The 144,179-nt window shown below is 35.8% G+C and overlaps 2 protein-coding genes across 2 annotated transcripts; one reads left to right on the top strand and one right to left on the bottom strand.

The window, feature by feature from the left end:
• The first annotated feature begins 31,492 nt into the window (after positions 1-31,492).
• LOC145682091 (1-aminocyclopropane-1-carboxylate synthase-like protein 1) lies at positions 31,493-115,213 on the top strand. Its single transcript, XM_081753687.1, has 10 exons — positions 31,493-31,542; positions 37,210-37,326; positions 48,010-48,210; positions 55,796-55,960; positions 67,815-67,990; positions 69,857-69,992; positions 71,234-71,375; positions 77,639-77,815; positions 106,734-106,853; positions 113,170-115,213. The coding sequence occupies exons 2-10, from the start codon at positions 37,219-37,221 to the stop codon at positions 113,208-113,210; spliced, it is 1,266 nt and encodes a 421-aa protein (XP_081609813.1). The 5' UTR covers positions 31,493-31,542; positions 37,210-37,218; the 3' UTR covers positions 113,211-115,213.
• An 11,409-nt stretch (positions 115,214-126,622) lies between these two features.
• Positions 126,623-129,569, bottom strand: LOC145681312 (adenylate kinase 7-like). Its single transcript, XM_081752974.1, has one exon. The coding sequence runs from the start codon at positions 129,461-129,463 to the stop codon at positions 126,728-126,730; it is 2,736 nt and encodes a 911-aa protein (XP_081609100.1). The 5' UTR covers positions 129,464-129,569; the 3' UTR covers positions 126,623-126,727.
• Between the last annotated feature and the right edge of the window lie 14,610 nt (positions 129,570-144,179).

The raw sequence follows: 144,179 nt of genomic DNA, 5'->3' as shown, positions 1-144,179 counted from the left end.
CAGTAGATCTTATGGGAGGGGGAGAGAAGGAGGAGAAATATATGAAAATGATTAACACTTAATAACTTTTGAACCACCCGATCGATCTCAATCAAATTTTCAACATATATAAAGTTCAAACCTGAGAATTTTTTTTATTATTTAATTTTGACAGTAGATCTTATGGGAGGGGGAGAGAAGGAGGAGAAATATATGAAAATGATTAACACTTAATAACTTTTGAACCACCCGATCGATCTCAATCAAATTCTCATCATATATAAAGTTCAAACCTGAGAAGTTTTTTTATTCTTTCATTTTGACAGTAGATCCTATGGGAGAGGGAGAGAAGGAGGAGAAATATATGAAAATGATTAACACTTAATAACTCTTGAACCACCCGATCGATCTCAATCAAATTTTCAACATATATAAAGTTCAAACCTGAGAAGTTTTTTCATTATTTCATTTTGACAGTAGATCTTATGGGAGGGGGAGAGAAGGAGGAGAAATATATGAAAATGATTAACACTTAATAACTTTTGAACCACCCGATCGATCTCAATCAAATTTTCATCATATATAAAGTTCAAACCTGAGAAGTTTTTTTATTATTTCATTTTGACAGTAGATCTTATGGGAGGGGGAGAGAAGGAGGAGAAATATATGAAAATGATTAACACTTAATAACTTTTGAACCACCCGATCGATCTCAATCAAATTTTCAACATATATAAAGTACAAACCTGAGGTTTTTTATTATTTCATTTTGACAGTAGATCTTATTGGAGGGGCAGAGAAGGAGGAGAAGTATATGAAAATGAATAATACTTAATAACTTTTGAACCACTCGATCGATCTCAATCAAATTTTCATCATATATAAAGTTCAAACCTGAGAAGTTTTTTTATTATTTCGTTTTGACAGTAGATCTTATGGGAGGGGGAGAGAAGGAGGAGAAATATATGAAAATGATTAACACTTAATAACTTTTGAACCACCCGATCGATCTCAATCAAATTTTCAACATATATAAAGTTCAAACCTGAGAAGTTTTTTTATTATTTCATTTTGACAGTAGATCTTATGGGAGGGGGAGAGAAAGAGGAGAAGTATATGAAAATGAATAATACTTAATAACTTTTGAACCACCCGATCGATCTCAATCAAATTTTCAACATATATAAAGTTCAAACCTGAGAAATTTTTTTATTATTTCATTTTGAGAGTAGATCTTATGGGAGGGGGAGAGAAGGAGGAGAAATATATGAAAATGAATAATACTTAATAACTTTTGAACCATCCGATCGATCTCAATCAAATTTTCATCATATATAAAGATCAAACCTGAGAAGTTTTTTTATTATTTAATTTTTACAGTAGATCTTATGGGAGGGGGAGAGAAGGGGGAGAAGTATATGAAAATGAATAATACTTAATAACTTTTGAACCACCCGATCGATCTCAATCAAATTTTGAACATATATAAAGTTCAAACCTGAGAAGTTTTTTTTTTATTATTTCATTTTGACAGTACATCTTATGAGTGGGCTGAGAAGGAGGAGAAATATATGAAAATGAATAATACTTAATAACTTTTGAACCACCCGATCGATCTCAATCAAATTTTCATCATATATAAAGTTCAAACCTGAGAAGTTTTTTTATTATTTAATTTTGACAGTAGATCTTATGGGAGGGGGAGAGAAGGAGGAGAAATATATGAAAATGATTAACACTTAATAACTTTTGAACCACCCGATCGATCTCAATCAAATTTTCATCATATATAAAGTAAAACCCGAGAAGTTTTTTTGTTATTTAATTTTGACAGTAGATCTTATGGGAGGGGGAGAGAAGCAGGAGAAATATATGAAAATGAATAATACTTTTGAACCACCCGATCGGACTCAATCAAATTTTCAACATATATAAAGAACAAACATGAGAAGTTTTTTTATTGTTTCATTTTGACAGTAGATTCTATGGGAGGGGGAGAGAAGGAGGAGAAATATATGAAAATGATTAACACTTAATAACTTTTGAACCACCCCATCGATCTCAATCAAATTTTCAACATATACAAAGTTCAAACCTGAGAAGTTTTTTTATTATTTCATTTTGACAGTACATCTTATGAGTTGGGACAGAAGGAGGAGAAATATATGAAAATGAATAATACTTAATAACTTTTGAACCACTCGATCGATCTCAATCAAATTTTCATCATATATAAAGTTCAAACCTCAGAAGTTTTTTTATTATTTCATTTTGACAGTAGATCTTATGGGAGGGGGAGAGAAGGAGGAGAAATATATGAAAATGAATAATACTTAATAACTTTTGAACCACCCGATCGATCTCAATCAAATTTTCATCATATAAAAAGTTCAAACCTGAGAAGTTTTTTATTATTTAATTTTGACAGTAGATCTTATGGGAGGGGGAGAGAAGGAGGAGAAATATATGAAAATGATTAACACTTACTAACTTTTGAACCACCCGATCGATCTTAATCAAATTTTCATCATATATAAAGTTCAAACCTCAGAAGTTTTTTTATTATTTCATTTTGACAGTAGATCTTATGGGAGGGGGAGAGAAGGAGGAGAAATATATGAAAATGATTAACACTTAATAACTTTTGAACCACCCGATCGATCTCAATCAAATTTTCAACATATATAAAGTTCAAACCTGAGAAATTTTTTTATTATTTCATTTTGACAGTAGATCTTATGGGAGGGGGAGAGAAGGAGGAGAAATATATGAAAATGAATAATACTTAATAACTTTTGAACCACTCGATCGATCTCAATCAAATTTTCATCATATATAAAGTTCAAACCTGAGAAGTTTTTTTATTATTTAATTTTGACAGTAGATCTTATGGGAGGGGGAGAGAAGGAGGAGAAATATATGAAAATGATTAACACTTAATAACTTTTGAACCACCCGATCGATCTCAATCAAATTTTCAACATATATAAAGTTCAAACCTGAGAAGTTTTTTTATTTTTTCATTTTGACAGTAAATCTTATGGGAGGGGGAGAGAAGGAGGAGAAATATATGAAAATGATTAACACTTAATAACTTTTGAACCACCCGATCGATCTCAATCAAATTTTCAACATATATAAAGTTCAAACCTGAGAAGTTTTTTTATTATTTAATTTTGACAGTAGATCTTATGGGAGGGGGAGAGAAGGAGGAGAAATATATGAAAATGATTAACACTTAATAACTTTTGAACCACCCGATCGATCTCAATCAAATTTTCAACATATATAAAGTTCAAACCTGAGAAGTTTTTTTATTATTTCATTTTGACAGTAGATCTTATGGGAGGGGGAGAGAAGGAGGAGAAATATATGAAAATGATTAACACTTAATAACTTTTGAACCACCCGATCGATCTCAATCAAATTTTCATCAAATATAAAGTTCAAACCTCAGAAGTTTTTTTATTATTTAATTTTGACAGTAGATCTTATGGGAGGGGGAGAGAAGGAGGAGAAATATATGAAAATGATTAACACTTAATAACTTTTGAACCACCCGATCGATCTCAATCAAATTTTCAACATATATAAAGTTCAAACCTGGGAATTTTTTTTTTATTTCATTTTGACAGTAGATCTTATGGGAGGGGGAGAGAAGGAGGAGAAATATATGAAAATGATTAACACTTAATAACTTTTGAACCACCCGATCGATCTCAATCAAATTTTCAACATATATAAAGTTCAAACCTGAGAAGTTTTTTTATTATTTAATTTTGACAGTAGATCTTATGGGAGGGGGAGAGAAGGAGGAGAAATATATGAAAATGATTAACACTTAATAACTTTTGAACCACCCGATCGATCTCAATCAAATTTTCATCATATATAAAGTTCAAACCTGAGAAGTTTTTTTATCCTTTCATTTTGACAGTAGATCCTATGGGAGGGGGAGAGAAGGAGGAAAAATATATGAAAATGATTAACACTTAATAACTTTTGAACCACCCGATCGATCTCAATCAAATTTTCAACATATATAAAGTTCAAACCTGAGAAGTTTTTTTATTATTTAATTTTGACAGTAGATCTTATGGGAGGGGGAGAGAAGGAGGAGAAATATATGAAAATGATTAACACTTAATAACTTTTGAACCACCCGATCGATCTCAATCAAATTTTCATCATATATAAAGTTCAAACCTGAGAAGTTTTTTTATTATTTCATTTTGACAGTAGATCTTATGGGAGGGGGAGAGAAGGAGAAGAAATATATGAAAATGATTAACACTTAATAATTTTTGAACCACCCGATCGATCTCAATCAAATTTTCAACATATATAAAGTACAAACCTGAGGTTTTTTATTATTTCATTTTGACAGTAGATCTTATGGGAGGGGGAGAGAAGGAGGAGAAGTATATGAAAATGAATAATACTTAATAACTTTTGAACCACTCGATCGATCTCAATCAAATTTTCATCATATATAAAGTTCAAACCTGAGAAGTTTTTTTATTATTTAATTTTGACAGTAGATCTTATGGGAGGGGGAGAGAAGGAGGAGAAATATATGAAAATGATTAACACTTAATAACTTTTGAACCACCCAATCGATCTCAATCAAATTTTCATCATATATAAAGTTCAAACCTGAGAAGTTTTTTTATTATTTAATTTTGACAGTAGATCTTATGGGAGGGGGAGAGAAGGAGGAGAAATATATAAAAATGATTAACACTTAATAACTTTTGAACCACCCGATCGATCTCAATCAAATTTTCAACATATATAAAGTTCAAACCTGAGAAGTTTTTTTATTATTTCATTTTGACAGTAGATTTTATGGGAGGGGGAGAGAAGGAGGAGAAATATATGAAAATGATTAACACTTAATAACTTTTGAACCACTCGATCGATCTCAATCAAATTTTCAACATATATAAAGTTCAAACCTGAGAAGTTTTTTTATTATTTAATTTTGACAGTAGATCTTATGGGAGGGGGGAGAAGGAGGAGAAATATATGAAAATGATTAACACTTAATAACTTTTGAACCACCCGATCGATCTCAATCAAATTTTCATCATATATAAAGTTCAAACCTGAGAAGTTTTTTTATTATTTCATTTTGACAGTAGATCTTATGGGAGGGGGAGAGAAGGAGGAGAAATATATGAAAATGATTAACACTTAATAACTTTTGAACCACCCGATCGATCTCAATCAAATTTTCAACATATATAAAGTTCAAACCTGAGAAGTTTTTTTATTATTTAATTTTGACAGTAGATCTTATGGGAGGGGGAGAGAAGGAGGAGAAATATATGAAAATGATTAACACTTAATAACTTTTGAACCACCCGATCGATCTCAATCAAATTTTCATCATATATAAAGTTCAAACCTGAGAAGTTTTTTTATTATTTAATTTTGACAGTAGATCTTATGGGAGTGGGAGAGAAGGAGGAGAAATATATGAAAATGATTAACACTTAATAACTTTTGAACCACTCGATCGATCTCAATCAAATTTTCAACATATATATAGTACAAACCTGAGGTTTTTTATTATTTCATTTTGACAGTAGATCTTATGGGAGGGGGAGAGAAGGAGGAGAAGTATATGAAAATGAATAATACTTAACTTTTGAACCACTCGATCGATCTCAATCAAATTTTCATCATATATAAAGTTCAAACCTGAGAAGTTTTTTTATTATTTCGTTTTGACAGTAGATCTTATGGGAGGGGGAGAGAAGGAGAAGAAATATATGAAAATGATTAACACTTAATAACTTTTGAACCACCCAATCGATCTCAATCAAATTTTCATCATATATAAAGTTCAAACCTCAGAAGTTTTTTTATTATTTCATTTTGACAGTAGATCTTATAGGAGGGGGAGAGAAGGAGGAGAAATATATGAAATTGATTAACACTTAATAACTTTTGAACCACCCGATCGATCTCAATCAATTTTTCAACATATATAAAGTTCAAACATGAGAAATTTTTTTATTATTTAATTTTGACAGTAGATCTTATGGGAGGGGGAGAGAAGGAGGAGAAATATATGAAAATGATTAACACTTAATAACTTTTGAACCACCCGGTCGGTCTCAATCAAATTTTCAACATATATAAAGTTCAAACCTGAGAAGTTTTTTTATTATTTAATTTTGACAGTAGATCTTATGGGAGGGGGAGAGAAGGAGGAGAAATATATGAAAATGATTAACACTTAATAACTTTTGAACCACCCGATCGATCTCAATCAAATTTTCATCATATATAAAGTTCAAACCTGAGAAGTTTTTTTATTCTTTCATTTTGACAGTAGCTCCTATGGGAGGAGGAGAGAAGGAGGAGAAATATATGAAAATGATTAACACTTAATAACTTTTGAACCACCCGATCGATCTCAATCAAATTTTCAACATATATAAAGTTCAAACCTGAGAAGTTTTTTTATTATTTCATTTTGACAGTAGATCTTATGGGAGGGGGAGAGAAGGAGGAGAAATATATGGAAATGATTAACACTTAATAACTTTTGAACCACCCGATCGATCTCAATCAAATTTTCATCATATATAAAGTTCAAACCTGAGAAGTTTTTTTATTATTTCATTTCGACAGTAGATCTTATGGGAGGGGGAGAGAAGGAGGAGAAATATATGAAAATGATTAACACTTAATAACTTTTGAACCACCCGATCGATCTCAATCAAATTTTCAACATATATAAAGTACAAACCTGAGGTTTTTTATTATTTCATTTTGACAGTAGATCTTATGGGAGGGGGAGAGAAGGAGGAGAAGTATATGAAAATGAATAATACTTAATAACTTTTGAACCACTCGATCGATCTCAATCAAATTTTCATCATATATAAAGTTCAAACCTGAGAAGTTTTTTTTATTATTTCGTTTTGACAGTAGATCTTATGGGAGGGGGAGAGAAGAAGGAGAAATATATGAAAATGATTAACACTTAATAACTTTTGAACCACCCAATCGATCTCAATCAAATTTTCATCATATATAAAGTTCAAACCTCAGAAGTTTTTTTATTATTTAATTTTGACAGTAGATCTTATGGGAGGGGGAGAGAAGGAGGAGAAATATATGAAAATGATTAACACTTAATAACTTTTGAACCACCCGATCGATCTCAATCAAATTTTCGACATATATAAAGTTCAAACCTGGGAAGTTTTTTTGTTATTTCATTTTGACAGTAGATCTTATGGGAGGGGGAGAGAAGGAGGAGAAATATATGAAAATGATTAACACTTAATAACTTTTGAACCACCCGATCGATCTCAATCAAATTTTCAACATATATAAAGTTCAAACCTGAGAAGTTTTTTTATTATTTAATTTTGACAGTAGATCTTATGGGAGGGGGAGAGAAGGAGGAGAAATATATGAAAATGATTAACACTTAATAACTTTTGAACCACCCGATCGATCTCAATCAAATTTTCATCATATATAAAGTTCAAACCTGAGAAGTTTTTTTATCCTTTCATTTTGACAGTAGATCCTATGGGAGGGGGAGAGAAGGAGGAGAAATATATGAAAATGATTAACACTTAATAACTTTTGAACCACCCGATCGATCTCAATCAAATTTTCAACATATATAAAGTTCAAACCTGAGAAGTTTTTTTATTATTTAATTTTGACAGTAGATCTTATGGGAGGGGGAGAGAAGGAGGAGAAATATATGAAAATGATTAACACTTAATAACTTTTGAACCACCCGATCGATCTCAATCAAATTTTCATCATATATAAAGTTCAAAACTGAGAAGTTTTTTTATTATTTCATTTTGACAGTAGATCTTATGGGAGGGGGAGAGAAGGAGGAGAAATATATGAAAATGATTAACACTTAATAACTTTTGAACCACCCGATCGATCTCAATCAAATTTTCAACATATATAAAGTACAAACCTGAGGTTTTTTATTATTTCATTTTGACAGTAGATCTTATGGGAGGGGGAGAGAAGGAGGAGAAGTATATGAAAATGAATAATACTTAATAACTTTTGAACCACTCGATCGATCTCAATCAAATTTTCATCATATATAAAGTTCAAACCTGAGAAGTTTTTTTATTATTTAATTTTGACAGTAGATCTTATGGGAGGGGGAGAGAAGGAGGAGAAATATATGAAAATCATTAACACTTAATAACTTTTGAACCACCCAATCGATCTCAATCAAATTTTCATCATATATAAAGTTCAAACCTGAGAAGTTTTTTTATTATTTAATTTTGACAGTAGATCTTATGGGAGGGGGAGAGAAGGAGGAGAAATATATGAAAATGATTAACACTTAATAACTTTTGAACCACCCGATCGATCTCAATCAAATTTTCAACATATATAAAGTTCAAACCTGAGAAGTTTTTTTATTATTTCATTTTGACAGTAGATCTTATGGGTGGGGGAGAGAAGGAGGAGAAATATATGAAAATGATTAACACTTAATAACTTTTGAACCACTCGATCGATCTCAATCAAATTTTCAACATATATAAAGTTCAAACCTGAGAAGTTTTTTATTATTTAATTTTGACAGTAGATCTTATGGGAGGGGGAGAAGGAGGAGAAATATATGAAAATGATTAACACTTAATAACTTTTGAACCACCCGATCGATCTCAATCAAATTTTCATCATATATAAAGTTCAAACCTGAGAAGTTTTTTTATTATTTCATTTTGACAGTAGATCTTATGGGAGGGGGAGAGAAGGAGGAGAAATATATGAAAATGATTAACACTTAATAACTTTTGAACCACCCGATCGATCTCAATCAAATTTTCATCATATATAAAGTTCAAACCTCAGAAGTTTTTTTATTATTTCATTTTGACAGTAGATCTTATGGGAGGGGGAGAGAAGGAGGAGAAATATATGAAAATGATTAACACTTAATAACTTTTGAACCACCCGATCGATCTCAATCAAATTTTCAACATATATAAAGTTCAAACCTGAGAAGTTTTTTTATTATTTAATTTTGACAGTAGATCTTATGGGAGGGGGAGAGAAGGAGGAGAAATATATGAAAATGATTAACACTTAATAACTTTTGAACCACCCGATCGATCTCAATCAAATTTTCATCATATATAAAGTTCAAACCTGAGAAGTTTTTTTATTCTTTCATTTTGACAGTAGATCCTATGGGAGGGGGAGAGAAGGAGGAGAAATATATGAAAATCATTAACACTTAATAACTTTTGAACCACCCGATCGATCTCAATCAAATTTTCAACATATATAAAGTTCAAACCTGAGAAGTTTTTTTATTTCATTTTGACAGTAGATCTTATGGGAGGGGGAGAGAAGGAGGAGAAATATATGAAAATGATTAACACTTAATAACTTTTGAACCACCCGATCGATCTCAATCAAATTTTCATCATATATAAAGTTCAAACCTGAGAAGTTTTTTTATTATTTAATTTTGACAGTAGATCTTATGGGAGTGGGAGAGAAGGAGGAGAAATATATGAAAATGATTAACACTTAATAACTTTTGAACCACCCGATCGATCTCAATCAAATTTTCAACATATATATAGTACAAACCTGAGGTTTTTTATTATTTCATTTTGACAGTAGATCTTATGGGAGGGGGAGAGAAGGAGGAGAAGTATATGAAAATGAATAATACTTAATAACTTTTGAACCACTCGATCGATCTCAATCAAATTTTCATCATATATAAAGTTCAAACCTGAGAAGTTTTTTTATTATTTCGTTTTGACAGTAGATCTTATGGGAGGGGGAGAGAAGGAGAAGAAATATATGAAAATGATTAACACTTAATAACTTTTGAACCACCCAATCGATCTCAATCAAATTTTCATCATATATAAAGTTCAAACCTCAGAAGTTTTTTTATTATTTCATTTTGACAGTAGATCTTATAGGAGGGGGAGAGAAGGAGGAGAAATATATGAAATTGATAAACACTTAATAACTTTTGAACCACCCGATCGATCTGATGAGTAGACCACCTTTGGCACGGATAACAATGGCGACGCATCTTGGCATGGACGCGATGATTCTTGAAAGGTCACTGGAAGAGTTGGTTGGTATACACAGGCAAGGGCGCCGATTTTTCTGTAAATTTGGGGGGAGGGCATTCAGATGCAGGAGGCATATATTTGAGGATTTTAAGACAAATTGCATTCAAATTATGCCAAATATTGTATATTCATAAATACAATGCGGGGTCCCACATGAGCTTTGGGGGTGCCCAGGTCACATCGGCCCCCCAGGATCGGTGCCCTTGCACACAGGTCACCTAATTCCCGTAAATTCTGGGGAAGGGGGCGATGCGCTCTGAAGTCACGTTCAATCACATCCCATGTGTGTTCGATTAGGTTCAGATCCGGCGAGTTGGGCGGCCAGCACATCACTTAGAACTTTCCCCTGTGTTCCTCGAACCACTCCATCACAATCCTGGCCTTGTGATATGGTGCATTATCTTTTCTAAAAATGTCACTACCGTTAGGAAACATGGTCGCCATGAAGGGGTGTACGTATTCTGCAAGCAGTGTGTGATACGCCTTGGCCGTCATGGTGCCTTGCTCGAGCTCCACTAGACACATGGATGCTCACGTGAATGTTCCCCGGAGCATAATTAAGCCGCCACCAGCTTGTCTCCGTCCCGCAGTACAGGTGTCAAGGAACTATTCTCTTGGAACACGACGGATTCGTACCCTCCCATCGTCATGATGAAGAAGGTATCGGGATTCATCATACAATGCAACGCTCTGCCACTTTGCCAAGGTTTAATGACGATGGTCATGTTTTCATTTCAGTCGTAGTAGCCGATGTCGTGGTGTTAACATTCCCACATAGATGGGACATGGACTTTGGAGGCCCATCGTTAGGGCTGTTCGGTGCACTGTGTTCAGACGCACTTGTACTTGGCCCAGTAATAAAGTATGGTGTTAGTTCTGCCACAGTTCGCTGCCTGTCTTGTTTTACCAGTCTGCCCAGTCTATGACATCCGAAATCTGTAATGAGGTGGGGAAGCCCAACCCCTCGACGTTCCCCCTTGGTTTCGCCACTTGTTGAAGACACTCAGCACAGCACTCCTCGAACACCCGACAAGTCCTGCAGTTTCGGAAATTCTCCTGCCGAGTCTCCGGGGGCCATTACAACCTGCCCTTGGCCAAACTCAGATAGATCGCGCGCCTTCCCCATTCTACACACGGCCAGCACTCTCACTGATACTACATGCACCGTACGTGTGACTGAGTAGCAGGCATTCGTCGGAAGGTGACGCAGATATGGCCTGGACGGGTTTATATCGATAGTAGGTTGGTAATCATAATGTTCTGACTGATCAGTACATAATAAATAAATTTAAAATGTAGGAAATTTTCAACGTTCTGATTAACTTGCAGGAAATTTCACAATGATAAGAAGCAACTGACTTGGACAAGACAACGGTTAGTTGATGGGGCAATCTTTTTTTCTGGTTTTTGAGGTGTGAGCTTTGACCATGCCTTGTGAAATTTTGATGTTTGGTGCTCATGAGTCGCGCTTCCATTTTTTTCTAACTGTTCTAGTTCATGATAATTAACAATACATTGCGCAGTTCGAATACATGTTCACGTTTTCATTCAATCCAACTCAAGCCGCTTCAGATACTATAGAGTTGTATTTGTTTCCGAAGAATTAATTGCATATTAGAAATACACCCCAACAAAACATTCTGCGTGCTCATCTGCTCAGTATTCAAGGTTTTAATTACAACCTGAATTGTTAAAATGCGAACGTAAGTTGCGTTAGACATCTAAGCAATTCCTATGGATAATTCAAACAAGTGCTGATTAAGGTCTTTCTAGCAAGCACTTCTGCTCTTCATAAATCTTACGCATTCGAGTAGGAGAAAAAAAGAAAAAAGAAAGAAGGACGAAAAATGGTAATTTTGCAACTGGGAATCACTCGGGCTCATGCTCTCTATCCTCAATGGAGCTCGCGTTCGCTAATCTCAATGAGGATCACACTAGTCAAGATTCTCACTAATTCGAGCTTGAGCTTGAAATTCACTGTGAAATTCTCTTTAGCTCGATCTCGTAATGCCACACGTCCATTCCTGTTTTTACATTTGTCTCACCATTTTCGATTTATAGGGGTGGCCATGCACTTTTCAATTAAGTTTTTGATTACATTTTGACCCGCCGCCATTTTGCACAGGGTTGCCGTAGAGAGTCGAGACTTGCTCCATTTTCCAACAGCTTTCAAACGATGTGCTACTTAACCCCCCTTGGCTTTTGAAACTTTTGAGTTGGACCCCGTCTGGGACGCTACGGGGAACCCTGGGGCAAACTTTTTTACTCCAAAAAGGTGTGTCCTTGAATATGATGGTATATGTGTTCACGGAGTTTTCCATTTACTCAACCGTCTCCGAACAAATGACTCGGTTCAAACTATTCTACCAGGTAATTTTTTGTAGCTTTTACATTACAAACCAGTTGAGAATGCTCCAAGAGCATTGCCAGAACGAACTTAAAAAGAATGGAGAGATGGAGCAGGAAGGATAATTATCACTGTTCCTAGATGTAAAAGTAAATCTTTTTATCCGTACCTCCTCCTCTTTCTCGCAAAAATTAGCAAGATATCATCTCTCTATGACTCACGGTTCTCGAGATATGGCTGCTTAAATATCTAGAAATTAGAACTTTTTGGCCAATATCTGAGGAACAGTGGCCAGTTGGCCAGTAGACAGTTAACCAAGGGCCACAGGTTACTATTTGGTACCAAAATATTTACCATCCTCTTAGGTATTGATAAACATCAATATCATCTCTCTGCAATTTATGGTTCCCTAGCTATATCTCGAATTGTCTTCTTGATAGATATTTCTGGTAAATACGATAATTTATTGTAATACACGGTAATTCTAGTCTAAGATACACGATAACGAAAATATGACATAATAGACTAACATAATAATATGCAAATGTTACACTGGAAAATAAAATCTTTGGAAAATCACAAACAGCAACCTGACATTCAAGTTCACAGTCATTCCTCAGTATTTAATTGTTATTATTACTTCATTATCAACGAACTTAAGAAGTTCGTTACTGAATTCTCTGTCTGACTGTTATTTGCGATTTTTCAATTTGAACCGTGCATTTCATAAAACTCCAAAAACTACAAGAGAAAGTGATTAAATTTTTCGCGTCACTCTTACCGTTCCCGAGATATTGGCCAAAAAATGGCCGACTTCCAGAGATTTAAGCAGCCATATCTAGGGAACCGTAAGTCATAGAGAGATCGTATTGATGTTCATTACCTAAGAGGATGGTGAACATTTTGGTACCAAATAGTAACCGATTATCATTGGCCAATTGGCCACTGGTTTGGCCAATAGCCAGTTGTATAGTGGCAACCAATTAAAATCGGTACCAAAATGTGTACCATCCTCTTAGGTATTGACTAACACCAATATCATCTTTCTATGACTTACCGTTACCGTGACATTGGCCAAAAATGGCCAATTTATAGATATTTAACGAGCCATAGCTCGCGAACCATAAGTTATAGAGAGATGATATTGATGTCGATCAATACCTAAGAAGATGGTGAACATTTTGGTACCAAATAGCAACCGCCACTGTCAACTGAACCACTGGTTTGGCCAGTTCTATAGTGGCGATCAATTAATATTGATACGAAAATGTGTAACATTCTATTAGGGATTGATTACCACCAATATCATCCCTCTATGGCTTACCGTTCCCGTGATATTGGCCAAAAACATGACCAATTTATAGATATTTAAAAAGCCATAGCTAGGGAACTATAAGTTGCAGAGAGATGATATTGATGTTGATCAATACCTAAGAGGATGGTAAATATTTTGGTACCAAATAGTTACCTGTGGCCCTTGGTTAACTGTCTACTGGCCAACTGGCCACTGTTCCCCAGATATTGGCCAAAAATGTTCTAGTTTCTAGATATTTAAGCAGCCATATCTCGAGAACCGTGAGTCATAGAGAGATAATATTTTACTAATTTTTGCGAGAGAGAAGGTGGTGCGGATGAAAAGATTTACTTTTACATCTAGGAACAATGACAGTTTTCCTTCCCGCTCCATAAGTTCGTTCTGGCAATGCTCATGGAGCATTCTCAACTGGTTTAATTTTGTGAAACTGTTAGAATTAATTAAGCTGTGTAGAAACGCTTTCAAAATGCATTAAAATTATAAATGACAAGGAAAAGGTGCCTTGCTTAGCGTACCTTGTAGAGGCCCCCTCAAGTCTGCTGCCCCGCACCGCGGGGTCTGCGCGCCCTTTATCTCCGACACTGGCTAATATGAATATGAAGCAGATGTCAGGCAAGGATAACTAGCGGTGTTTCTCTTATGATCAGACGATGACTTATTTATGGCACGAGCCATAGTAGAAGGCGGCATAGTTGAAGAAACTATACCCTCTCAGTAAGCTAAATTGCACGAAAATTTCCAAAGCAGGTTCATTGACCTGAACCGCATGTTGCCCACTTTGTCCAAGAGTGGGATGGTTTGTTTCTAACTTTTCTATCGAAAAGCATTTGTCTGGAATAGTGTTTCGGAGACAATTAAATAATGAAAATATACTAAGCAGAGAAAGAGAGAGAGAGAGAGAGAGCAGGGGGGGAGGAGTGTACCAATTATTCCTTCCTCTAAACCAGCGTTTCCCAACCTTTTTCAATTTGCAGCACACTACGGGTGTAACATGGATTCTCGCGGCACACTTATAGATATTATTATTTGTAAATATAAAACACACTGGTATTTTTTCTTTGATTACTGATCTCCTTCGCACAGAGAAGAAAGCTCGATCACTGGGTTTTCCTCGTGGTAAATCACTATGCTTATTTTTCATTCTAATTTAAAAACAGAAAACAACTGCAATGAAATGTTGGACTCAGGTTATTAAAAATTACGCTTCCCTTTTCGAAAACTGAATCCAATCTTTTACTAAGAATGAAGATCACTAAATAACGAACGAACAAACAAATCTCTTTTACTTCTAAAACACAAATGTAGGTAATTTGTCGAAAGAATTGAATGATATTTTAAATTTTCAAGTTACGAAATAGTCTGCAACAATAAAGAAGCAATAATGGTCATAACAATAACAAATACTTTTTTCAACGTTAGAAATGTACAGAAAAGTAACACGGTATAAAACTTAAAATTGTAGTTTATAGTAGAGGTTCATAGTAATGTGCAATGCAAATATACATTTTCCCCTACGTTTTGCAATTTGATTGCTATAGAATTAGGAGGACTCCATACCTCCAGAAAAACGCGCAGTACAGACCTTCCGTTTTGAACAGATTTTTCAATTACGACTAAAGATAGAACTGTCGAGTTTTTTTATATTCTTCACAAAACATGTAGGCACAAATCCTTCAGAACAAAAATTCAAAAAAACTGTCATTTTTAATGAATAAACTTGGTATAAAGATGGGGAAAAAAACGTCATTTTCACATGCAATTATCTCCAGAACTCTACATGCTAAGGAAAACCGTTTTGAAGGAATTGTGCATTGTTCATTGCACTTCATATTTGCAATATAACTTCTAAAGTAAGTTTCGATATATTGATACTGTACGTGGAAAACAAAACCCTTGTAATAGGTTAAAATTTCTCTGCACTGTAGCGTCACCTTGTGCTTAAAGTTTGACAGGCTCTAAGCCCCACCCACAGTTAAACTCGGAGGGATACAATAAAATAGTTCGCAAGGGAAGATCCACAAGCGACGTCTGCTGGCAAAGAAAAGCAGCGTGATTTTGTGTATTGTGTTAACAGCAGTGATAATTTTTGACGTGTGCATTTCAAGAGTTCAGTGAAGTCCCCAACATGAAGCCGAGGAAGAAAGTAGGAATCAGGGGCGTCATTTAGGGGGGCAGAAAGGGCAATTGCCTCCCCAAAAGTTTGAGAAATACATATACTTTAATGAATTGTTTACTAATATACTAGTACAAAACGTAAAAGTCTTTATGTCGATGGGGGCGCGGTGGCTCAGTGGTAGAGCGTTCACCTCCGGTGTTTGGTGTCCCTGGTTCAATCCCAGCTCGCGCCGTGTGGACTTTGTGGTGCACAAACACCTTGCTCGTGGGTTTTCTCGGGGTTCCCCCACTTTCTTCATTCCACCATTTTATTCATTTATCATAATCACCGTCTCCTTTAGCCTAACCGGCATAATTGTGGGACGTAAAACTCAAAGATTTCATTTCATTTCTTTATGTCGGTGGTGCTCTTGTCTCCCTCAAGGAAAGTCTGAAATGACGCCTCTGGTAGGAATGTCTCTACATGAGCGCAGAACCAAGTCCAAAGCAAGAAAAAGTGTTCGTTCTGCAACAATGGAGATGAGAGAACGTGGAAAGATAATATTGTGTTTACATATATCCTAATAATATATTTCTTTTATAATTTTTATTCTATAAATCTATTCTAATAATATATACAGGGTGAACCTGAAAGATGTGCAGAATCTCCGAAAGGTGATTCATGACGTCAAAAGAAGACAGAAAATCCTCTTGTATGTTGTCGAATTCTGCGTCGTGTGAGAGTGACAGGGGTGCCAATTTAGAATCGGAAATAGAATTGTGACAATTGGAACGTATCAGAAAGATGTACACATACTTCGGGAGATTATTCGTGACATGAAAAGAAGACACAAAGTTCTCTTATATATTGTCGAATTTTGCGTCGTGTACGCTGTGCACATCTTTCTATTCCGTTCCAATTGTCAGGATTCGACTTTGATTCTTAGTTGGCACCCCTGTCACTCGTATACGACGCGGAATTCGAAAACACGCAAGAGGACTTTTTGTATCCTTTTGGTGTCACGAAAAATCTCCCGAAGTATGTGTACATCTTTCTGTTCCTTTCCAATTGTCAGGATTCGAGTTCTGATTCCAAGTTGGCACCCTTGTCACTCTCACACGGTGCGGAATTCGACAATATGCAAGAGACAAGTTTTTGTCTTCTTTTGATGTTACAAATCACCTCCCGGAGTTTGTGTACATCTTTCAGGTTCACCCTATATATATTATATAATTTATTCTTATATTGGTCGCTCTCATATAGTGGCTTTCGTTTCTTCCCAATCAGATTCTTTTGTATTCAGACAAAAATTGCTAATGACAATCTTAAAACAAAAGTAATTTTTCAAAGATGGCAACTGTGGAATCTATAACCTTGGGTGTTGCCAGATTCGTGAACCCAAATTCTCCGTTCAAAGACATGAAATTTCACGTCAGTATTTCCCGCCGAAATTGCACAAATATATAGATCTATATAGTGTGAGCTGCTTGCTACAAAATACTGATAATAAAGTACACTCTTTTTAATTCGAACTTCAAGGGGCTACAAAAAAGACACAAGAAAAAGAAAAGAAAGAAAAAAAAGAATCTTCGAATTAACCCGAATGCAGAAATTTACAGACATCAATATAATAACACACAATTTTATAATTAACACTGCAATAATACACAGTCTATTCTACCTAACACCAGCCACAGTTGCTACTACCAAGCAACGGCGGCGACTCTCCAAAATTTATGTAGGTGCATATCAATGGCGGGACGTGTTATCAGGGAGTCTCAGTATAGTCTACTTTTTGATTGATTTCCTTTAAGTTAAAATCTTTTATGAACACTGTCATAAAGAGCTGTGCTGTGATAAAGTGAAATATAGCGGTACTATAAGTTGGGGCTGCCCTAGTTCAGTCGGTAACACGCAAGAGAAACGGGTTCAAACCCGGGTCCAAACTAAAAATCTTGTGGGTGCGCCGCACCCACAAGATTATTTATGTAGGTGCTGGAGCTCCGCAGCACCCACGTATTCGGCGCACATGCTACCAAGTGCAGGAACAACTCCATCATGCACAGAGGAGGTATTGTATGTTCGCTCTATGGACATACAAAAGTGTTAAAATCAAATATATTCAAAGGGATGATCAATTCTGGATGAAGAATATGGAAAAACAGCTACAATTTTACGTTGAGTGTCTGTTACCATAACTTGTTGATCCGAGACACACATGGTCAATGCAAATCCGAAATCCCCCAAAGAATAATTCAAGCCCAAAACAGAAAAGAAAGAAAAAAACTAAAGACATCAAAACCGAAGGAAAAAAACTCATCAAGAATAAGAATCTTGGTGAACGAGATATCAAAGCTAGTTGAATTGATTATTTCTGACGAAGGGAGGTGTCTATTGTAACTGTGTGGTGAAAATTACTAACAAGACACAGTAAAGTACGAAATTTAATGGTACAGGTTTGCAAACTTCGGAATATATAGGGCCTACATGATATAAAATCACCAGGATGCATCCACGGCTGTGGTTCCATGATAAAATTATATACCGTAATTGAATACTGCATAATTACAATAGCGTACGCAGGAATTTATTTAGGGGAGGTCCAAATTCAATGTGAGGGTATTTTATATTAAAATTCCTGAAATTGCCTCTAAAATTAGGCTAAATTTACACAAAGTCGAAATTTCGTGGAGGGAGCGGTCCGGACCCCCAGGACCCACCCCCTGTGTACGTCTCTGCATAATTACTACAAGATTAGAGCAATTAATAGTAAATTCCTAATTTTGCCTCTTCTACCTTTAGCTCATATTTCTGATACATCATGGTGGTCTGCTACCATGTATATGTTCCGAAGATATCAACGATTGCCATTAAAATGGAGTGGTTCATTATGGATGTTAGTACTTTCTAACTATACAATAATGGGCCAATACTGACATTCATTTTATTTTATTTTTTTATTTATATTCTGAGCAACACTGACTCTGGTTTTCCATACTGCTTTTAGTCTTTGTAATGTTGTGTAAGTTTTGTTTTGATTACTTGCATTGTTTTAAGGAGATTACACTTGGAAATACTTAACGTTTAGTAATTTTGTTTGGAATTGGGTTGAATTTCAGAACCCTGTAAGTTCACAACAACTCAAACACGAATCAAACGACTATCACTATATCGAAAGACGCTCAAATATCTATTTTGCAAACTTTGAGCTAAAGATGACTCCCTTGTTAGAAACATTGGCTTGTTTTCCACATAAAGTATCATTGCTTTTATGGCTCTGGAGGAGTTACTAGAAGTTGTAATGGAACAAAACTTGGTAGGAGTATAGTTGGGAACATGCAGAACGATATGTGAGGATGCAAATTTGTTCCAATTCTATCCACCAGAGGAAATTGTGGTGATAATGATTTTGCTGCTACAAATCTAAATTTAAAACCCACTTTGTAGAAAAGAAACGCTTAGTAGTTTTTCTTTTTCAAATAGTCCTATCAAACGGGTCAGGTCAGACCATCTCGGGGCACGGGTCGGGTCGGCTTGTACCTTGGCTCGACCCGACATGTTGAGAGCATTATTTTCAAATAAAGTATTCAAATTATTGTGTACCAGAATATTGCAAGACTTATGACTTACCTTTGTATCATGTTAAGTTCTCTCTGAAGTGTTACAGTGCTTAGAAAACTAAATGTACAGAAAGATAAGAGATCCCTATTTAAGAAAAATGTTGATACGTACCTGCGTAATTATTCTTACTGCATTGCATAGTAAACGTTTTCTGTAGACTAATTTCAAGAACCTTACTGGTTACGTGTATCTGTTTGTCCTATTATTAACCTAATGATTCAATGTTATTATTGTTGTTTGGTTCTAATATAGCATACGAGACACGTCCAGAAAGTAAGTTCCGTTTGGTAATAAAATAAAATTGTGTACAGATACAGAAAAATTATTTATTGCACAAAATTCTACAACTCTTAAACTACTTTTCCACATAACTGCCGAAATTTTGCAGGCATTTGTCATAGCGTGGCATAAGGTTTTGTATACCTTCTTCATAGAAGTTCGCCGTCTGTGTCTTCAATCAGTTGGAAACAGTTTCTTTCAGCTCGTCGTCATTGTTGAAGTGTTGACCGCTAAGCATACCATAGTTCATACCGAGAGCGAGTAAACATCGCAAATTTGCCGATAGATTTCACTTGGTTTCACTTTCCTCGCATTCAGAATCACCGCTCTGATTTCACAAGCGGCGGGATTTTCAATCAACACCGACATTGTAAACAAGCACAACAAAGCGTACGTGACTGACAGCGATCTTTAAATGGCGCACGTTTCTTCTCCTTCATACAGAGCGTCTACCGCGCATGTGCGGAACTGCGATCGCAGCGCTGCAGCGGAGATAAATTGAAACGGAACTTACTTTCTGGACGTGCTATGTATTTTGCTTGTTTTGTTCGAATTACCTAATTTCTATGTCACTTATACTTGAAGGAAGCTAAATTAGTACTATCGTCAACCTTAAGGAAAAAGTCATTAACTGTAATTTGTGATTTTAAGTTATTTCTTATATTGGATCATTTTTAGCATAAACTTCATACTGAAGAAGTCATCCACCACATCTGTTTCAACCTCCAACTATTAGCAAATTTCGATTATCAACATGAAGTTTATGCTGAAAATTATTTAATATACCAAATAACTCAAAATCAACAAAAATTGCAGTTAATGACTTTTTCTTTAACACCGACAATATTATAGCTCTACAGGGTGTAACAAAATCTATATAACAATTTTCGGAATGTTATTCGGGACACATGAAAAATCCTTTCTGAACTTTTGTTTAGTGAAACTAGTTTCGGAGTTATAAGATGTCGAATGTGTCGGAAAATAAACTTTAGAGGCCTAATTATATATCCATCGTAGACAGTGCAGTTATAAAAAAAATCGCTCCCCCCGCCTGTGGATAGTATTTTAGTATAAGCATATTTCTTTTATAAAAGAAGTATATTTTATACTCTTGATAAGTTCCACATAAAACTGTATGATGGGGAACGCCACATTGAATTTGGGACTAGTTAGCAATGCTCAGGGGCGTAGCCAACAGGGGGTCCAACGGGCCTGGACCTCCCAAAAATTTCGAAACTTGACTAACATTTGTAGACTTTCTTAACGAACTATACTTGTTTAACAGAGAAACGATTGATGAAGGCTAAATATTTTATTTTACGCCTCATCATGTACTCTTCTTTTCTTATAAAAATAACCGTTCTATCATTTTTTCTAAAAATATAGGTTACAGTAAGTAAGAATTTCTTATCATCTTTCCGGGTGCAGTATAAGGCAGGTTCCATATTATATAGACTTATTGGACCTCCCTCAAATACTTTGGACCTCTCCCAGTTAACATTTTTGGGTGTAGAACTGGCAGTGCTGTTTGTTTTTATGTTCTTTGATTTTTGGCTTCTGTTACATGGGGATCCTTCATCTGGCGGGTTTCGAGGTTTCCTTTCCAGAACATATCACATTGGTAAGCGTTGTTTCGCCTCATGTGGAAGTATATTGTGTTCATTGTGCATTGCGCAACAACCAAGACGGATGTTTTGGAATGTAGTTTTTTTTTCTTTACGCACATGTCTGTGTGTTGATGTATGAATATGTGACATTCGAATTCATATACCAGCACCTCTTTTGTATCAGCTGGTTTCGTTTTTAATTATTAGGTTTAATTTTATTGTGTGTGCTATAATTCTGTAAATAACCTACAAATTCTGAATGAATTGTATACCATGACTTCTGTAAATAACTTACAAAAAACATTGACCAGCTTTCAACTGAGAAAAAATTTGCAATTAAGCCTTAGACAAAACAAGCAAAGGGCAATTCAGGAGAGTGTTCGAAAAAATCCAGTTTAAATTTACAGGATATCTTATGGCAGTAGTGTTGTTTGCACCAGATACATTTCCTCAATTTATTTTAAATTTTCCTGGATAAACTATGAATAAAGTGTGTTCAATGTACATTTTTTATAACACTAATCTTTGCTACGAACTCTTTTCAGTCAACGCTGAAGAGGAATTCGGATCACTGTCAGGGACTGAGTTTGCTAGAATGAATCGTTCTCAATAATCTAGAAAAATATTTAGTAAATCTACAAAGCTTCTGAAATTAATTTTAACTATGGCGTCAGCAAAAGAAGAAAAGTTTTTTTTCCACATGAGAAAGAATGGACACTTTCAAAGAATTGAATGTCCCAAGAAAGGTTATCACCATTGGTTATGCTTTCCATCCAAAAACACCTGACAATAAGAATACCAGAGTTCAACCAGCATATATTAGACAGATTTGCTCCAATCAAACAGAGGATAATGAACTTACTAATTAATTAAGGTGATTAATCGGATAAAATGTTCTGCATTTTTATTTATTAAAAACAGAATTTTATTTAATTTAGCATGTCACATAGCATTTACATCTAAATTTATGCTGATTAGTCAAAGAGTCAACTTTATATCTTCTGTCTCTTATCGTTCGTACTGCAACACCCGAAACCACAATCCACCGGCCGCCACTGCATATAACGTATCTGTATGCGGTATCGCAAGTATAGAAGCATATTGATATTATTATTCATTGAAGTGACAGTGAAGTGAAAATGAACTGTTATTATTATTATTATTATTATTATTATTATTATTATTATTATTATTATTATTATTATTATTATTATTATTGTTATAAGCGTACTTTTCATTTTGCATGGCTAAATTGCTGGATAGTATGTTATAATTTGTGTAATTTTCCCTGGATTGTATGTTTTTCGTTTATGCGTTGGCATTAATTTGCATCCAGGTCGTCCAATAAATGAATTTTGGCATGCACTTGGGTGTAAATAACCTTACAGGAAGAAGACGGTTCGTTAGAAACAGCAGAACTGAACTTAGTAATATTTGGGTTTTGCTTTTACCGGGCAGGATAGTGTAGGGGTAACGTACTGGACTTACGAGTAGTATAGGCTTCAAGTATAGGTTCAAATCCTGTTCAAGAAGCTTATTTTTTCACAACGTGATCGCGAAAAATCGAAGAGTGACTTCTCGTACTAAACAAGCAATCAGTAAGAATCTGGAATCAAACACCTGTACCAGGATGGAAACGATTTACGAATGTCGGTTGTGAAAGGAAAAATTATAACTATGCGGGCTACTAGGACAGTTCGAAACACTTAACTGATCTGCAGTATTCATTTTGCAAGTAACTTAACTTCTTCTGTCCCCTTTCCTCTCTCTCTCTCTCTGACACACTTCCGTACATCTAACAGATATCTATTGTTTCAATATTTCATTGAGATGTGTTTAAGTTTCTTCCTACATCAACTTATGAATCTTGTTTCGTCTCATTTTTATTTTTTCGCTTTATTGATACTAATACATGCATATTTTGAAATTAGAATTGTGCTAATATTGTTGATTTTAGGTTGGGAGAGATGAAAGGAGAAAAGAGAGGGGTCTCTCCCAGACATAATTATTGAATAAGAAAGTGTATATTGAGTGGCCTAACTGCACGACTTAGCTGTCGCAATGTTTTTATGCGGAGTTTATGAGTTCAGTAATTCAACATGAATATAACCACTCAAAAGTGTTTTCGTAACGAAGAGATAACATGAAATGTTGAATCTCTTTTAAAAAACTGTCAAATTTGAGAGTCGACCAATTTATACTTTCGGATACCGATTACCTCGAAACACCGGTAGCCAGAATTATGCCGGAAGAGGGGTCTTATATTTTAAAAAAGTGACAATCACAGCAAAATGCAGAAGTGTTTTAGTCTGAATATCTGATTTCTAGTTCTATTAGTCTTGTAGCTCTCAGTGTAATCGCTTTCCAGATCTGTCCTTGCTGTCCAAACAGGGAGTACTTTCAGGAGATCTGAACTCACCTGGTTAAGACATTAAAGAATATTTTCAAAAAGGGATTATATAACTTTTCACGGATCGCCCTCAGGTCTCAACAATGAGATAAGCATCAACCACCGAGGTAAGGATGTCTGGTCTCGAAATCTTCACGGTCATCCAGATGATGGCTTAGACCAAGACACATAGAAACAGCATTCGCACATGCAATGAAAACATATTAAATAAAATATGCTTGTTTAAATGCACTATGTGTAAATAAAACATGTAAAAAAAACAATCACAACACCAGACACTGATATGGATGTAGACACTTAACTATTTCCAGAAACATAAAATTACAGTTCACATTTTACGATGTTATAGTCCTTTAGAATTGTATCATATATATATATTTGGAGATTCACCACAAATACTTTTCTCACATAGCTAAATAATGCACATTGGGGTTAACTCTGTGGGGTAACACTGAGAGTAATCTCACGACGTAAGTTCCTGGCTGCTGCGAGAATCTGTAAAAAAAAAAGTGACAGTAGTATCCAGCAGAACAAACACAGGCAGTCGCAGTGTATAATTTAGGACATGAGGAATTCTGGTCACAAACAGAAGTAAAAGGTAAATTACAGTTATAATTTTCTATTAAGGGAAAAGTATAACTACTTTTATTTTATCAAATTTTTTGGCTTGAAATTTTTCTTTGGGTTCGCCTCTTTACCCCTCAACCTTGGGTACAGAAATGGAAGATTTGGTTGTTGATACCGGTGTTTTCCAAGCATTATTTCTGAGATCTAAGCCTATGCAATATGTTGATATATTTATATCGTCGACATCAATATTAACAGATATCAATATTCGATATCTCAAATATATCGACATGGATATATTAACATTCTAAATTTTCGATATCGATAGTCGGGGGTGGTCAGGTAGGGGGCCAATAGGACTTGAAGATGGGTGAAGAAATAAAACTTAACTTTTAGAATAATGTCTTCTAATGACAATTTCCTTATTACCACAAGTTGCAATGTAAATAAATCCACTTGCAAATTTGCAATACTATAATTTCTTATCGTAAATACTTTGGTCCCAAAAAATAGAAACCAAAAGCACCTGTGAAAAGCAAGTGCTTCGAACTTTGGCGTACAATTTCTTTTGGCCTTTATGACCACTGATTGACCAAAAGTGCACACATGACCGCTGTATCCACACATGCTCTTAGGCAGAGTCAGATTTTGAAAGGGAAACGAGTTCTTATTAATAATAATAATAATAATAATTATTATTATTATAAAAGTTTGGTTTACAACTAGGGTCCCATCTCTTTATCTTGCATGGGAAGCCCGCAAGTCTGCTACGCCACTGGTGTCCCTTTTCTATGTTTGTCTCTCCTCCCGTTTCGTGTGGATGTTTGTTTTTATGATGTTAGGCTTTTGTAATAAGCCTTTACATTATGTAACCATTTTCTTTTCTTACGAGATTTTTTTTTGGAAAAATTAGAGAAACTGTTTTTCTCTTATATTTATTTCTTACCATTGTTTGAACTTGTTTGAATTGCTTAAGTAAGAACATTTTGTAACTTTCTATGTCGTCCATTGCCCCCACGATAAGAAAACCGTCATTCTTAACAATTTATTTTATTCTCTTAGTTGCAGTTTGCCACACCGATATAAACGAAATTCAGGTTTGGTCCAACACCTTTCTAATTCTCAACCACCACAACGACTCTGTTTGGGGTTGCTTACTATTGCAGGAAAGGGAGAATTGCAGGTGGTAATGCACTTTTGGAGTTGTCCATACATTATATATGTTCTGTCTATTAACTTTCACGCACTATGTAAACGTACATTTTGATTGTCAACCATTATGACTGCAAAATTTATATTAAACTTTTGAAATGAAATATAATTTATATTTTTTTTATTTGACGTCCCAGGATTTCTTCTTAGAAGATGGGTGATTAATGAAAGGGAGTGATTATGAAACTAAAATTTTGTGTGCCCTCTACGGGGAGTCGGGCTCGAGACTATGTATACCAGAGGCTTTCATTATAATACATAATATCCTAATGAGGTAGTGAGGATCCGAATTTTTTGAGAAATAAAAAAGAGTATCTCGCAAGCCTTTAAACTTACGGAGCTGAAATTCAATGTATTAACTCTTTATTTAAAATAAACAAAATGTGTCCTAGCATTTTTTTTTAAATTCTCTTTTGTGGAGGGGGGGCTTTCTATATATGGAAAATTGGTAGTGAGTTGGTTTGTAAAAATGATCGAAAACGATCGATATTAGTTAAGAAAAAAAATCAGAAACAAAAAATACAGTGCTTTGCTTCATATATCCATTGCTTTCTACTATAATAATTGTTGAAGCTTATGATTATTATATGGAGCGCTTACAGCACAGGTCAATCAAGCCATAAAGCTGTGAGAAAAATAGACATAAAATTTGAACTGTAAGCTTAGTTACACGGAAATTTTAAGTTTGGATTGTACGCATAATTATATGGAAAATTTTACCCCTTTTTTTTCCTTTTCGTTGGTCCATTTACCTTGGTTTGGGACTTCCAAATTTCATCCTTTTTTCACTGAAAAGTATCGATAATTCATCAAGGAAATAATTATAGTATGATAATTTAATTGAAATTCATCAAAATTTGGCCCATGGCAAACAGCAGTGTGGTAATTGAAGGGGAGAAGAAAGAGGGAAATTCCCATTCACCTCTGAACACTTTCCAGGAACCTCGTTCCCTTTCGCTTTCTAGAGGGGGTGGAAACTTAGTAATGGCATAAAACCTTCATGTGTAAAAAAAATTAAATTTATAAACAAATAAGAAATCATCAGTTTATCAGGCTTTAATTGATAATTTATGCTCAAGATTTGCTATCGAAGGTGTGGTAGATGAAGTTTCTGTTCTCCATGAGTCGACATTGCCAACTGACATGGTCGATATGGAAAAGATGTTGTACACGTATGGTGATAGAGAGATGATACTTCTCGCTGAGTATTTCAAAACAGACCGAGAAAAAATCGTTATCAGACTGAAGTCTAACAAGCAGATTGTCGATGAGGAGTTGAAGAATCGGGTAGAAGTATTATCAATTTCCACAACAGAGTGTGAACGGAGATTTTCCCTTATGCATTTACAGATGACTGATATTAGAAATAGACTAAGTGCTCAAACATTGTCTAACTTGTTCATCAATATTAATGGCCCACCGCTAGACAAGCTCAAAGTAGATGAGCTAGTTATTTGTTGACTGAAGGATGGACATCATTCCGCTGCGCATGATTTGCCACGAAAAAGTTCTGGAGGCTAACAGGAAATAAACCCGATTTCAGATTTGTTTTAAGGTGGCAAATTACGAGTTATGGAAAATGTATACTTGTATTACTAATGGCTTATTTGTGTTTTTCAACTTTGTATCTAATTTTTAATAAGTCTCTTCTATGCTTTAGGTAAACTACTTTGAATAAATATTCATAATAATTGCAATTATGCATATTTGTGACTTAAATTTAACGTGGTGTTTTAATGATTACACACATTACAATTATGAGCATACTTTATGAAGATGCTCTCACAGAGGGTACTCGAGCACATTTACAAACTATGAAAAACTGATTTTCAAGTCTTTTGTGAGAAAAATACTGTGAACTGAGAAACCATGACCTTTTCCATATTGTACAGGGGTATTTTCCTGTGAATAGAAGTTTCTTTTGGAATGCGCTCAGAAATTAACACTTGCAAGAATACTCTCTTAGTACAAGTATATTTTAGGCACACACTAATTTCACCCCCACCTCGAAGTGCTTCAATTCCTCACTGATAAACACTTTACAATTTGATATTGTAAAGGTCGGATCCACCATTATTGTAACAGAGTGGTGCTTGAGCGCAGGGTGCGAAATCCTGGGGGGACGGGGGAATTTCCCCCCACCAAAAATTTTATGCTTTTATTTCCCTCCCACCAAAATTTGTAGAGGGGGACACTTTAATATGAAAATATAAGTATAATGAAAATGTTCATACAATTTTAAATGCATGCCAGCTCAAAAAAAAAATACTTATAACGATATGAAGACCCTTATCCTCTGGCGTAGACTTGGAGTTATCCAAAAGAAAATAAAAGTTCATTAGCTCTCTTCATGTACAGTGTTTGTCCGATGCCGACGACCGGTCGGAGGAGAGTCGATGAGGATGGTTGAGGCTGACAGTTTTCTCTTTTTCTACAGTTGTCTCCTTGAGATGAACAAACAGTTGCAAAATAACTAATATAGTATAGAGGGCACGGCGGCTCAGTGGCAGTCCGCTCACATCCAGTGCGAGATATTGATATGCAGTTTTTCACATGTTCCAAATCGTGAAATATTGTAGAAAGCTATTATATATTTAGTATAAGTATCAAATTTTGTTATTGTTTCATGTTGCAGTTTAAGATTCCTAGCTTCATTTTTGCTTTAATTCTGCGCCCTTCCTACAGAGCTAATTAAGAGTAATTTTCCGTTTTTATTGTTAGGATGTACTGTACATATTTATTATTAATATATATTAATCATATTTATTATTAAGATATATTAGTCAATCTGTGTTTCAAAATAGACTAAAACGTCTACCAAATTTTTTGACCTTTGCGTCTATTATAGAACTTTTTTCTTTGTTTTGCAAAACCAGTTACTATTTATACAGTATTTACTATTCTATTACTATAATGTTTAATCGGAGTTCAAGGGCGACATTTTCGCTTGCTGTGTCACATTGTTCTGGTTTTGCTGTAAAACTCCATCCTCCTTTTGAAAAATTGCGAATTTGAAATTATCTGGTCAAATCTCCTCCTTTTGAAATTATCTGCTCAACTCCCGTTTCATGCTCTCTCGGATTCATGTTTTAATTGACATTGATCAAAAGGCACAGTGGACACAGGTCACAATAATAGACTTTATTCAAAATAAACAGGGTTGTTTGTATGTGCCAAATTTATCTGTGCTGGAGCGCTTGCTTACAGCAAAGAGAACAAGAAATATAAACCCTAATTTAAGCATAGACCCAAAACTGAAATCATATTATGAATGTTTATTTTAATATTATATAGTGAAACAGTACATAACAGAAACAGCCGTACCATAGCACAATGCTTTCCTTATTCTGTACTGGAGCGTCTCTCATCTCTCAAAACATGTGCCAATAACTAGCATATTCACAATAGATTCATTAAAAATTATTACAGAACGATTTATGTTTCAGTAATGCAGTGTGTTATTGGTTTGGACTGATTTGTGTTTAGTGTCCTTCTCCAGCACCCAAGCTGAATGGGACAGCACCTAATGTTTAAAGTGGTTTCAGAACTACTACTCAATTTACATTCGAGATCTTTGAGTTTTATGTCCCACGGTTATGCCGGCTATACTAAAGGAAACGGTGGTGATGAGAAATAAACAAAATGGTGGAATGAAGTGAGAGGAAACGAGAGAACCCCGAGGAAACCCACGCACACTGTGTTTATCCACCACAAAGTTCACTTGGCGGGAGCTGGTATCGAACCCGGGACTCCACGCAACAGAGGTGAACGCTGTACCAGTGAGCCACCGTGGCCCCTCAATTTACATTCAAGGCAGAAAGTGCGAGAAAAAAAATGAAATCAAAATAAAATATGTGAATATTTACTGCCTGTTTTGTGTACAAGTAATTCGTGAAACTGCTGGTTGATGTCTTATATAACCTCGATGCTGGAAATCCAATCAACCAACTAAAAGGGATTCGCGAGCACCTTTTTAGTTGTGTTATAAATCACTGGAAAGGAAATGTTAGTTTGCCACTTTCCGCCAACAAGGCTATGTTAAACGTGGACCTCCATTTTAAAGCAAATTTAAACCATTGTAATGTACACATTTCATGTCTACTAAGAAATAAATACTTAACGAAGAAGCGGAAATTTCTTAATTAATAATTATAAAAAGTATACTCTGACTCTACAGCTTATGGAGATCCATGACTAGCCAGAGGGAGCGTATCAACTTTGTAGGTCTAATGCTTGGTTAGCACATCGGTTCTGAGGCGCCATTATTTCTGACTTCTACTGTAGATCTCATACCGCTATTTTCGTGAATGCAGTCCTCCATATAATGGCAAACACAAGGGGACTGTGCTCCCGCAGAAGTCTAACCCTCGACCATACGCACCGAAGTGTATCTTAAATGCAGTAGATAAGTGTATCAATTTAGGTTAAATGAATAAATAACATTATTAAATTATTTTAAATAACAATGACGACTAGCTTGAACATTCATTATATTATTATTATTATTATTATTATTATTATTATTATTATTATTATTATTATTATTATTATTATTATTAGACTATTATTATTAATAATAATAATAATAATAATAATAATAATAATAATAATAATAATAATAATTGAATATTTCAACTTTTTGGATACCCCACTTCATTTGTGAAGCACAGTGAGGCATTATGTGGATCACTGAACTTCCCCCACCACCACCACTTTCAAACGATTTCGCACCCTGCTTGAGCGATTGACTAGAAATTTCAAACTCCGATTAGTGACAATTTCACAGTCTTGTTTTACTACAAGTGTAAACTCTTTAGTCAGTACAGAAGAGGCCGTGGATCGTGTTCAAAGTTGATGACGATGGATTTTGGTGAGTCAGAGTAGGTCACCAGAAAAAAAATGAAATCTTTGAGTTTTACGTCTCACGTTTATGCCGGTTAGGCTAAAGGAGACGGTGATTATGAGAAATGAATGAAATGGTGGAATGAAGAAAGTGGGAGGAAACGGGAGAACCCCGAGAAAACCCACGCACACGGTGTTTGTCCACCACAAAGTTCACTTGGCTGGAGCCGGGTTTGAACCCGGGATCCCATGCACCAGAGGTGAACGCTCTAGAGTAGGTCACAGTGGATGAGAGTGGTTCATGGTGGGTTGTGGGTCAGAGTGGATCACAGTGGGTCACGGTGGGTCAGAGTGGGTCAAGGTGTGTAGTGGGTCATGGTGGGTAGTGGGTCAGAGTGGGTCGTGGGTCAAAGTGGGATATGGCGAGTGGTGGGTCAGTGGGTCGTGGGTCAAGCTTTCATTGACCCACGCCAACTCTGATATATAATGGCATGCTCTAAAACATTTTATGTTCCTCTTCTAATGATTTCTGGTGTTGGTAAACCTCATCACAGGCTCGCATTGTGCTTCTTCATGATGATCCTGTATTTGACTCCCGCTAGACATACTAAGGCTCTAATAAAAATCAGGGTATTTCGTCTGTTCTGATTTTAAGCTCTGATCCCGTACTATGTCCCCGTGTGATAAAATATGAAGTTGTGCTACAACAAATTAATGAAAACAATACCATGGTACAGGGGCGGATCCAGGGGGGGCGATCGGGGCGATCGCCCCCCCCCCAGAAGAGGAGACTTTCCTATTTTATATATATAAATAAAAACCACCCCAAAGTTTGGAGCTCTTAAAAGTGGCAGTATGACAACCCACCGCCCCCCCCCAGAAGTCGGTCCTGAATCCGCCCCTGATGTGCCATGAGGTGGTAAGCCTGTTTCGTAGTCCCACTAAAGATGAACACTTCATTGCCAAGCTTCATGTGTATCGTGTTCATCAATGTTGGGAAAGAACATACGAATCCATTTTTTTTTTTTTTTTAATTTCTGGAATATAATGACATTTTACGTTCTGCAATTGGCAATACTTCAATAACTTGCAAGCGAGCAGTCAGTCGCTGTTACAGCAACTAGTGCGTGGTTGAATTTCGCACGTAAGTAAGTCTTTTCATTTTCCACAAAATTAAGAATGATACATTGTTAGTTTATGATAATGGGGAGGTTGAGAAAGACTTCTTTCTTTTGTAAATAATTATTATGTTCAAATAGTTTTACTCATTCACAATCATAATTCAATAATCTTTTGCCCTAGATAATTTTTATGAACAAAGTTTACCAATAGACTTCAGTAGTAAGCGTGACAGGGGTGCCAACTCAGTTAAATTACTGCTAAAGCAGCAATAAAACGCAGTAGAATTTTTTAAGAGGAAAGCCTCATTTGGAATAATGCAGAGTATTTTGACGTATGATTAGCGTCATACTAAAGGCCTGACCACTGCAGGAAACATATATTAGTCGACCTATTTAGTATGTTATTAATCACGCGTCAAAACGACTCTGCATAACGATCATTATAATGAAAAAATCTACTGAAACTGCTTTTCTACCTAATACTAAGTATACCGACGTATAATGTAATGGTTGTCGTTTTCTAAAATAGTTCTGGCACCTCGAGTAGATTTTTCATAGTTTTCTTTCGGGTGTGATTCAATACAAACAGCCAATTTGGAATATTTGAATTATGGGAGAGTAAATATCTATGGGAAAAACTATAGGGCAATGTCATTTTATGATATGTAATTCTAAGTAAATGGTTCGTTAAGCTAGACTAACGAAATAAGTTAATGTAATTTCAAAGTTATTTACCCTATAAGTTCTTCAGCTTCCAATGTGACAGAATGGTAACGGTGAGGAATGGTATCGAGACGAGACGAGACGAGACTGTACAGTCTAGGTCTCGTCTCGGTTGATAAATACCGGTCTCGATCTCATCTCGAGTCAAAAATCGCCGTCTCGGTCAACAGATGCTTGTCTCGATTTCGGTCTCGGTCTCGGTCTCGTCTCGGTCTTGTCTCGAAAGTCTCGAAATAAATAGTGTGAAATTAAAATTGTGAAAGTATTATTATCGTACAGTCTGTCTTTTCTGCTTCTTATTTTTGCCTTTATTCTTGACTTAGAATTATGGTATGATGTCCCCCTTCATAGCTAATTTGCTAGCGCTAATGCTTTCCATGCGTGTGTTCCAGGTTCAGTCATCAGTGGGTATATCATACCTGGGATAAAACCCTAATAATAACACATATTTCACTTCCAGCAGTAGACTTTGTCTCATATAGCCTCAGTATTGACTATACAATTAAACTCTATTAAATAACTCCAGTACAAACTCCAGTAGTTTATTACCTTCGTTTGAATCAGAATTGTTCAATACATCCTAACGGATAACACAACAGAAAGGAGCACGAATGTTTTTAATCGTACTGAAATTGACATTTTCCAGTTTCTCATTTATTATCCAATACATTCTGCTTTCACTGTCGTCTTAAAAACAGAATATAGCGTTCATTATCTTAACAAATAGGGTAAATTATTACTACAATATATATATATATATATATATATATGATCAAATACTTCATTACCGTTTCACATCTCCGTGTTTAATTGACACTTTATAACACGACCTTTCATGTGGTGGGAGCTAGACACTCATCTTTGCTATGTGTGGTCTCGGGTTGGATCACTAAACAAGTTAGTTTCGAAGTCCGATGTTTCACGTAGTTCGCGTCCCATCTTAAGTACATTTTGTTTCTTATACAAGTTTATAAGGTCGTAATGCATTACATAAGCATATATCCAGTACCATTACTTAGATTAAGCTTATTTCTGAGCTCTCAGCGGTGCATGTGATCCTTATTCGAGAAAACTAATCATGCGTTAATTACGTTTAAATTTTATATTGATTGAAAATTATTTGCGAAACATGGACATGGACCTATATAAGGGTATTGGTAATTCGAGCTTTGTGTATCTATTTACTCTCTCTCTCTCTCTCTCTCTCGCCAAAACAAGTGATTCTTAACTTCTACTTTTCTTTATATATATATATATATATATATATATATATATATATATATATATATATATATATATATATATATATGTGTGTGTGTGTGTGTGTGTGTGTGTGTGTGTGTGTGTGTGTGTGGAGTGTGTTTGTGTCGGTATGTTTTTATGATCTAGCCTAGGATACCTGGAGTGCTCTTAACCAAACTTGTTACATACAATATAGGGGAAAGATGAAATGTAAAAATAATCTAAAAAGACCGATACTACCGAAGTGTCGAATCCATAGGTCGTTGATTAAAAAGAGTCAAAATTAATACAAATTATTTTTTCTAGTAATAGAAGATTTGGATAAATGTGCGGCCAGCGCTGGACTAATGAGCTTGTAATTCTATAAATTTCTGGTACCCAAAATTTGAAATATATACTATCAAATATTTCAATAATATTACATATTTTACAATCTTTTGCTAGGTATTTATGTACTATTTTGCTATATATATATATTGTTACATAAAAATTCGTAATCCGGATTTTAGCAATAATACTGTAATGTACCTTAGCAAAGCAAGAGAGAATTCATTACTTGATATTTGATAAATATACCATATTTTAATATAAATATATTTTATAACTATCTTAACACTTCTATGGCTCAAATTCCTTGAATAGTCTTTTGAATTCAGGGACTACAGTAGTGCTTTAAAGAGACTTGAGTCAATAGTCGGAACGCTTAAAACAAACGAATAAACCTAAAATACTATAATAATAATAATAATAATAATAATAATAATAATAATAATAATAATAATAATAATAATAATAATACCTTCAGATCAGCCTTGGGCTCAGTAATTGAGTGCAGGGAGAAAAGTGGATTTGAAAAGTTAGGGGGACGGTAGGTAACATCATGACGTCAAGTCGTTCCCTGACTATCTTTGCCCATTGTAATTTCTTAGAAACTGGTGGAAACCGTAAATATTTTTTGGAGATGGGAAGAATGCGTGCCCCTTCCCCCCGTTCCCCTGCACGTTTACCCCTGGTTGAGTATTGACTTGAGATTCTGAGATAGTTCTCAACCACCGACTATCCTGAAGGGAGTTTATCCTGAGTTTCCCAGTCACAACAGGTGAATATTGGGCTGGTATTTTAAATATCCAAAAATATCCAGTACCTGGCCGGTATTTTGCTCAAGTCAATTGTGGAAACAGTATAGAAAAATCTCTTTCAAAATACAACTTCTCTAAATTTAAAAAAAAAACTTACGTTTTATATATATATTGGGTCAATTCATGCAAAGTTATCGAGAAAAAAGAAAAATTGCCGCTCGACCTTTTCAAAAAAATCTAATTTTTCATGAATGTTTATATGTTTATCCTATACCACGGTACTTCAAGACCACAATTAATTATTTTTTACATCCCATGACGACGCAAAGGCTGCCGCCATTTTGCGTTTTCTCGAGTTCAGGCGTTTACGTTGTTTTGAATATCTCAGCATATATTTGTCCTACCAAATTGAAAATTGCTGGACGTCTCCAACTTTGATCTCTTAACATTTTTGCCGAAAACCATTTGAAGGGGGTGAAATCAGGGCCTACAGTAGCAACATTTTTGGACATTGACGACGTGTTTGGGAAGAGGAAACAACTGACGTAGAGGTCTGAATTTGTGTGTGCATGTCGTCCGACAATAAGTTAATAGACAAAAATTTACACACCTGAAGCTGCCCCCAAAGTAGTGCTTAAAGTGAGCCGGTTATGCATCCGAAAGTTAGAAAATCAATGTGAAAGAAGCGTAAGATGCCGAGAGATTTACGCTTCTTTCACATTGGTCCGGCGATTTGCCGTCGCCGTTTCCGGTAGTTTGCCGGATGAGAACTGTACCCTTTCATTTTACACGGCATATTGCAGTGGATGACAAATATGCGAGCAGGGTTGCTGTGCAACTGAAGAAACAGAACCTTGTGACTCTTGTCGTGTTGTAGTGGTAGCAATGGACATATTCAAAAAGTGTCTTCTACTCGCCTTGTTAAGACAGACAGAAAGCAAACAAAAAAGTAAGAGACACATATGGGTTCACCCTGTTTTAGAGAAGTGGTATCTTGAGGGAGATTTTTCTATACTCTTTCCACAATCGATAGACTTGTAAAAATTAGCGGCCAGATTCTGGATATTTAAAATACCATCCCGGTATTCACCTGTTATGACTGGGAAAACCAGGATAAACTCCTTTCAGGATAGTCGGTGGTTGAGATCTATTCCAGAATCCAGTGGCGAATCTAGAAGGTTAAAACTGGCGGGGCTGCCATACCCCAGATTATGAGAAGTATATCGTGAGTTTACTATAAAGTTTCAAAAATATATAAATAATAACTTAAATTATTTTCGTCACTCTGAAAACTGGGGTCCTAGTTCCCCGGCCCCGGACTAGATCCGCCACTGCCAGAACCCCAAGTCAACACTCAATCACTGAGCCCAAGGCTGATCTGTAGGCGTTATTATTATTATTATTATTATTATTATTATTATTATTATTATTATTATTATTATTATTATTATTATTATTATTATAGTATTTCGGGTCTATTCTTTTGTTTTAAGCGTTCCGACTATTGACTCAAGTTTGTTTAAAGCACTGCTCTAGTCCCTGTATTCAAAGGACTATTCAAAAAATACGACCATAGAAGTGTTAAAGATAATTATAAAATATATGAAGTACGGTATATTTATCAAATATCTCATCATAAATTCTCTCTTGCTTTGCGAAAGTACATAAAGGTATTATTAGTATCTATGTAATATTGCTGAAATATTTGATAATGTATATTTCAATTTTTGGGCACCACAAATTTATAGAATTACAAGCTCATTTGTCCAGTGCTACCCGAGCATTTATTTCTCCCAATCTTTTATTACATAGAAAAAATAATGTATATTGATTTGGACTCTTTAATCAACGATCTATGGATTCGACACTTCAGCAGTATCGGTTGTTTTCGATTATTTTTACATGTCATCTTTTCCAATATATTGTATTAACAAGTTTGGTTAAAATTACTCCAGGTGTCCTGGGCTAGAACATAACCACATGTACAAAGACACTCCACACACACAAATACACTTCACATACACACACACACACACACACACATATATATATATATATATATATATATATATATATATATATATATATATATATATATATATATTCGTAAACATACTTATCCATATTATTGCAGCCACTCTCTACTCTTTCTGGTAACACTTGCTCTCTCCCCCAACACCCATCCGGCAGATTTCCACGTATATATGAAGAGTTTCATTGTTTGTAATGTCCCGCTTGACTATACAGGGCGATCTTCCGCGCCGGATTCTAGCAGGGATACTCGTTTGTTTTTGTTCGCCGGATAAATGGACGGCGACTGCCGCATATATGTGAAAAGCTTCATTGCTTGCAATGTCTTTCTACCCTGACCGGCAATTCGCCGTTGCCGTAGACGGCAGTTCGCCGGATAATGAGATTGGGCTGTTATTGTAAATTAGTTGAAAAGTAAGACCCGAAAAGTATTTAGTTTATTGTGCATTTTAGTACTATGTGTAATGAAATAAATAAATGAATATTTAAGAAAAATGTGTAAATTATTTATTCTTTATGGTTGTGGAAATACAATTATATTTGCATAGTCGATTTTTATATACTTAATGAGCTTCTTTGTATTTTCTTTCCTTTTTTTTAATTATTTCATTCTAGTTTGGAGAAATGTCCCTGTCGAGCCGTGCAAGGAATGTATTAGTAAAAGATGAGTTTTTGCATCATTACTTTATGCTATGCGACAAATATCCGTATGATCCACAGCTGAATTCAGAGGTAAGAACAATACATTTCATACATTATTATACAGTCCTACATCTTATGACAGAGACACACGAAGTCCGTGGGCTGCTGCTTTCCTCCAACGCTTCCATTTCACCGATTCTTCCATCATCGTTCACTTGCTTAAATCAACCGTTTCCTTTACTCTAAAGGGCATTTCCTTTCATTTTTATAGCAGTGATCAAAATATGATAGGGTGGCACCGAGTAGAGTAATAATTAACGCTCTCGCTTTTGGTGCAACCGGTCCCGATGGGAATACTTGGTCGAAAAAGTGTAATAGCTTTTAAGGTCAGTTATCCTGAATGAAGCTTTTCCTAGGTTTTCCTTATCCACACCAGATCAATGTCTGGATGGTACCGTATATACAGGTCGCAGGCCGATTTCCTCTTCCCTCTATAATGTGCTCGACGAGAGATGTCATTCCTCATGCGTGAAGGGCTTACTGCCATAAATATTGGTAAGGGATCGTTCACATGTTACATAAAGCTGTTAGTAGGTGCGCGTCACTTCACACTCACCAGCTGAAAAATCGCCTTTTTTCAGGGCGTCCTGATAGCAAGGACTCGATTTTCCAGTGTCCCACGATACGTGATGCCACCCGTACCGTCCAGCTATAGAAAATCGAATAACCCGAAAACTCTTTCTCATTTACGACCCTTTTTTGGTGCGTGTTCGTTCTCTTTTACAACCCCTATTTTAACATAGCAAAAATTATATACCACTATGAACACATAGCTGAGTCTAATGGGGGTGTACTCGATCTCTTTTCCGACCACCTTTCGCAACCCCCTATGTAAAGTAGCAGAGTTAATAAAAGAGTATGGCTTATTTTTCAACCCCTATGTAACATAGCAGAGCTAATAAAAGAGTATGACTACCTTTGGAACCTCTATGTAACATAGTAAAAATTACATAAGACTATAAACACATATTCCAATCAGAAATTACACAGAGACTATGAACACATATTTTCGCAACCCACTATGCAACATAGCAGAGTTGATAGAAGAGTATGACCACCTTTTTAAGCGTTATGTAACATAGCAAAGGCTACTAACATAACAGAGAATAACGAGGGTGTACTCGTTCTCTTTTCCAACTCCTATTTAACATACTAGAGATTACATAAGTTTATGATGGGGTCACGGCACTAGTTCTAAACAGCACAAGTTTTAAATGGCACAAGACCTAAAAGTCATTTCGCGGCACAAGTCCTAAACGGCATAAGACCTAATCAGCACAAGACCTAAAAATCATTTCGCGGCACAAGTCCTAAACGGCATAAGACCTAAATGGCACTAGTGTTAAACGGCACTGGGCCTAAAAACCTCTTGTGGCGCTACCATCGCATCCGTGCCAAGAATGCTGTCAATCTGTTAATCAAAGTTTTAGATATACTGTATCATATTACAGAACCAGATTCTAGCTTAGTTCTTACAAGTAATTTGTATAAATACACATTCTATCGTTCTGAAATAAAAAAAAATAAATAAATGAAACCTATTGTTCTTTCTTGCTGTTTGCATGATAGCATTTGTGTGGTGACAAAATATTAACTACCTATCAAATGTGATTACCAGATCTTTCATAATGTCTGTTTTTTCTATTGAGTTTGTATTAGAAATATAATGTTGTGTTTTAGTTATATACGTCATAAATTTTGCCTTCTTTGTGTTGAAGTAAATTATTTTTACACATATATTTATCATATTCAACTCTTTCCGTAGCAAATAGTTGTCATACTCCTAATTAACTACTCTTTACTCGTTACCATTATTAACAATAGTTTTAGTACTACTAACATAGCTGTTACCGTTAGAATTTATTATTATTATTAGTAATAATAATAATAATAATAATAATAATAATAATAATAATAATAATATATTTCAAATATGCTACATTTTTTAGACCTGAGCCGCCTTGATTGTGCGTGAAGTTAAAATCAAAGGTTATGTCACAGACGACAAATGATGGCTTAACACCCAAAACAAACTCTTGGCCCCAAGTGAGGATTAGTCTGTTTAATAATTACAGCAAATTAATAATGTTTATATTAGAATGTGAAAGAAACACTTTTTTAAAAAACTAAACTGCGTCAATGTGTTAAAATAATTAAAATAACTTAATTAATCATCCACTTTGTACTCTTATTTGTTTAACTGGACGAACTCAGATCTAAAGGAAAAGAGTTTTCTACCCAAATCTCATAAGCAGTGGGAAATTTTAATATTATAGAAATTGACCCTCCTTTCCTCTTAGAAATGTAAATTTGAAGACGCTAAAACATATATTTTATTGCTTTTAGTTAAAAGTTGAAATACGGAGTTTCACGCATCCAGCTTAAGCAAATCGTTCTTTACTTTATAAATACACTGAATAAGTAATGGGGAATTCGAACATTGAAGAAAGTTTACCCTTTGTTCTTTCCCTTTTGTGTGTTGAATTTTCAGGTTTGTTCGTTCGTTTGTTTGTTTGTTTTGCAAAGGAAGTTTATAAATATGTCGTTTCATTTTACTAGCTTCAGAGATTTGCGAGATACGCTATAAGAAAATCTTACCCACCCTTTTTACGATACGCATTTCCAAAAATTCTTTCTTATATCCTGCTTTCGTAAGAAAATGATTTTTTTTAGTTAAAATTTAACGACTCTACTTGTAGTAGTATGCCCAGAAAGTCACTTATCTTAACTCTTATATAAGAATACAGAAGATGAAGACAATCAAACAAATGGACTTTCTGAACAGTTTCCGATTTCTTATGCCTAACTTATTCGTACATTTCCCACAAGCTGGAGTTTTAAATTCACACACTGTCAAGACCCAGGTTTCAAAAAGGTAACAAACTGAAAATATTATAATAATAATAATAATAATAATAATAATAATAATAATAATAATAATAATAATAATAATAATAATAATAATAATAATAATAATAATAATATATGTATTTATGCACGTGTGTTATACGTATATATTTATTGTCTTATTGAAGCTTTCGTAATTTTTAATTATACTTTTGGTTTACTTTTAATATGAAAAAGCCTGCTGCCCTGAAAAAGTTTGCAGGCTACATCTCTAAATGACTATGTATTGGTTTCTTCAAAGGTATTGTGTTGCGTATTACGTTAGTAATTTAGCGTTATTTGTGGATGTTTCTTGCTTGTACATATCAACTCTATCAAAACACACTGTTAAATATAGTAACTGTCTGCGTTCTTAATGTATATAATCGGTATTTTATGTTCACTTGTGAAACATCTAGTGGACTTTTGCCCTAATTAAGCAAACTTTGGTGGGAGTTTGTCGTACCTTTGGCAAGTTAGTGGGCTTTTGTCCTATTCTTAATAAAATGCACTCCACAGGGTATATATATTGCGATTCTGAATGCTTGCTTGGTTTCAGAAAAGTCTGGTTTAAACATTTTTATTAAATTCTTTTTTAGAAATTTGTTATGGGATTCTCGTATCTACATTTGAAAGAAACGAATTTCTTAACCAATTATATAATTAATTCTTAGAATGAAATAGGTTATATAATGTAATTTATGTATAACTGCAGAATAGATAATAATAATAATTTTAGTACTACAAATATAGCTGTTACCTTTGGAATTAGCCACGTTCGTAACATTATTGCCAACTAGTTACTGCATCGTCGCAATTCCGTGTGGTGGTGCCGAATTTCAGAACTAAAGCAGATGAATGAAAAAGGCACAAGACCTAAACGACATTTCTTGGCACAAGACCTAAACAGCACAAGTCCTAAAAGGCACAAGACAGAACTATTTAGGACTAGTGCCTATATTTTTAGGACATGCCGTTTAGGACTTATGAATGTTACTCTTTATGGCATATAATAGAGATTCCAAGCTCTATATAGCAGAGCTGTCCAAATGGCGGCCCGCCAAACCGTTTTCTGCGGCCCACAAAGCTCTCACGACATACGATTGTTATTACTGATAATATTTTCATTTATGTTCATTCTTTTAATGTTTCCACTCTTCTTTCGAAATAAGGCATCCATTTAGCGCTTCTATACAACAAAAAGGCCCGGACATCCAAGGCAACACTGGATTCGGTAATGTAGTTATAAGCAAGGTATCGTTGCTAAAAGGAATGATTACTTCAATTAACCAAACCAAACCAATTAATCATGAAAAATGTAAAGAATCGCTTCAGAAGCTGCCTTGGAGATGCTTCTCTTTTACATCTTCTGCGGCTCGCAACAACAGGATTGGATGTAGATACCCCAGTCCTTGTAAACTCTCCTATTCACCCTCATTTACCACATTGAATGTAATATTTCAAATACATTTTTATATTTTTCTTTTGTATAATAATAATAATAATAATAATAATAATTATTATTATTATTATTATTATTATTATTATTATTATTATTATTATTATTATTATTATTATTATTATTATTAGCTGCGGCCCTCCACCTTGCTAGCAAAGACGGTTATGGCCCTCAGGCTCATTATGATTGGACACCACTGCTATACCGAGCGAAGTAGCTCAAGTGGTAGAGCGTTGGCTCACATTCGGGAGGTCGTGGGTTCGAATCCCGCTGCCGACCATCCTGACTGAGGTTTTTCAGGGTTTCCCTCAGTCCTACCAGGCAAATGCCGGGATGATACCTACTAAACAGGCCCTGGCCGATATTTTCCCAAATCCTTTCCATTGTTGTTGTTGGATATCCAGTGTAAAATGGCCTCTGAGCTGTATCTGGTGATTGTTAAATAAATAAATAAAGCATAGCATAGATTAAAGAGTACGAACACAGTAACCTTTAAACCCCTATTTAGCATATAAGGCTGTACTCGTTCTCTTTTATGGTACCTTTTCAGCAAGCCCCATTTAACATAACAGAGATTACGAACACATAGCAGGGATGTATTCGTTCTCTTTTTCCAAACCCTAATTAACATAGCAGAGATTATAAAAGACTACGGCCTTTTTTTTTCAACCCCTATTACCAAAGGCTACAAGCACTGTTTTTAACCCCTATTTAACATAGAAGCAGAGACCTCGTTTTCTTACAACCCTTATTTTGAACACGCTAATTATGAATTAGGCGCGCTACACACTATAGGATAGATCCTACGAAATCTCTTACGATTTGTCCTAGAGTCAAAATTTTAACGTGTATAGCATCAGATCGTATGACATTTCCTGTGTTCTGAACATTTCCTGTGTCCTATGAGATTTCTCTTGTTTAGAGCACGCTCTATTTCGGAAAGAAAATTCGTAAGATTTCGCTTTAAGCGACATTAGATGAGAGAAAGTGAAAACAAAACAAGTGAAAACACAAGTGATGAGGTATCGTCTGATCGTGCAGGTTTACTTTAGGTGTACCACTCGAAATAATTGTTGAAAAATTATAATTTATCACTGTTTCCTAAATGATTTGCGTTGACCGACATGAAAATTATTCATACAGCATAGATAAAATCCTTCAAGGGGACCATCAAAAGCAATTGTTGATAAACTACAATTCTTTTACGATTTGCGTACAAATACGGGGTCCGGATATATAGTATAAAAACTATAGTGCAAAAAACGCAAACCAAGTTGTGCTAGGTGGCCTCTGGAAACTACGAATGCTATCTAACCGAGTCAGAACAGGGCGAAGCCGGGGCCCGAGCGTCAGTCAGGGGATGCAAGCGAAGGAAGCAGGCGTGTCAGTGAATGTAGTGAAAACGATTCGGTTTCGGCAATGATACAAGTTTGAATAGCAATTGTCATGGTATCGTGGTAGTAGCGCTCCACTTGTAAGCATAAACTATAGCTTCTGTAAACTATACAGAAATAAACCGGCGGTGGAAAACAGTATCACCGGTCATCTTTCATATGCACTCACTTAGGTAAATGTTTCGCAGAGGGGGTCCAGAAGCAGGCAAAACATACCAAATTTACAGGAGAAATGGAAGATGCAAGTACTTAGACCTAACAAAACCTAACCAAATCTAAGCTAATGAAATTAACTAACCTAATATTAATAGAAGTAAGCGAAATTCTATCACTTTTTGAAAATTAGCTGGAGCCAGATACTAATATAATCTAACGTAACATAACCGTAACTAACCTGAACCAGTCTAAACTAAACTAATGTAAATAGAAACTACCGAAATTGTAATATTTGTTAGAAAAATTAGCTTAACCCTTTCTGCTAAACATTGTCTCTCACCTATTTTATCCGTCCTTAAAACATTTATAATGATTTTACACTAGTAACCCTACAATTGTAAACATAAAATACAGCTGTATTACTTTGTATTTAATTTTGTTATTTGCAGAAATTTGATCCTTATAAATATGTCTTTTCATGCAAAGTATTAAATTTTATTTGTAAATCTTCTAAAATGTGGTGCGCCGAAAGTATACCAGCACCCTTCTGACATTATGTTTTTTAGTTTCTTTCACTTTTTTTTAGGGGTTTCCAATTTAACAATATAGCGCCTGGTATTAATATCAGTGGGATGTGCAGTGTGGTTAGCATAGTAATTATTCAATTTTGTACTTTTATTAAATAGAACTATTTCACAATGTTGATACACGTCATTCGGTCAGACAGGAAAAATCTTCACGTGTATGGCACAAAAAGGGTAGGATTTCCTACAAGATATGTCATAACATTTTTCTGAAGATAAATCCTAAGATATTTCCTAGGATTGATCTCGTAGTTTATGTTGGATACACCCTTTTATAACAATTTTAACCGATTTGCATGAAGCTCGCTATATAGGGGTTTTCGAACATGCTGATTACGAATATAATATTTGTTTTACATGGATCTTATAGTTTATGTGGGATTCGCCCTTTTATAAAAATTGTAGTATTTTAATTATATGTAACTCGTAAGCAATACAGCATATTTAAATTCTGTTGTCACATTTATCAATGGATCATTGACTACCATACAACAATAGCTGTAACCTCAAGGTCAAAGTTCAAATATTTAACCATGTATTAACCCGTAAACGGTACAACTGCGACGGTTTTGTTTGCAGTTGCTAGTATAAAGAGAGCAAATATTTTATTTGAAAAAAGCTCAACCTTTTATAAGAGAATAGCACTTTCGTCTAATTTTATCTAATATAACAGAACCGTAGAGTAAGGTCACATGTACGGCGTTTGTGTAACTCACTTTTTTATTATAGCAGAAAAAACACAAAAAAGACTGACACTTCTAACGACCCCTATATAACCATTATAAATGACTATGGCTTCTTTTTGAACCCCTACAAAATATATTCTATAAATCCTTTTTTGCATACGCTTTATATAGGTCAGAGATCAAAGGTCCCACATAGTAGACCATTTTATTAAAGCGGTGACCACAAAGCCAATGCGAACGTCCCGTAATTGGAAGTAGTTTTAATATGGACCCTTTAGTTACAGTGGAATATTTTCAAATTTAAAGTTTAAATAGCTTAGAATTTTGTTCTATTTTTAAAATTTTTTACCAATCAGAAAAATTCAATTTTGTTGTGCAAATTTAACTAGCTTGGAATTTTGTATTATTTTTGTACTTCCAAAAAAATTGTACTATTTAATAAACGAAGGAGAGTTATTTTAAAATGAAGCCACTTTAATTACATGTAGAGAGACATTTTTGAAATTTTGTACATTTTTGCACCACCAAGATAATTTGTACAATTTAAATAAACGAAGAATTATTTTAAAAATTTAGTTGTGTGCAACATTTTCAAATTTGTATACTTTTATGCCAACCAGAAAACATATTATTTATAAAGTGAAGACAGTCCATTTTAAAATTTGCAGACCAATTTTTGTGGTACGAATTTTTAATTCAAAATTTAATTATCTTTTATACTATTTAAAAAACGAAGGAGAGACATTTGTAAAAAATTAACTACAGTGCTTCCACTTCAACCGACTCTTGCAAAGTTACAGATATCTTGCGTCGGTTCCTTGTATCTATCAGTGCTTGTTTCAGTGGCCGCACACAGTGGCGCTCTCTACCGGTAGCGCTCTCTACAGCGAGATGTTTGTAACTTTGTTGTGCGTGAGTCGGTTGAAGTGGAAGCACTGTTGCGGAGATATATTTGGTATTTCTGTTTCGAAATGGACACAATCGAAGCAGCCGAAAAACAACAGAAGCAGAAGGGACACAAGAGAAATGAAAATTGTCAACTTCGGCAAACGATTGTTTGAAGGGAGGCTCACCTTGGGGGCCCTAAACTGGTGGGAAAACTGTGCGAAAAACACGTTTGTTTTCAGTTTTATTTGTTTTTGACAATGTTGCCATCACTTTCAGGCCCCGAAAAAATATATGTTGTACCTAAGGGTATAACAATCTTTTTCACCAAAAAATAAGGAACGTCCCCCCCATTTTTTCTCCATTTTTTTTGAAATTTTTAACACAAAAAAAAAGAAAATACGCGTCGAAAGTAATGGAAAAAAAATTGGACATGCATATAGATAGTATCTACAATCTGTGAAACTTTCAAAATTTTTGGACCACTTCCACCAAAATTAAAAAATACTCAATTTTGAGCATGTATGATACGATAATTCGGTAAGGGGAGGGGGTAGCGGGTCAATTTTTTTTAGGTAGTTTTAGGTCAAGGGTAGCCTTTATGGCCAATAACGACCCAATTTGTATCAAGGGCCGATTTCACTATCTTACCAGGAAAGACCCTTTTAAATGATTCTGCTTGGTTTATTTAAATGGTACAAATATTTTCCTGTTACTAAATAATATTAAAAGTAGTATAAACTTTTGACTTATTTAAATTTTGAATTTGAAAATGTCTTACCATAACTAAATGGCCCTTCTTCGTTTATTTGAATGGTACAATTTCTTCCTTTGCTGGTACAAAATGTAGGCCACCCAAATTTATTCCTCCCTTTATTTGAATAGCACAAAGAGATGTAAAATTGTGTATTTAAACTGTCTTTTAATATTCTTACGAGAGCATACAATTTTGAGTTAAGTTTATGTGATACTGCCTGAATATGTTTTGTCTATTTAAGATTTTCATTAATGAAAGTCCCTAAGCATTTAGTAGTGCTGTATCAACTCGAAAATGTGTTGTGACATTGATGTCTCATCTTGAAAGATGTATCAGTTTCTGTTGGGAGAGGTCTGTCTCGTGTGGAATTTTGATACGAAAATTATATCTCGTCTCGTCTCGTGCACGACCTGATGGTCTTTATGAAGCTGACAGGCAAAATTCTAGTTATGATTTTGAAGGGTGATTTTGAGGAGTCCGATACTCTAATTGTTTTGCGGATTAATTAAATGAAGTGTCCGTCGGGCAATTTGAACTTAAGAGAACAACCACCCTCTTGACTTTGGTATGTGCACGCGATGTAGTAAGAGCTCACTCCAGCCGCCTTTTTTCGTAGGTTCCCATTGTAGAGGAGCTGGGTAAATTCCTGAACCACCCTGTGCCAAAGGTAGAACGAAGAATAAATCTCACCCGTAACCAGAATATCCCCTAGCTTTAGATCTGAACGAGGCCAGTTGGTACGTTGATACCACCACACTCTTTGGAATTATTAATAGTGTTAAATAAAGAATATGGAAACAAGTAAATGAAAGGAATCATTCAGTTTAATGTCGCTCTTTAGGCTAAGAAAAATGGATGATTTACACAAGTAGATGATGATGGAATAAGTGACGAATGAGAATGCGGGAGGAAAGGGGAATACCACGAGAGAGCTCACAGACCACCGTCAACGGGGATCAAACAAGGGACCCTCATTGACCAGAGGTAAGCACTCTACCACTGAGCCACCATGAAAATAATAATTAAACATATATTAATGATTAGCGTTCTTGATTCAATATATGATAATTAGATCCTGGTGACTAATCAGTTCTGCCTCAGTTTCACCAGGCAAATGCCTCGATAGTACCTTTAAATATGAACACTGGACACTTCCTTCTCCATTGTTCTTTCTGTTATCCTCATTCTAATCAATTTTCAATGTTTTCACTATAATTTACTTCTTCTGCTACCAAGCATAGATGTTCGTTAAATAGGAAAATAAACAAACTTTGCTAATTGCAGTAAAAATGATGATACAAACTTTCATGTATGGTAATAAATATTTATATTAAATGCATTCAATGGCTACCTCCTATCTCCCGTGGCTAATGACAGTGAATGGTTATGAAACAGTTGGTGGGATGATAATGTGGAAGAAAAGGGGGAAACTCCAACAAGATGTTCACTACAGATGATCTTGGATTGAACCAGGGACCCTTCGTTACCCGAACCACCGTGCCCTACTGATAGCACTAGTACACTTTTGCTTCACCGTGGGGCCGCGGTGGCTCAGTGGTAGAGCGCTTACCTCCGGTGCATGGGGTCCTTGGTTCGATCCCAGCTCACTCCAAGTGAGCTTTATGGTGGACAAACACCCTGTGCGTGTATATTCTCGGGGTTCTTCCGTTTTCTTTCACTTTCTTTATTTCACCATTTCATTAATCATAATCACTGTCTCATTTAGCCTAGCCGGCATTAGCGTGGGACGTAAAACTTAAAAATTTCATTTAATTTTGCTTCCCCTTACAAGAAACCTGTATTACATAAGACAAAAGTGTTTTTCACTTGCCACTGATCAGAATTGGTATTTGAAGTTAAGTCTGAAAGAAAAAGCACCACAATTATATACTCATATTTGTTACAGGGCTACATAAACTTAGGCACAGCTGTTTCCCATTTATGTGAAGACATTTTATCAGAGCGCCTTAATAGAGCAGAAACCTTCCGACTTACAAGAAAAGAACATCATTACTTTTGCATGGAAGGAAATTTCGAAGTAAGAAGCAAAATAGCTACATTTCTGAATAACTACTTCCACGCAATCAGACCTTTGCATCCTGAGAACGTAGGTATTTAATGAAATGTTTTATGTAAATATATTTTTTAAATAAATAAACATAATTAAAACAAATTAAATAATTTTGATCCAGTTTTTTCTGTTGCAGTTATTTACATTCTCGTTAATTTTTTGAATCGTTGAGTTCGAAAACCGGTCATCTCCATCGAAGCTAATTTGAGAGAAGCGACAAACAAAACTAAATTACTCAATATATATCTGATGTGCAGAGCTGTTTTCATTTTCGAACCGTAGAACTGTCATTTTTCTACGGTCCAAATATAAAAACAGTCCTATATGTCAGATATATATTGAGTAATTTAGTTTTGTTTGTCGCTCCTCTCAAATTAGCTTCGATAGAGATGACCGGTTTTAGAACTCAACGATTCAATTGGAGTGAATTAGATTTTTAATAATCTAGTTTAAATTAAAATTTTATTTAAATGGAATCAGTTAAATCTTACAAATTTAGCTGAAGCAAGTTATATTTTAATAATTTAGTCAAGTTCTGTTATATTTTTTATCATTTAGTTGGAGTTGGATGTTTATTAATTGAATTGACATTAGTTATATTTTATTAATTTAGATACAAATTTGTTAAATTTTCAGTACTTGAGAAGAAATTAGGTTTTTATTCATTTTAAAGTAGTTAGATTTTATTTAGTTGGAGCTAGTTATATGTAATTAATTTAGATATAATTGTTTATACTATTACTATAAAGGTAATCAAGAAAGTTCTGTCTCTTTTCACCCACCACCTTCGAACATCGATATGTTACCTAAGATGTACATGGAATATCAAAAATAGTCCCCATCAGCATCGATAACCTTCTGCCAACGTTCTGGAAGGCCATGGATTCAATCGCGGTAGAATTCGGTGGGCCGTGAAGCGAAGAAGGTATCAAGTGCATTTTACATCTCTACTAGGGATTTGAACTGGCGTACTCTAAGGTAATTCCCCAAGGAATGGAACAGGAGATACTCAGACGGTACAATGTTCCGGAAGTATGGTAGATGCAATATTGGTTCCCATCTGACGCGTAGAATGGTGTCCCGGGTCATCCTAGCCACGTGGGGCTAGAGATGGGCACGAGTTTAGCTAAAACTCGACTCGACTCAAAACTCCACTCGAATTCCATTCGAGTTTCGAGTCGAGTCAAAAGTAATTTTCTCAAGTCGAGTTCCGAGCCTAGCAACTGTTTTTAGATCGAGTTTCGAGTTGAGTTGAGTTTGATAAATGGCTCGCTTGTTCAGCTCGTTTTAACTCGTTTTGAAATGTTGGCCTGATTAGACTGGGAAACGAAAGCCTGAGAAATATAACCAGTAATGTGGAATACTGTAAGTGTTGCTCACGACAGGGAATACTGCTCGAGACTCGATAAAGAGACGGCAATATTACATATATATATATATATATATATATATATATATATATAACGAAACTACCTCAAATCTCGTGAGCATAAATATAAGTATATACTGTAGTTCTTACCATCAAGGTTAAGACCTGGACGGTCAAATTTTTGACCCAATCGAAAGCCCAACCCGGGCAGTAACAATGTCAACCGGCTCGGCTCGGTTCAAGTGAGCGAACGGCTCGAGCCGGCTTGGTTGGGATGAGCCATTGGCTAGTTCAATAGAGCCAATTGCTTGAGCTGGTTCGGTTGGGATGAGCCATCGACTCGGCATAAAAGTGAGTCGATAGGTCGAACCGCCTCCTTAGAGATCAGCCATCGACTCGGATTGATTGGCTTCCGGTAGGCCATCGGCTTAAGCCGGCTCGGTTGAAACGAGTCCATCGGCTCGGTTCGACTTGGCTCAACTGATCCGATAGCTCAAGCCGGCTCGGTCGGGATAAGCCATTGACTCGATTTGACTCGGCTCAGGTCATCTATCGGCTCGAGCCGCCTTGGTTGAAACGATCCATTGCTTCAGTTCGACTCAGCTCAACTTAGTCAATGGCTCGAGCCGGCTCAGTTAGGTGAGCCATCAACTCCGGTTCGGCTCAGGTGAGCCATCAACTTGAGCCGGGTCAAGCCGGCACGGTTGGGATGAGCTGTTGCCACGGCTTACTTCTTGGTTCGGCTCAATAATGAATGAGCTTTGAGTCGAACCACTCGAGCCGTTGAGAACCCTGAAACCGGGCCGTGCAGTTTCGAACATATTTGACTGGTGCCCTTAACTTTTAACAATGTTTGGGTCGAGCCCGAATATTTGCTTCTCCGAAACTCAAACCCAGAACCTCGCGAACGATGTCCTTGCTTTTTGACTTCACGACTTCCGAGGTCGCCAGTCAACTAGTTTTTAATATTTAGAGGAGGAGCTAGGTTAGCCTTCAATGGACCCCCGACAGGACTAAATGAAACTAGTATTTTCAGAACCTTCAAACGTTCAGGAATCAGATATAAGATGTTAACACGAAAGAAAAGTGTTCCGAATAGTGAAAATTCAAGATGGCCGCCAGACGCAACATCCTTTACGTATAAAATAACTGCTTTCTTCAAAAATTTACAGAATAAAAATTAACAATAGTTGAATTATAACAGATATCTTGTTTTGTTTGGTATATAACAGGCAATTAAGAGCATATATTGTTGTCTCCATATTTGTTTAGATTAAGAAGAAAAAGAAAAAGAAATTTCAGAAATATACCTTTTTTCCCGCTCCTTTGAGTTTCCCTTTTCGCTTACAGACACAAAACAGTAACTTGGAAGTCTAATTTATTACCAAAATATTTTATCATGTATCGTCCGACAACGTACCAAAATCTATGAGTAACACTTGATTAGCAACGGAGAAAAAAAACTTATACGCAGCAAACCAAATCCTGGTGAAACCCTTGAATTTACAGGATTTTTTAATTTAAAAAAAAAAAACAGTTCGTTTATCTTCATTTTAAGACAGTACATACATGATTGAAACATATTGAAATTTCCAAATGGTTGTTTCTTTCATTCACATTCACTCTTTTTGAACTCTCAGAAATAGTAATCTTATAAAAAAAAAGTTTTTCTTAATTGTAAGACAATATATACATGATTAAAATATATCCCCTATTTAAATTTCTAAAAGAATGGTTTCCTCTCCAAGATCACCTTGAAAGTGTTCCAACCGTATTATTTAGATCCGTTTTGTAACATTAAAACTATTACAAATTTTCAGATATGGAAATGGGTAATGGAGTATTACATAGGTATTAAGATATTCAAGATACTCTATGTTTTCCCTACTTTTAGTTTGATTAATTAAATTATCTTTTATTGTGGACAAGAATGTTTTAATTGGAATGGAGCTATTGAAGGTTTCTAACTACTACTGAAACTAATATATTATTTACAAGTTGGATATGGAAGTCCGTGAAAGTAATACATTGCTGGAATTACAATTAATAAAACATTTACAGAAAGGAAACGTGGAGTGATACATGGTAAATGGTACATAACTAATATAATGGTTCGATTACATAATGACAAAAGTAAATGACACTGTCATATCAAGGAGTTAAATGAACATGTTTCAAAACATTTCCAAAATATTGAATGTTGTGTAAAAAGCACTTTAGAATTATTCTATTTGTAACTATGGCACGTTGCATTGTAATTTTACGAATAAGAATTTAAAGACATTAGTTTACACATAATTGTAAGGTCTCACTGGTTTTGATCTTTAAGAAAAACACTTACGATCGCAATTACGTGGAGTGTTCTACCAAACTTGGCACTCATCTTCTGAATCATCTGAAATATCTGATAAGCCATCTACTGACAGGAGATCAATATTATCTTCGTTTTCATAATCATGAACTAAAGTATGAGTACTGCTACCAACAACCAAAGTGTTCACTATATTTTCAGGCAAAACGCAGCCCTCTGACCATTCAAAGTGGTTCTAAAGACTTGTCACAAATTTGTCAACCATGTAGAATTGGGCTTGCAATGTTTGGATTTGGTATATGTGATTGCATCCATATAACACATCTGTAATTTACACGTTTGATATGTGGAAGTAGCGAACGTTTGCATGGTGACAACTTGGAGAGATCCACTTTGGAAGAATATGTATCAGTTGATCTTCACCAACCATTTTCTTTAACATAAACATCCAACCTTCATCAACGTATTTCAAGCAAGAGTGTCCCATATATCAAGGAAGTAAATTCATTTAATTGTACAGTTAATGCTTCAGAAACATCCCATTGGTTTTCTAAAGCAGCTAAGGTGTCTTGAATTTTCTGTTCTCCATTTTCTTGAAAGGGGTCCGCGGTTACCCTTAAAAGCACAGTTGCAATCTTCACCAGTGAAGCAATGTAATCCCAAAAGAGCATTTTTAAAAAATGTTGGCCAAATTTCCTTGCAATATCGGAAATATTTAGAAGTCGTCTGTTTCGTCCCTTTCCAGTATCCTAATAAAATAGCAAGGGATCTAACATTTGTACATAGTAAAGTAAAATAAAAAATATGTCATAATCGGAACTTCAAATCACTGCATTCTTATAATTATTTTCTTTCCCGTACACGAGGAACAATATTACTCCAGTATATGTTTCTTCTTCCGTAGAATGAAGGTATTCAATCTCTTGCTCCTAAATTGATTTCCATCTAATGTCAAAAGAAAAAACCTTTCCTTCAACAACAAACAACTTTTCTACCAATAAGTCGTGTTGCTGCTAAGTCACTCTTCCACACACGATGCATTAGGTCAACCAATTATTTCTTATTTTCATAGTTTTTGGAGAGCTGTGTCAGACTGTCGACATTGCGAGTTTTTAATAGTTTCAAGTAAACGAGGTGGTCGCAATTTGTGACACATATACGTCAGAAAGTAGACGCTCCAGTGCTTCACTGACTATTTTTAAGCACTACATAGATTTGTTGCAGTTTTTCTCGTTAAGACAGCCGGCATTGACTAGATTGGTATCTAATATTATTTCAGAGTAACTTGATCCTTCCATCTTGCGGCCAACCATTTTTAAGTAGTTCATTATCATACGAAAGGCTCAAATAAGCACTAGGCCTATATAATTTTTATATTCTTCTGGATCGCTCTATATAATTGGGTGCTTTCATACATACCTCTAGATTAAATATTGTGATACTGTATACCTGACCCATCTTTGCTGTAGCTTCTTCACATCCTTTAAGGAGTTCTTTCACAACATTGTATTCCTTGATAGACTCTGCGATTGACGAATAATTGTGAATAGGTGTTAGGCGAGTTGATGACTAATTGCTGATATGAATCCTCCAAAACTGGATACTGTTTGTTCCTTTGTGCTGCCAGTCCATATTATCGAAGTGCCTATATTATGTAAATAATCTTATTACTATTTTAACTTTGCTCTTCCAACTATGACTCAAGTACTAAGGAAGAAGTTATCTTAAGAAGAAAACCATTGTTTTAGAAATTTAAATGTGTTCGAATCATGTATATATTGTTTTACAATTGAGATAAACAAACATCTTTACAACGTTATTTTTTCTGCGAATTTAAGGAGTGTGAATGTGAATGAAAGAAACAATTATTTGGAAATTTCAATATGTTTCAATCATGTATGTATTGTCTTAAAATAAAGATAAATGAACTGTTTTTTATAAAAGAAAATCCTGTAAATTCAAGGGTTTCATCAGGATTTGCTTTGCTGCATAAGTTTCTTTTTTTTCTCAGTAACTAATCAAGTGTTACTCATAGATTTTGGTACGTCGTCGGAGGATACACGATAGAGTATTTTGGTAATAAATTTGACTTCTAAGTTACTGTGGTGTCTCTGTAAGCGAAAAGGGAAGCCCAAACGAACGGGAAAAAGGTATATTTCTGATATTTCTTCTTGTTTTTCTTCTAAATCGAAACAAACATGGAGACAACAACATATGCTCTTAATTGAATATTATATACTAAACAAAACAAGGTATGTATTATAATTCAACTGTTCTTAATTTTTATTCTGTAAATTTTTGAAGAAAGCAGTATTTTATACGTAAAGGATGTTCCGGCTGGCGGTTATCTTGAATTCGCACTGTTCGGAACACTTTTCTTTCGTGTTAACATCTTATATCTGATTAAGCTTCTGAAAATACTAGTTTCATTTAGTCCTGTGGGCGGTGCATTGAGGGTTAACCTAGCTCTTCTACTAATTCAGTTACAAACTGTCTATCTTTAACGTTTATGCACGGTGTTCTTATAATAATAATAATAATAATAATAATAATTATTATTATTATTATTATTATTATTATTATTATTATTATTATTATTATTATTATTATAAATTGCAGTAGTAGTAGTAGTAGTAGTATCATTGATAATAATTATGTCTATGTGCTATACTTGAAAACATTACTTGAAACTACACACAGGATTTGGCTCGAGCCGAATTCGAGTCTAGTTGGAGGAAATTTTTCGGGCCGATTTCTGGAGTCGAGCTAAAAAAAATTTCTGTTTCGAGTCGAGTAGAGTTTTAAAGAAAACTCGCTTGAACTTGCTCATGCCCATTCCTACGTGGGACTTAGCGTTGTTATGTAACAAGATGACCCTTTTGCAATACAGAGGCTACAGAGTTTTGAGTTTTTCTTGAACACGGCTCAACTGCTGACAGTACATAGTTGCATTGATGCTTTGACAAGCTGGTAGTATTTCCCGATGCACGATGCCGCAAGCACTCTACCAAACACACAAGAGGACCTTCTTCTGGCGCTGTGCTGGTTTCTGTTCTGGAACCGGTTCATGGGATCCTAACCAATGATGACGGCGCCGTCGAACTTCGTACACGACCCACTTCTCATCACATGTCAACAAGCTGTCAAGAAATGGCACCTTCCTCAGACGAGACAGCAAAGAAACACAGGTGTCTGCTCGCGTTGCGTTCTAGCCTGGAGTCAAATCATGTGGAATCCATCGGCCCAACTTCCCAAGTTGATGAAGGTGCTCCCGAATGGTTTTCCACTCACACTAAATTGTAGTCCCTTCATTACATATTCGTCTCAAATGCTACCTGAAAATCTTCATTTTGTACATGTGTTGGTCTCCCGGCCCGTGGTGCGTCTTCGAGTGTTCCGTCACCGCCCTTAAACTTGTTAAACAACCGCTGCACTTCCGCGTAGTCATGACATCCTCATCAAAGGCCTGGCATATCTTCCGTCCCTCTGCAGCGGCGTTTGATCCCTAGTTTGAACTCATAGAGTATACACGCACTTATGACACTCTGTAGAGGTCCGATGTCCACTCTGTCCTTACACAAGTTCACGGTGTAACTGAACAGCCACAATTAGGTAGTATGTTGGATATGCTCACACCAACAGCTGACCTTCACCTTATCTTCATTCGCATTCAACTCACAGTGTGAGGACCAATTAAACACAGACGTCCAGAAAAAGCGACAGAACTTTCTTGGTTACCTTTATAACTTAATTGAAATTGGTTTATTTTGTTAATTTATTTACGTAGTATTTGTTATATTTTTAGTAATTTATCAGGAGCTAGATTTTGATAAATTTAGTTGGAGCTTTTTATATTTTTATTAGTTTAGTAGGAGTTAGAGACTTAGAATTTCATAAATGTATTATCTATCTTTGAAATATATTATCGTGTACATTTGTAGGTGTTTATGGTGAATGGAGGATGCACTGGGATGGAGGTTTTGGCTTACAGTTTGTTTGAGCCAGGCGATGTATTATTAACACCAAGCCCTGCTTATACCCGAGTGTTCGCCAATTTTAACGAAAGATTCCAAGTTGAAGTCGTTCAAGTACCACTTCGTGAGCAGGTAACTCAAATGTTCAAAGAATAAAGCCTAGTGAGGCTATTCGCTTCCGACGCATTTAGTAAAATCTTTCAAGAATCGTCTGATTCATTCATTTGTTTCTGGAAACTAGTTCAGGAATGTTTATTGTAATACAATGTCAGCAGACATCACTTCATAAAAGCAAATGTGGATATTCTTTGTACATTGTAGAGTTATATATTCGTTCAAGATAGTGAGAATATTACTTTCATATAGAAGGTAGTATTCCTATTGCATCAATGATCCCTTAAGAGTCTTCATCCCGGCGAAATTAAAATACCGCTAATTTTACAGTAATTATGTGATATCTTCAAATAGATAAAAGATAATCGAAATGTGGAACAAGAGAGCCCTAGACAATATTATTTTACATGAGAAACCGTTATCACGACTCACTTATCTGCTTTCGATTTCGAGCCATTTTGAAAATCGGCATTTATTTTCGCGTTTCTAAACAGCTGAAAACTGAAAGCCATTAGGTGGCTTGTGATAACGGTACCTCACGCAAAATAATATTGTCTAGGGCGCTCTTGTTCCATATTTCAATTATCTTTTATCTATTTGAAGATATCACATAATTACTGTAAAATTAGCGGTATTTTAATTTCGCCGGGATAAAGACTCTTAAATATATGTTCAGTGTTCAGAAGTAAACGTGGTTTAAATTTACGAACGGGAGCTAACTGTTTAAATAATTGATTTGAGTTTTATATTCTAATTCAGCATCAAAGTTAAACGTAACATGAACCCATAGCTTAATATGGGATCCAGAGCACAAGAACTCTCACCGGAACATTTAGCTATCAAATAAGAAATAGCCAGATCTGAGAAAGAAAACTAAATTGACACCAATCGCTAGTATTACGTTAATGCTTTTACGTTTATTCAGAAATGAAAGTGACGATACTAGCTTGAAGTCAAGCTAATATCTTCACTTTTAAAATATAGCTTTGTGAAGACCAAGCATGATGTTAATTATTGATGCTACTTCAGTGCTACAACCATGTCGTTAGCACTCCTAGGTAGCTAAAATTGTTCACAAATTAAAATAAATCAAATCATATTCTAAACTTACTAAAATAAGTATTATTTTAAGTCAGAAAAGGTGACAATTGTCGATCATTTGTCATTGCTGGTTAATGTTCAAAACATGAGGATAGTGATCCAACGTACATTGTATAATTACAAACGAAAGTGAGCTTCTGTCTTCACAAGAACCCAGAATCTAATTACATCAATCCAGAATCATTCATCTTACGTAGGACTACTAACATTATGCTTATAGCACAAACGATTGATATCGTTTTTGTATCTGGGAAGCAGGCACGTAGCCAAGGGGGGGTCCGGACCCCCCTTCCCCCTTCGAGACCAGAAATGAAAAAAATTAGGGAAGGATGAAACAAAATGAAATGAGGAAAAGAAGGATCAGCTTTAAAAATAAACTAAAGGAAGCTTTTGCAGGGCCGGATCTCCCAATAGGCCCGGTAGGCCCGGGCCTAGGGGCGCAAGCTCCCAGGGGGCGCACGGCCGAGAGAAAAAAATAAAAAATATATAGAAATAAAAATAAATAGCCATAACTTAACATATTTTTTGAATTGATTTTTAAAAATCAGGCTAATAAAGCATTCTGATTTTGAAGCTCATTGAAATAAATAATTGTTGGTAAAGTTAAACTATTTTTCAACATTATGCATCAACTTCGTTACAACATTGATCTCAAACACGCGAGAACTGGCAGTAATTTTTTAATAAAGGTTTTCAGAAAAGTAACTCTAACCAGACTAGGGGGCGAAAAAAAATTATTGGGCCTAGGGGCGCCAAAATGCTAAATCCGGCCCTGAGCTTTTGTTTACTCCTTCTTATGAGGAAATGTGTATTACTTGCAATACATGGTTGCGAGGTGAGCGATATATCCTGGAAGAGTCAGGGAATTTAAAATTTCTAGAAAAGTTGTAGAATTCTCAGAATTTCTGCTACTAGTCAGGGAGATTTCAAGCTTCCGAAAGCATAGTGCCGTTGTGTAACAGCGTGGACATTTTTTATCATAATTTTTCGTAATCGCATCCTTGCAATATCAAACATGTTATTTCAAAAACAATTTTCTACTGCTCCTTTAACCTGTCATTTGAAACAGTCAGTAGTTGATGGAATAATAAAAACAAAAATATATGTGGAAAGAAAGTTTTGCTAACATTTAATTCAACAGAGAAAGGAACGCAGATATTGTAAAGTATTTTATAACACATTATTGAGTATGTACTACCATGAGCAAAATAAATGACGCGTCTCTTTATTTTGAAGTTTTTTGAAAATATCTCCGTTTTCTTTATATGTTCGAAATTTCGGAAAGTTTCCCCAGCAGGAAACGTTAATAACAAGCCCGTTTTAAATATTTGTGTTAGATATTAGCTTAAAATAAATAAATTAGAAGCGAAAAACATTAAATCGACTAAAATTACGGGAATTACCAACTCTGCTAAAGTGGGAAATTTTCAAGAACTCGAGGGAATTCTACAGTTCAACACGAAGCAGCGACATCTATGTCATTGAGAGAAATGTGGATTAATTCTACAAACGAAACTTTTAACAAAACATTTCTAATATGTCTTATTACGTGCATTATCTGCAAACTCCAAATATATGAATCTATACTAAGTATTAACGTATACATAGAGCATATAGTGAAAATTGCCTATGGAAAAGGACGAATTGGTAGCACGATCGTAATGAAAAATCATCTTTACCGTATAACATGTTCAATTTGCGTAAGAAAACAAATAGCTCAGTTAGTTAAAGCAACGAGTCTGTATGCTTAAGGTAGCTGGTTCGAACCCCCACAGAGGTGCAACTGTCATTTTTATTACTGTGGTTATTTTATTTATTTTTTATGTGGGAAAGAATCAAATTGTAACATATGTGTAAAACTCATGACGATACCAAAAAAAAAAAGAAAAAAATGTTGCTGCACTTGCATTAGTGTCCCTAATTTTGTTTGTAAACAGTTACGTAATTATTTTCCCTGTGCTCACTGCTCACAATATGCTCGCTGGTGCATAATGAATGTTTCCCAGTAAAAGCTAATTCTAATTTGGAGATTTTTATAAAGTTTCACAATGTTTATCATTAAATAGTCTTCTATCTACTTTTTTGGACACTTTGATACCAGATTTCCCTATTAAATGTTTAATTTTCCCTAGATGTTTCATTACGGAAAAGTTTTACAGTGTATTTGTCTTGAATTGAAATTGTTTTGAATTTACCCCACGAGGTAAGTAGCCCGGAGGAGGAGAACTGAAGTAGCTGATATTCTACGTAAAAGCAACCAATTTTAGATTGATGACGCTTCTTACCTTCAGCACATAATCTTTACGTTACAGAGTCAGAGAGAAAAATCCTTTTTTTTTCCCTCCCCTTTGACCACTCATCTTAAAGCTCTACATGTAATGATTCGTGTTACATAATTTCGTCTCTCCAAAGATATAATAATAATAATAATAATAATAATAATAATAATAATAATAATAATAATAATAATAATAATAATAATAATAATAGTGAAAGTTCTATGGGACTATTAGAAAAATATATATTCCCGTTTCCACGCTGATGGTAGAATTTCTGAAACAGTTATTGAATTACGTTCGAAGCATTGGCGTAAATAGCGCCCCCACAACCCTGTGGCGTGGGGACCGCACAAGCTGCAAAGTCAAAAAATATATAGAAAGTACGCAGGGACGGACCAGGCCAAATTTTCACCTGGGCAAAGTGACTTTATGGCGCCCTCCCCCTAGTATTAGCCTATATTTTACATTTTATCCTAGTGTTTTTAATAGTTTAAACCCATTTTTTCAAAAAGACATTCATTACCTAGGAAAACTTCACAAAAAATATGGCCTGCTATAAACAATACGAACAACGCCCGCCCCCCAGCTTGGTCTAGTGGCTAGCACGCCTGCCTTCTGTGATCCCGGGTCCAATTCCCGGTGGGTTACTGTTGAACGATAAACGTGGTTTGGATTTCACTATAATCAGTATCCACATCTCCTTTGGCCATTAAGGCATAACTGTGGAACGCTAAACTCAAGCAAAGAAACAAACAATACTTACTCCCCCTCCACTCTTTATTCTACATGCCATCTCTCCATTTGTCGATACAGTCCCCTTAGTGCTATGAAACTCTTCTTCCATGGTGAAATGGAAAAAGATTATGTAATTGCCGCTACTTTACAAGAATATAAACCAAAAAAGTCAGTAGGAAACACATTATAAAATTTACTTTTTGAGGCTCGTTTTGGCGTCCCTCTGACTCTTGCCCCGCCCAAGGTCCGGCCATGAAAGTATGGACGCATAACTAAGGGCTGCGGACGTGAGGTTAACCTTCATGTTATGCGACTGGTGTTTGAAATGTTCAGTAACTGATGGGTTAGTAAAATAATGTCGACAGTTACTGATATTTAAAGTTTAGCTAAGACAAAGTTACCTAACCAAATACATTTGATATCGCGATGTTACAATTTGATTTTTCCTCACATAAAAAAAGAGAAAAACAATAGTAAAAAAACTCTTACTCGTATTAGGCTCCAACTAACAACCTAATTCGTACAGACTAGTTGCTCTGACCAACTGAGTTTCGATTTCTTACGCGAAAGAAGTCTGTTATATTACGAGGCATGCTTTTCATTATGATCGTGCTGTTAATTTATTCTTTCGATAGGTAATTTCCACTCTTTGCTTTACCTATATAAATAAATGTATGGATTCATATATTAAGTGTCTTTGGGTAATGTGTGAAATAATTTCGCGACAAATATACTTGCTTAAATGTATTGTATGCTATGATTTGCCCTGATTGTCTGTTCATATGGTGGTTGGAAAACACACGTCAAAACTATTCGAAGTAATACCAACACAGCTTAAGAACAGGGACTGAACTGAATCATCACTCGATTGACCTTGAGGGCCAAAAACACCAAAGGGTAGTTATAACGAAAGTTCAGCATGCATTTCTGTGGAGCTCTGTTCAGTATCACGGTTCTCTGGCAAACACGTTTGTTCTTAGGAGTATATATTACAAACCTAACCTTTCGATACAGCGCAATTGCAGAGAACCAAAGTAAAGGAATTCTTGCCCTTGTTAAGTTGGGGTACCACCATGTGCAATAAAAAATATCGCGTCTCCTTGAAGTGATACTTTATCGAAAATAACTCGTTTTCCTTTATATATTCGAAGTTTCTGAGGGTTTCAAAATGAGGAAACATTACTGAAAAACAAGCACGCATTTATGGGTGGGTTCAGGGGGTCCAGACCCCCTCTGAAATCCCAACTTTTCTGTAAGTTTAACCTAATTTTGGGGGTTATTTTTTAAAAAAAATATTATAATTTATCCTAATATTGAAGTCGGACCCCCAGATAACTTTGGACCCCTCCCGAAATAAATTCCTGCATACGTGCTTGCTGACAAATATATTTTCAATATATTCGTTAAATTATAAAGTAAAATAACTAAATTAGGAGCAAAAAGCTTCAACACGGTCCAACTTTTGTCCACTGCCAATATTGTTAGAAGGGATATTAATAGCAAAAACTTATAGTCAATGCTGAACCTTGGAACTTCATCCCGAACACAAGCATATTTTCGAAACACACTAAGGCCTAGCCAGAAAGCATTGTAAGCGAGTTACGTTTGGCAACATCGCACGGAAACAAATGAATGCTGAATTGCATTGTAACCCGTTTCTACTACTACTATTTTTATTACTAACTTCGCTATGGATCTGTATAGTACAAGGGCAAACTTATTTTAACGAAAATTTAAAAAAAATAATTGTTAAATCACTTTTTGAATATTATTTTAAATCTTTTTTTTTAACGAAAGAAGTGTTATAAACTTTTTTTAAAAATAATAAAAATAATTGTCCTTAGGAAGGATTTGAACCCACGCCAAAACCAATCTTCGTTACTAGCATGCTGCGCTAGCTCACTCAGCTACGAGAGCCGACAGCATTTAGCGTCTATTTTGTGCTATATTCACGTCATGACTCGTGATGTCACCAACAGGATCACGATATAGACGTCATTATTTTTCCTACATTGCAGAGTCCCCCGAGAATTGATCATTGTCTACTCGGACTGGAATTGTTATTTGGAACAAACACTTGAATATGAAGCCAAAAGTTCCTTTAAAATAGACGAAAACTTCGAAAGTTTTAAGAATTTTAATATTGTTGCCTTTTCCCATAAGGGGGTCATAGCCTCTACACCGAAAAGCCCCCCAAGATTTGATCATTGACCACTCGGACTGAAATTCTCATTTGAAACCAAAACTTTAATATGAAGTAAAAAATTAAACTTTTACATCAATTTGAACTGACTGGATTCCGGTTAACCACACCATTATGTTTAGTTTAGTTAAGTGGTAATTTGTGACAGCTTCATATCAACAAAAGAATCCTTCACTTCACCGCTCCCCCCCCCCCCCCACACTCAGGAATCCGTGCTGGATCAGCCACTAGAATCAATAGACACTTTTCCTATTCTTTTTGTCACCCTTGGTTGTGTAGGAGCTCCCTCGAACAAATAAAGAAGCGGTAATATTACAATCAAGGGGAGCTATGTATTAGGTATCTCTTTAGTTACTTACCCCTAACCGCACAGGGTTATCTTCAGTAGAATTAAAAATGCTACGTGATATTCCAATCATGAACGGGGAGAGGGTGATACAAATATATTTTCTTATTCATTTTGTCTGCCCTGCTTATCAGAAATTACGTAACGTTGTCCCTGTTTGTCAGTAACGTTGTCCTTATCTGTGGGAGGAAACTGAAATGAGAGGGGCAAAAAACCGTCGTGCCGCCTCCCACATGGTTGCTCAAATTATTACAAAAGAAAGCATTTTAAACTAAGATGTCTAAGGTTACTACATTAGGTAAGTATGGTATCATGGGCGGCATTAGGGGGGGGCAAAGGGGGCATTTGCCCCCCCCCCCACTTTTTTGAAGTAACCCATTAATGTATATAGTTTTATTTGGAAATGTAAAGTTTTTGTATGTATTACTGTCTCATAGAAAAAATGGTGCCATATAATATTTGCCATTGCGTGAGTATATATTGGTTGTTTTCCCGTGAAGTTAAGAAAGCAACAGGAATTGCGTTTTAATTGCCACGGAAAACATCCCCAAAATTAACCTATTGAAGCACAATAATTCCAGCATACTTTCAATTCAGTGGTATAGAAGCAAAACCTGATAAATCCATTATTCAATTTTGTCAGGAAACGAAGAAGTGACGCCCTTATGCTTCAGAATTGTTGAACATTTTTTTGTTTAGTGATCAATAATACAAATGAGTGAAATCAACAACTAAACAAAAAAGTTGTTAAGAAATTCTGAAAACGTGAGGGCGTAACGTTTTCTTCGTTCCCAGCCAAAATTCAAAAACGAATTTAGAAGGTTTTGCTTCTATGCAACCTTCTTACAACGGCTCGATATGTTAGTCAGCCGCTTTGAAACTAATTGAGAGAACATTTGCAAAAAAAAAAGTATTTCACAAGGAATTCTTTAATTGCACAAAAATTGACAGTTCCTAAAATGTCTTTTCTTCTTTCTAAAGTAAGGAATATTGATTAAAAAGAGCGTAATAAGAAACAACTTCTAGCTTTTCCATTGTTTTGTAGTGTAATATACGAGTGAAGTGGTGTGTTTAGGGGTGTACGAGTGTGTACACAATTAGATTTAGTAAATTGAACATAATTCTAGGTTTTAGAATTATTTTGTATAACTGGAGTGTGAAATGATTCTAAGTGGTTGTGTTTTGATGTATTCCAAGTGAGTTAAAACTGCACCTAATGGCAACGAACATGTTTCGAGAAGCTGCACAAGCAAATACATGTATTGCTTTAAATGTCGTAGCAAATGTTTGTTGTATTTACTGGCTTTCATTTTCCAAGAGTAATAACATTCATTTAATAGCATATGTGGAATTAAAAGTTAAGTTGTTCATTAATCCCCAGTTTCAATATTACTTCTACATAGCATACCTCATTATTCATTACTATGATTAATATTATCCTTTCTATCCATTTGTTTTATAAATTTGTTATTAAATAATCTGATTACACAATTTTCTAGACAGAATGTTAAGAGAAAGAAATGAAATGAAAGTTTTGAGTTTTATGTCCCACGTTTATGCCGGCTAGGCTAAAGGAGACGGTGAAGATGAGAAATACTGTAAATGAAATGTTGGAATGAAGAAAGTGGGAGGAAACGGGAGAACCCGAGAAAACCTACGCACAAGGTGTTTGTCCGCCACAAGATCCACTTGGCGGGAGCAGGGTTTGGACCAGGAACCCCATGCACCAGAGGTGAACGATCTACCACTGAGCCACCGCGACCCCCAGAATTTTAAGATGTTCATGAGCAAGTAATCAAATCTCTTCTTACACCTTTGTTGTTTAAGAGTACAAAGGGCTAGTGCCTACTTCTGTTGCTCTTGTCAATTTATTTAAAAAAATATAAAAATACGATATACGGTATTTTAACTGAAAAAGATAGTGTCCTATTAGTTATACAACTTTTCGTCAAACAAAGTGTTGGAAACAACCAGGGAAACTAACAGTGATATACAAATATTCAGATCATGTCTTGCCCCCCACTTTTAACGTCCAATCGCCGCCACTGTATGGCATATTCAGGATTTATTATTATTATTATTATTATTATTATTATTATTATTATTATTATTATTATTATTATTATTATTATTATTATTATTATTATTATATGAATGTCTTTGGAGCACCGAAATTGTGTAAGACGAACCATGGTATGTAGAGGTGGTTTAAGATGGGTGGTCATAGGAGAGGAAAAAACAGGATTTTTCTCTCTGACTCTCTAATGTAAAGATTATGTGCTGAAGGTAAGAAGCATCATCATTCTACAATAGGTTGCTTTTACGTAGAATATCAGCTACTTCAGTTCTCCTCCTTCGGGCTACTTACCTCATGGGGTAAATTCAAAACAATTTCAATTTAAAACAAATACATTGTAAAACTTTTCCGTAATGAAACATCTAGGGAAAATTAAACATTTAATAGGGAAATCTGTTATCAAAATGTCCAAACAAGTAGATAGAAGATTATTTAATGATAAACATTGTGAAACTTTATAAAAATCTCCAAATTAGAATTAACGTTTACTGGAAAGCATTCGTTATACACCAGCGAGCATATTGTGAGCAGTGAGCACAAGGGAAAATAATTAGGAAACTGTTTGCAAACAAAAATTAGGGACACTAATGCAAGTGCGACAACATTTTTTTCTTTTTTGGTATTGTCATGAATTTTACACATATGTTACAATTTGATTCTTTCCCACATAAAAAATAAATAAAATAACCACAGTAATAGAAATGACAGTTGCACCTCTGTGGGGGTTCGAACCAGTTACCTTCGGCATACAGACTAGTTGCATTAACTAACTGAGCTATTTGTTTTCTTACGCAAATTGAACATGTTATACGGTAAAGATGATTTTTCATTACGATCGTGCTACCAACTCGTCCTTTTCCCATAGGCAATTTCCACTATTTGCTCTATCTAAACGCTAATACTTGGCATAGATTCATATATTTGAAGTTTGCAGATAATGCATGTAATAAGACATATTAGAAATGTTTCGTTGAAAGTTTCGTTTGTAGATTTAATCCGCATTTCTCTCAATGACATAGATGTCGTTGCTTCGTGTTGAACTGTAGAATTCCCTCGAGTTCTTGAAAATTTCCCACTTTAGCAGAGTTGGTAATTCACGTAATTTCGGTCGATTTAATGTTTTTGCTTCTAATTTATTTATTTTAAGCTAATATCTAACACAAATATTTAAAACGGGCTTGTTATTAACGTTTCCTGCTGGGGAAACTTTCCGAAATTTCGAACATATAAAGAAAACGGAGATATTTTCAAAAAACTTCAAAATAAAGAGACGCGTCATTTATTTTGCTCATGGTAGTACCTTTTATAATAGTTGAGGTCATAAATAAAGGAAAATTTTTATATTTGAATAAACAGAGGAAGGATGTAAATATTGTATAATCTTTTTCAATACTTTTTTCTTATTTTACTCGAGATTTCTTCATAGTTTATTAAAATACTTACCAACATATCCTCACAAACCAATATGTGTTGACAGTAAAGTAGTTTAGATTGATCAAGTTCCTGGGCCTTCAGAATTTCATGTCACCACCACCCCCCACCCCCGTTACGAAATCCTGGCTAAACGAATCAATATACGTATGTTCCAGTAAAATTGTTTAGAATGATCGAGCCGCTGGTGTGATGACCACAATATTTCATGTCACGGAGCCCCCTTCCTTCACGAAATTCTGACTACGTGCCTGTGAGAAGTTTATTTGTAAAAGTGACACTTTTGGCTTACCGTCCAGCCAGGATCGTCTATTTGATGTGTCAACAAGTTATGACATAGATGCAGTAACAATTGATACAGATTTTATTTTATTTTTCAAACCTTGCGATTTTGATTTTACAAGATACGAGAAGATATGAAAGAACACAATCTTTTAAGATGCAGTGCCAAATGGACAAATTCGTTTATTTAGAGTTTTGTATTGTCGCAGCTATGTTTCAATGTTTCAATCTCTTAACACAATTGTTATAATTCTTTGAACTAAAGAAGCAGAATCCAAAAGACTCCGCAATTAATTTAATTAGTAATCATTGAAATAACACAAGGCAGCCTATGATGATAACTGCTTCCCTAGTCGTCAGAAACTTCCTTCATCATCTGTATCTGAACAACAGGGATATCTGTCGACTTCTGTAACTTTCACATTGTACTGTATCAATCTTTATATAATTGACTTCAATCTTTCGGAGATGCCATATTTTAACTGTTAACTTTGGTTTAGATAATTAACACCAAAAGTCAGCCATTGAATTATAAATTTATTTTAAGCAAAATATCTTTATTAATAGTTTCAATTTTCCTTTTTTTACAGCATTAACAAATAGTACAGTGGTTGTTGAAAATTGTCCCCTCACGGGATACCAATTCTACTACCGTATCCACAGCTCAAGACAGCAAAAAAGGAAAAATAACTTATAGCATGAACACAACCTCTAGTCATATTCTTCTTGGTAATTTCAATACTCGACTCTTGTAAGATAATGTAAAAGATCCCCGCTGCTTCCTCCCGCCCTTTTTGTTTCAAAGTTTATCTTAACATTCAGTTTTTACCTCGTGTTCAAATTCACTTTAATAGTTGTTTATCTAAAGATTGTGTGTCCGTGTTAGCATGCGGGGTCAGGTTTAGTTCAGTTCAGTTCTGGTTTTCGTTTATTATCATTTAATGTTTTCTTTAAATGTAGTCTTCAGGGAGTGAAGTTATAAATATAATTTAAAGTCGTCAGATATCTTAAAGTGTTTTTATCACTTAAATGACAAAATTTTTCTTCTCCTGGCTTGTAGGTAACAGTACAGAGGCCACACTCAGAAAGAAATAGGGAAAAAATGTAGAAGAAACTACCTATTGAAGAGAGTTGAAAATTAGATAAATTTCCACTTGACATCCAACCAAAGAGAACTTGAAAATGTCAGTTGGAGTTCTGCTTTACTTGTATGTCATATTCTCCTTTGGTACAATCTTGCAGTATAATAACTTTAGATTACGTCTTCTTATATTCATAATAAACAACGAAAAACAAAGTCTGAGTGATTATTAGTTTTATAAATCACAATTTATATTTCTCAAATTGTTGATTTACTTAGATTGTTGTGAAAATTAATCGGATACATCCTTTCCTTGATATTTATCTTCTTTCCACAGCCTGAAGTTGATGGCGCAGGGTTTCAACTAACTGTGGAGATAATTGAAGAAGCCATCATTGACCAACAATCGAAAGGAAGGAAAGTGAAAGGGCTATTTATTGTTAATCCCAACAATCCTCTGGGTGATGTTTACCCTGAAACACTTATAGAAAGTATGCTGCAATTGTGTACCAAGTAAGTAATGCAACCGTAACATTCATATGAACCTTGTAATATACATGAAATGGTAATGATTAAGAATAGAGCTACCAACGTTTAGGAAATTTACGAGTAGCGAAACAGCATTGCCTAAGGATATTATTTATGCATACGACCTTTACGACATAGCTGTTAAGTAAATAATAGTGAAGAAATAAGGAAGCAAATTTTAACATCGAGTACCTATGTGAGTATGTATGAAGAGAAGTGACCTTCCACTAAGAAAACATTTTGCATAGTATCAACGATCAAATAGTTTCATTTCTTTCTCTTCAAGAGAGTTTTTAATCTAAAACCAATCTCTCTACAAGAGGTCAAAATGATATTTCAATAAGTGCATTTCTTGTATGCTTGCTATTTTTTATTTCTTTCATAAAGACAATAAAAGAGAAGCAATCCAACAAATTTATATCACACAACAAACATGTTACCAATCTCATCTAGTAAAAACAATTTTATCGTCTGTCAAACTAATTCCTCTTTTAAAGAAGAGAGTAATAAAGCACTATCGTAATAAAACTGGTATTCGTCTTCAGTCAATATATGCTAATTAAAAATAATTGTTAAGTCACAAACATCAATTTATAAATAAAATTCTAACGTATTCCATATGGACATCAAAATCACACACGTACAAGAAGAAAACAGTATGACTCGAAACCTACCCAGGCTTGAAAATAAAGGACACAAGGAACTCCGACCAAAGAAGCCAGGATTTAAACTTCGGTTGGGGACGACTTAGATTAGATCGTACCAAAAGCAACATGAAATTACTAACCGTCAAAGAGTGGGTTGTCATTCCATGGATCGTCATGTGTTTACACGTCCAAAGACAAGTGTGTAGAAGGCAACATCTAATCGTGTTTGTTTATCCAAACTAAGTTTGATAGTGTGTAGTAAAGTTTACGAGTTGACGCATAACGTTTCAGAAAGCTCCTAAATTAAACAATTGTAGTCAAAAATATAGACACGAGTGTTGTGTTTCTCAAATAGATGTTAGCTCAGTAGATCTAAATATAAAGCCGTCTTCAAGGGTAATATAAATCTACACCAGATAAGTGAGTACCGTCTTGAATAATCTAATAGTTGTAAAAATAAATAAAAGTACATTAATCCACGTACCCTCATATTAGATTTATTTCGTCAATCGAATGATCTTCAAATTATTTAAACAAACTCCAATAGAATTGTTTGAATATGTTTATCTGGCTGACGTATGTTTGTTAAACATAGTCATAGACTTGTTTTCTTATTAAAATTCAATTTTATGTCGTTTTGGCATTTCTTATACAGCTAACTATTTCCCTCCCAAATGAATAAAAAGAGTTGCAAGATTATATCAGTTCTGGCAGCAAATACTACAAAAAAAATGTGTATAATGAGTTTTGTCAGTGCTAGAGAATTGCAAAATTTAACATAGAATATCGTGAACATTGATTATTGCGAGTGTCCATTCTTCATATTTACTGGGCACAGAAAGGGTTGCTGCTAGCCCTGTGATAGTAATGGATGGTTCTCCTATTAAACTCATGTTCTGTTGGCTTTAACATTTTTCGGAGAGAAAAACAAGGAAAACATTTTTTCTGGCTTTCTCCCAGGGGCGATCGTACCCCCCACAAGAGGAAACTTTTTTAATTTTATATATAAATAAAACCCATCCCAGAGTTTGGAGCTCTTAGAAGTAGCGCTAAGTAGGAGTATTACAACCCACCGCCCCACTACTGAGAAGTCCATCCTAGATCCGCCCCTGCTTTCTCCTCGTACATTAGTGTTACATGAAAATAAAATCGTTTTAGAATACATTAGAGTAGTATTTTCATTTTCTTTTATTTGGATTTTCAGGTATAACTTGCACTATATCTCTGATGAGGCTTATGCATTATCTGTATATGATGAGAGTTGTAAATTTCACAGTGTCCTTCGTCTGGTAAATATTCCTGATCCACAGAAAACACACATCATCTGGAGCCTCAGTAAAGTAAGTACAGTTTCCTCTTCACTTCTTTTAAAAGATGTTTATATTACATTCGATTTTGTGTTTATGTCTCATGACAGAACTTGACTGAAATATAGAGCTTCATAAACGTATTTTCATTTTTGAAACTTTATTTGCTGACTTCATTTAAGTCCCTGCTCTCATATTGCGCAGTGACTCTAGGCTGTATGGCATGGCACACTCGGATTAACGCCTAGGCTGAGTAGGCTGGAGACTCGCTTCTTCTTGCTCTCCTTATACATTACTATCAGGTCATATACTTGAAGTTAAGTGATTGTACTAGAAAGAGGTAACAATCATGCCGATAGTAAAAAGTGCCCACACTTCAATACATTTCCAATTGTACTTTTTATTCAAATTTCAGAATGCTGAATCCAATGAAGTGACTTTTAAACTTACCCTCCATGGGGTCAGGAGAAAGTTTATCATTGGCATTAATGGTACCTGAAACACTTCAGCTTGAGGTAGTTTTCCTAGTGACCCTTTGGACGAAACAGAGAACTGTATACAGACGGTCAGGATTTGACATGCAGATGGACTTACATAACATTGAGCCGACGTATACGCATATAATATACGGAAGATTGTTAGATGTCAGACATCCTGCAGTGGCATGGTATAACATCTAAGTGGAAAAAGGGGCAGTAAGTGTGTAGCATATGGATAGCGTATGCTCCGTACAGATTTCCGTAGTAAACATATGCATTTCGTACAGCTCCGTAGAATATACAACTGTTTGGATAACGAATTTTTCTCGCTGTAATCATGTCCCACCGATATCCGTTAGTGAGAGGTTTCACTGCTTTTATGAAACGAAATTAACATTGCTTTTCATTATACCACCGCTTCCTCTTCATTAACCATAGCTGTCGGTATTACTAACTGACCCCGGATATATAGGCCTATACAAAAGTTTGCTGATCCCTCCCCCCCTCTCAATCTCTCTCTCTTACTATCCATCAGTGCTTTGACATGAATTACCTGACACCATTTCAAAATCCACTGGATTGTGGTTAAACAAGGTATAAGTGATGTTTGTTCTTCAGTTAATATATGGCCTACAAAAGAACGATTGCGCATCCAATCTTTATTAGATGGGGAATTTCGGCGATTATGGGAATTTGTAAACTCCTAATTTCAGTCCATCAATACAACTGCAATTACAAAATATAACGCTTTAAGCATAGTAAAAGAGGATAACTATTCCATTACTGTTGTTTCAGGATTTGTGTTTGTGTGGAATGAGAGTGGGAGTGTTGATAACATGGAACGAGGACCTAATGGCGCTGATGAAAGTAACCGCAATGTACACAGGATTACCAGCAGTGATTCATTCCATGGCGGCTCAACTGTTAGATGATAACGGTAATATATTCTACAGTATATCTATCTATATTGGCCACCAAGAGTTCGATTGAGAATTGGCTAACTTAACTAGTCAGCATCCAGAAATCAGTACAGTAAAACTTCGTTAATTTGGATCCTGGTAAGTCGGGTTTTACTTAATCCTGACAGAGCAAAAAAGAAGGCAGAAGACTTGGTTTTAAATATGGCTAGAAGTCAACAATCGTATTTGTCTTATACTTTCTGGACTATTGTTGACAATTGTTGGCAGTAATGCAGTAGGTCTATATGTATATAATACAGTTGGCGTAATACAAAGCATATGCCCTTTAAACGTACCTTAGTGAGCATCTGTTGTTGCTATAAACAGTTCTTGTAGGTCAGTGGCGGCGATTGGACGTTAAAAGTGGGGGGGCAAGACATGATCTGAATATTTGTATATCAATGTTGGTTTTCCTGGTTGATGCTAACACTTCGTTTAACGAAAGGTTGTATGACTAATAGGATACTATCTTCTTCAGTTAAAATACTGTATATCGTATTCTATATTTTATTAAGTAAATTGACAAGAGAAACGCAAGTAGGTACTAGCCCTTTGTACTCTTATACAACGATGGTGTAAGAAGAAATTTGATTCATTGCTCATGAACATCTTAAAATTCTGTCTGGAAAATTGTATGATCTAATTATTTAATAAGAAATTTACAAAAGTAAATATAAAGGATAATATTAATCACAATAATGAATAATGAGCCTTGTTTTTCAAAAGTTATATTGAAACTGGGGATTAATGAACATCTTATATTTTTAATTCTACACATGCTGTTAAATGTATGTTATTACTCTTAGAAAGACAGTAAATACTACAGGCATATGCTACGACATTTAAATAAATACATTTGCAGCTTCCCGAAACATGTTCATTGCCATTAGGTGCAGTTTTCACTTTCTTGGAATACATCTAAACTCAACAATCTTAGAATTACTCCACACTCCAATTATACAAAATAATCCTAAAATCTAGAATTCTGTTGAATTCACTAAATTTAGTTGTTTATACACTCGTACACCCCTGAACACATCACTTCACTAGTATATTACACTTCAAAACAATATAAAAGATAGAAGTTGTTTCTTGTTATTCTCTTTTTAATCAATATTCCTTACTATTAGAAAGAAGAAAAGACATTTCAGGAACTGTGAATTTTTGTGCAATTAAAGAACAACTTGTGAAAAACTTTTCCTTTTTTTTCTTTCTTTCTTTTTTCTAAATGATATCTCAATTAGTTTCAAAGCGGCTGACTAACATATCGAGCCCTTGTAAGAAGACATGAAAGTACGCTGGAATTGTGGATCTAAAATAGGTTAATTTTGGGCCATTTTCTGTGGCAATTAAAACATACTTCGTGCAGCTTTCATAACTCCACGGGAAGACAACCAATACGTACTCACGTAACGGCAAATATTATATGGCATCATTTTTTCTATGAACCAGTAATACATACAATAACTTTACATTTCCAAATAAGGTCACTTCAAAAAAGTGAGGGGGCAACTGCCCCCCTTTGCCCCCCTAATCGCCGCCCATGTTGTAGGTTATTTCAGTAATCCCAACATATCCTCTCAATTAGTCCGGATTAACGATTGTTTACTGTATACATTACTTTGAGGTAAAATTATAGTAGGTTCTTAAATACGCGTTTCTAATACAGTAACGTGTCAGTTTTTATTTATAAATAATATCTAATAAATATTAGGAATATAAAACCATTGCATGTGATACAATCTATGATCTAAATGTAACGTTAATATGGTGTTTACCTACAAAGTGCTAAGACCATCAACCTTTTCCGCTGGTGTAGTGGCTAACTCACACAACTTTGGTCTACGGGGTCCCGGGTTTCATTCCTAGTTTCAGAATATTGAACGCATTGCAGAGTTCCATCTTAAGGGCTGATTTTCATGCAGGCGTAGGTTGCTTGCGATTTCTATGTGTGGCCAAGAGAAGGTTGTCTTACGCGTAGAACCGTACTTGAACAACTGTCTCAATTGGCTATTCAGCCGTACCGCAAGCCAGGACCGTGCCGTGGAGAATCATCGCCTGGGGCGAGAGATTATGACGGCGACCGCATACATATATTCCAAGCAATTTTTCCTATCTTTTTTCCTTTTTTCTCGCAAATTTTTTGCCCCCTTACTTCGGCGCCCGGGGCCCTCGTTCCGCTCGCCCATCCCCCACGGCACGGCCCTGCCGCAAGCAAAGAACGCTACGGACGCTTGAATGAAAATCCGCCTTAAGTTGTAGATCCACCGGGCTCATTCCGTACTAGCCTTTCCAAAAATTGCAGAGCGTAACGCAACGCAAGGTGATGCAAAACGTTCAAAATCAATTATAGCTTCCAGTGGAAGCAGAAGATGAAATTTTTTTCAAACTTTTGAAAAACTTTTACAAAAAAAAATAAATAAACGAAGTTCTATGCATCGGATAGGAAGCGAAGTTGATCGTACGTTGTAACCTTCTCCAACACAAACTGTATGAGATTTAACCTGTAGGCTCTAACGAATTATAGGAAAGATAATCTTATTTATAAAAAGTGACGTTATTTGAATTATAATTGACCATTATCACAATTTATTCAAGATGAATATATACACTCATCAGTCATCGAACTTAGTGGTCTGCATTGTCTCTTCTTTCACTTAGTGACATGAACTTCCCGGCAATGGTAGGTTGTTGGGTGATTTCATAACTTCCTCGAGATGATCAAGGTGTGATATCATTCTTCAGTTCTGTGTCTATGTAAATGTTGACCAGGTATCGAGCTGTGTCAAGTATCACAGAAGCTCGAACCTGGGACTTCAGTATAAACGTAGTGGCTTCTCTTTCTTCCACTGGAGCATGAAGCAGTGACGGTTCCTTCGCAGTATGACGCCTCTGTTATGCAATTCATGTTAGGTTCGATGAAGAAACTTCCTCTCGAGTCAACTTCGTATGAACTGTTGATCGTCTGTCGTGTAGTGCTCTCAACGGGTCGGGGGTCAACCGTGACTGACCCAACCCGTGATCCGACCCGATTGACCCGACCCGAGCTGACCCGACCCGACCCGAGTAGCCTGACCCGACAACCCGATCTGAGCTGACTCGAATGACCCGACCCAACCCAACACGAGCTGACCGGACCCGAGTTGGGTCGGGTCGGGTCAACCCGATCCGTTTGCACGGGTCAATGCCAAAATGCACTCCCATTGGGAATTAAATCCGGACCACGTGTACCGAAGTCATACGTTAATCACTAGCTAGATCAAGTGGGGGATTTGTATATGCATCTTAATGAATATTTGGCACTTTTGAGGTTTGGTTATTTCTTTTTATAACTGATACCAATGTATGACGTGGGAGAAATTGATTTTTTTCTTGCTTTAGTGCTATGTGACGAAATTTTTCTTCAAGGTAGGTGTTCTCACCTGCTCGAAAGGCAGGAGGTCTTCTCGGAAGGCAGTAGCAAGGGTCTCTTGGCGGAGACAAAAGGAAATCGTTTAATTACAATGATAAAGGTTGAGGAAACGGGAGAACACCTATGATTTTTTCCAACCCTTCAACTTTTATTCCAAAATAGTTTCTTATGATTCCGGGACCCGCGCCACTTTGATTTTTCCTTCTCAGTAATTAAAACGTATTTTACAGTATATATAGTTGCAAGTAAGAAGATACATAATATGAATTTTGTAATTTAAAATTTAAAAATACAATATGATAATTAATTATAAAGTACTAATTTTACTTCACCACTTTCAGCCCAATGAATGAAATTCAAACAATTTGCACCCTGGGTCTTGGTCATCAATACTGCGTCTTATTCTTTGTCTTGCACAGTCAAGTCTTGGTCCTGCATTTCGTAGTCTTGGTGGTCTTTCACGCTATACAAGAGCCAAGAATGTTCGCCTCATCGGTTCAAATGAAGACCAAATGTGATTTTTATTATAGTCTTTCATAGGGATCTACTATACGGAAAGCAAGAAACTATGCCCATCGCTACTTGGTGATCACCAAAACAAGGTCAAGAGCAAGATTACTATGCACTTCGTCTTGCATATCCAATCTTTATCTGGTTCTTGTATCGATGCTCTTGGGCTTGGTGAAATAAAATGAAATATTCCGTTTAAGGTCCCTTGATTCTGCACCGAGGCTAAGGGATATGGTGAATGAATGAAATGGTGGAATGAAGAAAATGGGAGGAAACAGGAGAACCCCGAGAAAACCCACTACATGGCGTTTCTCCACCACAAAGCCCACTTAGCACAAGCTGAGATCGAACCATGGACACCATGCACCAGAGATGAATTCTTTACCACTGAGCCACCGCAGCTCGGCTTGGGCTTGGTCGTCCATATCCAATCTTTCTTTTGGCCTTGCTTAAACAACTTCTAGTTTTGTTCTAAATCCAGACTCCATATTGGCGTAGATATTAATATTACAGTGGATTGGTAAAATCAATCTTCCATATTTAAAAATTAAAGTACACACAAGTACAAAAATAAGCATTTACCATAAAAACGCTAGCTGCAAGTGTTCAAAATAGGTTTATAGTTTCTATAAAATCAATTGAAAATTGGTATTTTTAATTAGGCAGCTAGTGAAAAACAGCAGCTTTCGACTCCAGCCGAGTTTAAGCTCAACCTAAACTCAGTTGATCAAAGTGAACTGACCCGACCCGACAACCCGACCCGAGCTGATCCGACTGACCCGACCCGAGTGATCCGGACTTCAAAAATTACAGAGGAATCAGACTAGTGTCACATACGATGAGAATTAGAAAGCCAATTGTAGAAGGCCATTACTGCAATAGACATCATTATCATAATCATCATTGGGAAGAGAACAATTTGGATAAATGCCAGGAAAGAGTACAACCACTGCATTTTTTTACATTAAGGAAAACTATTGAAAAACATCAGAAAAAACAAAAAGGTTTGCATATGATCTTTTCTGATTTGGAAGAGGAATACGGTCAGAAAGTATGGAGATGTCTCAGAAGAAAGGAGTGGCACAGAAATATGTAAAGATTATCGAAGATATATATCTAAGAGCCACGTTCCAAATCCCTGTTCTGGTTGAAGTACGGTACACTAGGCTTAAGCTTTAAACTGTACTTCTTCAACGTTGTCGTGAATGTTATAACTAACTTAAGATATGAGTGATGAAGTACCTTGCTGTACGATTTTTGCCATCGATATTGTACTATACAACGCAAATGGGGAAAAAGTTAAAATGAAGGTGGAGAATTGGAGGAAATATTGGGGGGGGGAGATTGGATGAGGAGTCATACAAGGATATAGAATGTCGTCCCAAACAGTGAATGTTTAATGAAGGAAGCATAAATGGGAAGCGGAAATTCCAAGATTGGAAGACACATCATTAAGAAGATCATATATGCAGATGATATGGTTATTGTAGCTACAACCGAAGAAAGACTACAGGAAATGATTGAAAAACTAGAAATCTATATGGAATTGAAATTGATATTGGAAAATCGAAAGGCATGGGAATGTCGAGTGGGAACAGGCCCTTACAGGTCAGAGTAGAACAAAGGGAAATCGAAGAGGCCAATAATTTGAAGTATTTTGAGATACGCTTATTTCAGCAAAGAGATCAGATAAAAATTTCCACAGGCAAAGACGCAGTAGAACGAAGGGTTTTGTTAGAAAAAAAGAAGAAGAAGAAGAAGTCTTTTCCAAGCTTGGCCGCTTTTAATTTCAGCGAATAGGAAAAACTATTATGTCCCAAAGAAAATGGACGCCATCCTTTTTGAAAACTGCACTTCTTTTCTCGGTTTCATTTTCTTTCCATTTCATTCTTTCTCTTTACGAAAATTAGAGTATTTTCTTAAAATTATGTGTAGTATTTTTTTTAAATTTTATTAACAAACTGTATTAAATTTGAAATAAAAGTACAATAATAAAAATTTAGAGTTGGCTGCTTACAAAATTCACAAACTTTCAGCTTAGGGTAGATTTTACTCCTTAACTCTTCACACAAATTTGCAACCCCAAAGAGCAGCCTAATTTCCTAGACAAGGGAGACAGGATATGCCAAGTTACATTAAAATTAGATGAATTTCACCAACATTAAGTTGAAGACAGGTAGAAGGACCAGGCAAGCATACACAGAAATATTTGTTGAGTCAAATGGTGCGTATCGTACAAGCTGGTTTACGGTTAGTTCAATTAATTGGCGTTCGTTATATTTTAAATCTAACTTATCTTTTTTTCTTCTTTCCCTTTAGCTTGGTTGAACAACACATTTCTACCGACAAATATGCAGCGTTTGAAAGAGGCAGAATCAAAAGCACGGCGAAGTCTGGAAGCAGCTGGTGTGAAAGTAAGAGCTTCGAAAGCAGGGTTTTTTCTGTGGGCGTACTTTGGAAAACACATGTCTTCGCTAAGCCGACAAGGAGAGCAAGGTAATTAAATGAAAAGAAAAAGAACATTGATTTGGCAACACAGCAGACTTTTATGTGAGGTGATAACTATGGGAAGAGCACTTATTTTTACATAAAGACTAGATCAAAGCCCACACCAAACCACTTAAGGTAGAAACTTCAAATTTGGACAGGGCATAAGATTTGTGGTATAAGGTCTCACTAAGGAAGTAAACTCGACAGGGAAATGGGGAAAGTAGTGACAATTATTATCTTAAAATGTCCATATATCGAAATCTCTTATGAATAGAGACAAAGCTCTCATTAAAAAAATAAACACGTTTATAAATAGAGATGCGCATGCCCTAGAAGGGAAGAAATAAGGAGGAAAAGGAAGGTTACAGTTGTTATAATTGGGTGGCCATATCTCGAAATCCATTAAAGTTAGAAGCATGAAAATTAGTGTTTAGGTTTTCAATTTTAAATAATGAAAGACACGTTTCCTTTTGAATGGAACAACAAAAGGCGAGAAGAAAAAAGAGTGGAGAGTGCAACTGTTATAATAAGATGGCGAAATTCCTTAAGATTAGGGATGTGGCAGGGATATGAAAAGCATAGAATTTGTGAAGTAAGTAGCACTAAGGATGGATGTTTCAACATTCTACGGTAGGGTTGTCATATTTTAAATATGAAAATTCGGGACATTAAAGCACCCCGAGAAATATTTTCGGGACGCCGGGACACAGATCTGGATTCCGTGACGATTCCGGGACGAATGGTAACCCTATTCTACGGGGAAAAAAGAGACTTCGTGGTGGCAATTGTTACAGTGAAATTTTCATATCTCCAGATCTCCAGGTATGAAAGTTATTGTTTAGGCTTTTAATGTAAAATAACACGTGATTTAGGGTTTTATGATTTTTCCTTAAGGGCAGAGATCAAAGTGGATCTGAAAAGGTAGGAGGACGCATGATATCATGCCTATCTTTGCCCATTGTAATGTTTAGGAAGTGGCGGAACGCCATATATATTTTCTGAAACTGGGATAATGCCGTCCTCCGCGTTCCCTCTCACTTTTACCCCTGCTTAGGGAAGAAAAATACTTGAGGTTACAATTGTTAAAATAAGAGCCAGTATCTCGAATCCCTTCAGATTACCTGGTAGAGGCACGAAACTTCGCGTTTATGCTTTTAATATCTAGATATAAAATGAAGATATCCTGACTGACTTACTGATTGAAACCCAAACCGCTTAAGCTAGAAACTACAAATTTGGACAGTGCATAGAATAGTGATGCAGAGTCCCACTAAGAAAGATTTTTCGGAAAATCGACAGTTAGGGGCAAAGAATAGAGGCAATTATTATCTTAAAATCTCCATATCTCGGAATCTATGATTGTTACTGACATGAAATTTGGTATATGTGTTTCTCATCTCAGATAATTAGATAAGATCTTTAATCGTTTTTTGATAATTGTCCTAGAATAGAAGAAAAAAGGCGTGCAAAAATTATGAACTTACAATTGATATAATTGGGTGGCAGTATTTGTTCCCTTAAGAGAAGAGAGGTCCTAATTAAAATCATATTTCAGCGGGTTTTTTTTTTTCTCTTTTTGCCGTTTCCGTTAGAAGGGAATAACAAAGGGCGAGAATTGCAATTGTTATCTCCAAATTCCTTTAAGATCGGAGATTCAAGGCATATGTCCAAAAAAGGGTTGATATATTAAAAAAAAAAGAAAGAAAGAAAGAAAATGACTGAAGAAATGTATTGTAGTCCTAGAAGTACAGTTCGAAGCAAAGAAAGAGTTAAAAAAATAAAGTTTAATCAAAATTACTAGTAAACTCTTGTACCATATGCTTATGCATTCAAAAACATAAGCAAGCATTCTCCGCTAGTTTAGTGCATTCTTGGTCGAACCGTGATTTGTTCCTATATATTACTGCGTGCCCTAACATTTCTTTTGCTGAGAGTTTATCCTTAATTTCAATCCAAGTTCTTTCGACAACTTCTAAAAGTGAGAATCTAAAAGTGCACTCCACAACTTCTAAAAGTGAGAATCTATTCGACTCTTAAATCTGGTTTTCCCCTTCGCCTGGCTTTCCTCTAATTTCTTTAAATTAAGTCTGTAATTTTCAGATATTGAATATTTCCTTTATTCAAAGATAATCTCTGTTCTATTATCGCTTCTACCAGGTAGTGATCAGTATCACAGTCAGCTCCTCTGAACGACCGAATATAAATTATTCTAGACTGTCTTTTTCTGTCTACTAAAACATGATCAATCGATTATATAGTTTTCCATCTGATGAGGTCCAAGTATATATTTACGAACGTTGCCATATGTGAGTTTTTTTTTTTTTTTTTTTTTTTTTTTTTTTTTTTTTTTTTACTCTTCACGATAAGATTTTTCGGTGTTGCAAAGTTCACGAGTCTAATGCCGTTGTCATTGCTTTCCTTATGGAAACTTTCATTACCCATAATCGATTTGAATATATCCTCTCGTCCTACCTTCGCATTGAAATCCCCTAATAGCATTTTCACATGATATCGGGGAGGGGGGAATGTTGGTCAAATACAAGTTGTACTTCTTAGAAAAAAGCTCTTTTATATCGTCATCCTTATCTTCTGTTGGGACATGTAAATTTAAAACAATATCACACCACAGACCCTTAAGGCCGTGTCTAACGTTTTCAGCTGAGATAATCAATTTCTATATAACATGGTGATCTTCTTTCCAAAGTATTATGAAAACTATTTGTCTTACTCAGCTCAAAATTTCTCCAGATGTTAACCTACCCCAATACTACATGTTAACTTTTTTTTATTTTTAAACTAGCTCTTATAGTTTCTTAATATTACTTTTTACAAGGAAATGTGACAACGCAGGAAAGAACATAAATATATACAAAAATTCAGGTATTGGAGAATTAACAGGGCTTCTTTTCCTGTTCATTGAGGTGTTAAATAGAAACTCTCGTGACCCATTCACAGAGCCGTAGCTAGAGATTTCGGCGCCCCCTACACTTACCACCAAGTTTTTCCTTTTTTCTTTCTTTTTCCTTTTTCTTTTTTCTTTCTTTTTTTTCTTTTTTTGCATATAAGAGATGCAGCTTTTGTTGTTATCCTATGTTGATCTTTTCATCAAGCTGGTTGGACAGACCTTTGCAACAGCCAAAAGCGATCCATTATGTATTCTTTTACAAATGAGAGTTGTTTTCAAAAGGAATATTTTGGACTTTTTGGACAAAACTACCTTTGGTTGGTATATAGATCCACTTGAAGATAAGTTATGGAAATTTCCAGTACATATTCAACATCTGAAAACAGAGAGGTTTAGTTTAAAGATATTATAGAGGAACCAGACGAGAGGGGATACCAGATTGAATTGTAATAGATTCTCATTCTTAGAAGGTTTTGAGAGAACTAATGTTGAAGATATTTGGGTTAAAATTAGAGATAGCATTAAAATTTCAGCAAGAGAAAAAGTGGAGCATGCGGTCATACGTAGGAACAAATCATGGTTCTGGACCAGAATGCACCAAATTAACTTACAAGAGAAGATAGATGAAACTGCGTTGGCTACAAAATCCGAAGGATATAACTACACTAAATTTCGTTGATATCATAGGGGAAACTTCCAAAATGTTTAGAAGAGAGAAACGCGATTTTTTGAAAGCTTAAATTAATGAACTTAAAAATTATAGTAAAAGAAAACAATTCGAGACATATTCAAGGGCATCAACGAATTTAAGAAAGGGTATCAACCTCGCGCATATATATTAAAGAGAGACGACAGAACAACTCTTACTTATACAGATAGCATCTTCAATAGATGGAAAGATATCTTTGATGATTTGCTTAACGCGTAGCCAAAACTAATGCTCGTGGGGAAAGGGAAGTGCACAGGAGAACCATACATTTCAGAGCATCGAACAAAAGTAGAAATTGCTATACAGAAACTAAAGAAACAAAAATCTACGGGTGTAGACGAAATTCCGGCTGAGTTAATTTTAGCTAAAGGGAAAAATTGTGAAACAAGATACACAAACTCATTCTCCTTATCTGGAACAAAGAAGAATTACCACAAGAGTAGAAAGGATGAATGATGGTTCTAATACACAAGAAAGGCGATACAGCGGATTGTAATAATTAGCGAGGCATTTCTCTTGTGTCAACATCCTATAAAATTCTCTCAAAATTTTATTTGCAAGGTTGATCCCATACGCGGATGAAATTATTGGAGATTATCAGTGTGGATTTAAACGAAATCAATCAACTATGGACCAGATATTTACCATTCAACAAATACTCGAAAAATAAATGGGAATAAAATACCCTGGTACATAAATTATTTAATGATTTATTTTTTTATTTTTATTTTTTTATTTATTGAACAAATTCCCAGATACAGCATAACTTTGCCATTTTACACAGGGACATGCTAACAAAGGAAAGAAAAAAAACAAGACAACAATAACAACAACATAGAGAAAAAGAGTGTAAAAGTAAAACTATTCCGTCAAAGCTCGTTTAATTGCTCTTTCAAACACTGGGTAGCTCGAAAAAATGTCCACATCAATTGTTACTTGATTATAACAGTTTGGTATTCTATAAAAAAGAGACCTCTGTATAACAGCCAACCTAGGACGGGCAAGATGGAATAGGTGGGTATTCCGGGTGATGCGGGAAGGTACACGTAAGGATAGTTCCTGAAGTAATATTTCCGATCTTAAGTTTCCATTAACTATTTTATGTAGATACTTCAGGTCAGAGGTAATTCTGCGTACTTCAGGAGTCTGAATATTAAGATGTCGCAAGAGTTCCTTCTTAGATAATATTCGAAGTGCAGGAACACGAAAACGGACTATAGCGATGAAGAAATTGAGAACAGAATCAAGTCTGGAGAGATGTGTAGGTGCTGCCATGGCCCATATGGGAGAGCAGTATTCGATCTTGGGCGCTATTAATGTCTTATAAAAAGTTGCTAGTGAAGAAACAGTGCGTAGTTCGGTGAATCGATAAAGAAGTCCCAACATGCGCATTGAATTCTTTAGTATTGAGGAGATGTGATCAGAGAAGGTGAGTTTTGAATCAAAGATGACACCAAGATCGTTATGACTAGCAGAATGTGTGATAGGGGAATCGTTGATATGGTATGTGGAGGGAACAGGAGACTTTTTCAAAGTAATAGTAATACTGTCACATTTCTTACTGTTGAGTTTCAAGTGCCACATTTCACACCAGCCTGTAAGGTAATTTATGTCTTCCTGTAGAGCAATTGTATCATGGAGACATGATATTTCTCTGTATAACTTACAATCGTCAGCAAAAAGCAGAAGGTCACTAGGTTGAGCTGATAAGTGCGTGTGGAGATCATCCATATACAGTACAAACAGCAGAGGCCCAAGTACACTCCCCTGAGGCACCCCTGAGATCACGGGTTGGGGGTTAGAAGTCGCCCCTGAAAGAACAACTCTCTGTTTACGGTCCTTCAAGTAGCTTGTGATTAGAGAGAGAAATTTGCCATGTACATTAAATCTATTGGAGAGCTTATGAAGAAGATGAATGTGACTGACAGAATCAAAGGCCTTCGAGAGATCAAAGTAGATAACATCTAATTGAGTATTGTTATTTATACATTTGACTGCACAGGAAAGAAGAGTACTTAAGTTTGAGAGACTTGAGCTTTTCGGTAGAAAGCCGTGCTGAGAACTATGGATGTAAGGTGAGGTGAATTTAAATAGCCTGTCTTTGATTATTTTTTCGCAGATAATTGATATTACAGACAGAAGAGATATTGGCCTATAGGAGGATACATGATCTTTAAGTCCTGATTTATATAGTGGGGTCACGTGAGCTAGTTTCCAACTGGTGGGATAATACCCTTCCTTGAAGCATCTATTGAATAAGATAGATAGAGGAACCGCAATAACTGAAGCAGTTTTGTTGAGAAAGAGAGGACTAATTTTATCAGGTCCAAGTGATCTATGTGGAGATAACGATAGCAAGAGAGCCAGAACTTCGCCCGGGGTGGTAGAGAGAATGGATAAGGTGTCCGAACAGATGGGATGGAGAGGGGGGAGATGGGTTGTAGAGGGAAGAGAAGTAAATGTTTTGCAGAAGTAGTTATTGAAGAGGTCTGGTCTTTGATCATCACTCGCTTCAGTATTTTCATCTTGAACTGTTGCCGGTATGCCCGGAGATTTCGTTCTAGATTTAATTACAGACCAAAAAACTTTAGGGTTACTAACAGTAAAATCACCAATTGAGTCCATGTATTCAAAATATTTACGCCGCTGCACCTTCTTGGCAAGACTTATAATTCTAGCAAAGTTTTTGTATGTGTAGTCACTCGGATGTGATTTCCATAGAGTCCAGGCAAGCTTTTTGTTTTTAAGAAGTTCACGGAGTTCATTGTCGTACCAGACCGGAAACCTGTTCGATTTTGATGCTTTCACCGGCACAAAGTCCTTTATAGCTGAGTGGACAACAGATGTAAATAAGTCCACAGCGTCGTCAACAGTTCCTACCTCTAACAAACACCAAGGAAACAGTTCAATAGCCCGGCAGATGTCACCCCAGGGGGCTTTCTTCCAAAGAAGTTGTGACCTACTTTTGAGGGGCTGGTTTGTTGTAATGGAGGGGAGGAAATCGAAAGAAACATCCAAGGAATCGTGATCCGAGGGAAAAAGATTTCTGCATGGGACAACACAACGAGGTTCTAGGTTAGAGAGAATATAGTCAAGATTGCTATTATTGCGGGTATTATGCATATTATGTTGACCTAGACCAAGTCCATGAATAAAATTGTCCATGAAATAACTGTCGTTTCCACCTTTAGCGACGCCATGCTTGCTGTCCTGCCACGTGATGGAAAGGTTGAAATCACCCAATAGGATGACGTCACCGTGTGACAACGCATGTAACAGTGAGTCATGGCAAGCTTCTAAGATGTGTTGGGGGGTGTTCTTGTGCGGCCTATAGAAGCATCCAATAAACACAGAACGACGATTTGGAATAAATACTTCCACCCAAATAAGTTCACAATCCCGTTCGAGATCCAGTCTTCTCTTGCTCTTCCACTTATTATTTACACAAATCATCACTCCACCTCCACGAGTTATGCGGTCTTTACGATAAATGGTGAAATTATTAGAAAAGCTAATTTCACTGTCGTTCACTGATTCATTCAGCCACGATTCGGTCACTGCGAAACAATCCAGTTCCCTTATCTCACCTAGGTACAATGAGCACTCAAGTAATTTGTTTTTAATGCTACGAACATTTTGATAATATATATTGAAAGCAGTGGTGTAATATGGACAGGGTGGGCCAGGGTTTACGTGAATATCACCACAAAGGAGGAGAAAACAAACGAGAATGAGGCACTGTTTTTTTGCTTTTGACTCATACCTTGGCACAAAATCACTGGTAGTTCCTCCGTCACCGTTAGCAGTACCAGAGAGAGCACATGGCGGTCCTCTTGGTATGAAGGCAGCAGCAATAAAATGAAATGATCTTCCACTACACTTCAGTCCATGTCTCATTGGCAATGCTTCACTTGGGAAAGTCACAGCACCGACACTACATGAAGACAGTAGAGCACGCACATAAACACTACACACAACCACGAAAAAAAGGCAAACAATAAGAGCACCACTTTGCATCGACTTCGAGCTTGACGCCATCTTACTTATATGACGCCATCCTACTTTTAGAAAGGCTTACGATTCTATTAGGAGGTAAATACCATACAACATTCTTGCAAAATTTGCAATGGCAAAAAAACAAGTTAGGTTACTTAAGATATATTTAAACGAATCCCAAAGTAAAGTCCGAGTAGGAAAATTCATCTCCTCCTCTCTGCTAAAACATTTCTTCCACATCATCAAGCAGGTTTTCGCCCTAACTATTGTATTAATGACCAACTCTTAGGGTGGCGAGCACCAAACTAGTATAAATTACTCTTGTAGTAACTCTTACTTCTTTAGTCTGGACTACTTTAGTAAATTACTTCCGTAGTAATATACTCTTTTAGTAACTGTTGGAGAGCTCAATTTCTATTTACTTCTTTAGTTATAACTAAAGTAGTAACGCCTTTTTACTAAAGAAGTAAGCCATTTCTTCACACTGCTGGCACGAGCATTTCGTTTTCTATCGGCAGCTGAAGCTTATCGGAAGCAGGGGCGGATCCATGACCGACTTCTGGGGAGGGCGGTGGAGTCATACTGCTACTTTTGAGGGCTCCAAACTTCGGGATGGGTTTTTATATATATGTATAATAAGAAAGTTTCCTCTTCTGGGGGGGAATTGCCCCGACCGCTCCCCCTGGATTCGCCCCTAATCGGAAGATGCGCCTATGAAGAAAGACAGAGAACATGGGGTTGTAGTGAAGAGCAGGAAGTTGTTGGAAAAAAACAAATGAGCCTCGTTCGTTAAAAATGCGTTTAATACGAGAGGAATATAATGCAAAAATGTTGTTAATCGAAAGACAAAGACAAATCATGGAAGAAGAGCATAACCTTAAGAGTCGGAAGGAGTCAAGTGACCTTGACAAATCGAAGATATCGCAGTGCAAAGTGTTTCCTTATTTTGGCAACAGATGAGGTTGTTGCTGAAATGCCGTCAAAGCAAATGGCACCCCTCCTTTTCCTTCGTTTTCCCCTGCATGTGGTCAAAGTTGGACAGCGCAGGAGGGGGATGGTTACGGATGTAAATGGGACAGAGGAGTGAAATTCCTTTCTTTTGGCTAAAAGAGAAACAGAACTGAAGAAAAAATAAATACAGAGATATTCTAAGAGGGACCAACATGATATCAGCCGTCAGCCACTCAAATATCTACAACGGTCACAAACATACCATAGAGAACTAAAGCACTTGTCGCCTGTCTCTTTCTCAAAGGATTCTACCTATGGTAAATAACGCGGGAATAATGCAGGAAGAGTCTGATATAAAATGAAGAACCATGCAAATATTAAAAAAAAAAAAACGGGAGAGTCGATATTCTAATTTATTTTGGGCCTTCGTGGTTAAAAAAAAAACTTGGAATTGAAAGGCAGAAAACCCAGACAAAGATCTGAAATGTATTGGCAATGTGACTCTTTTTCAGTGGAATCCATTTCTTTATTTTCTTTTCAAAATATGATCACCAGATTTACCCTCTGTCTCGCCTTCACATTCGAATGGTCCTGGGATCGATACCAGTAGCTGACCATCCTGAATTTTTCCTATTACAACAGGAAAGGGACGCAATGTTACATTTAGCCTTGGGTACCGGCTTAGAAGGACAGGAGGGAGCATATGCTCTGCTTGGTATTGGTTTTTATTTGGGGAAATAGACCACTTCATTAACAATAGAATTAAAAGATGTGTCACCTTCTTCAGGAAGGTACACTCATGTCCAAAATTATTGTCGCATGTCTATAAATATGTTGTTGTAGGAATATAATTTGATAACGAATTCACCCGGTATTTCTTATAATGTTAGTATGTGTACAATCGGCAGAGACATGTATGCAAGTTTCATGTCAAAAGAGGAGTAAATAAGAACAATAAAACGAAAATAAAACTTTCGTGTCCATTTAGCAACATTATGATTTACTCATTCTAATTTTCGTATTTATAAATATTTTCCTATGAAATTTACATTTCCCGATTATACACATAGTATCAGTATTAAAAGTACCCAGCAAATTCAGTATTACATTATATTCTTACATGAAGACAGTTATAGATATGCGACAATCATTTTGGAGATGAGTGTACAAGGACGTAACAGGTGTTTGTTTCAAACATTGAATAAGTGTTCGTATACATTGAACTTATTTCCTGACGTCATATAACTAAGAACTGTCACAGAGCGACGTAAGTCCGGCGACAGTACAATATTTCATTTTTACTTTCATACTTTGCAATATATCTATTTATTTTAAAAGCAAATTTTAATATGTTTTTATTTTCAACTATTTTATCCTAAAATAAATACTAGCCTTTAACCAGCCCTTATTTCCCTGGTTGCATATCACTTTAGGATTTGGAAAATGTGTCCAACGAATAAGAAAAATGATAAAACACCTTTTAAAGACATTCTTTTGTTAATCAATTCGCACTAAAAAGTTAAAAATAATCTTATTTATGCAAGCCTAAATAAAAAGAATGGGGCGCGTCATTTTAAGAATTTATAAAGTAACTGTATGTAAGCCTATATTAGAGCGCATCCCATTTTTTTTTTTTTTTTTTTTTTTAGTCATGCATAACCAAAATTGTTTTCTACTTTTAAGTGCGACTTGATTAATGAAAGAATGTCTTTAAAATGTTTATTAGTATGTTTTTCTATTATTATTGTTAATGTTTGCATCCTTGGCATAGGATGTTTATTTTGTTAGGTACCGTATGGTGCGTTTCTATACTACTAGGGTATATAAAAATTTAGTTTCCTATGCGATACATTAAACAGCACTTTTAAAAAATAAATAAAATAAAATAAAAATTACTACCGAATATAGAGTATTTCTCCGCTAATAAGAGGGAGACAGATTGAGGATACCAAACACCCCTACCATTGATTGAGAAATATTTCGGTGTCGACACTGATGAACAACATTTACATTTGAATTTGAATGTTTTATGGGCTTTAGGCAATTGATTCAGACCGGGATACATGGGGGACAGAATGTTGGAAGCAAGTAGTCCAGTCCCTAGTTTGAATGCCTGGAATGAATAAGGACTCTTCCCTCCTTGGTAAAACCTGCCGGAATCTGAAGCAATATCAAAGAAACACTGCTTCGAAAAGAGAGGGAGCAAACATGCATAAATAGATAGTCAGAGTCGGATTTAGGTTTCGTGGGGCCCCAAGCTGTTTAAGGTAATGGGGTCCTTTATGTGTCCAGATGAACATAGGCACCCTACATACAGAAATGAACAAACTAGAGATAATTTAGGAAGCAGACTAGCAGAAGGAGCCCCATTAATTACATGAACGTAGGCTACACAGCAGGAAGCATTGTTACTACGTATATATACATTTTATTTTATTTTTTAATTTTCTTATATTTTAGAAATGTATATCCAGTTTTTCTTTAGATTTTTCGGCCCCAAGAGAGCAGGGCCCTAAGCTATAGCTTGTTTAGCTTATACGTAAATCCGGCACTGTAAACAGTATACACATACAGGCGCGGATCCAAAGGTGGCTATAGAGGCTATAGCCCCCCCCCCCCTTGACGTTCAGGTATACACTGGATAAAATGGGCTTCAATCCTGTTTACTCTGGATAAAGAGACAAACTATGGTTTAGCTCCTCCCTTGATCATATCCTGGATCCGCCACTATATATATATATATATATATATATATATATATATATATATATATATATATATATATATATATATATATATATATATATAATGTTTGTGTTTAGTGTGTTGTACGATGGAAACTGATGAAAGAGCTTTATATTATTCTTGATTTTTTGACAGGTAAACAAAGAATATTTCGGGGATTAATCTACTCGATTATTATAATAATTTTTTCTCTTGTAGTATATTCTCAGTTCTGCAGGAAGTTTTCATTTCTTTCTTGGAATAGATAAACGAAGACTTTGGTTCGGCTTCTCCTTCACAAATCTCTGTCGAAAGGTTGACTTTATCGCTACCAACACAAATTACTTCTTCTCATAGAAACCATCTACAAATACACTGTACTGCTAAAACAGAAACCATCAACTAAAGAGGTCATAAATTTTGCTATTCCTCGTGTTTGAAGTTCCCGTTCTTCACAACGACTTCCTTTCTCCCGCCCCTGTTAAGAAGTTCAAAATAGGTTTTCAAAAGGACTGGCTCCCGCTGAGAAGGAAAGTGGGATGAGGAATGACTATAGTGCCATCTAGCAGTTAGACGGCCAAGTACGTGAACACGAAAAAATCTGATTTCTGATTTCTGTAGATTCAATAATGAAGGATATAATTTCTCATCGATTGTGTAATGAATGTCATTGGAAACAGCGAAAAAATAGTACAGTAGCGCACAAATAGAAAGGTAGTACTCCATTCTCAAAAAAGTCCGAAGTTTTTAGCTCTTTTCCTTACTGTAAAAAAACAGAAGACTTTTCCCTCTAATTTTGATCATTTTCTTATGTGAATTTGGATTATAATTATCTGTATTTATAAGAAGAAAATATCACGCACAGCGTTCAAATTGCACCTTTAAAATGAGATGCATCATATTGAGTGAGCTATTGAGACATTTTTGCGAAAGAACGAAATGAAACCATGATTTGCCTAAAAAATGGTTGAGATCCCATGTTAAATTGAACACCAATCTTCCGGCCGCTGTGGCGCACTCCTTCTCCCTCTTAAATGGAAAGTTCAAGAATGAAATGAAGCAAGGTTCGGGTTCGGGTTCTTCAGACAATATGTTCGAGAAGTTTATGTTTTTTGTAAATATGTTTGATATGTATAAAGCTTATTTTATTTGCTTGATATTTTTTAGTGGTTTATGTGTTTTTGTTTTCCACATGACATAATCTTTGTGTGTATTATTTCAGTATTGGTACATTTAATTTTTCTAATTACCATATTCTAATACTGATTTGTGTTAGCAAAATTATAAAAGTAGACACCTTGTTTTTCTTAAAAATTATCAAAACACCTTTATTGTATAACTTTGTGTACTGAAGTAAGAAATAAAATGAAAATATTAATTCCCTAATTGCAAAAAAGAAAAAGAAAATAAAAAAAGAGAGGAACATAACTAAAATTATACGTAAATAAAAGTGCCCTATTTATTCATTTAAGAAGGTAAAGTCTTTACACTAACTTGTTATTTTACTAGAAAATTAGGTAAAATTTTAATTAAAAATAATTAAGTATAATAGACCTTCTGACAGATTGCCTTGCAGCATCTGCTTCTGTATGAAATGCATATTGGTTGATGCCATTCGCATCCATAGCATTAAGGTGAAACACGCCTTCAGTTCTATTCCAAAGTAGTGTAGAACTGCAGCAGCCACAATAACATTCCCACATATGTTCTGTTTATATCGCATTGTTTTAGTGAGAATTTGGAATCGTTTCTTCCAACACCGAATGTAAGCAATACGGGCTCTAGTCTAGCACCCTTCGGCTCCTATGTGGGGTAGAAATACAGGAGTCATAAGAGTTGAGTTGATTTTGAGTTTAACGTCCCGTACAGCAGCGAGGCTATATAAGACATGGACCTACTGATTAATGAGGAATCCGGACCACATGAGCTCCCGCCGGGAATCGAACCCGGGTCTCCCGCGCCAAAGGCGGGTATGCTAACCGCTTAGCCACGAACTAGCTAGGAGTCATAAGATGTTTGGAGAGAGCATGTCCACTGTCTCCTTAGCAAGCAACCCATCATATTAAATTCTACAGCAACTCTACTATTGTCCGAAATGCGTGCATCATGTGTGGAACCCAGCCAACGGCTTATCATGTTCAAAAATTTCATATTGGCATCACAAATGATTTGTGTATTGATAGAAAAGAAATTTTTGCTATTTCTATATAGTTCTGCTTGTGCTCCAGAAGGACAAAGTATGGGTATTATATATATTTATATATATATATATATATATATATATATATATATATATATATATATATATATATATATATATATATATATATTTAAATCCCTGTACCCATATGGGGACCGTCATAAAACGTATCCTTTTTGCAACCGGTAGAACGGCTGGAGTATAGAATTATTTTTTTGGATATATCGTCTCTCGACATTGAGGATGACACCGTAGTCAACTTTTTTTCTTCAAAATTGATGTATTTCTGCCTGTTCCCAAACTGGCGTTCTTCTGGAGACAATTCACTCAAGTACCTCTTCGGAGTCCAGTATAGATGCTTTTTTGCGTACAGTTTCAGGCAATTTCTGCACCCATTCAGGCAGAAGTACCAACGTTTGCTTGGGCGTCCAATTAGCCTTACAATGAAGCGGACTTCCGGCGAAGCTGTGTATAGATGTTTTACTCACCTCTAGTTATGGTAACAGATATGTATGTATTGATCTGATGGAGTGACGAGTTCTTTATTCTGTTCGTTCAGCTTTTAACTATATACAAGGAGTATAAGACCACTCGTCCTAGGCACTTTTCTCACCTCTTAGTGCACGTAGACACTTCAAACAAAAAATGAACTACCAAATCGCATGAGAAGAATCAAATAGTGGTGCTTCCGTATCCAGTGGAGTAGCGGGAATACTTCCACGGGGGATCAACTTCAAAAATTTTAAATGGAATACTTCCACGGGGGATCAACTTTAAAAAAAATATACGGAAAGTGGTATCAGTTTCGATTTCTTTGGAAGTATTATTGAAAAACAAGCAATTTTGCAGGAAACATTTTTCGTTAAATTCTACGGTTTGGCATCTATGTGTGTTATTTGCTCTTGAATTGCTATCAGACCACCCGTCCCGTCCCGTGCATTTTTCTCAGTTCGTACTTCGTAGTGCAGGTAGAAACTTCAAACAAACAAACAAAAAAAAATGAATGACCAAGTCGTATGTGAAGAATCAAACTGTGATTCTTTCATATTCAGTGGCGTAGCGAGAATACTTCCGCGGGGGATCAACTCCAAAGTTTCAAATGGAGAGTGGTACCAATTTCGATTTATTTGGAAGTATTATTGAAAAGGAAACAACTTTTACAGGAACATTTGTCGTTAAACTCTACGGTTTGGCATCTGTGAAGTATTTGCTGTTGAATTGCAACTAAGAATAACAGTTTTAGTTGGTAATGACTTCAAAAGAACATCAGATACCACATGTTCTATTAAATAGTTGTGGAAAACTCTTTACAGTATTCAGTATCAAACGTCAGGGCATATCTCGTCTACTTATCAACAAACGAAAACAATATTACAGGACAGTAATAGTTTAAATTTCGGAATATGAACCAATTTAAAACAGAAAAACAGTGAAAAACACTCTTTGGTTTTAAACTACGTATGAAACAAATTTGGATGTAAAGTCCAACAACAACCCCCCCTCCCAAAAGAAATCAAACTTACGAAATCACTGCCCCTCTCTTAGTCTTCTTAACGTATGTAAACATTTTAATAAATCACTTTTCGGAACTCATTGCACAAACAATTGTTCAAGAATAGTACAAATAAACAAACTGAAGATAATAAATAAAATGACATGAACTGCAAGTTCTGAACATTCTCACCAAAATATTGTACTCCCCCCCCCCAAAAAAAAATAAAAGTCACAATAAATGTTCAAAGGATCGTCCAGCACGTGCGATGCGCATTCGAATGCGCACCGGGACACTGTAGATTGCTCTTAACAGTTCATTTCATCTTAGTCCATGGCAGACATTATAGATCTTGTTCATTATGTCTTCCCTTGTAGTAGGACGCTCTTGCTAAACCAGCTCCTTGACACGTCCCCAAAAGAAAAATCGAGAGGAGTCAGGTCCGGATAACGAGCTGGCCAGGAAACGGCCTCCTCTTCCGATCCATGTGTTTGGAAATAAATGAGCAACAGTTTGTCCTGCAACTCTTGCAAAATAAGCAGAGTAACCGTCTTGTAATCACATTATTTCATGAGTTGCTAATGAGACCTCTTTCAAGAGCTCACAAAGAACATCCGACAAAAAATTAGCGTATCCTACTTCTGTTACAGTACCTTCGAAGAAGTAAGGACCAATTTGGCCTCCCACTATACCACACCAAACGTTTAGACTCCAGATATGTTGATTGTCAACTTCACGTACCCAGTGAGCATTCTCGCTGGACTAGTAGTGAGCGTTGTGTACGTTGACCTACATTAATCTTGAAGATCGCCTTATCCGTACACAGAATGTTCTGGTGAAACAAGCGTTACTGGCGCTCACCCACTCACAGAACTCCAGATAGTTATGGAAATCTTGTTCTCGGAGTTTTTGGTGCAGACGAACATGATATGGATTTAACCCGTTATTGTGCAGAATCCTCCAAATCATTATGTGGCTCATAGCAGCATCCCTAGCTAATCGTCCTGTTGAGATTTGGGGAACCATATGGACTGCATCAAGGATGTTGGGAGATCGTTTATCCTGAACATGGCGCCTGATCTGCAGGCGTTTGTTGTGGTGAGGATGGACGTGCCCAATCCTTTGCACACAAAGTGCCGATCAGATACTCGTGGACGTTTGCTGACAGATAGTCAGTGTCTGTGAATATCTGAGGGTTCAGTGAATATATTCTGGTGAAGCCAAATCGGTTGAGAGCTACGTCCATGTGACATAACTTTTGGTATGCCTCTGAAACACAATGCGCTACACCGTATTCGGATGTCTTTACTCCAGCATTCTTGCGCAACCACAGTGAACAAGCATCATTGTATGCGTCTTGAAATTGTTTCATAAAATACTTATCAGTGAGTTGAGTCTTGTGAGTGATATGTGGAGGAGTACTGAGCAGTGAATCCTGTGATCCCTCGCATATTTAATCATTTTCAGTTCTTTATGGCTGCCATGTCCATCAACAATTAGCAGAACTTTGATTGAGGGGAAGGAAGACATAATTTCACAAAGTGTTGCAACGAAGTTAAAAAGAAAATATCACTCGTTATCCAATCAGTACTTTGTGCTACATCAATACTCTCAGGCGGAGCATCAACAAACAGTCCCTCACTAATTCTCTGGCGCGGAAATACGACTATGAAGAGGGATAGTACAAACTGACCAATAGCACTCACTACTGGTGCATCTCTGGTGCAGATATTATATCCTTTGGATACTTTCCTTGGAAAATAAATCATCATAGTCCAAGTCTTCAAAAGTGTGAAGGCTGATTGAGATTCAGACATCACTTCAACAAACAAGAAAACAAGATACAGTAATCACAAGAATTTTCACTGAATTTGCGTAGTGAGGACAACACAATTAAGATTTCGTACTCATCAAGATTACTCGAGAAAAGTATAAATAAGTCATGAGAGCTATCAACGGAACAACTCTCTTCTTTTTCGGTCGGGGTAAAATAGGACTAGTTTATCAAGTTGAATGTGAATGTTCAACTTTCTAAATTAAAACATTCTGATTTCCTCAATGATGATATTAATGTATATTAAGTAAGCAAAGCTTGTAACATGTAAAATTATCACATTATCACAAAGACATACTGGAAGTGAAAATACAAGTATTCATAAATTACTTTCTTATTGAAAAAAGGTTCTTCAATTTACACACAGTATGAAAGATTATAAATAGAGACAGGATGTTTAGGCACTAAAAACCTGGAAAATAGGCAGGCAAATAGGCACTAAAAAATTAAAAAATAGCCAGTAAAATAGGCACTAAAATGTATCTCCAAATAATGAAGATAAATACTTAATCCCATTAAAAATAGATTCAAGTCATAGATAATGTTCAAAGAATATAGAAACATACTTGTTTGTTAATATCTTCTTTTATTGTATATATAAAAACGAAGCTTATTATGCATTCAATATATACTGGGTGAACCTGAAAGATTAGCACATACTTCAGGAGGTGATTCGTGACATCAAAAGAAGACAAAAAGTCCTCTTGAATGTTGTGGAATTCCGCGCCGTGTACGAGTGTCAGGGGGACCAACTTGGAATCAAAAATCGAATTCTGACGATTGGAACGAGACATAAAAGTGTGCACATACTTCGGGAGGTGATTAGTGACATTCAAGAGGACTTTTTGTCTTCTTATCATGTCACGAACCACCTCTCGAAGTATGTGCACATCTGTCTGTTCCGTTCCAATTGTCAAGATTCGATTCTCGATTCCAAGTTGGCACTACTGTCACTTGTACACGACACAGAATTCGACAAAATACAACAGGACCTTTTGTCTTCTTTTGATATCATTAATCACCTCCCGAAGTATGTGCATATCTTTGAGGTTCACCCTGTATATATATTGTAGCGTACCACGTGCTTGTGTTTACAAACACCTAATATACGTATATATATGTGTATTATTATGTTATATAAATTATATATTTTCCCAATGAAGGCTTATTTTGAAGAAAATGCATAGAATAGGCAACATTAGGTACTTAAGTAATTATTTAGGCAGTAAAGGTCGAAATAGGCAAAATAGGCAAAATAAAATTGGCTTAAATCGAAATTTTTAATCCCCATATAAACTTTAAAACGTTATTTTTCATAATATCTTCAATATCAAAGAATAGGCATTTTGCCTAACATTATAATTATAAGTTACTTTGAATAAAAACGTCAATAATAGAACTTAATTACTTGACCAATAATTATGTAGTAATGTTTGCACTAAATTATTTTGAGAACCAACTTACATAATTTACTTCAATTATTTTAACCCCAGCCAAAAACAAAGAATAATTAAGGAGGAAAATGAGAGATTGAACAACGAGGAAGAGTTGTACCTAAACACATGAAATTACTCGTACTTTTAAAGAAGCTCGAAAGCAGTTGACTGTACCAGTAAATATATCAGCACAATCTTCCTGCCTTTACCCAACAATGAAAAATTAAAATTACCCTTACCAATTTCAACCTAGAGATTACAAATGTTCAGAAAAGGAAGTTCATATCTCATTTAAGGGCTTGATTGTGCCGGCGTTTTAAAGTTATTTGCCTTTCTCATTGTTAAAGCATGCCATACACCATGAATGAGCTCTGTATTCCGTTTTGTAGGTACTACGTTCGAACTTTTTACATGTCAACATAGTTTTTTTTTTTAATACCGTAAACCAGAGCCGTAACTAGAGATTTCGGCGCCCGGGGTGAAGTAGAATTCGGCACCCAGTACAGACACCTTACCAAGCTTTTTTTTTTCATAAGACAAGCAGCTTTTGTTATTATGCTACACTGCAGTTTTATTAAGCTGCTTTAAAGAGCATTACAGCAGCCAAAAGCGATCATTATGTATTCTTTTACAAATAAGAGCTGCTTTCAAGAGGTTTATTTTGAAATTTTTGTTAAACTTGACAAAACTCCCTTTGGTTCTATACAAATCCACTTGGAAAACAGTTATGGAAACTTGCAGTACAACTATTTCAATATTTCATACTATCGATAAGAAATGAAATTTCAGTATATTAGAAACTATATGCTTTTAAAATGTTCGAAATGAACTATAGCATTAATTTCCAGTAATAATTGTAAACTTCTGAAATTTTATTCTGTAGGTAAATAGGATATTAATTCAATTCTTTTACGGTAAAAAATATTTTGTGAAATGTAATGGAAATTTAGAAGGACCCCTCTTTGCGAATTTCTCAATATTGATCTATGGAGCTAAAGCATATGTTTAATGCTGTATTTCAAATCCAAAATACAGTTCGCTACAACATTTTTTAAATAATAGTAATTACTTAATCTCTTAATGAATAGAAGTTCTGAATTTAAGGTTGCTTATTATTAACATTTTAAAAATACACTAATACACACACATATATATATATATATATATTATATGTGTATACGTTTGGTACGTATGCTGATAGAAAAACCACAAAACTAGATACGTATGCACAAAAGAAAATATTCTGGCGATACAAGTAGTTGATGGAGAAATGATTCCCAATTCCTTCAAATTGGAAGCATTTCATAGGCTATAGCCTATCAAAGGAATAAAAAAAAATACACTGGTAGTGATTAGTCTTTGAAAGAGAGGAAATTCCCTGACTCCTTTTTTCACAACTTCTTGAAGTTCGAAAGTGTTATTATTCCTCTTCTTTACTTACACTTTTAATATTCCCGCGCAAACAGCAACTTGCATGTCCTCTCGTGTCTCTTCACTCCTTTCATTTTTGCATCTTCATTCTCACAGAAATATTAATCCCATTGGGTAGAAAAGCATGATTAAGTAAGCAAACTCATCATCATCAACGCATTTCAGACTCAGACTTTGTTTCTGATTTTCAAAACGCTCTTGAGTACATTATAAATCATTACTTAGCACCTTATATATCACACCGTCTTTAAAAATCACATACAGCAATTACTTTCTTTAAGTACTAACATGTAACACTTCACAAGTGCAACACTCCGATTTTGATGAAATTTGGCAGGTAGATATTACACATGAAATAAATGAATACGTATTTTCTTTTTACGGAAAAACAGTTTTAGGGTGCAAAAGCCCCAACCCAAAATTTTGAAAGTTGGCGCTCGAAAGGCAAGAAGAAGTGGACCGAAGTAAATGAAATTATGCATAGATACCGTAGAATTAAAACGAAGGAACACGTATTTGGTATTTAAAAAAAAAAAAAAAAAAAAAAACAGGTGGGTGGGGCACAGACCCTTCCAAACCTTTGATTACGAAATATCAAAAGTGTGAATAAGTATATATTAGAAGTGCCTAAAGGATAAGGAGAATTACTACTACACTTTGTGTAGGGACAATAGCCAAAAAATAAGGGAACACATGTTTTTAGTTTCTGCGGAAAAATAGTGTTGGGGCCAAGGCCCCTCCGAAGAAAGTAAATATTACAGCAGAAGCGCAAGGAGGAGTGGACCGAAGCGAATGAAATTGTATGTAGATATTTTATATGTAAAATAGAGCAATTCGTGTTTCCCAAGTGTCCGTACTGATTTGCTTCAAATTTGCACATCAACAGTCAGGGCCGGATCTACGAAATACTTCTCCCGGGACAAAGAAGTCTAAATACTTCATGTTAGGTATTTGGAACAAATCTTGTGTTAAAGTATATATATTTTAAAAAGTTAAAATTATTGCCATCTTTCTCCCTTTTATAACTTTTACCCAAATGTGTGTACACATACGAGCTTCAAGCCAATTAGGAAGCGTAGGGTACGAAGTTAAAAAGCGAGAAGTATTAAAAGTCATTTTATCGTTTAATCGAAACACAAACCGATACATTATGCAATGTTTACGTTTTATTTATATTAAATATTTATGATATTTATTATAACTTACATTTTGGAACCGGTTCCTTTGTTGAAGCTCATTTATTTCGAAAATAAAATACTCTGTTATACTGAAAACAAAATTCTCAAGATTTTCCTTGTAAGAAATCCATAGTTGTCGAAGATGCAACTTTGTTACATATATGTATTGGGACCTATTGTGAAATGTCCTTCAGATTTTAACGCAAAGTAATATTAGCGTTGTAATAGAAAAAAACAAAAGAAACACATAACAATTTAAACAAGCTATAAAGGTAACCAAGAACGTTCTGTCGCTTTTCGTGAAGGTCGGTGTTCATTTGGCTCTCACATCACGAGTTGAATGCGAATGGAGATAAGATGAAGTTCAGTTGTTGGTGTGGATATATCCAACATACTACCTGGTTGTGGCAGTTCAGTTACACCGTGAACTTGCGTAAGGACAGAGTGAACATGGGACCTCCACAGACCGTCATAAGGGTGTGTATTCTGTACGAGTTCAAACTGGGATCAAACGCCGCTGTAATGGGACAGAAGATATGCCAGGCCTTTGGTGAGGGTGTCGTGACTACGCAGACAGTGCAGTGGTGGTTTAACAAGTTTAAGGACGGTAACGAAACACTCGAAGACGCAGTACTTGGCGGAAGACCAACACACATACAAATGAAGATCTTCAGGCAGCAATTGGGGCGAACAGTAGCCACGCATGTGAGGAACTGGGACTAAAATTCCGTGTGAGTGGAGAAACCATTCGGAAGCTCCTCCATCAACTTCCCAAACAATACAAGTTGCGTCGATATGTCCCACATGATTTGACTCCGGGCCAGAGGAAACGTGAGCAGACACCTGTGTTTCTTTGTTGTCTCGTTTGAGGAAGGAGCCATTCCTGAATAGAGTGTTCACATGTGATGAGAAGTGGGTCCTGTACGAAGCTCCACGGCGCCGTCATCATTGGTTAGCATCCCATGAACCGGTTCCAAAACAGCCGAAACCAGCACTACACCAGAAGTAGGTCATCCTGTGTGTTTGATGGACTGCACGCAGCATCGTGCATCGGGAACTGCTACCAGCTGGTCAGAGCATTAATGCAACTGTGAACTCTCAGCAGTTTGGAGCCAGCACTTCTGAATCACAAAGGGGTCCTCCTTTTACAGGACAACGCTAAGCCCCACGTGGTTAGGATGACCCAGAACACCATTCTACGCCTTGGATGCGAAACACTATTGCATCCGCCGTACTTTCCGGACACTGCACCGTCCATTTATATGTAACAATAAATATAGAGAACAAATACTTTTATTTATGGTATCTATTAATGACGGTATTCTATATAATTTCCTTCTCGTTTTGTAACATGCGCTCACAAAAATAGTTTTTTTGGCTTTCCTTTGTGCTAAGTCTTCAATGTTTTTTCATAAGATGTTGATTTAGCAACCTTGCTCTCCATAACTAATGTTGCCAAATCTGAGAGCCTTTCTTGTCCCAGTATGTTTTAATGAGTTTTGAAAGTATGTTTTAATGAGTTTTAGTTTGCTGAAACTTCTTTCACAAGTTGCCACACTGCATGGAAGGATAAGAAAATTCTAAGAGCCACTGAGACGTTTGGACAGACACTTTGAAGGCCATTTTCGGTAATCATGTCGAGTATATTCCTTGGGGTGGACTTCTTGAGGTCCAGCAAGAATACAAAGCCTGATCATTAAGACACCCAATTTCTACACATAATTCTACAGCATTCAAATCGTCTTGGTATTTCAAAGCGATATCCGGGCACGATTTTTTCAGGTCCTCCGAAGAAATTTCACACAATGATCTTCCTCTGAGGAAGCTGAAGTTCTTCCCGTAAAAGGTCTATTCCACTAATGAATTCTTCCCGTAAAAGGTCAAGAATTCTGAAGAAAGATTGTCTAAGGCGATCCTCTTCAGTAAAAATTTTGATTTATCCTTTCCTGACATTCTCTTCTTCAAGATACACTTTTCTCTCAACTGATCTTCTACATCGATCAAATTAACAGTAACCTTTGCTTCCGACAGCCATCTGTCAAATCCATAATTCTAAACCTGGAGATTGTGTTCAAAAGATCAGATAACCAATCAAGAGACCTTTGCAAAGTCAAATTCTCATTCTCAGTGTTTCTTCCCAGACATGTTTCTAGGTGGGCACTACCCACCGAAGCTTTCAGAATGCCCTTCCGGAGGAACAAAATAATACGTCTATAATAATAAATAGAATACTACCGTGTGAAAATAATATGTGCCCCTTCGAATACTAAGTGTGCCCCCAAGGAACATTTTTTTCTAAAAGAAAAACAGCTTATTCCTTTGTTATCTCCATTTATTTCATCCAAAACCAAGTCCCAAAATACTAAATTAATTACAAATTTCAGATCTTTGATTGATTTCATTAAGTTTTTGGCAACTGATTTGACTTTTAAATTAGAGGAAGTGGCTGTAGTTTCATCAAATAGTGCGAGAGCACTTTTCAGCTCAAATTTCCTCCCACTTTCTTCATTCCACCTACTATTCCATCATCGTCTATACGGCTTTCAAACTTGCCATCATTAATCTTGCCTCGAATTGACGCCCCCTAAATGCTCTCAACCAACTGCGCCCCGAATTGCCCCCCCCCCCGTAGATCCGGCTCTGTCAACAGTAAACAGCAAACAAAACGACACATGTTTTTATTTATGGGAAAAACACTGTAAGGGTTAAAGGCGCACCCCAAAATACTATAAAATACGCTATGGGTAGAAGAAACTAGTATGAAAATAGTGAAAGTTTACCAATAGATAGATGGCCTAAAAGTAGGAATCAATACAGTGCATTTCGAGTGTTTCGTGTTTCTGCCCTCAAAGGTTCAAGCTCAAAGACCGAAGTTAACGCCCCCTAGCTACTTGCGAAACACGTATTGTCTTATTTTACATATAGAAGATCTATGTATAATTTCATTCGTTTCGGTCCACTCCTTCCTGCGCTTCTGCTTTATTATGTACTTTTTTTTAGGAGAGGACCTTGGCATCCACACAGTTTTTCCGCAAAAGTACAAAACACGGGTTAGCATATTTTTGTGTATTGTTTCTTAACACACTTTCGTTGCGATTCTCTATGTAATTTAGGCACTTCGAAAGTACACTCATTAGCACTTTTCATATTTCGTAATCAAATATTTGGAAGGGTCTTTGCCCCACCCATTTATTTCTTTGTTTCAGGAAAATACGAAACAAGTATTCCCTCATTTTACATCTACTAGGTACAATATCTGTGCACAATTTCATTCATTTCGGTCCACTTCATACTGCGTTCGGGCGTCAACTTTCGAAATATTGGGTAGGGGCTTTTGTCCCCAATAAATGTTTCTCTGCATAAAATTAAAAAAAAAACACGTATTCGTGTTTTTTTTATGTGTAGTATCTAACTGCCAAATTTTTATCAAAATCGGAGTGTTACAGTTAGAAACTGTTACATAAAAGTAAAAACTTGATGCAACTGTGAGTGAAATGCTTGTGTTGAGAGCTGAGCTTTGGAAACCGACAACAACATTAATTTAATAGGGCGTCAATACTTTTTAAATCATTTCTAGCACTTTTACTCTCTTTTTGCTCTTTCGGCGCTTTCTAGCCATCAATGCCCGGAACGACCGCCCCGCGCGACCCCTTCTAGCTACTGCTCTGCGGGCAACGGATCCGAGATTTAAGGAAATAGTGTAAAACGATTGACAATTTTCTTATAAATGGATATAAAACATTTTTAAACTTCAGCCAGTAACTTTCGGCTTTTATTATGTGAAAGTGGCCCAAAGACGCCCAACCCTGCTTGTAAAAGTATTTGACATCCCACACGATTAATATGTATGATAATAGTTGAAACAACGTATTATAATAATTATTTGTAGATAGTCACATGTATTCTATGTACAAGCTAAAAAACATTGTTACTTTTTCTTATCGTCTTGTATATAACTAATATAGAATATTCTGTGAGTTTTTTCAGTTATTTTTTAATCATTGTTTGATTCCTTCATTCATGTCGTTTCTTCTAGCTTCCGAAACAGTGAGAAATCTTTCTGTCTGCAAACAGAACAAAGTGCATGAACGACCCAATGGTGAGCACAGCTGCCAACTGCGAAATGAGAACTTCCGGTGGCCCAACGCGCCTTGATGTATATAGAACTATACGTTCGACAAGCTATACGCTCGCGACTGTCACGCACCTACCGATGAAACCCTGAACTGCAGTTATACAAAAAGAAGTTATCTCAGCACCGTTGGAACCACCAACGTCAATTTTCAAAGTTGATTTCTACGCACTAGTGGTGGTGAGAGGAGACCATCTATCACGGTTTCCCACTGGACGACCATATAGTGTCGCCTGATCGACCAGGTCGCCTGATGGAATGCAAATCGCCAATGTATGGTCGTTTCATCGGTATCAGGATAAATATATATATATATATATATATATATATATATATATATATATATATATATATATATATATATATATATATATAATCTATGACCCCTACGACATTCGGCAATCCACCAGTTCGATATAATTCCCTTTTGTTCATTGATATATTTTCTTGGTTCTGTGGCATGGATACATACAGTGGCTTTAAGGCAATAAAACTGTCTATCACTCTGTTAAAAGCTCTTCCAGCAATTAATGAGATCCCCTGCTACAATTTGATAAGTATATACCAGTGCGAAATATTTGCAAGCCACAAAAGAAGTTGCAGCTAGGAGACAATGCACGGTTCCTGCCAGAATTATGCTACAGTTACGGCTCCAGCATACCAAACAGCGACTCGAAAGATTCCGTACGAAACGCAAACCGCTCTTTGAAATCATTGTCGTTATACATCGCAAATAGATCCCTTCTCTTTATTAAAAGCTTCATTCTTGGGATGTGTGCCTCTTCTGCCATCTGCTTATATTCTTCGTAGACCAGGTAATCCATAGAATTCGATATTTAACACGCAGAAACCAAAGAACTCATCTTACTCTCTAACTTTACTCCTACTACTGCTTAGGAGTAAATTTTGGCTTTATTTACTCCTAAAGTTACTAATGTAGTAGTGTACTCTTTGATGGTGCTCTCCACCACTTGTAGAGTAAATAAATTTACTACAGTAGTAAATGAAAATTTTACTTCTGTAGTAATTTACTCCTTTAGTTCAGTACTCTCGACTGGAAGTCGCCGATTTCCTTCTCTCTTAGTAAGTTACTACTTTAGTTTCACTTACTCTTGGTTGGTGCTCGCCACCCTTAAGATTGCTCACTATCGTAACAGATCATTACAATACTTTTAAACCATCCTGTTTAGTACTGTTTGGCCTTGAAAAAGCCTTTGATAAAGTATGGCATCAATGACTTATTGCAAAACTGTTGTACTTTAAACTTCCTTTTGCCTATGTACGCTTTATTTTTAACTTTCTCTCCTGCAGATTGGCCTACATCTCTATCAACAACTCGCTTTCCCACTCTATCTTTCTACATTCTGGTGTGCCCCAAGGTTCAGTTCTCTCTCCCTTGCTTTATCTACTATATGTTGCAAATTTACCGCCACTACCAGATAGCGTACACATTTTTCAATACGCCGACGATATGGCTTTCCTTGCATTGGGAACAACAGTCCAACAAATTAATCGCTCTCTGCAATCTGCCATAAATTTCTTTGATAGCTGGTGCAATAAATGGCGGTTAAAGATAAATTCTGACAAAACAGAAACATTGTTCATTCTTCCGCCCAAGAAACGGAGTAAGGTTCACAAAAATTCAGATTACCTCAACTTAACAGTCCATGACACATGCCTAAAACAATCCAATTCTGTAAAATATCTTGGCCTTATCATCGACAGACACCTCATCTGGCGCCCTCATTTAAAGACAGTTGCTACCAACGCTTATAATAGGCTGAATCTTTTACGGCGATTAACTGGCACAACTTGGGGACTCAAATCATCGATTGTCCTAAGTACCTATAAAGTTTTTCTGCGGCCGGTATTAACTTACGGGTTTGTGGCTTGCATCAATGCATCTCCCTTTTATTATGCAAAGCTAAAGATCTTTGAACGACACGCATTACGCATTGTATTTCACATTTCACTACCCAATCCTACGCACGAACTTTACGAGCTTCTGCCTTTTCCACATATCCTATACCATCTTGAATCGCTCAGAGGCAAGTATATCAGTAAACGGTTCGAGGAACGCCTCGCACTTCTTTTAGAAACCATGAACTTCGACAAAAACTACACCCTTTCCTCTCCTCTTCATCACACTCCACTCTCGCTTCTATTTTCCTTATATCATTACTCTTTACCCGGATCATCCCAACATTCATGCTGTTGTCATTTCTTTTCATAGTGCACTTTTTATGTGTGTTCAGAACCGTCAAAGTTGTGTTTGAAGGAGCAATTCCAATTATTTCAACCAATTGAATATGTTATATTAATCAGAATACTCGATTATTATAGTTGACGTACCCTGTTTCATTAACCGAGTGGTCGTTGTTCCAACATGCTAACTAGATGACGGGTTACAAGCTATGGTCGGTAGTGGTAACTACGTCAACGATTAGCGTACCCCTGTGAGTTATTACACTGTAAGCTAGCAATATTAACCTGTAACACAAGGTTGCGATCACCTTCTCTCGTTAACCATTTTTGCTTGGGTGCTGGGACACACGACTTTGTTGTCCCTATATTGACAAACTAACTTGGTTACTGTCCACATTTTTCTTGTTTACTAGTAATCTCTCTTTAGCAATTCGAAACGTATATTTTTGATTTCTAGTTCACGTAATGATTGGATAAATGGATTCTAGTTTATATGCATACCCACCGTTGCTAACGCATTTGCACCCTACAGACGCACCCCGCACAAGTCCACTAGTTCATCTTAATCTGAACGTAGTGTTGTCCACGAAACCAGAAACTTCTCGTCTTGTCTTCATTATAATCTTGAAAACGACACGAGATGTACATTTTTAAATTCGAGACAAGGCAAGGAACACAACAATTATCGTCTCGTTTTCGCTCTCACTCGTTGCTGCCCTATAAAGACTTCTTATATTCCATATTCCAAATCTCATGCCCATTTTACTTTGCTGAGGTCGTACCAAGTTATCAGTTCTCTTCCGGGCCTTCTGTGAATATTTCTGAAGAAGCTTTTTTTTCTTTTACAGTATAAGATTGTTAGCCCCACGCCAAACCCCCACGCAGGAAGATCACCCTTTGTCGTCTGTCCAACACTGCTTATTCAGTATATTCGCAGCTAACCTGAGGACGCGCCATGCTGTGGTGACAGGAACCGACATTGCATGGGCATACACTTAATAAATTAATAAATGTTTCCAAGTCATTTATTATAGGTTAGAAACAGAGTACGCAACCCATGACGTTGTAGTTGTTGGGCAATCAAACTTGTGCGCTCTATCTAAAACTTTTTATGTTTCATTCTGCTACAAATAATAATCATTTTATTTTTTATTCCTTGTACACGATAGTATAAGTAGACTTCCTGTATTCGTGATAAAATGTATTTTGTCTTCCTTAATATACATAAGACAGTGTACTATGTAGAAAGGAGACGCGGTGCCTCGCCTGTTTTTCTTTGATTTCTTCATTACATCATTGTCATCCTAATCATCATCTCCGTCTTCTCTAATCTTTGTGCGCTAAAGTAAAAAATAGATAGATAGATAGATATACAGGGATAAGGCCATTGTTCTGAAATCCTTATAAACAGTGTAAAACTTAAGATATTCCAGCTTTCCTTACATAGTTCTCGTAATGATCGATTTCCACTGTTAATACCTGTTAATTTTCATAGTGAATATATTTTAAAATCAGTGGTAGCCCTTGGGAGAAGTTAACATCGGAAATAATTACAGTTGTATGATTTCAAACTTATGTCATAATTCTTATATCGCAGAGCAAGAACATTAGCTAAAGTTTCTTTCCTTAGCTTCAAGTACTAAAACTGTAATGTCTAGCATTGACACTTCTCTCAAGAGATGCCACTGATATTTAATAGATAATCAATATTTTTTGGTTTCTCTCTTTCAGAACTCTTTCGGAAATTTATGGAGCAAAAGGTGTATATCACACCTGGAACTGAGCTTCTGGCTTCAGACCCTGGTTGGTTTAGAATCATCTTCACAGTGCGTCCTGAAACACTAGAAGAAGGTAAGGATAGCCTTATTATGCAGTATCAAACCTTTTTCTGACTTGGTTTGGATCATTCAGTTTAATTTACAAAAGAAAACATCTAATTTCATTTTTTTCTTTTGATTGAACAACTTGTCATCCACACAAAAGACTTGGTGTTTTAATAATAATAATAATAATAATAATAATAATAATAATAATAATAATAATAATAATAATAATAATAATAATAATAATAATAGGTCGACATAAAAGGAGTTAAGAAGCTCCCGGTTTGCTAAGCTGTGAAAAGCACTTTTTTTTCCTGAACCGAGCTTCTGCCTGGCCACTTGAATTAAGTGTATGTGTTGTTGAAATTGAACGTGCAACTGTCGCTGGTTCTTCACGACTTCTTTTCTTTTTTTTATCTGTGAGCCGTTTGACACTGAGTTGGTAGACGGTATGAGAGCCTCATAGTTGAAGAAGTTGATTCCAGGAGACTGTGCTGACTTGATGGTGAATGCCCAATGGTTAAGATGGTGAATGCCCAAGAGTCAAGATGGTGAATGCCCGGGAGTTCAGGTGATGAATGTCCAAGAGTTAAGATAGTGAAGAAAGCGGACGTAGAGAAGCATAAATACGGCATTGAGCTGCACGTGTCTCAATGGTCTGATATTTGGAGAGATCTCCACAATATAGTGTTTAGGATGTCGATGACTTCTTGTAAGTGGAGTATTGATAGATCCTCATGGATCTTAGAACCTACAGAATCCAGAATGCTGATGAATGCAGGAATTTTTCATATGTCCTGTTATTGTCCATGTCGCATGGTTTTCCACGATCTGAAGCTTTTGACGATAGATTTCTGCTTCATTTTTCCAGACTGGAACTGCATAGAGGAGGATCGGCCTGATCATCATGTTGTAGGAAAAACTTTTGGTTTCCATTTGGATTTGAGATGAACGGAAAAAAATTGGGTGTGCTTGTCACCGCTGAATTGCCTGTGCTGCCATCTGCTGGAGATATTCTTGTTGTCTTTACATTCCGTTCAAACAGCCGACTACACTGAAAACGTTTACTGTACTGTTTCCTAATTTTATTACATTTTATTTTCATTATACATCAGTTTTGTATAAAAACCCTAACTATTCATAATAATCAGTTAATTTTCTCATATTCATAATTTTATCCACTAAATTTAAGATTAATTCACAGCTCAAAACAATTCTTATTTTATAGTAATAAGAATTGCCATTTTTAATTTTAACCAAATCAATTAATTTTAAAATTAATTTTAACCGTTGCTTTATTTCTTCTTTAATTTTATAATTTAATGAATTATTTATTCTAAGCCTTACTTTCAATTTTTTTTTTAAGTTTTCCAACTATTTTCACAATTATATTTTTCTGTACAAAAGATCATAATGCAAAAGGAGACCTTCATAACATTCACATGTAATTTAGGTGAACTTTTTTAATTAATCATACACAGATAATTTCATGTATTTTGTCTTATGAATGAAAAGATACACAACAAGTCTTAATATTATGTAAGCGGTATGCTTGTATCCAGGGGAAAAAGTGAAGGATGACGCCGTCCTCCACCTGCAGAAAATATGTACGGCGTCCCCCAGTTCCTAAAACATTACAAAGATAGGCAGGGGAACGGCTTGATGTCATGCCGCTATCTATCGTCCCCCTTATTTTCTCAGATCCACTTTTATCCCTGCTTGTATCACAAAAGCTTTATATAAGAAAATTACACAGTTCTGACTAGTACTACTAGTATTATTTTTATTATTCTTCTTGTTATTGTTAAAGTGTTAGAACTAATTATATTCAACTTCTTCGTGGTGGGTTCTATTAATAGCCTTATATCACATAATGGTATTAATCTCAATAATTTAAAAATTTTGCCAACTGCATTTATTCTTTATAAACTCCTAATCATACATTACTTCTTAATTTAATTTTTTAAGTTTGTTCTACATTGATTACACTCTAAACTTTAGTCAAACCAGGGGCGGGTCCAGGACCGACTTCTGAGGAGTGGCGGTGGGTTGTCATATTGCTACTTATAGCTACTTTTAAGAGCTTCAAACTCTGGGATGGATTATATATATATATATATATATATATATATATATATATATATATATATATATATATATATATATATATATATATATATATATATATAATAAGAAAGTTTCCTCTTGTGGGGGGCAATCGCCCCCCTTGATCCGCCACTAACTCACACCCAGCCACGAACATTAAACGACTAGTACAAAGAAACTTCTACATAGTAACTCATAAACAAATCAACAAACTTGCTAGCAACTAGTTTTTATATCTTCTTCTATAGAATTCTAACATTACCATGGCTTTTATGGCAATTGTCATCTCACATTCTTAAATTTTACTTTCCAACAGTTATTATTAAGAGTCTTCATCCCGGCGAAATTAAAATACCGCTAATTTTACAGTAATTATGTGATACCTTCAAATAGATAAAAGATAATCGAAATATGAAACAAGAGCGCCCTAGACAGTATTATTTTACATGAGAAATCGTTATCACAACTCACTTATCTGCTTTCGATTTCGAGCCATTTTGAAAATCGGCATTTATTTTCGCGTTTCCAAATAGCTGAAAACGGAAAGCCACTAGTTGACTTGTGATAACGGTACTTCACGCAAAATAATATTGTCTAGGGTGTTCTTGTTCCAGATTTCAATTATCTTTTATCTATTTGAAGATACCACATAATTACTGTAAAATTAGCGGTATTTTAATTTCGCCGGGATGAAGACTCCTAATGTTAGGCCATTCTTTCGACCCAGTGGCTAGCACGAGTGCATTTGGTGCATAGGTGAGCCACAGTTCGATTCCAGGCGAAAACTTTGAACGCTTTACGCTGATTCGGATTGCACCTTAAACTGTAGGTCCATGTCTTGTAGCCTCGCTGTTGAAAGGAATACTAAACTCGGAAACAACCAATCAACCGACGTATATAAGTTATATCTATGTACGTCACCCCTACCGTCTGTATTTTCCTTCCCAGGAAGAAATGTTTCAGGATGGAACATCTATTACAATCGTTCTGCTTTACATAACAAATTATCAAAAAGCTCTATCAGCAGGAATTTATTTCGGGAGATATCGAAGGATTTGGGAGCGTCCAAATTGAATATGAAGATAAATTATATTTAAATTTCTAAAAGCACCTTAAAATTAGACTAAACTTACAGAAAGGCAGCATTTCTGGGGATCCGGACCTCTAACATTCGCCTTTTCCGTACGTTTCTGCCTACCAACTTTTCTTTGATTGACATTTGATATTTCTCACTTGACATGTAAACAGTATAGGATGAGGCCATACAGACTACGTTGAATAGACCCACGGACTGTTTATAGGTACTGTTTACTCAAACGTTTTGATAATTTCGGCATATAGTGCAGATGATGTACTACATCAGAACCATACTCTGACCACCTTTACTTAGGTACTTATTTCGGAAAAGGATGGATGAATCATAAGACCTCATTCGAGGAAGGCAGGATTTTAAAAAAAATCCACCCTCACCGGGGATCGAAAATGCGTCCCTTACGACTACGCTACAGCGATTCTTCAGTCGACATGCCCGGGTTCGATTCCCGGCGGGAGCTCATGTGGTTCGGATTCCACGTTAATCAGTAGGTCCACGTCTCATATAGCCTCGCTGCTGAACGGGACGATAAACTCAAAATCAACTCAATTCTTCAGTCGACATGAGGCAACTTAGGACGATGAAAGAAAAAATATATATATTTGAGTTTAACACAAAAAACTATAACTTAAAGATTTATCATTTGATATTTCTATTGTTTTTCGATAGATATCTTACCAGTAATTTCTGTGTTTATGTGGATGCAAAAATAATTTCTCAGAACAAATACATTTCTCAGACCATACAAACTTACAGTAATAAAACTTTATATAACGAACTCTATGATGTATGGAACCCGCATTGCTGCAATGCCGCGTTCACAAAAGCTCTCCACTGACTTCTGTCCTTAGCCCACTGCATCCAGTTTCTACTTTGTATTCCTCATATTTCATATATTACTATATTATTATTTTCCGTTTCAGATAAAACATTCATTCAAAAAATAATCAAGCATTCCTAATCCAGTATAAAAAGAATCATTGGAATTCTTTTTCAAGCAGAAAAAATTGAATTACTAATGCATCATCTGGATATGACTGGAAAATTATCATGTTCCGTATTATCCACCAGGAATCACGCTGTGGATCATCAGTAGTTCACGGACTACTTTTTGACAAACAATTATATAAATTGAAAGTAAATTTGAAACTTGTGCAAAATACTGCGATATTACTGTCTATCCATAAACTATCTGGAGAATTATAAAAACAGTAGTTATTATTATTATTATTATTAGTTGTTCGTTAATATTTCTTTTTTTTTGTTTATGTACGAGGGCTTTCTCCCCTTCTTCTACCTTTCATACTCATTGTGATAACAAGTTAAATAATATTGCTTGGCATTAAACTTCATTGAGGAACCCCTTAATGTCTTACAACATAACTAAATATCTAATACTATTTCTGTCTTCTACGAAAAAATACAAATCCTCATAAAATGGGTTAATTGAACCCTGGTGACTTGCGTTTCACATAAGCCCTATCCAAACTACTCGATACGGTGTCACAAATATGGAAGTGAAAACACTGTGATTACTTTGCAGGTTCATTCAAACACCTTCTAGCTTCTTCCATGCGCAAAGTGGTTTTCTCGGGAGACCAGCGATCTGAAAGAGCATGATGGTTTGTAAAAGTAGTTAGTTCAACGCAAACGCCTGTGAATTCTGCTCGCAGTCGTAGACGACAGCACCTAGTCATGACAAGCTTTTCAAAATAATACAGTCAGTGAACTAATGAAACCACCTTAACGAAATATCATTTCATATCATATTTAGAAGTGAAATTTTCCCGAAGATTTTAAAACTTTGCAACATGTTAAAACTACAATAAGCTAATATTTGTGTATTTGATCGATGGATATATTCGAATAACTGAAGTTCAACTGTATAATTAAAGTGTACATAGGCTGGCTCTTACCCTTTCATGAATTTCTTTACTAATCTGTCCTTCCTTTTTGATTTTCGTAAAATCCCAATCTTACTTTAAGTGAATCTCGACGATTGCTTTCCTCTAAAGCAGTAATTCTCAATCTTGTTTACCTCTGGCAACCCTTATCGTGAACTCTGAATATTTCGCCTGCTCCTTCCTGCTCGCTGGGCCGACTTCTTTAGAGATTTCAGATGCAAATAATAATAATAATAATAATAATAATAATAATAATAATAATAATAATAATAATAATAATAATAATAATAATAATAATAATAATAATAATAATAATATCGCCATTTATATTTATTTTCAGGAACACTTTTGTACATCATTCTAGTGCGGTGTTATTTTTTGCCAGTTTTCTTAATTAAACAACAGTTCTTACTGAATAGTTATTTTGTTTTATAAGATATATTATATAATGCCTCTTTGTTAAAACATTTTGAGACTAGGAATATGTTAACTAAAAATGTGTTTCAGCGTGTCTCGATGTTTCCCTTAGAAGGGAAGAAAATGAGTAGAGGTTGAAATTGTTGTAATAAGATGAACATACCTCGAGATCCCTCAAATCTAGAGATACAGTTTATAAGGGATATAAGAAGTGTGAGAGCTATGGACAAGCAAATGCGGAGTCTGGGCGGCGAAGTCCCCACTCGAGAAACCTGCTAATGGCATAGCAATAGAAACAGGGATTGATTATTGTAGTGTTTGAGGCCAACATCTATTGTATTGTTTTCTATTGGAATTTATGCATGTATACTGTATCGAGGGGCGGAAACGTGGACACTACGTAAAAGTAATGAAAAACGACTGGAAGCATTCGAAATGTGGGTGTGGAGAGGGATGGAAAGAATTAGTTGGGTTGAGCGGAAAACGAATGAGAGGGTGTTGGAAATGATGGGGGGAAAAGAACACTTTTAGATATTATTAAAAAGAGGAAGAGAAACTGGTTGGGACATTGCCTAGGAAGAGATTGTATCATGAGGGACGTCCTAGAGGGTATGGTGGCTGGAAAGAGAGGGAGGGGGCGAAGGAGACTACAATTAATGGATGATATAAAAACAGAAAGATCATACGCGAAGACGAAGATGTTAGCGGAGGACCGTGGAACATGGAAGCTCCACAGCTGCTACAAGTAACTTGCCAGTAAGGGCAGAATACCTATGATGATGATGATTATAATTTTAAGTAATTTTTTGTATTTCTTATTTCAGGTTTACGTCGACTTACAAAAACTCTTGAAGCGATTTCTTGAAATGCCTTTGAAAGTGGAATCTTTGAAGAACTCACGAAAGAAGTATTGAAACAAGACACATTCCTTTCGTCCTTAATATTCCAATATTCCTTCAGTTAATGGCACATAATAAAAGGAATATTTACTTTATTTTAACGGGAGACTGTAATATAAGAATCATAATTTAAAAAGAAACTTTGATTCAGTTCTACTAAACACTGTTAAAAGACATTTTACCCAATTAACAACCTTTTTCTTTACAAATTTTAATGAATAAACTAAAGACAGCAAAGTAATGCAGATACTACAGTATTTTCTAATTTCTATTGTTTATTTTTAAATGTATTTTTAATTCAAAAATAAATTATGCAGATGATGTTGAAAAATCTATGTTAGTATTATCACTATTTAAGATGTTGTTTTGTTGTTTTCATAAGTGGTGAGTTTTGATGTAACGGTGTATTGAATTTTTACAAAACAATAGTTCATAAATTATTTTTCTTGCTATTAAAGTATTGCTGTAAAAACACTTTATTTTTAAATAGGCTAATTTTTATGCCATTCACTAATTGATATAGAAACATACATGTGATCCGCAATTTGCCTTCTGTCACGTAAAGTACTACACTTAGATTCATGTAATCGTCTTATTTATGAAATATTTTCTTTATGTCAGAATTTCTTGTATTTCTTGTAATATAGATATAGTAAAAACTTATTGTGCATTCTCTCAATTTGTTAAACTAGCATTTGTAATAAGGATTCCATACTAGTGAAACATATTCAAACTTGCTTCTAATAAAACTATTAAATAGTATTATTGAATTTCCGTTATCTACAAATTCTTTAAAATTCCGCAATAAAAAAATTAAGACTCTTGTATACTTCATTATTACATCTTTTGATATGTTTGTGATAAATAAATCTACTGTTTAAAATTATACCTACAGCTTTTATACTAGTTGTTCTCTTAATTAACGCCTCATTCATTTTATATTCAAAGTTAAGACAAGTACGTTGCCTAGACTATTTAATTGCAAAACATTTGCTTATATTGAAGGTAAGCTTATTATGTACCAACCATTAAAAATATTCATTTAAGTCGTTCTGTAACTCCAGATAATCTGAAGAATTATATAGTTTATCAGGAAACAAAAGACGTTTTGAAAATTTGATGACACATGGAAGATCGCTTATGAATCACAAAGGATGGTGGTTTCAAATTGGAACCTTGTGGTAAGCCAGATCTCACTTCAAAGGTAAATTATTTTGCCTGCCTGTATGTAACAAATTGTTTACGCCCATGTAGGAAAGATGATACTAGCCTTAGTAAGCGATAGGATAAGCCAAAATTTGACAATGTCTGAAGTAAAAATGTATATGTTTTAAGAAAAGCTTTTGCAAAATCCGTCTAAATAATATCTACAGAATGACCATCACTGAAAGAATGAAATAAGTATTAACTAAGTTTGTATCCGTACTCACATTAGAATTAAATCGACGCTGATTTAAAAAAAAAATGGCTTCACATGTGTAAATATTCGCTTATAAATAATTTGTTCAAATGTTTTTGGTGGTGCAGATAAAAAGATATCAGTCAATAGTTTTAACTTCACTGGGATTTTCAAATGTGAATATGGGTGTAATTTTACTTCTCTTGCAAGTACCTGTATGCATTTGAGTTTTTAATATAAGATTGTATATGTAATACAGAGGCATAACACAGTAAATTTGCAAATCATTAAAATACATAAGTTTAAATGTAATTGTAACTCGTTGATTTAGTAGATTTCACCTTTATCATTGATTCCTGATACTCATTTTCAGTCACTGAACTAATATCTAAGCAATAAGATACTTTATTACATGTTTGTTCAGGACATTTTATAACAAGATGGACTTGAGAAATTTACATGTTTTAAGTGCTGTCCAAAAATAACAGCAATTTCCTTGTTTCATTGTAAACTTTTCTTTTCGTGTGTTATTTGATTTATTTTTCTATTGTTTCATTTTAATATTAATAAGGTTCAAGAAAAGCTTTGGGTTCTCTTGAATATTCTTTTTATGACGGTTAATTATTATTTTCAATTTGTTACGTAATTTAAGAAAGATATAATTTTAAAACGAGTTTTCTTCTATTTCTGTACAATTTTCTCCTTTAAGGGCTTAATTTTCTGAAGGCTTAATTAACATAGATATAATCGCTTCTTATCTAGTTTCCGTTTAGAGACTTTTTATCAATTGCCTCAATCAATACAGCATAAAAGTACTTCAGGGCATTATTCGAATTTTCATAAACTTGTATTTGTTTCTAATGTGCAGGGAAAATGTACAGTAATTATAATATATGAATTTCTGCCCATTTTTACCTTCACGTAAACGACTTGCAGGTGTATATCCATATCCCCTTTAGGATCCCATTGTACAATTTGACCATACGGGTGTTTCATGGTACATTGCGTTATTTCTCTTCTATTTGAGCATTTTCGTCCGTTTTTTTTTTTTTTTTTTTTTTTTTTTTTTGTTTTGTTTGTTTGTTTTCCAAGTCCAGAGGCCTTGTAGAAGACATTACGTATGGTTTCAGACCGTCCTGCGTCCAGACATAGGAGGTGATGACGTCATAAGTCAAAAATTTATTTTCTCATTTTCTAAGCCTATGTTCAATATTTTTTGGTGGGCTTATTTTTCTACGTAGAAGATTGAAATTTTGCACAAACATTCAGTCCACCGAGTAGTATTTACCAGATTTTTTGTTCCGATGTCAGTGTTAAAACAGGGGGGTACCAGAGGGGCAAAGGGTTAAAAAAGGGATTTTTACCCCAAAAATCCCGTATTTCGTCATTTTCCCGCCTCATATACATGATAGGACCACGTGAGTCATACCGTCTGAAAGGCAGTTCCATTCTGAAGAGAACGACGGTCGAATTATTATTCTAGGGTAATTAGGGCCGTCTCAGTGAATTTTTATCCAAATATACTTCTGTATAGGGTAAAAGTGGGGCATGGTAGGGAAATTTTTTCTGGCGGGCCTTTTTTTCACGTAGAAGATTGAAATGTTGCACAAACATTCAGTCCACCGAGTAGTACTTACCAGAAGTTTTTTTCCGATTTATGCGTAAAAACAGGGGGGTCCAGAGGGGCAAAAGTTGAAAAAGGGAAATTTTGTCCAAAAAATCCCTTTTTTCAGGAATTTCCCGCCTTAGATACATGATGGAGACATGTGAATGGTACCGCCTGAAAGACAGTTCTATTCTGAAGAGAATGATTGGCGGATTATAGTACTAGGGTAATTAGGGATGTCTCAGGAATTTTTTTCCCTGAGATCATAGCGTTTTATGGTACTTTGGGGTATTGTGGGAATTTTTGGTTCAAATTCCCTCCCCCTTACTATTCAAGATAGAAACTTGAAATTTGGCACACACATTCAGTATACCAAGTACTATTTATCAGATTTTTTACGTGGCTACGATCACACAGGGGGGGTCCAGGGGGGGCCAAAGTTCGAGAAAAAAAATTCCCTCCGAAATTTTCACTTTGACATTTTTTCCCGCTTCTGGTATATGGTATGGGTATGCAAGTGATACCATTTGAAAGTCAGCTCTATTCTGAAGAGAACGAGATCTGGACCCTGATCCTAGGATAAATAGTGACGATGCAGTAGCTGCTTGACTGAAAGTCTAAAAAATAGCCCAAAATGCCAGGATCCTAAATGGGATATTGATCTCAATTTCTTGCACTTGATATTTATTAGAAATTGCTATTACTGAACCGCGACCCATTATTCTAAATTTTTCTTGTGTAAATACATTATACCTGCCATCAATAAACTCATTATCGTATACATAATTGTTTGACAAAGTTTGTCTCAATAATATCAAGTGAAGTTTATATGCTTAAATTTCAAAGATACTAGTGTAAATTGTACTTAATTTTGTATTTATACCTCTTACGTTCTGGTAATAAATTGAAACACAGTTATCAGGATTACTCATATCCAGGGGCGTCATTTAGGAGGAGCAGGAGGGGGCAATTGCCCCCCCAAGAGTTTGAGGAATACATATACTTCAATAGATTGTCTACTAATATATTAGTACAAAACGTGAAAATCTTATGTTAGTAGTGCTCTTGCCCTCCTCAAGCCAAGTCTGAAATGACGCTCCTGCTCATATCTTTATGTCAGAGAACATTATTTATGGTGTCAAAAAGTACACTTGTTTCTATTGAAAATGTCTCGTCTCAAAAATTCTGTCTCTTTTTGCCTCGTCAGCAATATTAACCATACGAAATTATATTTTGACATCGCACTTATTTATCTACTAACTACAAGAACCGAGTTTTAATTCAGAAGCTAAGTAAATGAGAGGTAGAATGTTTCCATTATTTTCTGTTGATTATGTAAAGTCGCAATACCAAAAGGAAATGCTGGTTGCGCACAGACCATATGTTCTTACAGAGCAGTCAAAAGTGTTAATACATTTTCATGTCCCTATGAAATATTCTCCCGAGCCGAAAATCGAAAAAAAAAGCCTTCGTAGGCGATTAGATGTGGTGATGATCTATGTTTCTACAATATTTGCCAGCTCTTGGTGTCTCTTTTCTATGTGAAAAGTTAATAAAAGACACACACAATACTGTCTTAGGCAACACAGTATATTATTATTAGTATAAATTATAAGAGAAACATTACGAGAGCGACTTATTTACATTTCATACCTAAGAATCTGAGAATAGTTGCAAGACGCATAGATTAATGTACAGAGGTGGAAATGCATTTTAAAAAAAACTATATATGTTGTTCGATTTAAAGGAAATTCGAATCGCAGAATGTGTGCTTTTAGATATACTCGTCTTAGTTTGAAGGTTTCTTTTTTGGGTGATTTGAAAAAAAGAAAATATGAACTGTGTAAATTGCGATCACGTTCTTAATGGTCTTGTAGGTTTCTAATAAATTTAGTGATTCTGATACTTGTTTATATATGACATATAATAACAGTACTAGAGAAGCAAGTGTTAATAAAGACCACGAAGTGAAGAACAACACTGATTTTAAACTGGCATAAGTAGTTTCGCATTAACTCGGGATTCCGACTATTTTGCCAGTCTCAGGATTCGAAAAAGTACGAGAGAAATCGGTGTTTAATCCCTAATATTGCTACGTCTATATAATAATAATTTCATTATGGAATCTCAAAATTTTGACAGTTGAAACACTCTAGAGAGCAGTACCAGATTAACCCATCTCGAGACCTAGAGCTAGAAAAAATACGTGACTCCTGCTGACTTCACCCAATACTTTCTGTGAAAGTACAGTAGGAAAGTTAAGGGAATATGTTTCATATTTTATTTTATGATGTTATTCTTTTTATATAGTCAGTTGAGATTTTGATCAGAGTAGAGGCCCCTGTCCACCTGGACTCCCGGGTATGCAGCCCCCTTTTAATCCGGTCCTGCTAGAGAGCAATCTGATCGTAGTGCATGTAATAGTTTGAAGGTGGTCGGAGGATACGGCGACTATTGTTCTGTGTTCATCACAAACTGCGTCAGCGGTTCCATCAATACGGTACTGAAAGCCTATTAACGAATTAAGTTGTTTGGAGAGAATTACAAGGGATGAATGATCGTTCCACAGCTTTGCTATTCGCTGATTTACGCCAATGATTTATCGGTACATTACATGATGAAAAGTAGATGGTTTCCAAAGTAGACAGGCCCGGAAGCACCTGGACACTAGGGCCGTTAGGATAATCTGACTAAGAGGGTTATTTTTCTTTTCCTTTAACAAATTTTTCACTTTCTATTATCTCACTTCACTGGTCTTTATATATAATACACTAATGTCTCGTTTAATGGAAAAGAAGATATGAATATCGGTCCGATGTTTCCGATTGTCCGTAAGTTGTGACTCTTACTCTGTAGTGGGTAAAATCAATAATTACACTGCGAAAGAAAGAGGAGCGAAAGTAAGAACAAATAAACATATTGACACAAAAAGAAAACGGAAAACATGAACAACAAGAAATATTCATACCTGAAACATAGCGGATCATACGCTTGTTTGGGCATCCGCCACAAATGAACGCATCTCGTGGTTTAAAATAAGAACGGCTACTTGTCCGAATAGTGCGACACGTTTCCAGTCAACAGTGGTCCAAGTTTTTACTCTACCTAAATGTTTACAGCGTCGTGATATACATTATGGTTCTTCATCAGAGATTTCGCCACAGCAACATGACCAGACACAGTACAGCCATGTTATAACTCGCAGCGAAATATGATGGTCGCCACAGGCTGTAAGAGATGCTGCCTGAGTTCTGCCGTAACTTGAACCGCAGTCGCAATACGGTTCTCAACAACAATCCGCTTTAATGCTCGACGAGACCTGTAACTGAGGGTTCTCTTCCGACCACTATGTGATTTTGCCGTAAATTTTGTACGGATGCCATCACTTTATACACAGCCAACACATTTGCCACTTTCGTCAAACTCTTTGGAAATCACGGAGCTCGTTCTTCTAGCATATTCCATTAGATTCTTTTCAAGATAATATATTCTCAAATAATATCTCAAAACGGATATTATTCTCGCCTTTTTAAGTCTTTTGCTTAACTCTTTCCAGAATTGTTTTATCTCTCCAACACTTTATCTTACCTTCTATCACAACCTTAATAAGTCAATACTTTTTCTAATAATGGGTGAACCATTTTATTTTTGTCTTTTCAATTATGCAAAGTATTATTCTTCTTTCTTCAAATGTAACCAATTTCCTCATTACATTTTAATATTTTAGTTACTTTTCTTTATTTCTCTCCATATAACCTACACCTCTGGTGGATGGGATCCATGATTAGATCCCAGCTCGCGCCAAGTAAGCTCTGTGGTTTTCGTGTGGGGTTTTCTCGGGGTTCTCCCGTTTCTTCCCACTTTATTTATTCCACCATGTCATTCATTTCTCATCATCACCGTCTCCTTTAGCCTATCCGACGTAACCGTGGGACGTAAAACTTTGAGATTTCATTTCGTCTCTATACTCCTGGTAGGTTTTTTTTAATAGCTCCTAAATAACGACGACTTTTGTTCTTCGTACGGTACAATACTCCACATAAAATGTCGAATAAATGCTCTAAAAGTTCCTAGAATTGCATCAGACGTTTAGATCATCTTTTAATAAAAATTTGTAAAATTAAAAATATTAGTCCGAAAATGTGTTATTTGTCCAATGTTGATCACTGCTTAACAATACAGTAGTCACACAAACTCGACCTACTGTGGAGACAATTACAGAAAATGTCGTGTTTTATGAAATAAGAGGTGGATTACTCACAACTCATCATATTTTACTGCATATTACCTGATGAAATTTGTAGCACAATATAGGATACAGAAAAGTAATTGTCAAAAATTATAAAAACAACTTACAAAACTGAAAAAAAAATCTTGCTCTTTGTTGATGCAAGAATGCCTCTCACACTGATTTCGTCTGAGTGGTAATTGACAACGGCTAAGTTTCTTCGGCCATTTTGTTACAGGGAAGAAATATTGGGTACATTGGAATTTCCACGAAAAGAACAAAACCTGCCAGCAAATTCGTTAGACAGGTCCAAGAATAGTCACAAAAGGAAAGAGAAAGAAATTGAATACCGCAATGAACTTTGAAATAGAACAAGAAACATGCTACATGCACATGCATAAATATGTAATTATGATAATACGGCAATTAAATGTATCTGTACTGTTTGCATTGTATAAAGCGACGTTACAAGTTATTGAGTGTAATTATTAATAAACCACCGCAAAGAAAACTTTCTGCTTATCTCCATTTAGAATTTTTGTTTAAGAAAAGAACTGAAAAGTGATTGACAAATTATCCGGAATTTGGAATTATCGGGAGTCAAGCTAGCAACAACATTTCTTGCAAAATTATACCTCGTGTGTATATATATGAACTGAAAACAAACTTATTAATATCGAAGAAACGAAAAGAAAAAGAAACGCGTAGAGCCTCAACTGTTCTAATTTATTTGCTTCTAAAATAATAGTTTGCTTTTCTCGCTTCTTTGTTGTTCACAGCACGTTATGTGTTTATGTAAATGTTGTCATCGATTTTTTAACCTTGTCCGATAAAGGGTTACTTTTTCAGCTTACCGTAGCCCAGCATTAACCGATTAAAATAAATGACACTTCACCAGAAGTGCAAACCAACTTTGTAAAATTTATCCCTCGTGTTGATGAGAAGGTATAATTCTGCTTTAGTACCAAAACAACGATGTTCAACCTTCTGCTCATAACAGGCTGTATTCAGACTTATGGACTTTTGAAAGATGGGGAAAGAGTTACAAAGCGATACAACACAACTATAACATTCTTACATCGTTTGTATTGATATCTACAAAAAAACTATCTAGATAAATTTCGGCCTAGTTAGAAAAGATATTAGTAATAAAATTAGGAATAAATCTCTCAACAATCTACTGGACTTTTAACGCTATCATAAAAGCACGACTTTGCCAAGGAGAAGCACTACCCTATCATCAACTTTTGAAAAACTGAAGATTGTAAATTCTGAATTTTTTTTTCTTTGACCCACCTTTTAACGTTTGTGTAATCAATAAATGAACAAGTTTAAATTAATATATATAGGTAAAAATTAGGCCTGATTTTAAAAGAAACAATTTAAACTTGTTCATTTATTGAGTGAACTTGTTCATGAAGTGTTTTTAGATTTTTTGTGTATCCCTATATATATATATATATAGGGATACACAAAAAATCTAAAAACACTTCATACAGGACACGGAAGTTTGGCCCTCCACTGTACAATAAGTGATCCGATTGCCGATCGTTTTTTTGTTTTCAATGTGTCATGTAGACCTTCCTTTTCCGTCAGCAGTAACCAGTTCACCTGTGAGTGTCGATGTGTGAAAGTGGTGCGGTAAAATGGGCAACCTCACAGACTTCCAAAGAGGCATAATCGTTAGTGCCCGTCTGGTTGGAGCTTCAGTGGCAACAGTGGCGAACATTGTGGAGGTATCGAAAGGCACTGTGTCCAACGTCACGAGGGCATACACAATTTCTGGGCAAACGACGTCTGCAGAGCACAACAGTGGTAGAAAGACAATCCTGTCAGATAGGGACCGGAAGGCATTAAAACGGATTGTAGCAGCTAAAAAGAAGACCATTGCAATGAAAATTACGTCTGATCTCAATTCCGGCCTACAAAACCCGGTTTCATCGAAAACAGTGCGACGGAAAATTCATAAAATGAAAATTCATGGCAGGGCTGCTATCGCCAAACCCCTTGGTCACAACAGTAAATGCGAAGAGGCGTATCCAGTGGTGCAAGGACCACAAGGCGTGGACTCATAAGCAGTGGAAACACGTAATGTGGTCAAATTAATCGACCTTCACCTTGTTTCCAACAACCGGTCGTGTTTACGTATGGAGAAAACCGTCGCAGGCCTATGATACAGACTGTCTGCTCCCAACTGTAAAGCATGGGGGTGGTTCTGTTACAGTATGGGCAGTGATATCGTGGTTTTATGCAGGTCCCACCATAGCCCTGCGTGGAATGATGAATGCTAAGGCGTATGAGGCCATTTTGGGGGACCAGGTTCTACCAATGGCCCAAATATTATTCCCTAATGGTGATGGCATCTACCAAGATGATTTGGCACACTGTCACGCTGCAAAAACTGTGAAATCATGGTTTGAGGAGCATGACCAGGAGCTATCACACCTCCCCTGGGTACTAGAATCACCAGATCTGAACATCATTGAGCCATTGTGGTCTGAGTTAGAAAGGCGTGTTCGGTCTCATTACCCTCCGCCAGCATCCCTTAAGGAACTGGATCATGTTCTGCAGGAACAATGGTACAAAATTGCACACACCACGATTCAGGGACTGTATACGTCCATTCCACGTCGGATCCAAGCTGTTTTGGACGCAAAAGGAGGCCCCACACCATACTAGGTATGATTTTCACACGTTTGCAAACGTTTTAGATTTTTTTTGTCCAACCCTGTATATATATTAATTGTATGTATGTATAGTGTACATACTTTTGTTTTCTGCAACTAAGCCAGATATTATAAGATTTATCTTAAATATGTTCATTATTTTTATCCTTGCACTTTCTTTCTGTGCAATAAACTTTGGAAACTTAAATTGAGGAGTTCTATGTAATAAGGGCCCATAACGGGAAATCATGTTTTGATAAAATTGCGTGCAAACATTTTAAACATTGATATATTTTTTTATTAACGTTTGTACATGTGCACCCTACAAGAGAAACATAGATTTATCCTTTTCCTTCTACAATATATAAAGAAACTAGAAATTCGTTTCAATATAACATACGTATGCATGTTTTTAAAAAGGCTTTTGTAGGCCGTTGTTAGGGAGAACGACTTTGTAGGATTCTAGCGTATATGCATCACAGCAGCCGTATGATACACTTTGTGAAAATGAATAAAGAAAAGTAATTACTTCGTAAGGAACATAGATAAAGTGTACAGAACAATATGTATGTCAAATAATACATTGAAACAAGGGCGCCCATCAAGGGAGGCGCTCCCCCTTTAGAAGAAATTGTGCTTCGGAAGAACGAAAACCCAATAGATTTTTTAGAATAGTTACCGCAAAATTTGAGACTACACTTGAAATGTCGCTTATACTTGCACCCCCTTGGAAACCACAACATGGGCCCCCTTGCATTGAAGTAGTCCATGTATTATGTAGAAACTGAATACGTAACAATCCTGAGCACTGAAAATTGTCTATACATTATGCACAGATGGTAAAATCTACGCATGAAGATCATCCTCTGTCCTGACGGAACACTTTCTCGTACCAAGCAACAGCATCTGGATCCAGAAGACGGACAGAATCCGTACTTCTCGTTCTTTAGCTGGGTTCACCTACAGTTGTTGACTTCCTAATAATGTATCTGGAATATTTACGACACAGTCCGATTGAGTAAAGTACTTAATCAGCATGTACGCACCAGTATGTGCATCAGCAGCTAGAATGCCCCGAATGCATTGAAGCAAAGTCCTACACAGGACTGGATCTTGAAAGAATGTCGTGTTGCTGATGGTTTACTTTTCATTATAGTTGTGAATACATCCTTCCACTGTTTGACAATATGTTTTACCATAAAAGGATAGTGAAAAGGAAAGTTTTCGACTTACTTTCAGCACTTGCACGTACTTGTCGAGGGCAAGCACTTTCTCATCCTTAGCCACTTTCAGACAGCACAAACAAATATTTTTATAACACTTGCAAGAATGATCTCTGACAAGAGATACATGTTTCACTGTAACACCACATTCCATGCATATGCAGGAGCAAAATATTACCATGAGCATATTTGACTGTCTCTCCTGTTTCTTGGGATTATACTTGCATTCATGTTAACATACTGCGACATGTCCAACGCTGTTCAAACAATTAGCTCACCAACATAACTACAGCAGATGCCTGCTTTCGTATTACTACGATTTCTGTTCCTTCGCTGTAGTAATATCAAGACTTACGACATCGGAATGAAATTTTGCAGATCTATAGAATTAATACTAAAGAATTGAGAAATGAAATCCCCCCCCCCCAAAAAAAGAGCCTATGCCGGTATGGCCCCCTATTACATAGAACTCTTCAATTACAGCTTACAACATCCATTTATAACATAATGTTATTAAGAGTTCAGAAAATGTGTACAAGAACAGGTTTTTTATATAAATGGAGCAGAAAGTGAATAATTATAGAACTCCTGCTTATACTTCTCTTTTTTATTATCTGGGCTGCCCTTCCTCTGCATTAGGCCGGACAAACGGAGTCTACTGTGTTATTTTTACCACACAGCTTTTCCAAACACTTCTAACTTGTCCCTAATGAAGTTGTTATGGTTGGGCTACACTAGAGATAGCTTGGTTCGAGGTGTATCTGTAAAGTTACAGCCCCTATAAATGGACAAGTAATATTTTTCTGTCTAAGTTGGCTCTATTGTGGTTTGGTGAAAGCCGTCCACTTCCCTCTCTTGGCTGTTCCCCATTGCTACGTGGATTCCAGTGACAGTAATACTTGCTTGGTCTGGCTGCGCCGATTCAGAATCTCGCCAAGTGTGAAGTCTCCTTATTCATACGGTTTCTCCAAGTACAAAGTAAGGTCCAGCGGATATTCACAAAGCGTTTCTGCCATTTATAGAAACACCTGGGGAAACTCTTTAATGACGATGAAGAGATCATCACGTCCTACTGTGATAGAGAGGAGTTACGAAGTTGGACCTAGACCTACCGATTTCACCACCCAATAGAACGCAGAAGGAGGGGGAGTGTTCCAGTCGTCAATCCCCATACAGGAAATTTTTCCAGTTTTGCTTCTCTCGTTTCCAGAAGAACATCTCCAAAGAGTACAGTGTTGCCTAATTGCAGCTCAGTTTAGTATTAATTATTATCGTTAGTTTTTAATATGAATAATTGTTACCGTTCGTATTGGTAAGTACTGCTTTTTGTTGCTCGTTAATCATGCCTTCAAAATTTGGCAACATTGTTTGCGCACTTCTTCAGTTTGACATTTACTAAGTGTGCGTTCGGAAGGAATCTCCACGAATCGTACCGAAATCTCCCGATATATCACACGTGAACTAAAACATTTGTTTGATTTGGGGGAAGGAAGCGGCCTTCCTTCCTATGTTAGGTACCATTCGGACATTTACCTGATGTGAATGAGAAAACCCAGGAAAAACCTCATTCAAGATGGCTGGCTTGAAAGAGCTGTTAACACTTTTCGACCGAGTGTCCCCACCGGAACTTGAACCCGGGACCGCTCGCATCAAAGACGAGAGAGAGTGTTAGCGACTACCCTACAAAAAGCAACAGTAGAAAGTTTGACAAATACGCATTTTTCTAAATGAACACTACTTACTTTCCGATCCGCTTCCTAGATTTGAGCCTTCCTACAGGAACAGGCTACGAACATTGTCCCTAACAAGTAACAATACAGACAGTAGGATTAATAGTAGAAACGGTAGGATAGCGAACTTCCAACGAAGGCCTACGATGCACTTACCCACTTTCATTAACACTTGCGAACCAAGTCACTGCCAAAGTGTAGCCTCTCGAAAGGAGAAAAATTTGCGACAGGGAATACCATTTGAAACTATAGTTAAATGACAATTATTAGTTGACCAATATTAGCTTTAAACTACGCCGGGGGAACGTATTTTCTTTGTTTTTGCACTTACCAACCATGCCGACCATTAGCCTACCAATTCTCAACCATGCTGACCATTAGCTTACCAATTCTCAACCATGCTGACCATTAGTCTACCAATTCTCAACCATGCTGACCATTGGCCTACCAATTCCCAATCATACCGACCACTAACCTACGTTGGGCCTACCAAATGTGCTGTTATGAGTTGTACTATGAGTATGTATAACGAAACACAAATATTTTCTTTAATGCATTATATTATACCTAACCGTTTCTGTATATATACAATTTAGTTTTTGTTGCTATCAGTTTCAGATAATTCTTAGCATTACTCTGCTTCCTCGTTCTCTGGTTCATTTCCTTCTTCATTCTCTTCTTCTTCTACTTCTTCAACTTCTTCTTCTTTCTCTTCGCCTTCAACTTCTTGTTCCTCTTTGCCTTCAACTTCTTCTTCTTTCTCTTCGCCTTCTTCTTCTTCCACATTCTCTTTAACTGAATCAGCGGCTGAAGTAGTTTCATCTCTAGGAAAAGACATATATTTTTCCGAGCTTTTCGAGTCTTTTGTTGCAAGCTCCTCGAAAAACTCACGAAATTCATTGACAGCTTGAGCTGTAGGGTTATCGCGAGCACCTAAAAAGTTCTCTAAATTTTTCCCGGATACATCTTCCCCTGACATTTTCCATTCAGGATTGTGTTTGAATAAGTACTCTGCTAGGAAATCAATTGGGTTGGGAGGACGGACTTCTGATAGTTCAAGCAAAGCAGCGGTAACTATAGGTAATACGTATCGCATTAAATAGTTCCTAATTGGCTCCTTGTTTGCATCGATTGCTTCTTGTTCCTCATTTTTGACAATATTCATAAGCTCAGCAAACCTTTGTGCTCGCTTCCTTTGAAAACCTTTTATCTGTTCCAGAATTGTTAGAACTCTGGATTGTTCTTGGCGTTCTTTATTTCGCCGGTTGAGATACTCTTTCCTTAGCATTTCCCGCATTTCTTCAGCGGATGGTCCATAATTTCTAGGAGGGCCAATTTTTTCAAGCATCTGATTCAAGATTGAAACCATTTTGGGTGTATTGTCATGTTGCACATCAAAAACGACCGGGTGTACTTCACATTCGTCAAAATAGTTGAGGACTGTCTGTTCGTCAGTGTTTCTTTCTCTAAACTCTGCTAATCGTTCCAGTCTCGATGGAGCTCCTTCCTGTTGCTTCAGGGCTTGGCGGAGATATCGCTTCTTAAGGAAGTCATCAGGAGCAACCAAACTGAAGACAAACTCAGGCATGATCTTTTTATTGAACTCAGGTTCTCCTTCTTCCGGTTCTTCTTCAACTTCTTCCTCTTCGCCTGTTGGTTCAAATAAACTAGTCGCTTGATCGATCGTCTCTGGGAAACCATCCAATACGTATCCTTGATTTAAACAAGGATTTGACATTAACTTGGTTCTGAAAATCCTTATAATTTGAGCATCTTCCAGTTGACCATTATTTTCTTCCATCTGCTTTGTCAGTTCCTCCAACCATTCACGAAGTTCTTCTACATTTGCTCCCGTCTCGTCTTCCTCTTCTAGTTGTTCTTCTTCTGCAGGTGTCTTCTCTTCCATCTCTGCCTTTGCTGTCGTTTTCTCCCTCAGATCATTTAGTGTCTCTTCTATGAGACTTTTCATGCCAATGTAGTGTAGCTTATAGTGTCCACACAACTGCTGTGCCAGTAACGTCTTCCCCACTGATGGCGGACCATGAATGAATATTTTAATGGGTTTTAATTGAAGAGCATCCTTATACTCGCTTACAATGTTATTCATGTTCTCTACTATTCCTGTTTCTGAATGCCACTGAATAAACTCGGTAATGTAGCCCGGTTCCATGTTGATGTTTGAGTTCAGAATATCGTGGTAGCATTGGAGTAAGTCACACAATTTGTATTGTTCTCCTTTCTTAAACTTCCGTATTTTCCCCGTAGACATTGCTTCACTAATAGCTTTTACTATTTCTTTCAACGTAGAAGTTACTGGTTCCACTGCTAAAATGTAATGTTTCGATGGCGGGTTCTCTACAACGTTCAGCAGAACAGAACACAGGTCTTTTATATGAATGGTTGGGATCTTTTGACTTCCAGGCAGGAAAACTGGTAATTCAGGTTCGTTATGCCAAGCCATTTTAAATAAGAAATGGAAAGGACCTTCTTCACCCCCGTAAGTGGCTCCCGTACAAATCACTATGGGTCTAAATCTGTGTTTGTATTTTTTAGCTATTTTAAGCACTTGCTTTTCCAACGCATTCTGCTCTTTGTAGTCCTTATGTGGTCTTCTCTTTTTAAATTCTTCTTCTGTGAACGGTACATCAGGATCTTCTGGATCCAGAGGTTTGGTCTTAGCCCAAGTTAAAGCTGTTGAAATGAGTACAAAAACTCGAAAGTCCTTCGAATGTTTAAATTCTTTCTCATCCCTTTCCTTGTGAGCCTCATATGCCTTGTCAAGTTCTTCTAATGCCCATTGAGCGTGTGCAATTTGTGTCTCATCATACGAGATGTCATAAATTATGTTTCCGGAGCTCCAAATTTTTTGCCAAAGGATTTGTTTATTACCGTAATAATAAAGTTCGCTTATTTCTTCAGGAGGGTTAAAATTTGCCAAATCAATAGCAGTGCCTACTATCTCATAAAAGTGAGGTCCTTTATCCTCTGCCTTTTGTTCTTCTTGTTGCTCTTGATCATCTTTATCCTCATGACTTTGTTTATTATCTTCCTTTCCTTCTTCTTCTTCCTCTTCCTCTTCTTGTTCTTCTTCTTCCTCCTCTTCAACCTCTGAAGGCTGTTTCAAAGCGCCAGCAATTTGCTCTGAGAAAAACGAAGCAAATGCACGTCCGTGGTAGCTATCTAGATTGTTTATAAAAAGTCTATAAGGTATAATTTCAGAAAATGGCGGAGGATCTTCTAGTTTTGATTGTTCTTGGGCCACTGTTGACCCTGGTTCTTCTTTATGTTTTTGGGCAGTCTCATTTTCATTCACTTCAGCTTGTAATTTTGCTTTGGCTGCATCTAATACTTCTATTGTAGATGTCATTCTATTATAACGGAATGCCAAATTATAGATAAACACCAATTTACTAAGTAATTAAAACATTCAACAAGTGTTTTTATTTTATTTTCGTGACTATCAATTTATTCTTCATTTGTCTTTTTCTTCTTTTCTTTGTGAATATGTCTAATTAAATTAAAACATTTTCCACCCAAGTTTACCATACTAATAAGATTTTAGTGTAGGCCAACGTATTTTCTAATTTTGTTTCCAATATTCTGGGAAAAAAATTTAATATTTACTATGACTTTGTTCATTTCTCCTACATTTTAACGATGTTGGTTCAATCTTGCAATCTGGATTGGGTGCAGTTTTACGAAATGTCGTTAAATTTTAAAAAAATATTTATATCACTCTTCTTGCTTTATATGATACTCTAATGCATTTTACAATGCTATTTTTGTTTCTTGGTACAGCTTGAAACTATTTCTGCAATTGATATGTCACGAAAGCGATTATTCATATGAAAAACACTCACTAATCTGTGCCAGGTGGTTATTACAAACAAGAATTGTATGTATATATTTCGTTTCGAGGTAGAGCAAAAGTGATGATTCCGCTCGAAGTACGTACGTACAGAGCAGGCGCGAAGCAACGGAGGGTCAATACGCGTAACAGAGTTTTCTTTGATTTAGGATTTAGAATTTAGATTTCTGGGCTTTCGGCATCGATGGCCATGTTAGCCTGTCACGTTTTGAGGGATGACGTCCCTCGGCGATCACACTATCCCAGTAAAGGGAAGGAAGCGGCCTGGGGCCTATATGTTAGGTGCCACCCCGGCATTTGCCTGGTGTGAGTGAGGAAAACCCAGGAAAACTTCATTTAGGTTGGCTGGCCTGAAAAAGGTTTTTTCTACACTTTTTCGACCGAATGCTCCCACCTGGAATCGAACATGGGACCACTCGCACCGAGATTTTTTTGGAATCTTCAATCGCAATTCATGTTAGAACTCAAGTAGCAATTATTTTTTTCGTGTTCGCTTTGAACAATAGTTGGCAAGTCTTTCAGTCGGCCACATGTAAAACGAAATGTTTTGAAGATACTGAGAGAAATATGTGTCAGTGTGGAGTGTGCAATACTGCTGCAATTATAGTATTTGGTGCGCAATCTGCATGCACTTTGATCGTGCTTGTACTTTGTATTTATTGCTATCTTAATGTGTATTTGTGTTTTGTTTTTTGTTTTTTATGTGAGTGAGTGAGTAGAGTAGTTTTTGGGTGAACCAAGAGCTAGGTCTTTTGGCACCCATGCGATGACCTACCTTAAACACAAAAACAAAATTAAGACAAAAACAACAACAATAAAACAAGGAATAACTTAATTATAACACATAAAAAGCATCCACACACGAGCTAAAATTATATGGCATGCAAAATGTCCAGCTCTCTTAAAAATAGCAGCAGTCCAGCTAGGAAACGAGTGTTTTCACCAAGGAGTAAATGCCCGAGACAGAGTGGGGCAAGAGACAAGAAGATGACAAATTAATAAAAGGTCCCCACAAAAAACATTCTGGAACTGCAACTCCACGTGAAAGATATGCATTCGTCGAATGACTGTGGCCGATACGCAATCGAGCTAAAACTATGTTTTTCAAGACGAGACTGTCGGCAAGTAGAGGTCCAGACTCAAAAGCGTGGTTTAATGATATGCAATTTGTTGGCATGTCTGTGATCCCATTCGGACTGCCATCGTTGCAGAAGACAAGATGTCAACACCGGGTAAAGATCAGTGCAAGGCAGTGGCGCAAATCTGTCTTCAACATTGGGGGGGGGGGGGGGGCAGGTAAGACTGTTCCCGTAATCTTTTTTAAGCGATGACCCCTCTTTCCATTTGACATTTTTGAGATGGACACCGTCTGGGACCCTGGGACGAAACTTTTTACTTCGCTCTGTTGTCCTTTGCAACTAATGGGATACGTGTTTTTCAGTTTGTACATATCTCAGACCATTTTCGATTTAAAGGCCTGGTACAGACTAACGGAATCACCCGATATATATTATCAGCGGTTAGGCCTATATAAACTTGAAGAATCAACACCATAGACATACACTACAGTGGCTGTGTATAATATTCAAAGTATCAAAAGAGTCAGTTTCCCTTCTTTTATAAGGAATAATAAAAGTAAATAGTCGTATTATACTAATGTTTACTCAGTGAATCACAATATGGAGGTTCTACAAACATTTGTGATTCATGGTGCACAAACAGTCCAAGTGTAAATTGAAATAGTTTAATTGTTCCAATTATTTGAAAAAGTCGTTTACTACAGGAAGAACTTGCTATTAGTAGGTCTAGTAAAATAACTTGTAGCCAAGAGTAAATCAAATATACTTTTAATTTATGAAGAAATCTTCACTCATCATTCTACAGCAGGGTGCGAATTGGCGGGGGGGATGCCAGGGATTTCCCCCCCTGACAAAAATCTTTCCCACCCTGGAGAAGAAAAATTTTATCCCTGGCAGGGATAACTTTTTCCCCCTCTGGAGTATTTTTAAATGGACATAAAGATAAGATAGAAAAAGGGAACAATTCTTACTTTGCATAGCTAACCTAAATATTACTTGAGTGAAAATTTATGAAAGATCTCACATCTTAACTGTTTTGTACTTGTTAGTGTATATATATATATATATATATATATATATATATATATATATATATATATATATATATATATATATATATAGATGGGGGGGAGGACTGGGTGCGCATATGGGTGAAATTCATCCCCCCCTGGGAAAATTTTTCAATTCGCACACTATAAAATGCTTCATTTATTTAAAAAAAATGAGGACAACATAAAAAAGACATCAAATAACTAAAACATGCACAAACTCTTCATAAATTTTACTAAAAGTCAAAACCTGGTATTCCAATACGATCAAGTTGTTTTAAATTGTACATCGTCCATCTTTGTTTAGCTCCATTAAAGTTCATATTCCATAAAAAGTACAATGGTTTGTGCTTTTAAAAAAAGCATTCTCAAGGTATGTACGTACAATATATCACTTTGACGATGTAACTTAAAGGAAGGGAAAGACATTTACAAATGATCGAAAATGACCGATATTAGTGTCGAATCTATAGTTTTTGATGTTGCTGAGATGAACTGACGCCATTTAAATTCAAATTCAGCCCCGCAAAAATAGATAATCAAAATGACTATCAGTGCCGAATTCATACTTTTCGGCGTCGCTGAGATGAACAATGACACTTCCGATGCCGTGGCCCACATGGTGATGGGTAATTTCCCGGGAAGCTATTTTTCGGGAATATTCCCGGAAAGATTCCCAAAATGGGAATTTATCCGGAAATTTATGTTCAATCAGAAAGAAAATTGCATTCTATTACTATATTATGATTTCAAAGTTGAATTATCAGTTTATATCACAGCATATTATTACTGTTGTCCACAGAGGATTCTTTAAAATCTATATATTCTGAACGTTACTATGTTACTTTATTAACACTTTATTATATTTAGAGAGTACGCATAAATGTATATTTATTTACAATATGTTCTATCAATTAAATTTGTGTGAAAAAATTATATAGTAATAGTTTAAATTTATATGTAAGTGGATTTGCTCAGCTTGACTCTATTAATGATATTATAAACACATTAAATTTATAAATGTTATAAACCAATTAGATTGGGTAAATGCTAGAAGATACATGTGTCACCAATTTATCAACATTTGCGTATACATACTTATGTTCACAAAATTTGCAAGACACTTATCTTTATATTTTAGCACATAACATTGCCATACACGACCTTTCATTCTACCAATTTCTCGAAATTCCATACGTTAATTCACATGTAAAAGTAGTCCGAGTACCTCTTCAGAAATTCGAGTCAGAGAGAGGAGACAGACCGATTTTTATTAGGCCTACTAATGGTGGTTCCATGTTTATTAATAGTACTTCATCTCTATTTCTACATGATTCTAAATTGCTTTACAAAATGGTTCCTTTTTATCATTTGTAAATTAGTACTTTGTTAATTTTGACTGTTCTTTAGCATTAGGGGCCAGCTTTTGCACCTACTTTTTTGCGACATTCTATTCCGATGCGATTGTTTTATGGTTTCATACGTTAAATTACGTTACCAACATTAAATTGAGACAGCATTGCAGAGCGTGCGTTAGCGAATGAAGGCGGATTAGAGCCCCGTATGGCACGTTGTTTTCTATCTTCGTTACCAACAATTCATTTTCTTTTCTCACATAAATCATTTCCATATACCTTTCCGTTTTGTATAAATCCCCTACTGCCCTAAAAAAAAAATGTGTTAGATACTTTCTTGACTACTTGAACATCACAATGAACTCATTTCTTCCATAAATCATCCTACTTTTTGCTAGTTTTGGCCTCCAATACTAAACAATTGCCTTATTTTTTTAGTGCAAATGGAAATGGAACTTAAAAAATCATATTATTATTTATATAAGGTACCGTCAAATAATTTTAAATTTTTTAACCCGCAAACTCTTTAAAACCTGAAAGTAAATCATAATATATTAAAATAAAGTAATTAGACATATGGTTCTTATAATTTGGAAGATAAAGTAAAGAAATGGAAATAAATTCCTTCCCGGGAATTTATAGGCCAGGGGAAAAAACCGGGAATATTCCCATTTTTTAAATTCCTTCCCACCGGGAATATTCCCATTGCCCATCACTAGGGCCCACAACATGGGGAGGAGAGGGGATATATAAAAATGATCGAAAATGACCAATATCAAGGAGCGCTTTAGTAATATTAAAAAGTGACTGACTAACGAAACATATTTCTATTTTTTCTTAATAAATTTTCAGGAGAGACAGAAAACAGTGACTTACTTCCTTTTGCCTTTAAGTGCCTTCGGACTTATATATCCAATTTTATTGTTGCTATTTGATAAAGTATTCATAATAGAACTACAAGCTTTCTAAGAATAAGATATATCAGAACACGCGTTTCAATTCTGGCAATAACTCATTTTCAGAAAAAAATGACTTACTCCCCTCTGCCTTTAAGGTCCGGATATACATGTTCGATTCACAGTTTTCGGGATCGTTGAAATGAAGAGTGACACTTCCGATACCGCTTAAATCCAAATTCAACCTTACCATTTGGGGAGAGAGAAGGAGAGATAGACCTGTATATAAAAAATATAAACAAAAATGAATGTGACTATGTTTGTAACCTAATAATTCTTGAACCACCCGACCGATCTCTATCAAATTTTCAACAAAAATGAGGTTCGTGCCTGGGATGAGTTTTTTTCATTTTACTTTGATTGTGCGACTTAGGGGAGGCATATATATATATATATATATATATATATATATATATATATATATATATATATATATATATATATATTCCGGAGGGAAACAATTGTAACCCTCATTCAAAAACCGCGTGGAAAGCAATGACAACATTCACATGGGCTGAATTGCGGAAACAATTGAAGATAGAAAAAGTGGCATACTACTATACTATTGTTTCAAACTTGAACTCTTTCGATAATTCAGTTCACATGAGTTTTATCATTATTTTTCTGTAATTAATTTATTTGGTTATAAAATGAGGGTTATCATTGTTTTCCCCCCGAACTCTTCATATATATATATAAATGATCGGAAATGACTTACACTTGTTTCGAATCCATAATTTTCGTGTTCGCTGAGATGAACACTGACACTTCCTATGCCCTTTAATTTACTCCCAATTGGAGATGGTGACATGTGGATGTGAAAATAATTGGAAATGACCGATATTAGTGCGAAATTCATAGTTTTTGGATTCCTTAAGTTGAGTGATGAAAGTTTTGATGACCTTTATGTCCAAAATGAAGCGTATTCTCTCCGTGCGAAGAACAAGTATTCTGTTAGTTAAAGGAAAAGAAGTGTGTAAACTTTATAAATAACAGTAAGTGTATGAAATGGTTCCACAGAAGATTCATTTGATTGCTATTTATCAAAACTATAAGTTTCGTACTTAAAGGGAGTGTAGCAAACTTCCACAATTTGACTCAACAAGTATTGGTATATATTTCCGTCTGTTCATCTGTCCGCCTGTCTGCTCCGCGATAACTCCTGAAAAATTATTCAGTTTTAGTGAAGCTTGGTATGTGTCCTCTTCTGTAATTTCATAATAATTATATTTCATTAGCTTGTAATCAATCACACATACTGTACAGTGACAAAAAATGTATGTGGCGTACGTAGAAAGGTAGGTTGCATGCGTAAATCCTGTAGTTTTTGGACTTAATATACAGCAAACGTATAACTGAAAAAGTATATTTTATACGTTCTTTCTGTATAAGGTTTTTAACAAAGACATTCAGCTAAACTTTCTAGAGCGAAGTACACGTATTTAAAAATAAAAAAAAAGTGGTCACAGTTTTCAGGTTATAGGGTGTTCATAATTTTAATGGTAGACATTAAGGAAATAATGTTTTCTTCAAGAAGTAATCCTGAATGTTTTTCACAGAACCTAGCACCACCTGTGGAAGATTTGTGAGAGACGCACACGTACTACCCCGAGCTAGACCCAAAACTTGGTCCACTTGCATTTAAAAGGTACCCAGATTTACTCCGCGGGTTTAGGATCGTAAGTGTCAAACGACGACCTGAGGAGTTAAGTCGATCCCTGGTAACATTTTCTAGAAGAGATCCTGAATAAGATCGTGTTTAGTACTTAATAGATCTTCCTTCTATATACGTCGACTTATATTCTTCTTGTTGTAGTTTGGCTTCTTATAGAGAACAGAAGATGATCAAACAATGCAAGGAATGTTAAATGAGCGTTCATTCTTTTCAAAAGAAAGAAATAATTTCAATTTCATTTCTTCGGCTGATTGATACTCTGAGTGAGAGTGGTGCTTGTAATCGGTGAGAAATAGCGTCTCTCCTTAATTTGTTGTAGACAATGTAATTTGTGCGTCCACCATATAGGTTCTCCAGCATTGTTTTATATCCTCTGTTAATGTGTAGAAACGAATCTCTATTACAATGTCTTTTATATGTTCCTATTCCGTAGCGAACTTGTGGTTCTGGTAATTTCCGAAGAATAATCTTTGATACTTTCGGATAAGGAAAGAAAAGTAATTGTTTAGTTGATAATTCTGACGCAAATGTCGTTTATTACATTTTAGAATTACGCAAACAGATACTTTTCTCGTGTCCAGCTTGGATAAAAGCAATTACAACGCTTTCGGTAAATCTTGGGCGAGTCATTTCGTTTCACAGTACTTGAAAAAAAAAGTCAGAAAAATAAAAGAAACGTAGTCTGTTCGTTTTTACACTCCTACGTCGTGAGAACAGTGTGTTCTACGATAATTACTTCTAGGAACAGCAAAGAATGGGTGAGTTTTTGGTAGATATTAATAATGTTATTTCAGACTAGAAGCTACAAAACAATTAAAGAATTTACAGCTAAACTGGCCTCCATTTCCTCAGATCAAAGATTGAAATTTTTCTCGCTACACTTCTAAAACTATCCATAACCTGAATATATGAGAAAATGTTATATTTGAGGGCGACAGTGACTCAGTGCTAGAACACTCGCCTCTGATTCGCGTGGTCTCTAGCTCGATTCCAGCTCACGCCAAGTGGGCTTTGTGATGGACAGACACGTTGTCTCATGGGGTTTTCTCAGGGTTCTCCCGATCCTTCTTACTTTCTTTACTGCACTATTTGGTTCATCATCATCATGATCAACATCTTTCTTAGCCTCGGAGCGAAATCATGAAAGGTTAAAGTAAACAGAAATTTTGTATTTGCTTATTGAACAAGGATTTCAGTTCGGCGCATTCCAGTTCCAAGAGTTCCAGTTGTACACTCGGAATTATTGCAGAAGAAGAACAACCATTCAAAGGGAAGTGCAGGGATCGAGAACCTGCTACCCTCAGAGCCATAAAGTACAGTCTTCTGAGCTTGTTATGAAAAATGCCAAAGTATATAAGGAACATTAAAATTAAGAATACTTGGAGAAGTCAGACCACCTGGAAGGCCAACTGGACCTCAAAGAATCCATGACATCGTCTCCACAAAAACAATCATATTCAACTCAATAGATGAGTAAAAGCAATAACAAATTTTCTTACTTTATTCTTTTGAATCTAAATTACTAACGTAATTATGTTAAACTAAACTAACTACAGAAGCTGGGTCTATTCAAAACTATCATATGCTTATTTCTTGGGAAACAGACATTGTTAATGTGGTCCTCACTACAAAAAGGATTCCACATCTCTGGTCTATAGAGTAAGTTAGAGAAAAGCAATCTTAGAAAAATTAGTCAGACTGGCCAAACACCCGCTTCACACCCAGGAACAGTGGCGTGTATCCAGTTACTCTTCTGACCGATTTTGTGATGTGAGGTGTACCATGTGATGTCTGTAACCTAGGTTCAAAAATCACGTAATAATGTTAACTTGATGTCAAGTAAAAATAGTCATTATTGAAAATACATTCTAAATTGACCAAAATTCAATATTTTGAAATGATAGTTCTATATTTGTATTGTATCGTTAACAGTTTTGTTTGCGATATGAACGGAATAAACACTGACCTAATAGTCAAATATAAGTTACTGAAAATACTTTTACCTTTTTAATTTTTTTTATTTGTACATATTTATCGGCATTATTGGCATCTATGGCATTTTAATCCCGTCACCTATGATAGATGCTGTCTCTCGGCTAACTCACTGTTCTGGAAATGGGGGGGAGAAGTGGCCTAGGACCTGTATATTAAGTATCATTCCGGCATTTGCCCGGTGTGTATGAAGAAAAACCTCTCAGGATGGCTAGTCTGAAAAAAACCGTTACACGTCTTTGACCAAGTGCCTCTACTAAGAATTGAACCTGGGACCGAAAATACTTCTGAAAACATTAAAGTCAGGCGTGATTGATTGTGCTGGATTGTGTCGTTCAGATTTTCATTTCTGTTACGAGTGAATGAACTAGAAGCAAAGATTGCTTCTATTGTTGATGCTAAGTCTACTGAAGGGATCTCCTGTTACCATTCCCCAGAAACACTGTTCATTCTCGACCATCAAAAATAACCATTTGTGGAAAGATCTTGATCCCTTTGCTTGTGGCGGGTAAGCACTTCCACCCGCTACAAAATAAATGGAAGGACAATGTTTGCGAGTCAGACATGTGCTGTGATATACATATTGGAATATAGTAATAATGCCATCTAAATACGCAGTTAAATTGAACTTTTAATCGTAGTACAGTGGCGGCGCATGGTCTAAAAGCTCGGAACTGGATCTTCCCAATTTCCGTTTTTCATACCTTACAACAATGAGCTTCTGGTTATCAGAGCAGAGTTGCACTTCGAAACGTACACTATTGTTGGAAATATTGATTTTTACAATGCAATTTATTTTTGTTTTAGAAAAGGCAGTATTTATTTAAATGAAGTGTCAGTCTGCAGTGACTGCCTATGAGAAATAATTAAACGCGACTGCAACAGCTTTAAAAAGCTTTTTGCCGGGTCGCGGATAATCTCGGTTTTACTGTATAAGCCTATATTTAGTGTTTTAGTCAGTTTTGTCTTTATTAAGATATGTATCTTATTGACTAATGCCGATCAACAGTTATCCCTTAATTTCATATTACTAAGTGAGACATGCTACCAACACAACTTCCGAAAGTTTAAACATAAGTTTACGAAATCAGAAAAGAAATTTCCGAGACGAGACAAGAAACAGTCTTCGAAAATCGAGAGGAGACGAGATGAGACAGGAAAATGTTCCTGTTTCTTCTTGTAGGCAACGTTATTCGGTACTGAAGGTATTGTAAACGGTAAACCAATCAACCAGTAATCATTGGAATAATAATAATAATAATAATAATAATAATAATAATAATAATAATAATAATAATAATAATAATAATAATAATAATAATAATAATAATAATAATAATAAAACTTAAATTACCTTGCTTCACAGCGTTCCAAGTACTATTGGGAGCCAGACATTTATTTAGGTAATGTGTTCACCACGTTGCCTCCCGTCACTCTTCTTCTGGCTTTCAAGAACTGTGTTTGTTATTTCTGAATTCATGCAGCTCCCTTACTTGTCTCACAATGTTAGAAATTTTGCGGGTATCGAACAGGGCTTTTACCATACGTTTTAATCACGTGGCTACACCTAAACTTAATTATTATAATAAATAAGTCCCTCATTCAGGGCCATATTTAACATATTTACTGCCCCGCTTCATTTAAAAAACTGCCGCCCCCTCAATATCAATATATTGTGGTATAGAAGATTTCAGAGAGTGAACGAATAATGAAGATTGAAGTGGTCCTAGAAAAAATAATGTACACAATGAGTAAAATTATATATAAGGTACGTTTAAATTGCAGTGCTTCATTTGAATATTTAAAGTAGGCAGTGGCGTATTTAGGGGGGTGGCTTCCGGGCTTAAGCTCCCCTTCCCCCCGAAATCTTACTTAGTATAGTAAAGTAAATGAAATATCTTGCAGAATTTTCACATTTCCAGGCAACGCCCCGTCCCTCGAAAGTTAGCAAAGCCCCTCCCGAAAGAAAATCGTAAATATGCCACTGAAAGTAGCCTATGGGGTTACGCGTAAAATAGGTAAAGATGTCAATCACACCGTTATAAAATAAGTTTTTCAAACTATCACTTTCGAAAATTTCGATACAAAGAAGATAAAAGTCCTGTAAATGTTCGTTAGGTAAAGGAAAATGGAAATATGTTTTTAGTCATTGTATTGACGATAAGGAACGCTCTGCAAAACTATTGGATATAGGGTTCCACAGACACAAAAGCAAGCTTCTATCTTACATATTGATATATATAGATTCTTTTATATAATTGTGGGACATATCCATACACGCGTGCATAATTAATTTTGCAATACCAGAACTGTGGAACGAAAGAAAATTGGGTCGAGATAATTTGCTGCCCCTCAAACTTTGCAGCCCCGGGTCATGGCTTATGCCTAAATATAGTCCTGTCTACATCACTAATTAACATAACATGTATAGTCATTTTATTTCTCTTGGGGGAGGAGCTTGGTGACTGTATGGTAAAGTGCTTATTTCTGGTGCATGGGGTCCCTCCTTCGATCCCCGGCTAAGTACGTTTATGGTAGACAACATGGTGTCTGTGGGTTTTCTCGTTTCCTTCTACATTCTCATTCCACCAATTTTTCCATCATCATTCACTTGAGTTAATCTTCTGTCTCTCTTAGCTTAAAGGACATAATTGTGGGACGTTAAACTAAACGATTTCTGTTGGCGATTCCTTCGTCTTTTCCAACAGCTCTCAAACTGTAAAATTCTCACACCATAATATGTAATGGGTTGGTAATTCTGAAACAAAAATAATGTTTAAGTTCTGCAGGCTTAACATTTAAGGAGAGAAATATTGGACTTGAGGGGAAGGATAGTAGTTACTGAAATTACCATCGCACCTGGCGAATTAAGAGGGAAGCAAATTACTGGAAAACAAAGCGTTGTGTAGCTTCAAAGGAAAACTGGCTAAGCAGTTTGTTTATATGTATAAAGCGAGAAAGGTAGCTATTAAACGGAAGATTATAGCTTCAGAAGAGCTGAAACAGTTGGCTGTAATTGGTGTTGCGATAAGCTTTCTTACTTCGATCCTTCTTTTTTTTCTTTATTCCTTGGAATAGTCTACCTCACGCTTTAGTTCATTTGTCATATGAACTACTTGCTTCAGCTGAGACAGTGAATAAACTCGAGTTAGAAACATGACACTAACGAAGCATCTTAGAAACATGTTGTGTTGTAATAGTTCTCCTCTGATTCACATAGAGAACCCAGAGATACAAGGTGAGCATCTCGCTAATTCATTTTCTCATTGAAATTCTTCCACATTACATTTCTTCTTCTTCTTTTTATAAACCATAATTTCGTGGGCAACACGTAACGATTGAATTTTCAGCCTATTTAATGCTAGATATTTGATATACTTGTAACTGTATTAACAAGTAATCGTTAGAAGTTAGGAAATAAATGATAGAGAAGAATGGAATTCGAAGGAGAGTTCGACAGTCTCTCACCATCTTTATTCAATGGTAGTAAACACTATTACTGAGCACAATATTTTACGTTCTTCCTTCTGTGCCTTGGAGATTCATCTGAACCTCAAGTGTCACACTTGTATGAATTCGAATAACTTGTATGGAGTCCTTAATGAACAATACGCCCCCTCTTTCTTCCTTACGAAGAAATATCATAAAAACATTATAACACGAAAAGTTCAAATACTAAATTTCGGGTTTCTAACCTTAACGAATTTCAATATGTTGATAGTTTATTATATTAATTTCAATCCCCATTCCCCGCCATCACCACCACATTTGCCCGTTAAACTTATGTATCTACATATTAAAATTCTGGCTTTATATCTTTGTCTCCAAAGAAAAGTTTATATATTTGTCTCCAATCCTTTCGACAATGACATCTCGAAAACCATAAGTGCTAGAAAGTACCGTTTTCACTATCGATTCCAAATTTTGTGTAGATTGTCCAGTTCTAATTGAATATTTAAAAAAAAATGGTCGTTATTTCTTTATTACCTTTTTAGAGAAGCACTGAAAATGTTGATTTTTTCAAGGCATCATATCCTAAGAGTTATACATTCTAACATAGCATCGTTGTATACATGGGGTTGTATATCTCACAGGCGTTTGTTTCATGGGCAAATGATAAGTAAAAACGAAGGATAACCATTTCTCCAGTCTAAGATGAATCTTTATTGTTTGGAGTGTTTTGACCAATGAATACCATATATCACTGACATTATAATTAATTGTGTGTGTAACCTATTTGCTTATTACATACTGCATGTAAGAAGAAAAAAAAACACTGATCATACATGAATTAGAAACTCCAACGGTAATAGGCTCAAATCTTGCAAACGGTGCGAGATATTGAAAAAAAATCATCCAAAAAATATCCCCTTTATGGTACCCCTTTCCGATTTTTATCAAGACGTTCTTCACTTGTGCGTGTAAAGGGACATGTACAGATATTGTGAGGAATGACGAGGAGATTCATCCTGATATATGAATGATACGCTGTGTAGAGAGCGCAGCTTCTACTAGCAAAAGTTAAAGTTTCTAGAGTGAGTAGTTTGAATCAATCAGTCAGCCAGATCTATCTAGAATCGATACTGAAGAATGAAGACAGTATTTTTGTAGATTCTAAAAATGAAAGACGTATTCAGTTCCTAAATAACATGGCTTTCGTTGTGGAATCTTGAGGTAAAATTAATAAAATAGAAGATTAGAGAAAAAGTTCCAAGAATATAGGATCAAAATAAACATTATAGAGACAAATCCAATGATGACTGGAACCTGTGATTACTTCAGGAGGATAGCCAGGGGCTACGAAATCACCTCAAGAGAATTTCTCCGAAGATGCTTGAACCTGCCTGAATGAAATTCTGCAGACACCACTGCTAGGAAGTATTTTTAGTAAAGGCGTGAGGTGCAAACTGCAAATACGAAACAAACTCAAGAATAGGTACGCCGAAATGAGAAGAAAAGATAATATTTCATGGGTCTTTGAATAAATTAACTTATAAAATATTTCGTTTGAACTTTTGGTGAGAAACGTCGACGTTACGCAAAGAAGACGAAAAAGAGACTGGAGGTTTTCGAAATGTAAGAGTAGAAAGAAGGTAAATTAAAATTAAGTGATAAAGTGTTAAGAATAAGCCACTGCTAGTAGGTCATTAATAACATAATAGGAAACCCGCACATCCTGCTCAAGCGCAGGACACTATGAATGATTGAATATGATACAAAATTAAAAATATTTATGGCTAGGAAAGTAGTTTTAATAACACGTTAATAATATCTTTAAGAATTTCTGGATAATTACTCGAATTTAAGATGTCCTCGAATCTGAAACGCGTCCTGATATCGATGGGTTAAATTAAGAAACAATAGTAATAAATAGCAACTAGATGGTTGAAGCTGATCCATAGATGGCACCGTATGACATGAATGATATTTCACTGTGAAGCCGGAAACTTTCCGAAATATCCTCGTACAATTGAGGGACAATACTAAAACAGAAATTTTCTATGTTTGAAGACCCTGGTACGTTCCAGAACGGAAGGAATTTTTCTTTTCCTTTTCTTGGTCTAGCTAGAGGTGATAGAGCACGGAAAAGAAAGCAAGGTAATGCAAATAACTTTCCTTTAACATTGTGAACTTCCAGACTATGTTAATCTGATATTGAAGGACAAACTGATGGATGTCAGACTTTCAATTCCAATAAAGGAATAAGGGCGGAGTTAGAAGATATTCCTGGTATACTGAATCCATCTCTATTTATTTCCCACGTTCTGCCACTGTTGTGGCTGTGATACTTCTCAATGGACAGAAAGACGGACAGAGTCGAACTTTGTGACTTCACATACTTCCGTGTAATATAATTTGGAAGTCTGAAAAAGAAAGTGTTTACATTTATTTTTATTGAAAGACATTTTGAAGTGTGAAGGTTTAGAAATGTTAAACGATGGTTGGAATAAACAATGGCCGAATGAACCAGAGAGAACAGTTAATGGTCAAGGTTAGTGAATCTTCATTTCATTTTATTTCTAAACCTACCAGAACAGGTAATGACGTAACCACTTGATTCAATTCCTTCATAATAGTTTTATGCTTATATTAGTCATACTTACGACAT

The sequence above is a fragment of the Thermobia domestica genome, chromosome 3, assembly GCF_964235325.1.
Source record: "Thermobia domestica chromosome 3, izTheDome1.hap1.1, whole genome shotgun sequence".
In the NCBI taxonomy this organism is placed as follows: Eukaryota; Metazoa; Arthropoda; class Insecta; order Zygentoma; family Lepismatidae; genus Thermobia; species Thermobia domestica.
The sequence above is the reverse complement of the archived record's forward strand: the minus strand, read 5'-3'. Positions and strand labels throughout refer to the sequence as shown.

Coding starts and splice junctions, on each gene's coding strand:
- LOC145682091 (XM_081753687.1), top strand. CDS start 37,219: ATGTCCCTGTCGAGCCGTGCAAGGAATGTATTAGTAAAAGATGAGTTT. Junction 69,993..71,233: donor TCATCTGGAGCCTCAGTAAA/GTAAGTACAGTT, acceptor CTGTTGTTTCAG/GATTTGTGTTTGTGTGGAAT. Junction 71,376..77,638: donor TCAACTGTTAGATGATAACG/GTAATATATTCT, acceptor CTTTCCCTTTAG/CTTGGTTGAACAACACATTT.
- LOC145681312 (XM_081752974.1), bottom strand. CDS start 129,463: ATGACATCTACAATAGAAGTATTAGATGCAGCCAAAGCAAAATTACAA.